Below are 144,179 nucleotides of genomic sequence, written 5' to 3' on the forward strand. Positions count from 1 at the left end.
CTTTACTAAAAGATGTATTTTATTATTCTGAGTTCAGGCATACTAAATTCAAATTTCTACCATGTTCCCTGAGTCAGTTAGGATCGTAAGAATGTAACAATCTTAACTGCCCATTCTGGCCTATGAGAACAGGTAGCCTTCAATTGTGAAAAACGAAAATGGCTGTAATTCACTATTAGAACATGCTACACACATCAGAGCACGTCCTACCTTATACTTACAATGCACCCTGCCATTGGGCCTACCATAGGGGTGTCTAATATGAAGCAAAGGGAAGGTTTAGGGACTGGCAAGTGGGTGCACTTGGCCAAGTCGACATTGCAGTGCTAGACTGCAAACAGGCCTTGCAATGGCAGGCCTGAGACATACTTTACAAGCTGCTTCTGTGGGTGGCACAACCAGTGCTGCAAGCCCACCAGCAGTATTTGATCTACAAGCCCTGGGCACACATGGTGCACTGTACTAGGGGCTGACAGTAAATCAAATAACCCAATTGTGGAATAACCAATCAGTACATCAATTTAACAAAAGGAGCACTTGCACTGTGGCACTGATTAGCAGTGGCACAGTGTCCAAAGCACAAATCCAGCAGAAACATACCAAATCAGAGGAGGCAATCCGTCAAAAAATGGAAGGGAGACTCAGGCCAATGATGTCAGGTCTAACACCTATGCAAGGGAATGATAAGTAAATTAAATGGACCAATTAGGTATACACCAATTCTATCATGTTTAAAATAGAGAGCACAAGCACTTTGCACACTTAACTCCTGCTAATCAGTGGTAGAGTTCTAAAGGTAACAAAATGGACTCAATAAAGGAAGGCAAAAATCTGGGGTGACCCCACAGAAAGATCTAATGTCCACCAGCACAGTTTGATAGTGTATAGTCGAAGGTTGCTTGATTAAATATGTCCTGCATGGGGGATGCTGGTTCGGAGGCATAGGTTTCAGTGAGAGGCTCCAAACATGGTGCATTGAACTGCAGCGCTTAAGCATGAAGCGTTGCAAAGAATATAATGAAAGATACCTCTGTGTATGTTGACTTGTCATAGTAATTGCATAGATCTTATATTGAGTGATGTGAGCATAGTTTTGGGAAGTGCCATGTTTTTAATGCCTTCTGGAAGCGGAGACTGTTAAGAAATATTTTTCTTTGAGCAGTTATAGAAATCCAAAGTGTGGCTGTCTCAACAGAGAAGGAGTTTGTTGGTTTCTCTCTAATGTTTCTTTTTGAATGTGGGTACAGCTATGAAGGGAGCAAGCCTTGACCGCAAAGTTTAGACGTGACCGCACGTAAGGAGTTTATGTTGAAGGAAAAATTATCTATACCTGTTTATAGCACAGAGCTCTATTCACATTACTTACATTCATGGTAGTACCAAGATATGAGGGAGCAGTAAACCTGGCCATTTGGCTTATTTACCCACTTGCGGTATGCCTATCAGTGCATGACAATCATTTCACTTTGCCAGCAGCTTCTTACCACTGCTGTAGTTTTTCCTGTGCCAAAGTACTCTGCCAAGTACTTGCTTACTTACTTACTGCTTGTTATGCCGACTGGCATGTAAGGCAGCAATGAAGGCCCCCCCCGCTTCTGTCTGTCTTGGGCAAGTTTCTGTATGGTGTCCCAGCTGTGGTTCAAGGTCTTCATTTCTGTTTCCACAGATCGCCTACAGGTGATCTTTTTCCTGCCTTACTTCCCTTCGTCTTCTGAGGTCCACTGAAGAGCTATTCTTGTGATAGAGTCTTGTTCTCTTCTGACACTCTGCTGAGCATCACCAGCATTCACATGATGTACAATTACGCGGATGACCTTCAGCTCATCTTTGACCTGTCCACCCCTGACTCTCCCTCTTTTCTTAGTTCCACCCTAGTCTTCATTTCGGATTGGATGATCACGAATCATCTCAAGTTGAATCCGGACAAGACGGAGCTTGTCCTCACGGGTGGTCCCACCAATCCCTGGTCCCCTTCTCACTGGCCCCCCTCCTTTGGCCCCTCCCCTTCACCTGCTCCTTCTGTTCGCACCTTGGGCATCAAGGTTAGTAATGACCTCTCCATGCACGCCCAAGTCAGCTCCGTTGTTTCATCCTGTTTCTTGTCCCTCCGTCTCATCCGAAAAATTTCCCGCTTCTTTTCTACCACTGTCCTTAAATCGATCATCATGGCTCTCATCACCTCCCGTCTTGATTACGGGAATTGCCTCTATGTTGGCATCCCGGCCTTCGAATCACGACGGCTACAGGCAATTCAAAATCAAGCAGCCCGTCTCATTTTCCATCTCCCCAAATTTTCTCACATCACGCCTGTCCTCAAGTCCCTTCACTGGCTCCCGGTGCACTTCCGCTCCTTCTTTAAACTAGCCTGCTTAGCCTTTTTGGCTTACACCCACTCTGCTCCTCTCTTTATTGTTTCCTTAGTCACTCCCTACACCCCAACTCGCACCCTTCGTTCCTCATCTCTTCTTCTCCTCCAAGTACCCCGTTTCCGCAAATCTCGAACCGGTGGTACCCGCTTCTCGGTTTTGGCCCCCCAGTTCTGGAACAGCCTCCCACTGTCCATTCGGTCTATTCCCATCTATTCTTCCTTTCGTAAAGCCTTAAAAACTTTTCTTTTCTCCCAGGCCTTCCCAGTTTAGCCCCTTGGTAGCACTGTAGGATCTGACTCCCCCCACCAGCGCCAGGAAGCCGCTTGGCCGCAGTGCGCTTTAGCAAGCATCTTCTTCATTCATTCATTCAGGAGTGGTTACCACTGCAGAATGCTCCTCATGTAGCATTGCCCCTTAACCCAGGCCACCCCTCTCCTTATAAGTTATCCGTGGTCAGGGAGGTCACATCTATCCGTGACTTTACTATACATACACTGGCAGATGTAGATTATACAAGCAGCAGTTCTGGAGGGTTTACCTGCCATGTTTTTGGAGCTTATGTTTTGTGCGTTTTGATTTTCCATTTTTCCGCTCTATAAAGTCTAGTGTGGCGCAAAGTTTCTGTAGTTTCAACAAAGTTTTTGTTCCAGTAAAATATTGTGTTTTTTCCTTTTGCCAAAGAAAGCGTTAAGCAGTGCAAGCCTGAGTGCATGCGTACAAGTAGATTAAAAAGCCACATTTCTCCGAGGTACTTATTTTTCAGTGTAGGCTGCTGCTGTTGACTGACTTTACCATTTAATGGCATTAACGCATCCCATGAGTAACAGAGTAATTATTTTCTGGATGGAAATGAAATTAGCCTCCGAGACTGTACTAAATGATGTTTAATTTGCGGCGAGCGAATCAGCATCGTTGTTGTTGAATCACGCACTGAGCTGCTAATGGGGCGTAACACAGGCCCCCGCAGCCCCCGCGTTGCGGGGGGGCCCCGAGCTCCAGGGGGCCCCGGGCTCCTCACTGTAAATACATCATTGATTTGAATGGACTGTGCGCACTGCCACGCCCGGCATTCCCGCGCCCGTCCTCTTTAATAAATTGAATTGTGGTACTGCCGCGCAAGAAGGCTCTGCCTAAAAGGTGGGGGGGGGGGGCGGCCGGGGCCCCTGAGAGTCTTGGAAATGGTGTGGGGGCCCCGGCCGGGGCCCATGATTGAGGCACTCATAAATGTTGTCTGGGCCCCGGCCGGGGCCCTGAGGCTCATTAGGACTTGGTGCGGGGGCCCCGGCCGGGGCCCGTGAGGCTGGCAGCGGCTCTTAAGGAATAGTGCGGGGCTGCCCCTGAGCAGGCTCCCTAGCCTTTAAATCAATCAATACCGGAGTACATTCGGAGAGAGCAGAGTCTACGCTCTTGGCGCCTGCTCTCGCCTCAAATGGTGCTGGAAGTTAAGTTAGTTACTCCTGAGGTGCGCGGGCCGCGGTGGGAGCACTTGGAAGTTTTCAAATGTGTTACTTTCATTTGAGCGGCAGAGAGTACAGTGCGTCATCACCGCTTCCCTGCGACGGGAAGGGACCTGGTTGGAAACGTGAGGTCGCATTATAGACTGACACAGAGTCGAGGCTGCTGCGTGGCTCACGGAGGCATTCATAGTTTTAAAACTTTATAGCCTGACAGACACTGACTCTGTAGCTCTGCTATCTGCTCTCCAGGCTGAGGGTGGTAACTGCTGCAGAGGATTAGGTAGGCTCCGTTCTCTTGACAGTTTATTTATTTATTTTAAACTGACGAGAATGTATTTAATTTCGGGCCCTCATTGCCGCTCTGAGAGAAAGCGGGCTCACTCTGACACCTGGCAGGAAGGTTTTAAGTCCTGCTGTGCCCCTGTTGCCTCACCAGCCCTGTCCCCCGCAGAGATTCCCGTGTTCTGGAACTGTGCTGAGCCTGTTCCAACTGTGCTCACTGTTTGGCTTTCTTTGTTCCAATGGATGCACTGATTAGGCCCTGCCACAGTGCCCGGTGCCCCTCCAGTTCGGTGTGGGCCAGAACTCTCCGTCCAGGCAGAAACGAAAGTCTTGAGACAGGCCCTTCACCAGCCGTCGTCTTTCTCATACAGTGCTTTTCCATCTATGGGGCCCATGCCAGAATGCAGCTGCTGGTTCCTCTCAGGTTGGACAGGGTCCTCACTTTTCAAGGTAGGAAGGATTGCAAGTATTGAAAAAATACACCGGATATTAACATTTGTTCATGTACACTTAAAGCCATTTGTATTCACTTTTAACATGACTTTTCAGTTTTCGTTCATTTTATGTATCAGTCAGGTATCATTACGCGAAGCTCTAAAGCACGTTTTCCTACTGTTTTCAGGATGAACTACTGAGGGAGAAAATACTGACTTTTTGTGATTATCTTTTTCTAATTTTCTACCGACCGCTACACTAAATGAGAGTTTTTGGTTGCACAAATGGGTGTAAATTCTGATATTTATATGCTTCTCTGGTCTTCATTACTTTATTTTGCTCACGAGAAAGTCTCACTCATAGTTTTTGAATGCCACTCATAAGTACACTGAAAAAATGAAAATGTCACTCATAAGCAAGCTGAAACCTTGGCAGCTATGCCTGCCCAGGCTCCCTGTGTGTTCCGGGAATGGTCTAGGCTGTACTATCTTGAAAAAGCCTAGCAGACCAGAGCCTGTAACTTGTCGATGACCTGAACTGGCATCTGAAAACAAGGATTCTGCAGACTGCCAACTTTTTAATGCATCACTGAGCCCCCAAAATCAAGAGTAGCCCAGCAACTGCTACTATCAGAGCAATGCCAGCACCAGTACAGGGGATTGGCAATTTAGCAGAACCCCGTACTCCAGAAAGTTGGTTAGTGGCCTGTCCAGAAGAGGCCCTCAATCCGTGCTTATAGAGTGATGTCTGCAGTTGGAGGAGTGACGTATATCTATGAAATGGTGCAGACGGTACTTTAAATGAAAAGATACAAAAAGTGCTGGTACTTATCCACAGTACCAATTCGCTCTTCCAAAGTGCCGCTGTTCTCCCATCAAATGTATTACAACACTGCTGAAAAGTGCAGAGACTCTCCCTTTTAAATGCTAGTATATGAGTGTGTTTTGAACAGGAGAGTTGGTGTTTTGAAGGAGTATGTGCGTGGCAGAAAGCTGAAGAAGGATGTGGTATTGCTTTTGGATTTGGCACCTGTTGAGGAGGACTGGCCTGCCATTTCTGGTGCTTTGCAGCCGTTTTGAGATAATCTTGAAGTTTCTCATTGCTCAAATGGGTATCATTTCTGAAATTATTTATCTCCCTCTTCTCTGTTGCTTGATTTTTGCTTGCAAGAAAGTGTCACTCATAGTCATTGAATGTCACTCATAATTACACTGAAATTCTTAAAATGTGACACATAAGTAATCTGAAACTATGGCAGCTATGCCTAGACTGTATCTGATTACAGACAGCAATGCGTTCTAGTGGTCCTGATCGCTACTATTTTCTTTCGTTGCCACTTTCTTTTGCGCTACCACCTATTAGTAGAACTGACGTATTCCTTCTTTATAGATGTCTTTCTGAAGTCTGCTTACATTGAAGTAAAAAGAAGTTTTTTGTGTGTTTTCTTTTATCAAAATTCTGAGCTGTGCCTGAGGACCTCTGTTTTCCCTGCAATATGGCTGTAATTAATCACGTTATTGTGAATGTGTATCTTGTTTAGTTTGCTCCTGCTTGTACGTTTGGGCACTTAATATTGGTAACCTGTAGAAAATCATGTGAGATGGCCATGTCACGTTCCCAGTCTGAGTCAACATAGGTGCAGTCTGTCTAGAAATGCTGACCTAAGGATAATTCTTGTGGGTCCATAACCTGCTGTTTTTGCTAATAGCTAATTCTGCTACAAAACTATGGCCAACAGTCCTCATATTATAGCCACAAAGAGTGGCATTCCAATACCTGTCTTTCACGTCAGGGAGCTATGTGCGCTTACCTAAAAAGGGCCCTGTTGGTTAGTTTTTATTGTTTTACGTGAAGAGGAAAAACTAAAGACATATTTTATGGAAGGCAATGAAAAAATGATTGATGTGCTTAATCAGTGGTACTCCCCATGGCTTAGGTGTCGTACTGCACATCTGCACCAAGGTAGAAAGAAAAGTTACATTTATGGTGGCAAAGACCAAGTGGGTCGTGTTTACCATTGATCAGGGCCTGGCGGTCAGGATATACTCTTCTTGCTAATGTCTGACCGCACAGTGTTCAGGGCTATGCCATGGAACGCTCTAGAGTTCACGCCTACAGCAGATGCCAATACTGTTGACATTTAAAAAATAGAGAGAATAATGTAAATACAAATTTGAAAATAACATGACTTTGCAATAAGTAAAGTAACTCTTGAGCATATTAAATGGTTTGATTATCTCACATATGTTTCTTGTCAAATTATTCTGGGGGAGAATAACTTTGTAAAACCTTGCACAATATTAAGACTGCACTGCAAGTAAAAGACTTGCCTCCGTGACAACACTCGGCCTTATAATGCACAGTGGTGCACCTCATATCTGTTTCTTTCTGGCAGCATGTTCTTGCAGTCAAAAGTCAGCTTGCAAGGAGTAGAACCAAATGTTTCTGTTGTATTGTATTGAAGGATTGATATTGTGCTTACTACCCCTATGTATGGCTCTGCAGCACTTACCTACATGGACAGCGAGCTACTCCATATAGGTTGTGTGGCTGAAAGGGTGTTGTCTTTGGCACAAACCCAGGCCTGAAATCTTGGCGGTCTAGGTGTTGTCAGCTGAGCATGAATCCGTCTTATTCTGCTAATTTGCAATTGGTCAAGCCAGACACACCATCCCAGGAACTCTGTGAATTTTGGGGCCTCAAAGGTGCCTGGCTGCACAAGGTGACTGACTCCCATCCAGCCCCCGACCCTGCCTGAAGGCAAGAGGTTGACTGGAGCCGGGGGTATGCTGTGCTAATGGAGTGGGAAGAAGCCTCCAGGGCCACTTGTGAGCACTGCGCAGGAATTAATGGACTCTCCACGTAGAATGGGAATGATACTTTGAAATGCTATTTCTTTGCAGTGACGGATCCAGTGTTTGTTGTTTTGATCCTACTTTAATCATAACATACTTTCTGATGTTACTAAATAATTTTTTTCTGATCATTTACTGAGAGGTTTCTTGATTCTGCTGATATGCTGATACTATTAGTCAACATGAAACATTTTCCAAAGTAGCCTTCCAACTCAAATCTGCACTATTAAGGGGTAGACAAAGCTATCTTAGAGAAACAGTTCTTGCCTGACTATGGGCTAACTTTGAATTGTGGCTGGAGAATTTGCCCCACCAAACGCCCGGCTTCCTAGCCATCTTATACAGGGTTAAAGTTCTTGGATCTACTCATTTTTTGTCCTTTATGTCATTATGAGTCCTGGGTTTAACACAGTTTACATAAAACAGACTGAGTCAGTAGTAGTGTTGTTTTTTGTATAGTAAAAATGTTTTTTTGAAGACTCAATAAGGTGCATAAAAATTAATTAACAGCGGAGCAAGCGTCTCACACTCATAAAAGCAAAGACCTGGCTCGTGAAGTGAGCACCTGGGAGCCGGAGCCATTCCCTGGTGGAAGGCCATGGAAAAAGAAGTTCACAAAACAATCCTTGAAGTCTTCTTGCTCCAAGAACAAAGGAGCACACAGGGGCCCAAAGGGAAGAGTGAGGTGTACCAAACTTTGCAGCAAAGCATCATCAGAAATGAGGAGAGATGACCAGAGAGCAGAACATGGAAAGGTCATGGCTCTAGGAACTGGCAAACAGATGAGCTTGGTTCAAATGAGACAATAAGCCCATAGCAAAGAACAGACAATTATAGATAAAGGCCCTCCTTTCCGCATTCAGGGATGAGTGCTCCACTTTGCGGAATGTAATCTTCACCCACTTCCCATCAACATTTCAGGGCTTGCCTCGCCGTCCAAGTCAGCTGTAGCTCAGAGTGTAAGAAAACCACAAGTGAAGGGACTGCATTGTGTCTCCCGAAGCATTTAGAAATTCCTGGATTCCTGCAGGAAATATGTTGTCACAAGAAGAGACGAGGGTACCAGGCGCTACTGGAATGAGGCCATGTCTTGCTCCAAGGGTAGAGACCAAGCAGCAACGACCGTAAAGGAGTAGGCCGCCGGAGCACCAGTCTAATGCCGTAACATAGACTCCCATAGCACCTGTGGTGGCGGGGGGTGATCTCTAAGAGCCCGCTCAGCACAATATTCTGGCTGGAGAGCTCCTGATTGAGTCTGGAGGGGCCCCCTCCACGTATCTTGCAGGGGGGCCCCCTCAAGTTTCGTTACGCCACTGGTTTGGAGGTTCTGTTTGTAGCCATCGCAGACAACAGAGCGCCTAGACAAGTGTGTAATTAGGAAGAAGCAGGCGCTGCAGCGGTCCTGTCTGAGGTGGCCTCATGGGTGACCTTGCTTCAAAAGGGCCGAAAGGTGATACGAGGATGCAGCATAAAACACAAAAATAAAATGTAACATCATAATGGCGTGAAATTGTTTATTTTACTTATTGTCATGAGTTGATCCTGAAATTCAAAATGGGAGATGACACACGGGAGAAGATGTAAATAGAAAAGTAAACGTTGGTGTAGATGAAATCTCCAAGTGAAGTACTTTGTACATCTCGTAGTACACCACAACAGTTCATACTCGGTCACTCTCCAGCTCAACATTCTTCCAACCAATCACTCCCACTGGTGTAGTGCACCACCTGTCTCTAAATGCTCTTCTACGCCTCGCCAGGGGTATGGAGCGCTATATGAATGCAAGCACAGTATAGTATCAGTGATGGTAACTGGGATTATGGGGGATCTGAGCAAGCGAAAATGTAGAAGAGGGAAAGAGAGCGATGGTCCATGGATGTTGCGTGGGAGCACCCACAGCAACACCCATGGAACGCCCCTTTCACGCAAAGTGCTGCGTGTAAAGGGGCCATATTTACAAGGACAGGAAAAGTCAGGGTGGCTTTTCCTGTACTTGTAAATATGGGGCAGAGAAATATGCCACCAGTACGTCATAAAAAGTGAAGTACTGGTGGTGCAGAGGGCTTGTAAATCTGCCCCCATGTTTACAGAGTGCACTCCTAACTTGTTTCTTATATTACAGTAGACAGTGAGTAGTTGCACTGGCCATATCCTTTCCCAATTCATTTTGCTCTTGCATAATTTGTTGCGGACTGAGATAAAATCTAGACATTTTCCCAGAAAGCTTCTATTAAATCTACTACATCACTCTGATATATTTCCCGGCTGACTTCGCTCTGATTTTTCTCCGGACTTATTGCTTGTTCTATGTCAGTAATAAAAGCGTGCAGTGTCCTTTTGCAAATCAGGTGAGCACTATTTTCCCACAATATTGTGATTTGTTTTCCCCAGGAGTTCACTTTTTCTTGTTGTTTCAGCAAGCCTGTAGTAGGGCGTTGGTATGATTACTTTCTGTTTCACTCCCCACATGATGCGAGTTGCATCTCTAGTGGGGGCGGGAGGGGGCAGATGTGGCCTGTGTCCCTGCTCTATTAGTCCTGCTCCCCCCTTGTGCCCCACTACCACAACTGCTGAATGTGCCAGCAGGCAACACAAAACAAGCATTTGCAATGCAATAGGTCTCGCATTTGCAAACTTTTGAGCTACTGACATTGTAAATGACTTTGTCTTTTATTTATGTGTTTTGAAAACCTGCAACCGTAAACACGCACTTTGTACTTCTAGTCCGTGCTTATGAGAAGCAATGCTGGCAGTGAAAGAGGAGCAGTTACGGCAAGCATTGCTTCTCATAAGCAACAACTATAGGTACAAGGTGCGTGCTTACGCACAACAGGCAAAGGAGCAATACTCTAGGGCCAAGAGAACAAGAGCATTGTTGATGTTTAAAAGACCACCATATCAGGAAAACAAGATAATGCATTAATGCCAACCTTGGGAGTGCACGTTTTTAACCTAGTAATAGAGATAGTGTTTTAAAAAGAATCGAATTCACAGGAGTTGGATGAAGGGCGTGATTAAAAACAGAAACATGAAATTAACATGTTTTTATATTGCTCCTACTTATGTAAACACTATATAAAATATTTGAAGTCGCATAATGATGCATTTTTTGGGTGTGAAGCAGTTTATTAATGCCACTTTGAAAATATGTTCCCAATGGTTCGGTGACCTATAGATAAACTTTAAATGAAACTTCAGCTAGAAAGTATGAACAGCAGGATGGCCTTTGTAAAAGATTTGGGATTCAACTATGCACAAAAAATCGATTATTTTTATATTAGCAAGCAAGGCAGTTGCATAAATGGCCAAGAAATAACTGTTTTTGACTGTGTGTCTGACCAGCAAGCAGCGATGCTTTACTAAATTGCACTGCTTCTCTCTTCCACTTTGATTGAAAGGAGAAAGCAAGATCTTGGCGATCGGAAAGTATTACATTTTTAAAAAGATACTAACTATGACTGGTACTGAACAAATATTTGTGCTGCCTAAGGTACTCCATAGAGCTGACCAAGAATAGGGGGTAGATGTATCAAGATTCCATTTTGCGATTTCTTAATAGCGATTTTTAAGGAATCGCTATTTAGAAATCGCAAAATGTAATGTATGTTGAAAATCGCTATTTTTTAGCGATTTCTTAATCTTCCTTATTTGCGAATTCGCAATTAAGGAATAATTTCCCATGCATTCCTATGGGCCAGGAAGCCCATAGGAATGATTGTGAAATATTTCTTCATTTGCGAATCGCAATTTGCGAATTCGCAAATTGAGAATAATTTCAAGGGTGCAGGGGTGTCTCAAAGACACCCTGCTGCACCCCTGAAATTTACATGTGTGTGCATATGGCGCACATACATGCCCTGTGGGCATGTATGTGCCTCACATGCCACCTTCACAAATGCCAAATAGGGCATTTTTAAATGAAATCGCAAATTACTACCAACTACAAGTTGGTGGTAATTTGCGATTTCTTAACCCAAATTCGCAATTTCTAAAACCCACATACATCGCATTTAAGGAATCGCAAAATTAAATGATTAAGCAAAATAAGGAATCGCCAATGTTTGGGATTCCTTATTTTGCGATTTTTTAATACATTTAAAAAAATGCAAAAAAGCCATTTGTGATTCGCAAAGGCCGAAATTCGCAGAATTTTGGCCTTTGCAAATCGCAAAAGGCTTGATACATCTACCCCTAGGTTTCCATTGCAGATCTTGCGGTGGGCCACTCAAGCTAATGCCACACACAGCATCAAAAATACATTATCTATGTGGTGGGTAAATGTATCTATTTATCAAAGAGACCTTAAAATAAAAAAAGCCAGGCAAGCGCGCTAAACCTCAGGATTGTCACACAAACCAAGGAGCGCTAAATTAGCACTTTACCTTATTGCCCTTCACAGAGATCGGTACTATGACTCACAAATGTAAGGAGCATTTGCATCGCGCGTGGTAGAGACAATACAAATGTAATGAATTTAACCACAACACAAAGTTACTACAAGTGTTAAGGATTTTATTACAGTCCGAGCCAGTATGCAGTAATTTTTCATCCAGTAGAAAAACATGCACTCTAAAGAAATACAGATAACAGTGAGTGTAAATTCGTAAATCAGCACATCTTACAATGGCAACAGATGCAATAACTGGTTCTGTGCGATTATGAAAATGTAGTCTTAGAAATCACGGGTCCTTAAAAACCATAATGTTTTTAAAACGAGCACCGGCTCGGTTAACCTGTTTTACTAATTTCCAACAGTCAGTTTGATTTGTGTTAATGGTATCGTTTTTCTTATGTCTCTTCCAGGTGTCTTTTTTCTAATTATAAAAAGGAAATAAAAAAAATAAAGTAACATTTTTTGTAAAGTTAATGCATTTGACGGTTTCCCGCATCCACGACTATGAACACGTGATCCTCACCCAGACGGAGTTACTGGAAAGTTGAGGCGATATCATCTCCAGATTACGCAATCCATTATCCCTGTCAATATATGGCCTGGGTGCACAATTAACAAAGGTGCTTTGTAAAACTTGGTATATTTAGCATTTCCAGATGGCATTGTTAAATTTGGTGCAATTCAGTTCCCACTAAAGGCAACAACAGGAAATGATATGTGACAGAGTTTGTAAACAACTGACCTCTTCAAAATGGTGTCCCAAGTGGTCGCATTTCCGAACCTACTCTCTTCCATGCCAAAATTCATGGCAACTGCACGGTCTTTGCAGTCTGTAAAACAGCGATGCTTACGAAAGAAACAGCATACTTGCCAAACGTGGGGGAGCCCCGCTCACCTCCTCACATATTAAGGAGCTGACGCTATTGTTAAAGAGGATGCGCATCTGGCTGTTTTACATAAACAAATGCTAATTAATTAAAAATAGGGCAAATGGTGCATAAAGAAAGGCACATGGCCGCTGGTTTAACCAAGTACTGACGAGCAGTGGCGACGGTGAGCAGAAAATGCTAAAAGAAGTTGAGCTGGGCCACTATTGTTAAAGAGGATGCGCATCGGGCTGCTTTACATAAACGAATGCTAATTAATAAAAAATATGGCAAATAAGGCATAAAGAAAGGTGCGTGGCGGATGGTTTAAACAAGCTCTCACTGCGGGCAGAAAATGCTTGACGGCCGGTGGCGATGGAGGGCAGAAAATGCTGAAAGAATTCGAGCTGGCAAACATCTTTAAAGAAAGTAAGGCACTCCTCCATGTAAGTTAAACATAAAGCGCAGCTGCTGCATAGCACCCGGACGTACCACCAAAGTGATTTTAAGGTTCAAAGAAGCGGGCGAGTGCCTGACTTTTAGACACAAGGCTCCTGCTTCACAGCTTAACTAAACAAAGTGCAGCCGGGAAAAACACACGTCCAACTGACAAAGCGGAAAGGAGGTCTAAGGAAGGCAAGCCTTACTTTTATTAACACAGAGCCCACTTCAGGAATTAAAAAAGAAACCTTAAACGAATCAACCAGAAAGCAAAACCATTAACTGCAACTCAGCATGCTGGGCTGCCAAAAACGTAAAACAAAGTTCCCCTGAAACACACATCAAACAGAAAAGCGGATGAAGACAGTAATTAGGCCCTGCTGCTTCTGGACAAAACGAAATTCAGTATCAGATCAACAACCAGTAAAAACCCAGCTAACAAAAGTTATGCCAACGTTAAATAAATGGCAAGCAGCAGGACATATTAGCCGCCAATAGGCGGAATTTCACTAAACATATAGATTACGTTATGTCTCAGAGAGACAGCGCATGCTCACTGCCTAGGCGAGACCTAAAAATGACACAGCCCCTAGTAATACACACATATTAATTTCTCCAAATATCTTTCATTGCAAAGCAGTGTTGTTTACTTAAAATGTTTACATTTGCCTTTGTATATATGGGTATATCTGCATCTAGATAGAGAAATCTAAACACACGCATGCACATACACACACTTTTATTTCTATTTCTAAATCGGAACAAAGACGCTCTCTCAGGCTGTTCTCAATACTGCGCCCTTTATTATAAACAGCTTCGACCGAAAAAAAAGCGGTCTTGCTCTGATAACGGCTCCACACAAAAAGTGACACGCCCATACAGTGAGTCAAACATAGAATCAGGACTCCCATAGAGTCACGAACAAACGTCGCCACCTTAGAATGGGGTAAAAAATAAGGAACTAAACAATTGATATCTTGAAAATGAAAGGATAACGTTAAACACTATTGTCCAAATTTCATTTTTGTAATTATAGCCATATAGCTTCGCCCAGTCCCATCACCACACGTATATCTATTCCATTGGGGTTGGTCAGTTGTTTGCTTAATCCATTGACATAGCCTCATGTGCAATTCATATCAATACCTGCCATATTTTATGCAGTGACATATATCATAATGTTCATTATACTTACATAGTCTCCAAGAATTCTGCAACAACGCCTCACAATGGACACTGTTTATATAAATAAACAAAACACACACAATTAAGCCCTAATAGGCAAACATCAGTTCAAAGAAAATTGCTTATCTGAGCGATAGAAGTGCTGTCTTGCAGGTCATGAACAAAATGGTAGGGGGTGTAGTAGGCCAGTCGGTTACATCTCTCGTGCGCGGCAACAAGAGCCCCTTTCGCCTCTTTCTAAACATAAATGAAATGAGATAAAAATAAGGTAACAATTGTCCTTTGTCACATGTTAAAAACCAGCCAAATCCCTGTTTACGCACGGGTCAAAATTCCGAGTTGGGAGCTATTTATTACATCTGATATTAGCGGATGCGTTAAATACCTCAACCTTCATTAAATTGCGGCAGTTCATACATGAGGCTGGGAATGTCCCCTTCACTACTAGTCGTCCTGCAGCAAACGGGTGCATTTGTAGAACTAACCAGGCAACAAGTCAGGGGTACACTCAGGTACACGATGTCCACCCACTCTTTTTACAGGGTGGACACCATCCCCCCTGCTAAGAAGTTGGGCTCCACAGAAATTTGCTGAACTTCTCCCGGTGTAATTTTCAGACACCGGGACGATTCAGCAGTGCCTGCACATTGTTTGCTTTGTATTCCCAGCAGCAACTTGCAGGTAGTGAGGGAGCTTTTTTTACCCCTAACTGGGCTGAAGTTAAGGAGCCATCAGGCCTCCTTTTGTTTGAATATTCTGACTGGAGGCGGCCTGGAACCCCACACTTAACCCGTTTACTGCTTCGAACGTTCAGCGCCAGTGCTGAACGTTCGAAGAAACGGGTGCGGCCGCGTCGGCCAACGGACGTGCGCAGCACTGGCAAGGTAGTGCTCGTGACGACCGTTGGCCGACAGCAGCACTAAAGGGGTTAAATTTAAATGCCACAGAGGGGGAACAAAGGCACACAGCTTGTTATCTCTTCACAGGTATTTAGGAGAGGCAACTTTGTCTTCGTTCAGTCCTTGTATATAAGAGATGCATTCACTGTAATAAGGTGAGATGTATTGGTCTGTCCCAGTATTTACACAAATAACAATTTCAATAGCATTATATTTTGTCTTTTATAGCGCTACACAACCCAATGCAGGGTGTCAGAGTTCTAGATACATTATACATTGACAATAAATCATGTACGTAAATTAATGTGCTAGGTGAGTTACATGAGACAGTGAGGGTTACAAGGTGTAGGCATCATATGTCCTTCATAACTCACTGTGCGTATATTACGAGGAATACAATTTATGAACTGCAGGTAACAAAATGATCTCTGTGTTAAAAGCAGTAACCCACTTTACTATCTCCATAAAATAAAAACCTGTCATCTGCATGTTACGTGATGTGCTTTGCAGGAGACACATTAATACACTATGCTACTTTGATTCAAATCTGGGACTTCACAAAACACAGATCTCTCCAACAAATGTTTTAAACTCCAGAGTTATCTCACCCTTATTACTATTCCTGGAGATTTACTGGGCACCTTTACAGCAGATGCCTTAACTCATAACATATTTTAAAATGCATACTTTGCAACCAATTAAGGAGAACAGATCTACTGCCATGCTTCTCCTTGTTGTCAATTTCTTTGCAAAAAATAAATAAATAAATAAATATATGTATATATATATATATTAGTCAAGGCCCAGATTTTGTGTCGGGGTTGTGCCAACACCGACGCCAAATCTCATTTGTTAAATCTCATGATGGTCTGAAATGCACTCATTATATACCTGAGAAACATATATGGAGTCTTAATATCTGATGTCACTTCTTGTGATGTCACATCCAGGGAGGTCACTTCATGTGATGCCACGTGCAATGTCTCACGTCCTGACATCATGTGCTGTGTTAGTACCCCCCACTTCTTTTTTTAGGACTTGTGCCCTGGAACTAACCAAGCACACATGCAGGTAAAGAGATTGCCCTTCAAGATTTCTCATTAAAAAAAAAAGTCCAAAATTTAAAGACTTGCCCCTTTGCTACATTGGAGACAAGGAATCTGCAGTCTAAATGGGTAAAGTATACATCAAATTTCCCTTGATCTATTAAAATTAAATATATTTTATTTATTAATATTAAATTATATATTAAAATATATAAACCTACTCCCATGGGGGTACGGCTCGTACACCGATCGTACAATGGGGGTACGGCTCGTACACCGATCGTACATGGGGTACGGCTCATACACCGATCGTACAATGGGGGTACGGCTCGTACACCGATCGTACAATGGGGGTACGGCTCGTACACCGATCGTACAATGGGGGTACGGCTCGTACACCGATCGTACAATGGGGGTACGGCTCGTACACCCCATGATCACAGGGGTACGGTGCGTACCCCTGCGATCATGGGGGGTATGCACCGTACCCGGGGGGCCGTTCCGTACCTGTTTCGGCACGAACTCTGCTTTTACGTCTGTTTTCAGCTCCCGTAGAAAAAGGATCGTACTGTGCGTACCCGACATGTATCGTACTTGCTGGGTCGTAAAAACCAGCCGCGAACCGTACAGATGTCGCGTACAGCGGGTTCCGAGGGAGAATCGTACGGAGATTAGAGTCGTACGGTGTCTTGTACAACTCGTACGGCTCCTGGTACGAATCGTACTTCGTCGTACGTACGGGACGTTTACAGGTACGATTCGTATGGGGAAAAAACGCTCCGTACGACGATTCGGAGCGATTTTTACCGGATCGGAATCGACCCCAGAGTGTCCGGCTTCCCCCCTTCCGCTCCGAAGCCACCGAGATCATCTACGGTGTACCCCAGGGCTCATTCCTCAGCCCAACCCTGTTTAACATCTACATGGCACCGCTCGCCCACGTCGCCCGTCGGCACGACCTCAACATCCTCTCCTATGTCAATGACACCCAGCTGATACTCTCCCTCACCAAGGACCCCCACACCGCCAAAACCAACCTTCACGAAGGAATGAAGGCCGTTGCTGAATGGATGAGGAACAGCCGACTGAAGCTGAACTCGGACAAGACGGAGGTCTTCATCCTCGGATCCAACCCTTCGGCCTGGGATGACTCCTGGTGGCCGACCCCACTGGGAACAGCTCCAACACCCACCGACCACCCACGCAACCTAGGGGTCATCCTCGACTCCACCCTCTCCATGACTAAACAGGTCAACGCTGTCTCCTCCTCCTGCTTCAACACCCTCCGCATGCTCCGTAGGATCTACAAGTGGATCCCCACTGAAACGAGAAGAACAGTCACCCAGGCCCTTGTCAGCAGCAGGTTGGACTATGGATTCGCCCTCTACGCAGGAGCCTTGGCCAAACTCCTGAGATGGGTCCAACGCATCCAGAACACCTCTGCACGCCTGATCCTTGATATCCCTCGCCGCAGCCACATCACACCCCACCTGAGACCTGCACTGGCTCCCAGTCAACAAGAGGATAACCTTCAAGCTCCTCACCCACGCACACAAGGCAGTCCACAACACCGGACAAACGTACCTCAACAGGCAACTCAGCTTCTACACCCCCACTCGCCAGCTCCGCCCTGCCGACCTCGGCCTCGCTACAGTCCCCCGCTTCCGAAGAGCGACCTCAGGCGGCAGATCGTTCTCCCACCTTGCCGCCAAGACCTGGAACAACCTCCCCATCCACCTACGGCAGACCCAAGACCTGCTGACCTTCAGAAAACACCTCAAGACCTGGCTTTTCGAGCAGTAGCAGCATCTCCACCCCAGCGCCTTCAGACCCTCACGGGTGAGTAGTGCGCTTTACAAATGATATGATTGATTGAAAGCAGTATTTCCTGGCTTCATAAATCTCACTTACTTAGCGCATGTACCAAGACCTTTTTGTTCCCGTTCCCCATGGCTGGGCGGAAAACACATCCGACAGAAGGAGAGCCATTCACAGTCATGTGACTAAGGGCCCTGGCAGAAAGGCACACTGGTTTAGGAACAGAAAATGCAAGCTTTTTAAAAGTGATATTTTCAGTATTGTGACTTAAAATCAAACTTTGCCATTAAAAAGGATTTTAAATTACAGTTAATTTGAGTGTAAACATAATTTCTCTACCTGCTTCCAAAATTAAGTTACCAATTATTAAGGTTACCCAATTTTACTCAATGGGAGAGACTGGGCTTAACAATAATGAAAAACAACTTTAGGAGTTGTTTAGTATTAGGGCATGTAAAACCTAAACCCATATGTCTTCCCTTTTAAATACCATGACCCCTTGGTCTGGGTGCTTTTAGGGCCTAACTTAGGGGTGACATAAGTATTAAAAAGGAAAGTTTAAGCCTGGCGAAAGGTTTATTTTGCTTGGTTGAAGTGGCAGTTTAAAACTGCACTACAGGTTGCAGTGGAAGGCCTGAAACATGTTTTAAAGGGCTACTGTAGTAGGTGGTACAATGAGTGCTGTAGGACTACCAGTAGCATTTAATTTACAGGCCCTGGGTACATGTTGTACCATTTAGTAGAGTCATATATGTAAATTAAATATGCCAGTTAGACGTACGCCATAATTACCATGTGTTAGGGAGAGAACACAAGCACTTTAACAATGGTTAGCAGTGGTAAAGTGCCAAGAGTCCTAATTCAGCAAAAAAGAAGGAGTAAAGGCAAAACCGTTTGGGGTGACCCTGCAGAGATGGCCAGGTCCAACAGAATAGCTCCATTAGAGTAAGAAATTATACAAAAAATATCTAGTGAATTCTTGCTTCTTCGAAGTGATAAAAGAAGAAATAGCTTACTTTACTAGAGAAAGTAAATGAAGATTATATAATCTTTAGGGCAAACATGTCTATTGCAGGCAAATGTGCAAATACAGTCATTTAGTAAGTAAAATCAAGAAAAGATTCCACTCAGGAACAGCAAATCTGTATGACTGTTTGCCTCTTTCTTTAAGGGCTACGATCATCCGCTCCATCGAGAGGTCGGAAGACGCAACGCTTAATTCGTCACGGAACTGCAGAGGGTTCTACCCATAACCCTGGACATATCCCTACATGCTACCAATATCCCTTAAAGAAAACAGGCAAACAGTCATACAGATTTGCTGTTCCTGAGTCCACTCTACACATCCGGTAATTCTACATTCAATCAACGATACAGATGCCACATGTTGTATTGTCCCCTGAAACGCTGTCCTGAAGAGAGCCCGTATCTAGAGAGGGTCGAAAAGCCGTCGACATTAACAAAGGAGAAAGCCTGAATGAATCATTTTTCCAATACATACAGATTGCCCTTTGGATATTTACCAATAACCTGTTTTTCTCGTTCACTTCAAAAAAATTTCACTTAGCATTCACCAAGATAGGCTATGGTCACTTCACTGGGGCTCACATTTCACTTATTAAGTGTCACTAATGTAAATGTCTCAATTTACTCATGTATAAGGAAATACATATTTGGTAAAATTGTGATTGCAGAATAAAAATGTACTTACTTCGGCTGAAGTGAGCATAAACTGTTGTGTTGGGCTTTTTAAGAATTCACTCAACGTATTATGTACATATACTCCCAGGTGTCTTTACCATAACCTCATTAGGAAGGTTGCAATTGAAAAAGTGCGATTAGGATTAATTCGAAGCAAGTGAAAAATGTTTTGGCTTGTACATGGTATATTGCTTTGAAAAATGAGTTCCTTGTGAACATTGTTTCTTTGCATAAGTGCAAACCCAGTTCACAAGGACGTATGGGTCGCTCTTGTTTTTTTAAATATCAGTTCCATATAGAGCAGCTGATTGGGCCTCACTCCTATAAACTTCAATTACAGGAGAAATTGCCTTTGATGTAGTAGCTTTGTGCTTTTTCAATATAGCCATTGAGCTATGTGCTAGAGAAGCTACAAAAATGTTTATATGTGGGGACCAAGAGAGTTTAGAATCAAGCGTTATACCCAGATAATCAAATATGGGTGTACACTCAAGCTTTTGTTGATGAAGCACAATATTCCCTTTGAATGTCACATATTTTGTTTTAGTAATATTTATTTTGAGGCCCTTGCTATTCCAATAGGTTTTGAAATTGTTAAGCAAGGACTGCAAGCCCCTCAGGCCTGTGACATCAAAAGCGTGTCATCTGCAAAAAGAAATGCAGAGACAAAGACCCCAGTGAGCTTTGGTGAATCATGTCTACACTCTTATAGAAAGCCGATAACATCATCAACATATAGAGAGAAAAGGGTGCATGCGACCACACAGCCCTGCCTCACTCCTCTGTTGATGGGTATAGGATCAAGATCTCTTCTGACTGGCTAAAACCTGCCTTCTAAAACTCTGTCCTACGTAGAAGGCAGAGGTATCGACCTAAATCAGTCGGTGGATGTGTGAGTCTGTTAGATGTGTGCAACAGTAAATGAACATAAACCTACTTCTTTTGTGAATCTGCAGGTTCTCCAAAGGCACAAAAAATAGACAAAAAAGACACAGTATTACTTGCACACATACCCAATTCCACAGCATATTTGTATTGTGGATTATGCAAAACTTTATAGTTGGGTGATATGCTGGGTGACTGCCAGTATAAAGGTAATTTTCCAGAGCTACAAATCTTTCTTTGTTCTTAGGATGCACATATTCACATAGTACCCCCTGCAACTTTGTGCGCAGGCTTGCTCCTTGAGAAATCTCACATTGCTATCAGCAAGATCTCTAGAATTATGTGTAAGAGCACTTAATTATCAGGCAGGTTGACTAAATATGCGGCATAATGCTGCACATTTTTTCTTTAGTATTACTTTATAATTTGTTTGGTTTGGAAATATGGACATACTGTCTCTCCAAACATTTTACCTCAATAGTACCAGTTTAGCAATCAAATGCAGAAATAAGCAATTGAAAGATGACCAGTCAACCTTTGCTTAGCCCCTTTCACTGCGATATGAGGTATATGCAGTCTATATCTATATATATTTTTTTTAGAAATGTGTGTTTTCTCCTTGGGGACACTATCTGCACCACCACCCCCCAAAAACACACATAAAAAAAAAGTTTCTTTTTTTACAGCCGCAGAGGCCCTTGTGAAAATGGGCCGACGCCTTGTCAATTTCCTTTTACATGTAAAGAATATATATTTATATATATTTCCCTGTGGGTGTGATTGTAAAATCTGCATTATTTCTTTTTAATTTGTACCCCCAAGGATTGAGGGGGGAATCGGCCCATTACCACAAGGGCTGAAACCCCCAAACAGCCATCCCTGGTGATCTCATAGTTTCCTGACTGTGGATCGCACGCAACCGCGATCCACAATCAGGAAACAGTTTCAGGAAGGCCTCGTTTGAAAGCAGAGACTCTACCCTTTTAAAGGAGACCTCCCTGTCTGCCTATCATTAATTTTTACCTTTCCATGTTACCTATTTCTCTTCCCGCCTATTTCTTTTCTCAAATTAATCGTATTCTTACTCGCTTCCTCTGGAATAATCGTAAATCCAGGATATCCATTTCTCGCCTTCAGCAACCCAAGCACTTAGGTGGTGTGAATTTTCCTAACCTTGTTCGTTTTCATTCCTCCTTTACTTTAAAACAAATTTGGCCTTTCCTTGCAGATTCGCCTTCCCCTACTCCCACTGCATGGAGCGCTTTAGAGCAAGCTCAGCTTTTGCCTTTACACGCTGCTATCCATTTATCTCAACCCCCAAAGCGCTTCCTTTCTCCCACTTTTAAGCTCTCTAGGGTGCTTTCCCATTCTTTGTTTCATTCCTCCTTCTCTCAAGCTCATCTCAACTCTCTTATCCCGTTATGGTATAATCACTCTTTGAAGATCAACAACAAGGCCCTCTTCTGGAAGGAATGGATTGACAAAGGCATTATGTACTTGCATCAGCTCTCTGTTGATGGTTCCCTATTGGATTTCTCTTCTATTAGCTCCTCATTTCACTTATCTAACAAATATTTTCCCCAGTTTCCTGACTTCCATTTTGCCTTATCTACTCTCCTCTCACACTACACTACTTTATCAGATATTGCCCCTCCTGATTCCTCTCCTTTAACTTTTACTATCCCACTTAAAGCTGCCACCATTTATAAGATCCTCTCCCGTTCTATTTCCGATCGCCCCAAATCCAAACCTGAACTTGCATGGGAAAAGGATTTAGCACAGGATTTTTCTATATCAATTTGGGACTCCCTTTGGTCTAAAATTCACACTGTCTCCCGTTCAGCTAGCACCACTCAGACTCTTGATTTTTTTTTATAATAGGCTTTTTCTTACCCCACACGACCTGTTTAAGTTTAAAGTCCTTGAATCTAGCCACTGTTGGTCATGCTCCCACCCTGATGGCACTTTGTTTCATATGTTTTTTCAATGTCCGTTGGTTGCATCCCTCTGGCAGCATATTTGGTGCAAGTTGAATGAGATTTTAAACTCCAATCATATATTTGATATTGTTCACATTTTTCTAGGTGGTTCTTCTCCTATTTGGAATGTTCCACGCAATGTTCATAATTTTGTAGATTTGTTTATAGCCATTTCTTTGCAGATTATTACTTCAAACTGGAAAGACACTTCAAAGATTTGTTCTACTGCCTGGTGGAACTTATTATGTCATCATCACAGACTTGATCGTGCGCATGCTACGACTACCTCTCTCTTAATTAAAAGAGATTTGTTATGGTTACCCCTAACCGATTTTCTTTCCAGACTCCTACCCTGATCTGCCTCCTCCTTCTTTCCTTTCTCTTTCTTCCTTCTTTCTGTCCCCCTCTCTTATAGCCTTTCTTTCTCTCTTTTCTTTTTCTTTTCCTTTTCCCTTTTTCTTTCCCTTCCTCACCCCCTAAAATCTTAAAAAAGCATTTTCCCTCAGTACACCTTTTATATTTCCCCTTCGGGGTTTGTTTTTATATTCCACATTCAGATTGTATTATCTCATTTTTTTCTTTTCTATTTTTTTTACTGATTGTGTTTCTGTATTGATGTTTTACTTGGCTTATTTGATTCAATAAAGCTTTCTAAACTTAAAAAAAAAGGAGACCTCCCTGAAACCTGGGAGGATGTTTTCTGCTTTTTCCCACCGGAGATGAGAGAGCGCTTCCCTGCTCCTTCCTCATGCTCCAGTCTGTACACTGTGACGTCAGTTGATGCTGAAGCGATTTCGCGTCACCTTAGCCCTTTTCTTAAAAAAATGGAATCTCCATGCTCGCACTAGAAGCTCCATTAGATCCCTCCCCATTGTCGGCCAATGGTATACACTGGCACTGGGGAGGGTGTCCGCACCGAAGGGGTTAACATTTTCTACACAGTATTATGGCCTGTGGACGTCAGAATAATATTTTTCCACACAAAGACAAATCTGTTACTTGTTTAACCCTTCAGCCACATTTACTGGATTTTCCATATGGGGCTTCCTGTTTAAAACGTGGGAAGGGCATTCAAATGCCTACTACTAGGTAAAACGGAGCTGCCCCTCACAGTCAATGTGGGGCTGCGAGCCCCAGGGCCTCACAGAGCTGGCGGTGCTGTAGAAAATAATTGGGGGGCACTACCAACCAGAATATAAGATCCTTAAGTATTGCCCGGCGGTGTCGCCTCTTGAACCCAAAAAGAAGTTAAACTATTGAAGAGGCAGGCGCTGGAGACTGGAAGGCAGGAAACAAGGTTTTTATTCTCTCCGGAGGAGAACACAACGAAACGGACAGAAGGTATCGTTCTGAGGTGCTCTACCTGCATCCCTGAGGCCTGGCCTCTTATACACAAGTTTATCTTTTTATTGCATGTAACACATTCTCGTCGATACTTTGATGTACGGAAAGACATCCTCCGAATCCCCCCCTTTCCAGCCCGTTCCCACGCAAGGTTACAGTGGAAGTCCCCGCCCCGTTCACAACAGGTGATGGTCATCGCGCAGCTGGATATTCCGCCGATTCACGGAGTGTGTGGGGTTCGATCGGATCTCGTGGGATGGGGGGGGGCTTTGATCATCTCGGGGGTCCTTTGAGGAGGGAAGCTTTCTATTGTACGGGGAGGGGCAAGGGGTTGGTATCGGCAGAGCTGGGTGCCGGCCTGGGAACGGGGAAGACAAACGGGCACACAGGGAAAAGGGGTTTGCATCAAAGGGCCGGAGATCATGAGAGGGAAGCAGGGAGGTGTCGCGCTGGGAACAGGATGAGGGCCTGGGGCAGAGCAGCGCCGAAGAGGGGTTTATGACTCAAGGCAGGTGCAAGCGGGGGTTGCCAGCGAAGCTAGGAGAGAGAGAGAGAGGCGCGCTGGTTCTCGGCGAGAGCAGGAAAGCCATGGTGCCCAAAATGGCGGCTGTTTTACGCGCACAAAAGGTTTAAGGAGAGCAAGAGGGCGCCGATAATGTTGACGGTTTTAGCCCAACTTTCAACAGTCCCCCCTTTTCAACATATCTAGCCACCTTGCTTTACTCAATGTCAATTTTCATCAAATTCCTTACTTCGGTATCATACAATGCTCTCATATGTTCGCTTCCAATGTCCACAGTTTTGGGAAAAACACAACTCGCACATAAAGAACACATAGGTGGCAAACATTGAATTCCTAAGCATAGGCCACATATTACAACTACGGGAATCAGGATAATGGTGAGCAGTCTCCAGCCCCAGCTTTTGACGGTGTCCCAGAACCAACCACCAAGCGACCATTCTTCTTGCTCTTGGTGAACTTCCGAAGAGAGTCTGTGAAGATGTTCGATGGCTTTGTACACTGAGGGTGAGTTGTCCGGTATGTATGTACAACAGCTGGACCCAATAATGCGGCATGCTCCTCCACGGTCCGCCAGAACCACATCTAGAACGAGGCGGTTCTGCAGAGCCACCAAACGGACCGCTTGGAGCTCGGCAGTGTTGTTGGCAAAGATGCCCGCTGTGATGTTCATGGTTGTCTCGACTGCCTGGGTCAAATGTCGGATGGCACGGCTGTTTGCCATCGGGCCCCAGAGGGGGACGAGTCCTTTCATAGCATCGAGGAACTGCGCCCCTGTTGAGTCGGCTTGTTCAATGTCTTTGGCTCGTTTTTGCCGGTGGTGATTCGCTGGGGCTACATAAGTCGGAGGAAGGACGAAGGAGATGTAGCCAGTGCCCCCCCAGCCTTTGGGGAGCCAGGTGTAGGCCTTCGTGCCGCAGATGAAATACATGTTTGGGGATGACACAAAGGAAGGTGGATCCGTGGAGTCCAAAGTTCTGGTAAAGCGGCAAGCGCTGCGACCCACCAGCTGTGTCCCAAGTCCTTCTACACACATGTGGCCTGTGACGTTGATGACCGTCAGGGCCACAGTCAGAGTGGCAGCCGTTCGTTTCCGCAGATAGGAGAAGGTGGGTCTGGTTGGATTGTTGAACACCTGCATTTCGATTCGTTCTTTGGCCGGGATGTCCATTTGGATCGAGTCGCTGGGGGTCAGCGGGCAGAAGTGTGTCTTTGTCTTGTTTCGCCCGGCCCCATGAGAAGGATGTGCTGCAGTTCTGCTGGAGGTGGCATTGCCCGTATAGCTTTCTTGCAGGAGGATCAGCCAAGCAAGGCAGGAGCCGTGGACAGAGAAGGGTGAAGGGATGAATGGTATTGAATGTCCAGTGGCATGGGGTAGCAACCCACAGATCCAGCAGTTGGTGGTATTGGTGGCAAGATTGTGCTGGTGAAGTAGCTGCACGAAAGAGTTGTTCCAAAACTCCTTTCGCCTCTCTCTTAGTTGAGGAGAGAGCGAAATTAGATAATGTTCCTTCATGGTGGTAGGCTGAGCAGTGGTTAGGAATGTTTCGTGAGCAGGTGCGTGTTCTTCCATAATCCAGAGCGTAGTCATGAGGAGAAAACAGAGGAGGATTACGATGAAGAGTGCAATTGTCTTTGAGCTATGGAGTCTGTCTATTCTCGGATTTCTGTAGTGGGTATTTCCTGCTGTCTCCGTCGGCTTCTTATTTGGCGCTTCCATCATCTTCTTATCTGGCGCTTCCATCATCTTCGTCTTCAAGGTGCTCGGTAGTGGGCAGGACCACAGACTTAGTTTTAGCTTCTCTCCAGGTAACCCTTGGTAGTTTGGGTCACCGTTCTGAGATCCCTTAACCTAGTCCGTGGCCTACTTAGCCGAAGCTCCCTCCTTTCGACGCAGGAAATACCCTTCTCGAGATGGCACAGTGGGGTCAGGATGTTTTGAAAGTTCAAGTGTCTCAGTATCAGGGTAGCAGTTCAACGATGGTCGGTCCTGGTTCAGGAGCTCTTCTTGGGTGTTGACGGTGTCTGTCGTGGCCAGGGTTGGAGAGACCTTTTTGCAGTGGTGCGCGTGCAGCCAGTGTTTCTTCCCCTCCACTCGAAGTGCGGTCCGAGTGGTGATCAGTACTTGCCAGGGGCCCGTCCACCGGGGTTCCAAACTCTTTGATCGCTGAAAATTTCGGATCAGCACGAAGTCCCCTGGCTGGATGGCGTGACCCGGACCCCTGGAAGCATCGGGGATGGCCTGCTGCACCTGCTGATGAAGGACAGACAAAGTTTCAGTCAATTTGTACAGATAATCAGACATTAGGACATCCGGAACGTCATGAATGGAAGTTGGTTTCGGGGCAGACCAGACGCTCATGGGTCGACCGAAAACAACTTCATAAGGGGTTAAGTGATGTCGGGTGGGGGTAGAGCGCATCGATAGCAATGCCAATGGGAGGGCGTCTGGCCATTTCAAGCCCGTCGTAGCCACTATTTTGGCCAGTTTAAGCTTTAGTGTGGCATTGTGTCGTTCGACAAGCCCAGCAGATTGAGGGTGGAAGACTGCGTGGAATTTCTGTTTGATACCCAGCCCATTTAAGATGAGCTGGATAACTTGGGCTACAAAGTGGGGGCCATTATCACTCCATAAAACACGACAGAGGCCATAACGGGGGAAAAACTCCTTTAACAGAACCTTTGCAGTGGCCATAGCGGTGTTGTCACGGGTTGGATATGCTTCCACCCACTTGCTAAATGCGCACACCACGACGAGTACATATTTCAGGCCTTGGCATCTGTCTAGCTGGATGTAGTCCATCTGCAGGACTTCAAATGGGTGGTTTGGGACCCCAAATCCCCCCCGGGGTACTACAGTTCCTTTCCCGGGGTTGTGTTGCAGGCATATTAAGCATTGTTGGACCAGGCGTTTGGCGGACTCTGGGATCTTGTCATTGTGCCAAACCCTGGAGACAAGTTCGATCATGGGGGCTGATCCTATGTGGGCAGGGGAGTGTGCCATGGTTAATATGGGAATCAAGTACGAATCAGGTAGCAACCATTTGTTCGTGTCTTTTGTCCGCCAGCAGCCTTCATCGTCTTTCAATCCCACCCGTGTCCATTCAGTCAATTCGTGTTGTGTGCTAGTCGTTTGTATGTCTCTAATTGTGTCCTTGGCGTCAGTCCAGTTTTCTGCTTGTGACCTGGTCACGTACATATGTGTTGTCGTTCTATTTTCAGCTGTCGTTCGGGCGGTGATGTCGGCTAGTGCATTTCCCTGTCCAATAATGTCTGTCACTTTCTTGTGTGCCTGGCATTTGATAACGGCAAGTTTGTTGGGGAGGAGGACAGCTTCGATTAAGGCGGAGACTAAATCCCCGTGCAAAATGGGTGTGCCGTGTGAGGTCAAGTATCCTCTCTCCCTCCAGAGGAGCCCAAAATGGTGAACCACCCCGAAGGCATACTGGCTGTCAGTGTAAATGTTCGCTGTGGTTCCTGTTGCCAGGATGCAGGCTCGCGTCAAAGCAATCAGTTCCGCTGCCTGGGCAGATCGCTGGGTGATGCGGGCTGTTTCTACTACAGTTCGAGCCGTGGTGACTGCATAGGCAGCGGAAGTGGTACCATCGGAGAGTTTGATGCAAGAACCGTCCACCCACAACTCCCCGTCGGGGTCAGGGAAAGCTGTGTCTCTGAGATCGACCCTACTCCTGGTCTGTTCGTCCGTAAGAGTCACGCAGTCATGTAGGGGGTGCACATTGGGATCGTTCTCTGGCAAGGGTAACAGAGTTGCTGGGTTCAGTGTGGTGCATCTTTTCAGGGTGATATGGGGGGCAAGCAAGGTCAGTTCGTATCCAGTCAGTCGTGCACTCGTCAGATGTTGTGTCTTGGTTTGGTTCAGGAGGGTGTCGACTGCATGGGGTACCAGTACCGTGAGGGAATTCGAGAGTACAATCCCCTCACTCTGTCGGATAGAGACTGCAGCAGCAGCTACAGCTTGAAGGCAGGCAGGTAAGGCTCTGGCGACAGGGTCAAGAGTGGCAGAGAAGTAAGCGCACGGTCGTTGCTTAGGGCCGATGGCCTGGGTCAGGACAGATAAAGCGCACCCCTCCCTTTCGTGAGTGTAAAGGGAGAAGGGCTTTCTGTAATCAGGGGTACCCAGGACAGGGGCTGAGCAAAGGGCATCTCGCAGTTCTGTGAAGGAAGTTTGACACTCAGGAGTCCAAGGGAGTGGGAAAGGGACGTCTTTGTTTAGCAGAGAAAGCAGTGGTTTTACAACGAGGCTGAAGTTTGGTAACCATTGTCGGCAGAAGGAGGTGAGGCCTAATAGGGAGCGAACCTGCTTCTGGGTTTTAGGGACAGGGGTATCTAGAATGGTTTGGATTCGATCAGGGGTGAGTTTTCTTCCATCTTTGGACAAAAGGTGGCCTAGGTAAGTGACCTGGGGTAGGCAGAATTGCAACTTCTTCTTGGAGACCTTGTGGCCATTTTCCGCAAGGAAGTGCAAGAGTTGAATGGTGGCGGTAACCGCTAGAGGGGTGGTGTCGGCTGCCAAAAGGATGTCATCGACATATTGTACCAACACCACCCCGTCGGGTAACTGGACTTGGTCTAGTTGTCTTTTGAGGGCCTGGCTGTAGATGCTAGGGCTTTCCGTGTAGCCTTGAGGCGCTCGGCAAAACCTATATGAGCGGGCTTTTAGGGTAAAGCCGAAGAGATATCGGCTGTCTGGGTGGATGGGGATGGAGAAGAATGCGTTCTTGAGGTCGATGACGGAAAAGGTGGTGGCAGTGGATGGAATCAAGGTCAGGATGGTGGTGATGTCTGAGACCACAGGGTACTGGGGTACCACCACTTTGTTGATCTCTCGGAGGTCGATGATGAAACGGTATGCTCTCTCATCTCCCTCTCCCTGCTTCTTGATAATGGGCAAGATAGGGCTGTTGCAAACGTTGCTAACCACTTCCTCTACCACTCCTGCGTCTATCAGTGACTGGATAATCATTACCAATGCCTTCTCGCCCTCTGGCGATATCCGATATTGTGGGAGTTTTGGGAGTGTTGCGTCTGGTCGGACAGTAATGTGCACTGGGTCAATTAACATACGCCCTACGTCCGAATCCGCTTTGGCCCACAGATACGGAGGTAGAGTGTCAAGCAGGGACGCGTCAACGTCGGTGATGGAAAACATGTGTCGGGGGGAACAATGTCTAAGCAGAACGGGGTTGTCGTAAAGAAACACTCGAACTCCATCTTGAGAACACCTAATCGTCGCTCGGAAGTGTTTCAGTAAGTCAAGTCCCATAATGGCGTCAGGGCTATTGGAGGAAAGCAAGAACGTGGTGTCGGTGGTGTTGTTTTCTACGTCAAAGAGAATCGGGGCAGACAGAGGGTTGGTGGAGGGCGTTCCATCGAAACCTGTCGATGTTATGAGTGAGCCAGACAAGGGTGCCCTTGGAATCAGTCGTTTAGATAACGCACTACGTGTTGCGCCAGTGTCTACCAAAAATGGAGACTTGGTACCCAGGACCTTAGCAGTGACATAAGGGCCCTGCTGGTCAACATAGAGCTCGACTGGATCCCTCCCTCGCCCTTGGCTGTCCTATGCGAAGGTGTGAGTGTCGTCATAGTCAGATTGTTGATATTGGTTCTGCCTGGGTCGATCGAACGTATTTGGTCTGCTTGATCTGTCATTAGTCGCGTCATTTGGGGGCCCTCGTTGTTGTCCCTTAGGTCTCGGTCCGTTTGCTACATCTCTGGGGTCTCTGTTTCTGATCATTTCCAGAAGAACTGGGCACTGGGATTTCCAATGGCCAGTCCCTTTGCAGAAAGCGCACTGATCTTCTCTAAGGTCTGTGCGTCCACTGTAGGAAGTCAGAGTGCGGTCCTGGGGGAATGTAGTCTTAGGGACGTTTGTCTGGTAGTTTCCCCGGTATTGGTCTCGTCCTATAGTCACCCCTTGCAGTTTGGCAATCATCACCCTCTCTTTTAAGTCCTTCTTCTTTTTCTCTGTCGCCCTATCGTTTTCATTTTTCTGATGCTCATAATATTGGGCCATTTGGAGAATCGCTGTAGGTTTGGAGGCTGCCCAACTACTCTCGCTGGCCTGTAGTTTCTGGGAGATTTCCGATGATAGGCCCTTAACATAATTCTGGACGAACAGATGGTGTCCGGTTGCAGTGGTCATGTCTTGGCCGCTGTAATCGGAGAACACCGTTTCAAACCGGGAGAAGTATTCCGATACATCCTCCTGGGGTTTTTGGCGACAGGCTGTTACTATCGACCAGTCCACTTTCTTTTCTGGGATTAGGGTTTTTAATTTCTCTACGATTTTATCTGGGAGGTCTAGAATGGATTTCAACGGCTTTTGTCCTGGTCCCCGTTGTTTGTCCAGGTCATCGAGTTGTGACCAGGTATGTCCAAACAGCTCAAGGTGGTCGACTTTCCGGATTTGCTTCCACACATCAGGTGGTAGACATAACCCGAAGAACAAGTCGATGTCAGCCAGGGTCATGATCGTTGAACCCAGGGCTGTACCCAATTCAGTATAGAAGGCAGTGGGGTTTTTACGTAGGTCGGGTAGAGATTTCCGGAATGTCAGTATCTCTTGCCGGTCCCATGGCTGGTAGACCCAGTTGTACACTACCCTTCCCTTCGCATCTTGGTTGTTTGCATCATCGTGAGTCCCTGTATCCCGAGGAGGAACCCAGTAAGGGGCAGCCTCACGTATCGGCATCATGGTGTTAGATTGCTCGGTTGGTGGTTCGGTCACTACGGGGGCTGCGGATTTAGCTCCCGGCTTTCGTTCAGTGAGGTGGCGGAAAACCTCAAGCGTACGCGTAAGGAGGTCCGACACATCACACTCGCCCTCATCCCCGATATCGACCTTCCGGTACAGAGTCCTTAGGCTCTCGGGACCTTTGTCTCGATATCGGTCCTCGTATGCATTCAAGACATGATAACACAGTCGTACGGTAAAATGTCGTCTGTGACTCCCTGTATACGAGGTGAACATATCTGTGATGTACTCTTCATCATCCTTCCTTTCTACCAGTGTCCTTGCTATTTTGTCGATCCCCGCTCGCTCATCTTTGTCTAGTCTGTTTGTTCTTGCAGGGCCAGCCCCTCGAGTCTCATGGTCATCTAACGTCGTTGTTGATGCGGGTTTTAATACAAGGGGTTCGGCTGGCACAGAGGCCATTGGGGCCGACGCTGTGGCGGTACCTTCGTTTGTACCTGGGGGTGGCGCGTGCTGCGCCACGGGTTGAGAAGGGGCATATGGAGGGGGCATGTAGATGATAGGAGGACCTAACAGCAGGTCCTCATTGGCTTGTCGTTTCGAGGGTAAATCAGGGTAGAGCATGGAGGGGGTTCTAACCGGACACTGGCTTGGCGTTTCCATTTCTAGTTTCTGTTTAGCTTTCTCTCTTTCCTCTATCTCCTTTTTTAGTTTCTGAGCAGCTAGGTGGGCTGCTTTTCGCAGCTCTTTTTCCAACCTACTCTCAGTTTTCTTTTTACGTTGTTCAGTTTCTTTTCGCCACATGCCGAAGCTGTCAAGCATAGTAGGTGTTGTTTTGTTTTTACCCAGGGCAGTTTCTAGCGTTTTTATTTTATCATCATCGAAGGATCCTATCAGGGGCCATTGACTTTCTTGACCCTTTTTTGTATATTTATGCCATAGTTTACTATAGGCTATAGCGGTCAATCCATGCTTCATGAACATGTCCTTATTAGGGGTGCCTTCCAGTGGGGCTGGATGGTCCATCTCTAATAAGCGGTCCGGGCTAAACAGGCTACTAATCAGTGGGGAGAAGACAGACATGACGGCTCGTAACGAGGGACTAAAAAGTCAGCACTGCCTATCTTATCACTAGGTGCAAAGACTGGACAGAATATTTCTATTCTACGTTGTTTGCAGGCAGTGAATACCTCATGGATCAAAATAACAAAAGACCAATAAATAACAATGGGGAGAATGAGTAGGTCCGCAAAGATCTGCGTTACCTACCCTTTTCACTATCTGCAAAAAGGGTGGTCTCTTCCCTGTTTGCAGACAGGGAATCTCCAGGAAACAATAGTTTTGCGAACAACAGTTCAGTTTCAAGTGATTATTGAGTGGGGGAGAAAAAATAAGCACGGCTGCTGCCCTACCTATCCTCCACTGCTTGCAAAGAGAGAGCCCGTTGTTTCTCCGTTTGCAGACAGTGAATCTCCAAATAAATAAAAAGAGCAATACTAGTATTTTTTTAACAAACAAGCAATCAAGCAAATATTTCGTGACTTGTCGTGGTTACACGACCTTACCCGGACCGCATGGACAGTTTCCTGTCTTCCGAATCCAGCGCCCGATCGTCCTCTCTTCTTCGTTATCCTCGCGGCACTCCTGATGGTTCCCAGTCAGGACCGTAGATCACTCGAGAGAGGTCTGTTCGGAACCAGTGAAGTTCGGATGATCGGCTGTCAGACGAGGGTCTATCGGACAGACGCGTTCCCGATCGTTGCAGTCGTTCACTTTGTCGTCAGGACCTCTCCCACTGGATCCGTGGGTCGCTGATGGGCCCCACGCTTGGGACGCCAATTGTAGAAAATAATTGGGGGGCACTACCAACCAGAATATAAGATCCTTAAGTATTGCCCGGCGGTGTCGCCTCTTGAACCCAAAAAGAAGTTAAACTATTGAAGAGGCAGGCGCTGGAGACTGGAAGGCAGGAAACAAGGTTTTTATTCTCTCCGGAGGAGAACACAACGAAACGGACAGAAGGTATCGTTCTGAGGTGCTCTACCTGCATCCCTGAGGCCTGGCCTCTTATACACAAGTTTATCTTTTTATTGCATGTAACACATTCTCGTCGATACTTTGATGTACGGAAAGACATCCTCCGAATCCCCCCCTTTCCAGCCCGTTCCCACGCAAGGTTACAGTGGAAGTCCCCGCCCCGTTCACAACAGGTGATGGTCATCGCGCAGCTGGATATTCCGCCGATTCACGGAGTGTGTGGGGTTCGATCGGATCTCGTGGGATGGGGGGGGGCTTTGATCATCTCGGGGGTCCTTTGAGGAGGGAAGCTTTCTATTGTACGGGGAGGGGCAAGGGGTTGGTATCGGCAGAGCTGGGTGCCGGCCTGGGAACGGGGAAGACAAACGGGCACACAGGGAAAAGGGGTTTGCATCAAAGGGCCGGAGATCATGAGAGGGAAGCAGGGAGGTGTCGCGCTGGGAACAGGATGAGGGCCTGGGGCAGAGCAGCGCCGAAGAGGGGTTTATGACTCAAGGCAGGTGCAAGCGGGGGTTGCCAGCGAAGCTAGGAGAGAGAGAGAGAGGCGCGCTGGTTCTCGGCGAGAGCAGGGAAGCCATGGTGCCCAAAATGGCGGCTGTTTTACGCGCACAAAAGGTTTAAGGAGAGCAAGAGGGCGCCGATAATGTTGACGGTTTTAGCCCAACTTTCAACAGTGCTACAGATGGTGCTGCAGACATGATACACTGGCCCGAAGCCAGCACCACCAAAACTACAGCCTGATTATTTGAGAATAAAGCACATCAGCACACAGATTTCCAGTCCCAGCCGAACATTTGTCACATAGCTGCTACATAGCTGCTAGGTTTTCAGATTGATTATGTGTGACATTTCTATGGTTTCATTGTTCATATGAGTGACATTCAACTGCTAAATGTGAGGCACTTAGAGTGATACTTTATCGCTATTAAAACTAAGCAACAAAGTGCAAAGAAATACGTAAATATCAGATAGTACACTATTTTGAGCAGTAGGAAGCTCTTAAAACATCTAAAACTGTTGCAAAGCCATTGAAATGGAAGGTCGCTAACTTTCAACCCCTTTCTAAGAAAGTCATTGCTATTCACAGTGTTTCAGTTGCAGGCTAAGAAGTCATCATTCCCAACTGCGCCAACCAGGGTTCAATTCTGTTTCAATCTGATTATGCACACACACAGGGGCTGACTGGCCTGTAGAGCAATCAAGCAGCGCCTGGTGTGGTGGTCTGACATAATAGTGCGCGCACCATTCTTTTTAACAGGTTGTGGGTTGGTTTTATGACCAGATGGGCCAGTTTTTGCTGTTGATTTACCTGATATTGTCACACGCATTGCCTGCAGAAAACACAAATGTATGCAGTCTTCCATATCATGCATAATACTCATACAGCATGTCTTCGCAAGTTAAAAACTTCCAAGTGTGGGCCACTTTGTAGCTATCTGGTTTGCTAATGTGGGCCCAGGACAATATTTTGACCCAATCCGACCCTGCACACACACGGGAAACATCATTAACAACGAAGGCAGTACTACGCGTAACGTTTACAACGAGGCACTTACCACGTAAACGTCTTTCCAACGCGTATGCCTTCAACGATCGTATTTACCACGAAAAAAAAAACCGAAGGATTAAAAAGGGGGGTTGGGGGGGGTCTCCCCCCCCATAAAAAAACGATCCCGCCGTGCCGAAAAAAACAGTGTCATAAGAGAGGAAGCGGAAAAACTTCCGCTTCCTCTTTATGACGTAAGAACGACGTGGCAAAGAAGATGAGGGGAAAACGAATTCCGTGGTAACGCATGCGTGGAAAAGGCATGCGTTGCAACGGAATTCGTGGTAACAACATATAACCCACACACACATCTGCAGTGATTACATTAACCAATTGAGTTTTCATGAAGTAAAGATAAAACAAAAAGTGTTTTTCTTTAACTTGCATGATGTATCTTTCAGTTTATATAATACATAGTTTCCTGAAGATGAAAGACCAACAAAATAGTTATAGAATACTTTGTGCTGTAAGCAGAGCCATGTTTCTAATCCCACCCTCACACTCTAACAGAGATTGATCGCTTTCATTGCACTCACCTTCAGTGGTGTGCCCTGGTGGCAGGTGCTGACTCACCTGTGACATCAGAAGTCCTCCAGAGATCGTCGTCATCCACTGTGTTCTTGAGCAGATGAGCCAGTGAGCACACTGGTCATGCTTCTGATTGTAGGGTGTAGATGGCTGCTGTCTCATTGTGGTCCGGTACTCACAGGCCTTGCTCCGCTTGCCTATTTGTTGCACACTGCTCTGGCTTCTCACTAGGCTCTCTGGTAGCCGGTATCCGTGTGTTTTTCACAGCCTCTGGCTTCCTCATCGTCATCCAGTCAGCAGACCTGAGACTGTAGGTTTTATGGCAGGCTGGTGCTCTGCTGGCACTTTTAAGTAAGCACTTGCCGGAATTCACCGGGACACCCCGCTTCCCGGCCCTCCACACACTTGCCTGGAGGTAAGGGCCAGCTGCAGCTACACCTGGTAAGCAGCAGTGGGGAAGGGGGAAGAGAGGGAGGAGAAGGGGTTTAAAAAAATAAAAAAACAAACACTTACCTGCCAGCCAGCTTCCTGGCTGTCCGCCGCAGCCTCTCCTGTGTCATCTTCCTGGCTTCTACTCTAAGAAAGAAGCAGGAAGGAGGAAGCACCCGGCCCCCAGCCTCCCGATAGCCAATCACAATGCTGCATTGCAGCGTTGTGATTAGTCTGAGCGCCGTGGATCTGCACTCAAATACAAAAATGGTACCTTGGTGCACACGGTATGTATACTAATTTGAAATGATAAGGAATAAAAGTAAAATACTCCCTATATTAGTGTTTGTATCACTGTGACCAAACTAAGTATATATATCTCTTTTTTATATATATAGTCTCCTATCTCATCTTGACCCACAGACACGTTAGAGGTTATTATCAAATGATTTTTATTTTTTCTTTTTATCAAATAAAAAAGTTTATATATCTCTCAATTATAATTTCAAACACATTTGTATATACAAATACTTTTTACATATATACAACAAAATAGAAGCCCTTCGTTTTGGGTTAGGATGTCTCAACAAAACCTAAAACAGACATTCCTATTGAGATCACGCAGACTCATATGAGGAAAACAATTAGGTCGAAATGATTTAAACCCAATGTCTTAAAGATCCCTCATCACACTATTCAAATTAATCAAAATTATTTATATGTATCTGCCGTCTCTTTATGGTCGACGCGTTTCAGCCAATCAACTCTGGCCTCTTCAGGACTAGGGCTATTTACAATCCATCTGTACAAACAACAAATAAAAGGAAAGGAAACAGACATCATTTTTAAGGTCCAAACCTCAATAGCCAAAATATCTATCTACATATTTACATGTGCATTTTCAATCAAACAAAGTTTTTGAGATCTTCTTTCTGTGAGCGAACTGACCATTATAACCTGCCATTTGTTAATATAATACAATTGAATTCATTAAACCAGTCCGGGCATGGTATCTAGATAAAGTTGATTTCTATAGTTGATTATTATAGTTGATTTTTATAGTTGATTTATTATAGATACTTTCTGTTGTTATTGGTCATATGTATTTTACAAAGAACCATCTACCCCCGTTGACATTATCAAAAAGAGTGGTAGTTACCGTGTATTCGATTCGGCAACCCTTTACAACTATTCAATTGGCTCTTATATGTGTGTAAACCCTCTCTGCTCGCTTGGAAATCCAAGTCAGGGTAACACTGCAATATCGGTAAACCTCACGACTTCAGCGTCTAGGGTAAAGAGACCACTATAAGTACATCATTCATTTGACTCCCGGTTCCCACCAAGTTAACTAAATGAAAGGGGAACGAACTTACTAGGCTCGCGCTCCAAGCGCTTCTTAAAGTATTTATAAATCACGGGTGAAAACCTCAGTCATGCGCGTTACTTTTTCCCCGGTGTCTGAAAAATATAAACATGGATCTGCACTCAGTCAGAGAATGTGAGGCTGGGCATGTTCTCCATGCAGACATGCAAAGTGCACATGAATGTTTGGCCAGGCCCAAAGGGCCAATCAAACATTCATGCACACTTACATAGTGCCCACCACTCCTGCCCCTGCTCTGAGAGCAGAGCAGATCTGCCCCGCCCCACCAGCCGACACGCTGCAGCAAGAAAACTAAAATAATATCGTAGAGTTATTATAATTTTATTTTTCCTTTTTTTCCACTGCGAAAATCAGTGGGGTGATGATCCTCCCCCTTAGCAGAGGAGCCGCTACTGGTAAGGGCATGCTAAATTCAAAGTTGTGTTTACACACCCAAGTGTCAACAGCATAATTTATAAATCTTGGGTCCGACCAGCACAATTGAAATGCACGGGGCCATCTAGGGCCCAGGATCTAGCCTCGTGGTTCTGCTCTCCCTTAACCGGTGATACCGCAAAAGTATTCAGCACCATGCCTGCAGTACTGCCTGCACCAGCACCTCCACAGCAGACTCACTGCTAGGGGTCATGGCTCCTCCTTATCCTGGCGTGGGGGCAAAGAGTAGGAAGTAATTCAAACTGCTTCCTAGTTAATCACCGTAGAGAGTAACTGGTAAAACAGTAGTAGCCACCAGATACACATTATGCTGTGCCCAGCACTTACTGTTGTTTATTTATTCTTGCAGCAAGGTGCTGGATCAACTTAGCCCAGAGAGGCCGGGCCTCACCGCATCCAGTTCACATTTTTGTTTAAAGGACACCACACTATGGGAAAAGAATAAGCAAATTGAATCAACTTTAGTAATAGTTTACTGAGACCATAGTGAGGGCGGGGGTTTTCCTTATCTCAATCTATGAGTGTAATAATTAAATAACCACTGCCACTGGTCATATGGACCTTTCCGTGCCAACGAAGAAAAATGAGGAGCAAACATCTACATAACAATTTATCATTAAATGACTTTAAATTCAGCCAATAAAGAGCGTTTCCCCCGCCCCAATTTCTTATTCCACGTTTTGTCAGGTATTAAAAGAAATACAGTGGAATAGGAAGCCAACAATAAAATAAAAAAAATTACAATCAAGTGTGCAGTTGAGAAAATCCCACAATAGTCGATGGGAGAAGTGTGGGTGGCCATGTTCAACCAAACAGGGGTGGAAGGCATGTGGGATCTTCCCGACAATGGGGGTGGGGGCAGCCATCCAGCCTATGCCACAGCAGTACATAGACTCGCATACTACACCTGATCCACTCTCCATTCAACCTTCACTTATCCAGGTCTATCAGCTACTTTGGGAGGTGGGAGGGCCCAGAGAAGGAGCAGGAGACAATGGTAACCCCTTTCATTGTGTGCTCTGGCCAATATCCCCCTAGATGAGGGTCCGAGCCCGCCTCGCCTCGCATCCTCCATGCGTCAGTTCCGGGGGATCCACCTGGTCACTCCATATCTCCAGGTTCCTCTCTGCGTGTTCATCCATGCTGACCCTTCGGAGATGGCTCTCCTCAGCCATGGCCTATTCCATTAAGTCCACCCTCCACTTTTTCACTTTGGACGGTAGTGGGTGCGCCCAATTGATCGCAGTGCGTCTCCTGGCACGTAGTAGGGCCAGGTGAGCAAAGCTGTACCAAATATTGTTACCCCCTTTGGAAGGTAACAACAATCCTAATAGGCTGTGGCGCATTGCTAAGTTCACTTTTGTGCTCGTCACTTTATGCAGTTCCCGCAATATCTTACCCCAAAAGGCTTTGTATGGTAGCATGTTCAAGTAATTTATGCAAGTCCAGCGGGTGCCAACCCACACGTGTGCATGCAGCTGTATGTGCAGGGTACACTTGTGTAGTTGTTGCAGCGTTAGGTAGACCCTGTGCAAGTAATAAAATTGTGCCCATTTAAACTGGGCATTACTGGCCACTTCCTGGACCAATGTGCGGGTGTGTCTCCACTCTCCACCTGTTGGGGGGCTCTCCAGGTGGCCATCCCACCCAGCATGATCAGATGCTAGGTCTGTCTGCCTATCATTTTTTAGAGCAGCATATAATCTGGATATGATAGCTTCAGTGGAACCGGGATCTAACATCACTTCAGAGTGTGTGATTCCCAGTTTCGTCAGGACAGGTTGAACATATCTCCTTGGCCATGCTAGAGATACCAGCATAGCATAGTAACTGACCTAGGCCTATGCCATATTGCGCTTCCATCTCCTCCATGTTCATAAAAGTCTCATTCAAATATAGGTCACCCTCTGTACGACATTCATCTTCCAACCAGTGTGTAACATCTATGGAGTTTTGTATGTGGCCAAATAGTTGCAGCCTCTAAATGGGGAGCATCTGAGCGTACAGTGCTTTCTTGAGCACCTGGGTGACTTCCTGTTCCCAGGCCTGCTCCACCTGTTGCACTATGAATGGGGTGTTTGTTGGTGACCTACAGCCCAGCGTAGGTATCTTGGGAACATGGTCTGTGGTCACAGTTTCTTCTAATAGCAACGTCTCCTGATTGGGGCCATTGTTGCACCATAACGCCGCATACTGTAATAAGTCCACTAAATAGTAGAATTTGAGTTCCGGGAGAACAAAGCCTCCTTCAGCCTAATCCAATATCAGGATCTGCAGTCTAACTCTGCTACGTTTTCCAGCCGACACCAGGGACAGTAATAATTTATCCAATTCCTTGAACAAGGAGTTTGGCAGAACGCATGCTTAATTCTGCATGGCGTAGAGACAACCGGGTAGAAACACCATTTTGGTTAATGCTACTCTGCCCATTACTGACAGCAGCAGTGTGGTCCAGAATCTCATGGAAGTGGTAAGTATAAGAGGGTGTCATCGGCGTACATGGACACTATGTGTGGCATGTTACCCACTCGGAATCCACAGTCCCTCAGTTCGCCTCTCAAATGGATGGCCAATGGCTCCATTGCAAAGGCAAACTGGAGCAGGGACTGCTGCCACCCTTGTGTAGTTCCTCTCTCAATGCAGAAAGTAGTGGACACTATCTGAATGATACAAAAGGCAGACCCACTTTAGGAATTTCGGGCCCACACACATCTGCCGCATTACCGCCCACAAATAGTCCCAAGAAACTTCTCTATGTCGAAGGCAACCAGCACAGCATCAAACACCTCACTCCGGCTCTCATGCATCATGTGGGAGAGTCGCCTGAGATTCATGTGGGTTCCTCTTCTTGATACAAAACCGCACTAATCACTGTGTACTAGTTGTGTGAACACTTGGCCCAATCGCAGAGCTTGACGTCTACATTGCGCATAGACAGTGATCTATACAAGTCAGGGTTTGCAGGATCCTTTCAGGCTTAGGGAGCATGATTAGCAAGGCCTCCCGCATTTTGGTCAGCAGGACACCAATGTCACAAGGCTCAACAAGAATTTCTAGGAGGGCAGGGAGCAATGAGGTGGAGTACGCCTGAAAATACTCAACGGGTAGACCGTCAGGTCCAGGGCAATGACCTTGGGCCATGTCCCATAGAGATTCCTTCAGTTCCTTTAACTGTATAGCGCCATCCAACCCCTCCAACTGGGGCTCCATCAGGCGAGGGAGTTCGACTTGGTTTGAAAAGCCTACCACTGGCCGTTCCTCTCTGCCTGTTGACCTAGTGTACACACCTACAAAGTGGTTGTGCAGTAGGGAATCAACGGCCATTTATCCCACTTCCTCATCTCCCCCAGGGAGGTTAAGTGAGACTATTGTGGACGGGGTCTTACCCGTTTCAGTAAACAAGCTTACATACATCCTGCTTTGTCCCCTTTTCTATGCAGTCATTGCCTATAGTCTTGATGCACGTTGCAATCTAGTCTGTCCCATGTAGATTCCACCCGTCTCCTTGCATCGGCTAGTAACCCATTGTCTGCCACGCGCCCCACCATCCGACGTTGCAGGCTATTTAGATGTTCGTCCCCGTCCCGCAGTTCACGGTCCAACTTTTTTCTGGCTCCATAGGTCTTCCTGAGGCTTTCGCCTCCAATGACCACCTTGAGCATGCCCCACTCAGTACCTTGCAATTGCGTGGAGTTCCAGTTAGTATCACAGAAACCATGCAAGTCCAATTGCATGTCTATCTTATATTCTGGGTCCCCCAATGACTTCAGTCTCAGTCACCACAGTGGGATGTCTGGTCTGCGTCCCCACAGCCTCCAGTCCATCAGCAAGGAAGCATGGTCCAACAGAAAGCGTACTTGTTAACATGCTATCTGGACGTCAAGAGGAAATGATCTAGATGACTGTACGCTCTGTGGGTCAGCTTGAAGCAGGGAAGTTCCCTGACTGTGGGGTATAAGTGTCTTCAAATGTTCACGAGTTGTAACCTGGACATCATTTCAAGCAGGCTCGCAACCATGCGCAGCTTCATGCCCATCTTGGGTGATTACCTGTCCAGTTGCCTGTCTAATATGCAGTTAAATGCCCAGCCCACACAACAGGCAACCCTGCGTAGGGCAGGAGTTCCGTCTCCAAACCCCATAACAGTCCCTACTTCTAGTAATAGGGGCATACACATTAAGAATGCACAACTCTCTGCCATCCAGCATACCGTGTAGAGTAATGTACCGCACTGCCACATCTGCCACATGTCCACGCAGTTGGAACGAGACCCCTGGTACCACCCAAATGAATACCCCCTAGCATATGAGGAGTATATGGAGGAATGTAGCTGCCACGCCACTTAGTCTGCAGCTTCTGGGCCTCTCCCTTTAATAGGTGTGTTTCCTGTAATAGTGCGATGTGCACCCCTACCTGCCTAAAATAGGAGTGCAACCTATACCTCTTGACGTAGGAGTTCAGGCCCCTCACATTCTATGTGATGAATCATGTGCATTCACCCCAACATTGTTGTATCTGACAACAGCCCTCCTCGCCCAACCCCACCCCAGCACCCACCAAGCCTAAACCACCACAAGCTGCACTCTGAAACAATAAACAACCCACCCCTGCAACCAAGCACAACTCCAATCCCCGCGCCGGGTAAACAGAGCTAAACGAAAGTTGTGTCACCCACCTTCACAAACAGAAATAACACTCCGCGACTGTGTGGAGATACAACTAAGTCCGTGAACCTATCAGCTAATGAAATTAACTCAAGAATGAGGTGTGGCCCAGATCTTCCTTCACCTGAGTCGCAATACTGCTGCAGTGGATACCTACAACCCAACTCCCTCCATTCTACACAGCCTCACACTAACAGATAAAAAGAAGATTATAAAGAAAAAGAAAAGAAATAGAGAAGAGAAAGGAGTGGGGTGGTGTCAGGAATCAAGTGTACCTATCCTGTCCTACACTTTGTGTTCTCCCCACGTACTCTCATTTCCCTTGAGGCTTAATGTTTGTACACTCAAACCCACACTCTCAATCATGCTCTTGCTACAAGTGAAGGCATGCACCATGTTTATGCAATACCAAATCTGCCAATCGTCCAGCCAGGATGGGGTGGGGGTAAAGGAACACTGCTCCAGGTAGAACCCCAGGACGGACTCCCCGACAGCGGACCACACCTGCACTAGGCAGCCGGTCAATTTAAAGTTGTTCCTGTCTCAGGCACCTGTGTGTCATCCGCCCCCCTGGAACCACTCTCAAGTGATGGAGCTGTGGTGGTAGATTCCACTGGAGCCCTGGCTTCCTCCCGCTTTAAGTTACGCTGCTCTCGGTCCAAGGTACTGTCACTGCATACCACCACCTTAGCTCTTGGTGCCGAGCGCACCGTCCCCTGCTTCTCCTCCTCGCTCCTGACCATTCTGTCGACCCGCTTGCTCCACTCCTGGGACCCTTCATGCATTGGTGCTGGGATCCAGCCACTTCCTCTGATTTTCAACCAGCCGCAGACATCTATCAGGGTTGTGAAAAAATGTGAGCGGTCCTCATGTAGCACTTTATGTTTGGCTGAGTAAAGTAGCATGTATTTGAGACCTTTGCTTTCAATTTTTTCTTCACTCTGCCAAACGTTTGCCCAGCTGTTGTACTGTTCGTGTTTAGACTGGGAAAATTTGAATGACCGGAATCTCATAGGTGGGGTCACCCTTCCGGTGCACTTATTGCAGGATAGCTTCCCGGTCACTATAATTAAGGAGCTTAGCAACGACGGTTCTCAGTGGATCTCCCTGCTGGGGCAGCGGGGCCAGCGATCTGTGGGCCCATTCCACTACAAAGATCTGTGACAGATCAGCATTCAGGAGCTGTGATATGATCCACGTTTCCAAGGACAACTCCAGAGCAGTGCCCTTTGCTCTCTCCGGGAATCCCACATAGCGCAAATTGCATCTGTGGGAATGACCCTCCACTCAGGCTTCGAGTCTCAGAGATCGTGACCGCAATTTCAACATTTCCTCGTGTAGTTTTGAAACCAATTGCTCTGTGGCTACAGTCCTTTCCGCCACCTTACTAACATACGCCCGAAGAAGGTGTACATCCAGCACAATCTTTGCCTGCACCTCAGCTCCCGATACCTCGATAGCCACCAGGCTCTAGACCCCCGTTGGGCTCTGCGATTCCTATAATCCTCCAACACCCTCCACCAGGTGCCTCCCCAGGACCCAGCAGCTGCACACCGGTCAATTTCCTACTGCTGTGAGCCCCAGGGTACGCTGCCCTTACCCATATTGGTTGAAAAATCGAGTGCACTGGAGGCTTTTTGTCCCCCAGTGGGAGGCGCAGAGACAAGAGGCTTCCAAAGGCAAATACTAATACAGTGCACAGAGTCCCCGAAAGAGCAGCATCATCAGTGTCACATTTAGACTGGCTGGCTCATATCAACTAGGTCCCCAGGTGGAGGGTTATGTCCAGGCCCCTTGATCACCAACTCAAAGTCGCACAGGTTCCCACCATGTGGGCCCCAGCCTGTTCACCTAGGCAATGTAGCTCTTGATCCACAGCCATTCCAAGGCCCCAGTCCACAGTTAGATCTGCAATTAGTCACTCAAGTAGGGGTGGGGGGCCTTCACAGCAGACAGTCGAATTTGGGAGGGGGCAAGGACCGACAGTCGAGTCCACACCAATCCTCAATGCTCCACAACACCCAGAATTAGCTACGCAACACAGCCCAATGTCACTATCCCTTGGGGTGCACCAAGGCTGCAAAGGTGGCACCAGAAACACCAGTCCGTGCAGCCCAGCAGCAGGCATCCAGGGGGTCTGCACCTCTGCTCCCAGTCTCCACCTCCAGGAATGTATGGGGGGGCAAACAGTCTCCATGGGTACCTAAGATCAGCACCACACAGCCGTCCCCAATCGTCTCCTTCAGTTGATGCGCAGTCAAGTGCCATGGAGGGCCACAAGTGTATTTGGGGGGGGGGACCGCCGTCTCATTATGAACAACAGGGCTCCGCCTTCCAGTCCAAACCCCCCTCGCGAGTGCTGTGAAAGGAGGCGGCTCCAAGGCACAGAAATGGGCCCGACTAGAGCACTTCAGCTCGTTCATCAGCTGCTGCTCTGCCCAGCACAGCCGCAGCGACACTGTGTCAAAACTGTTACTTCAGCCCCCCATGCTCAGCCCATCCAGAGGTCAACTGCACTCAGTGGGGAGCCGGGGGGTGTAGGGGGCTGTACCTCCGTTAGTATGCTGCTGAGCCGGGATCAGGTCCGCCTCACTGCAATGCACTGAGCTGATGTCCAGTTGTTCACATTGGTGCCTCCAGGCATAGGCCGCCGCTGTCACAGGGAGGCCCCCCTGGTCCTACTACTCACACCACCAATTGCAGGCTTGAGAAGGGGCAACCAGCCCGGGGGCGCACAGTAAGACAGATGTCACAGGTACCATCTACCACCTAGGCCGTCCACTTCACTCACGCAGGCATCTCTAGGCAGCACAGCGCTCACCGGGAATCAGCAGTGACTATGTTGGCCTCACAGACATGGCGTGGCACAATAAGGGGCTCTCTGATTCACTGCTCTTCCTGCCTATATTTCCCCAGGCATTCTGTGGTTTTGAGTGTTCCAGGGGCGGCAGGATGTCAAAGGAATGTTGTAGCGGGCCGAGAGCTCAGGATTAACACTGCCAGTCGGCCATGTTGCTGGCCACGCCCCAGTCAAAAAAGCGAGTTAGTGTAAGTTAAAGAGTTGCATTTTCTCATCTTTTCATCTTTCATCTATTTATTCATTAGGCATTTTTCTTCAGATTTCAACTTTAAAAATTAATATAATCCATCAATAAATATTTGAGTATTGCTTCTACCGAGCAGACCAAGTGCTGCCTTAAATGGACCAGGCACGGGGTTCCAAGATGCGGTAAATGCCGCTTTAAAATTGTAATTCACTGATATGCGGTTACCGGCAACCACCACGCCGGAAACACTAAACACAGTGTGATTCAACATTGGAGTGCCAGCTACACTTTTATCTGGTCTTCCTTTTCGCTCAACTAAGAGTTAATAGGATATGCATTAGGCTTCATCTGAAATCGTCCTTCTTGGAGACAGGCGCAATTGGATACGCCTTTCCCTTATATACTATATTGCCCTGAAGAAGCCCATGTTTGGGCGAAATGCGGTGGCTGTTCATACTTTGTGAAGCACAACAGAGAATAAAGACATCACAAAATGTATTCATCTATAATTGTCTGTGTCTACATATCTGTATGTGTTTAAATGATTGTTCTCTATATATTGCCTCTCATCTAACTAAATTTAGCCTAGTTATTTTTTTGTGATCTACAAGCAGCACATCACTTGAGGTGGGCAATAGGATATACGGTTGTGACTAGTTTGGTGGTGCAGTCACCTATGACCCAGCTGCTTCCTTTCTCTTCTTTTCATGGAACAAAATGTCCATTAGGATCCCGGTCAAAATTGTAATAATACAACAAGTGTGTTCCATAAAGGAAATTCCCTGATCTAAATTAATTTGGAATTAAGAGAGAAAAAGTTGTCAGTTCAGAAACCCAATGAAAAGCTCTGATAGAAAATCTTTGTGCAAGCATGACGTTTTTGCATTTCAAAATATTAGAAGATAGAACAGTAAAATCTAAGTAAGGCAGCCTTTCTTAAAAAGAAGACATCAGAAACTCAAGAGCGAGTCTCTAGTCAGATAATGGGGAAAATAATCTGGGCATCTGAGGCCTGGGCCTACTATGTTGCAACATTATTTCCTTTTGTATTCTTCATCCTGTAATAGAATATTGGCAAACTCCAGGGAATAAGCAAACTCCCCATTTTCTCGCCAGAGCAAAATAGACTTTCAGATATTTGTCCTTGAAAAATTACATTGGTTTCTTGCGGTCCAAATGCAATGAATCATCTTTCCTGTTGCTTTGCCTCCTCCAGTGAGACCCTTAGTATCAGTTGTCTAATACGAAAAAGTGTCTATTCACTAGCTAGCAGTAGGGCTTCTGAAGTTGTAACATCTGCAGCAAAGAGAAGAAAAACATCTTCCACACAACTATTCAATGTGAAAACATGCCTTTCAGTGCTCATGCATCATTTTTCACGTAAAATGGCATTGATAGTTAGGCTAACAATTTAATCCCTTATTCATGGACAGGCCTACAACATATAAGTATGGTTACCTACTACAATTTTTGCATTTAGCATATGTTGTATTTAAATGAAAGCTTGGGCACATTATTAATCAAAGTGTTTTAACAAAGGATAACATTCATGTCATCAACAGCAACGCAACTCCACTGCAGGCCGGCAAACTAAGTCAAATTGCCTACCCTGGCAGCCTGAGGCAGGCAGCAGCACAGCAAGGTGAGAAGCGGACTGGCTTTTTGTTGTAGGGGAAAAGATACAATGTTCACCAAGGAGTTTTAAAAGAGATAATATATATTTATTCATAAGCTACAGAGATCAGCTGGTGTCCCTCTCCAGGCTAGCAGGCAACTGCCCCACCAAGCAAAGAGAAAGAACACATCTGCAATAAAGAATCTAAAAGGAATGCACATGTTAAAGGAACAGTGCAATGAATATAATATGAATGTAAAACCAAGATACAACATATTCTCCTTCCTTCACTTGTTGTGAAAAGAGAATTATTAAAAGAAAACAAATAAAGTACACAGCTATGGATCATCACAATAATAATCTTGTAAGTAAGAAGGCGGTTTCCTAACCCTTCTTGCTAAACTCCTTTCTTCTGAACTGACATCAACCACATCCTTTCCCCTTACAATCGCATCACTCTCATCTTCATTGACGTTCTTTTTGTAAAGGGCCACCCTCCTAAGATTCCAATGCTCTCCATTACTCAAAATTACATAGAACAAAATGGAAGGTGCACTCAAATGAAGTCAATAGAAATAGTCATTTTAAATATCTTCTTCTTTATTCAACAAAGTGTTCATGAAGCATAGGCACAGCCAACGCGTTTCGTTCCTCTTTTTTTTGCCTTTTAGGAACTTTGTCAGGGCGAGTTCTTTATGCAAGAAGGGCTGGACTCAAAAGCCAAATGGGAAAAACCGGAAATGGTGGTTAGTTTGGTGTGCCAGAGATAGTATCCTTAAATTGGAAGAAGTGCACCCCACTAAGGGTGGCCTCGAGTGGTTCCTGTCGATATTGTACAATCCGGTGTATTCCAGAAGCTAATGGCAGCCCCAAGACAAAAGCAACATTCAGTTTATTAGGGTCGTGGCATCTTCAACAGACGCCGTTTATGCCGAGGTCTTAGGAGCTGATATCCTATCACAGGTGCTCCGCTCTTTTTGCTCTAAATTCGGGTCATCACTGGACCGGTGGCGATTGGGTGACGTGATCGACTTCCACACCTCGGAGGTCCATAATGTGGGATCAATTATATGCGCCGCCGGACTTAATCTAGAATCTCTGTTGAAGATGCCACGACCCTAATAAACTGAATGTTGCTTTTGTCTTGGGGCTGCCATTAGCTTCTGGAATACACCGGATTGTACAATATCAACAGGAACCACTCGAGGCCACCCTTAGTGGGGTGCACTTCTTCCAATTTAAGGATACTATCTCTGGCCCACCGAACTAACCACCATTTCCGGTTTTTCCCATTTGGCTTTTGAGTCCAGCCCTTCTTGCATAAAGAACTCGCACTGACGAAGTTCCTAAAAGGCAAAAAAAAGAGGAACGAAACGCGTTGGCTGTGCCTATGCTTCATGAACACTTTGTTGAATAAAGAAGAAGATATTTAAAATGACTATTTCTATTGACTTCATTTGAGTGCACCTTCCATTTTGTTCTTTGTATTTCAATAATTTACACATCCCACGGCAGCGGATGTTGGAAGAGATTGCACCACTCTAACTTAAGAAACAAATGATCCGTAGTGCTTGACCTGGTCTGCTGCCTTTGGTCTTTTGGTTTTATAACTCAAAATTACATATCTATCATGGACAGATTTAACTTTGAATGGCCCTCTAAACTTTGTCAAACCACCACTAATCCGTCCAGGTTTCACTTTGACCCAATCATTCGCTCTTACTTTCCGTGAGTCCTGATGTACCACTTCCACAACCTTCTTCTCACCGCCTGGATCCCCCAAACCAATACACTCTTTCATCCAAGCTGGAATTAACTTTGTACCAGCAGTGCATCCCCTCATCACAGTAAATGGAATCATTCCAGATGAATAATTTTCAGTCGTGCAATATGCCCAGACTAATTCATCTACCATACTTTTCACTGGCCCACCAGTGGTAAGAGCCATTTGGATTGCTTCCTTCACCATGCGGTTCGCCCTCTCAACCATTCCGTTCCCCTGTGGGTTGTAGAGGGATGTCCTACTGTGAACAATGCCACAAGCACTTAAGAATTTTGCCATTTCATCTGAAGTTAACGGAGTCCCATTATCAGTTATCAATTTAATTAGAAACCCTTCTTCCCTAAAAATGTCCGTCAACAAGTGAATAGTCGCCTTAGTGGTAATCTCCTTACAAAACTTAACAATTAGCCATCTAGAATAGACATTAATTAACACAAGGGCAAACCTCAAATCCATATTTAAACAATTGAAGGGGCCAATAAAATCCATGCACATAGAGTGCCAAGGAACATGGGGATCCTCAATAGAGCCATGAGGTGACTGACTGCCTAGCTTTAACCTCTTCTCACTCTCAAAGCAGTCAGAACACCTCTCCACTCAATCAGACACATGTCGATCCATGGTTGGCCACCAAAAATACTCCCTTAACCTCTTTTTGGTAAGGGACTGTCCTAAATGGCCCTCATGCGCCAATTTGAATAAAGTAAACCTCAAATCCATCGGCGGTACGAACTTATCACCCTTCATAACTATATTCTCCTCCCTATCCAAAATAGACAATTCATCTAATACTTTCAGAAAAGGTCTAACCGCATTCTCAAGAGTACTCTCACGTCTTATGCCCTTCACTATCAACTCCTTCACTTTACACAACACACCATCCCTTGCCATGCTCTCATTCCATTTCTCCTTTCCAACAGCACCGGAACAGAATTCCACTATATCTCCCACTGGTGCAACTGAACCTTCCCTCAAAAATAACTCCACACCAGACCGATCAACCTCCTCCCATGGTAACGGAAGTCTCGACAACCCATCCGCCTGATTATTCTTCCAACCAGGAATATTATCCACTCTGTACAAGTACTGCTGTAACCTCGCTGCCAATCTTGCCAATCTCGCCGAACCTTTCCCTGCTCCTCCCGGCGACAATATTCTCACTAATGGCTTGTGATCTGTTTGCAATCTGAAATGAAACCCCCACAGATACATCCTGAAGTATTCACATACTTTACGTTATCATATACATTGATCAGATGACCACACAATCTACTACCAATAATTGTGAAGTTCCCTTTCGATTAATTCCAGTGTACCCAACTTACCATCCACCGTTATGGGTACCTATGACCACGATGGGTCAGGGAGCTAGCTGTAAAAGGAAAGGCAGCAAATATCATATAACTTTACTTTTCATAAAATGACCACGGACAACTAGAAGTTTTATAAAGTTTATATAAAGTTCAAATAAAGGGCAGACATACAGGTTTATCAGAATAGTGTTCGTGCGACAGGGAACCCGCTAAGGGAGAGGGAAACTAAGATAAAGGGACAAAGTGAACACGCTATAAATCTGAGTTACGTTTAGCCAGTTTACGAGAGAAAACCCAAGACCATATCAGGAAATTGCAAACTGCAATACAGAAAATGATTTCTAAAAGGTAGGGTAACATAGGAACACGTTATGAAATCAAATGCAATTGACTTTATGAAATACAATGTTTGCAGGAGAAAGCATGGAAAATTTAAGTCACGTGCAAAGGTATGTCTTTATTGAAGCAAAGACAGAAAAATAGAAAGGTGCAGTTTCAAGAGATTCAGAGCAATATTTACCTAGACTGGTGTGAAAAACCAAACCCTGGCCACGGGTCAGTTAAGGACAGGAAACCCTCAAGGAAGGATACCCCTCAATGGACAGCAGGTGCAGAAATGGACACCCAGGACAGGACAGGAAACCCTCAGGAAAGGAATCAGGACAGGACCACCAGGATACGACCAGCACCCGCAGTTTGGTAGCAACGCCTGCGCTCCACCCTCTCTGCAGCTATCGATCAGGACCCCGATTGGGTCAGCGAATTCCCCAGCAAAGTGCTTCGCCAGCACTTAAGGTTCAGTAAAACCTTCAGAGTCTATGGTCAAATTTCGGTTGAGAGCTCCGCAGCACCTCTGTATCAAGTCACCTATTGAGTGCGTTGGGTCAGTGACAGGTCAGCTATTCAGACAAGTCGGACAATTTCTCTAGCTAAACCTAGGCTAGATATACTCTTTTGGGTCAGTGTACTACCCCCCAATGTTGCAAAGTGTCAGAATCCCCAAATTTCGATTGGTCCTAAGGTAGGATTTGGTTAACACACCAATCAGAACAGACTATTCTAAGGCCTAATTTGCATGTTAAGGTGCCGCCTAGCAAGATTAGGGTTCCCACGAGAAGTCGCACGGAATACAATGAAAACTTATACATTTGTTACAACATAGGAACATTTTCTCCATCCTCCTGGGTCAGAGGTAGCGCTCCCAGGAGCCTCTCGACTGTGGCTGCCAGCTGGCTGAGTTCCACGGTCCAAGCTTTGCCTCTGGCCTTGCTTCTGGAGCATGCGTAGAAAGGACCTTCAAAATGGCTCATGACCCAATTGGACCCCCATTTCCCGTGATACATGAAAAGTAAGCGAAAACAAATTAAAACATAGAAATAAATGCTTGTATTACATGTCATGATTTTGTACTTCAGATTCATCATCAGAAAAATATACTATGCAATTAGACATTAGTAACATATACATGGACACGAGAGCAACTGCACGGGCATCACCACGTTATCACGAAAGCTGCGTATTACGCATGCGCACCCTTTCCCTCCAGAACTACATCTACGTAGAGTCACGTGAGTGTGACTAACGCATGCGCAAAAGCGAAAAGACAAGCAGCGGCCATTTTAGGGACCCGGATTAATCGTATTAGTAGAACACATATGCAAGCTTCTCTATCATACATATATATCGGAAATAAAAGATATTAGTAAGACGTACAATTCGTTACGAGGTTACAACGGTTTCGAGGTTCATGAATCGAGCAAGTCGCGATGCGAAATCTTGCTCTATCAATCCCCTCTTTGATGATATTTACTATCATCACACATAAATGGAACCAGATGCCAACTTTTCTTTCACACTTTGTACAACTCTATCTCTTCCAACATACGATTCAGTTTTTCCTTTTCATTTTTGGTAGGGTGAGAATTCTTCACCCTTTTGTAAATCTGATTATTCATTTCTTCCAATTCAAGTTCATCCGCACTCCGTTTCACTCCTCTCGCATTCACTTGATACTTCTTTTGGTGTTTGCGACATTTGCAACAGACAAATATGAAAAATAGGATAAGACCTATAATTCCAATTGGCATCAGTACTTTGAACAATAAGCTTCTACCTAAGTTAGCAAACCAGTGACCTACATTTGAGAGACCATCAACTAGTCTCCTCCATGCACTGTCAACCTCGAGTGGTTTAAGTTCCTTTTCCAAATTAGTAATGTTTTTCACATATCTTTTGAGCTGCACGCTTTTGTCCGGAATGTAAGTGCAACAATGTTGCGCCTTCAACATCCGGCAGACTCCGCCCTCTTTTGCTAATAAGGTGTCAAGAGCAAGTCTGTTTTGCAAAACCATTGATCTGATCGCAACCATTTCAGTATTGACCAGCAGAAATCCATGAGCTGTGTCAGTAGACAGCACATCCACTATAGTGGACAATTTGCAAATTCTGTGAGTGTTTAGAACCACTCCCACTCCAGGTATCAGTGCACTAAAAATACTACCCATTATTTCACCTACGCTTTCTCTTTTACTACGCACTAAGCCATTAGTATTTTCACTGCTTCCAGCAATTTCATTCACATGGTATATTCTCGGGAAAACAATGCCAAAATAGCAGCTTCCATACCAGTGATCCGGCAATTTGAAATAAGCCTTGTCTCCACATATATAATAAATTCCAGGAAACACAGGCTCTGACCCATTTTTGAATCCCCAACCTCCAATTACCTTGTAATTGTGCTCACATTGACTGGAACCAATGAAAATGTTATTATAATAATCAGTCTTCTCGCGGTGAAGACAGAGTTTCCCTTTCTTTTCAAAATCCAGCAACAGAGCAGGCCCTGCCTCGCCAGTTGAGGTGCTTTCCATGTTCTCAGCCCATTTAGGTATTTTCTGCTTTTTGTCATTAGCCTTTCTTTGGAAACTCTCCCTTCTCTTCTCTGCCATGTTTAAAAATATTTTTTCTTGTTCATGCAATGAACAGGTCAAGTTATCTCTATGTGCTTCAGCTATGTCTATATTGCCTATAGTCAGAAAGTAGTCTCCCATATAGCGTATCACGTCACTTTTGGTATGTACAGGATTCAAGTTTCCACGAATGGGAAGTTCAGAAAAGATCACGTCATTGTTAGAGTAATAGTACTGTAATGGTCCTCTTTTATAAAATAAGCTTGCTAAAATACTACAGGAGATTCCATATGTCAGGGGCAAGTGATGGTATGTCACGCCTTCAGCCACAGAGGTTGGTAGCTTCATGCAGACATAGCAATCTTCTATCTCCATAGTTTCTACATAATGCACTAACAAGTTTGCAAAAACATTTGAGTGTGTCTTATTTCTAACTCCATGATAATGTAGTCCTTCCTCATCTGATGCATCTAAGTCTCGTTGTGTCTGTTTGAGTGCCTTCTCATGTCTTTCTACACTTCGGGTTGTCAGTTCTTCAGTGTCAGTAATCTGTGTAGGGGACATATTAGTATTTTTACTAACCATAAAGGGAATGAAAACGGTTAGTCCTATCCAAACTAATACAACTATTACTATACTACATATACATACTTTGCAGCACGTTTTGCAACCACTGCAACTAGGCCTTCCATTCGTTCTTGACTCAGACATTTTGGCTCAGAAGAAGTTTCTCAACCCCTCTTTGTAAGCTTACACAGCTAGCTTACTCTGTGCAACCTCAGGTGATCTCGTCTTCCTCTTCTTCCGAGTACTCAGCAACCTGTTCTTCGTCACTTTCGTCAGTGATATCAAGTTCCTCAAAATTTTCCAAGATTAAGTAGGTCCACTCCGGATCCTGATATTTTTCGTTTTGTCTTTTTATTCGCTCACTTCTTCTCTTGGAGCTATCTTCGGGTATTTCTGCAATTCGGGGACTTCTTCTTAGATCTGCAAGTTTCTCTTGGACTGTTTTTATTCTTAATTTCAGTCTCTTAACATACCTTGGCTCAATGTGCTTCTTTTTCTTCAGTCTTTTAGATGGCACTGTTATTTTGCTTTCTACTAATGCTCTCTTGTTTTCGCTGGTCGGTGACGCTTCTGTTTCTGTTTCTTTCCTACCTGTCTGACTAGTCCCAGGTCTTGTATCTACTTCTTCTGCCTGGTTACTAAGCTGGCCTTGTTCAGGTTGAATTTGCATTTAGCTTTCAAATGTCTCTGTTTCTTTGTCCTGAACACGTTCTTCTAGTTCTGACTGATCCTGTTCAAGCACTTCGATCCCTTGATTTTCTTCTGCTCGAACTATTACACTTTTTCTAGTCTGTCCCTTTTCAATTTCAGGAGTTTGTGGAGGTGTGTCAATCACCTGATCTGTCCCTGTCTGACCTTCTTCTTCGTCCTCAGACTTGATGTGAATCTCAATGATCTGAGGGTCTTCGCCTGTGCCTTGCTCGACCTCTCTATCCCACTCTCTGTCTTCTCTTATTCGCTCTCTTGTCCTGAGTGGATCTCCAGAGAGATCGACTATTGGTATCCAATCTTCTGGCCAGATTTCCGGCAGCTCGTCTTCAGCTACTTCTGGACCAGCCTCCGTTGGATGTTTAGCAGTACTGGTGCTTGGCCGCGCGTCATCAGCTACCTCCGGGCCAACGTTTACAGGACCCTCCACTGGGCTGGTGCTCGGTCGCCTTTCGTCAGCTACTTCAGGACCAACGTCTGCAGACCCCTCAGCTGGACGACCTTCTGCTCCAGGCTCCTCGTCAGGTATCACCTTCTGGGTATGGCTGGCATGGATCCACTTGGGAACGCCGGCGCACTTCACAGCGGTCGTCGTTACCAGGATTACTTGCCGCTTTTGTCCCCACCTCGGTGCTAGACAACTTGGACGAGTGTGCTTCTTTATTTTAACCCAGTCACCAGGAACCAATTTGTGAACTGGTGTAGTTGGGTTGGCGATGTCGTCTGCCCCAATCTGGCGAGAGATAGAACGCACTTGGTCACCCAGTTGCTTGCAGTATTCAAGTACCAAATCATCAGAAATGCTTAACAGTTTGTATCCTGGTACCCATGCTTGTCTCATCACTCTTCCCATCAAAATCTCATGGGGGCTCAGGCCTGTTCTCCGATCTGGAATGCTTCTGAGTCCCATCAGAACAAGAGGCAAGGCAGCTATCCAGTTTAGGCCAGTAGAATCACATATTTTTGCCAATCTATTCTTGATGGTGCCATTTATTTGTTCTACCACTCCAGAAGCCTCTGGATGATATGCACAGTGCAGCTTTTGTGTGATCCCGAATGCTTGGCACAGCTGGGCCAAAACTTCATTCTGAAAATGGGTGCCTCTATCTGAGTCAATAAAGACTGGAACCCCGAACCTCGGTACTAACTCTCTCAGCAATAACTTTGCTACTGTTATGGCGTCGCATTGTTTGGCAGGGTAAGCTTCCACCCACTTTGAAAATAGGCAGACAATGACAAGGACATATCTCTTTCCTTCCCAACGGGGCATGGTAATGAAATCTATTTGTATTCTCACAAAGGGACCCCCTGATCTCCCAATTTTCATCAGTTCAACCTCTGTCCTCTTGCCAGCGTTGAACTGTTGACATGGCAGGCACCTCTGGTAAAGGGACTCTGCTACCTTCCTGAATTTCTTGTTGTACCAAGTCTGTTGGAATACCAGAACCATGGCATCCCTACCAATGTGTGATCCCTCATGTATCAGTCTGGCCATTGGGGCAAGTAGTTGTCTGGGTAACACAGCCATACCATTCGGGCCCACAATGACACCATCCTCACGTCTTGGTTTACAACCTTCTTCCTTCCACTTCTCTTTCTCCTCCCATGGCGTCACATGCTGCCATTCTCTCACTTCATCCCAGGTAGGCACTTCTTCAAACATCCTAAGTTGGCAGCTGTTTCCAGGCCTCCCCCGTTTTGGATTTATGGTCATGTGCTCTACAGCACATTGCTTTGCCACTCGATCAGCAAAATCGTTTCCCATAGATACAGGGTCAAGGTCCTTTTTATGAGCAATACACTTGACCACTGCCAATTCTTTTGGTAATTGGATTGCCTCTAAAAGGTCTTGAACCACCTTTCCATTTCGAATGGGGGTACCTGAGGAAGTCAGGAATTCTCTTTGGAGCCATAATTGGCCAAAGTCATGCACCACCCCATAACAGTACTGACTGTCAGTATATACTGTTATTCTTTTGTCTTTTCCCAATTTGCAAGCTCTAATCAGAGCGATCAATTCGGCTACTTGTGCAGACTTTATTCCAAATAAATAGGACGCTTCTTAAATTTTCGTTAACGATACCACAGCATAGGCAGCACTTAGGCCCCCTAGTTCATGCCTCCAGCACGAACCGTCCACAAACCATTCCTCATCATGCACAGGCAAAGGAGTTTCTTTAATGTCTGGGCGAGGTTTAGTACTGAACTCTGTCAGATCAATACAGTCATGCTCATCATCTCCCTTACCTTCCATTATCATTGATTCAGGGAGTAGAGTGGCAGGGTTTAAAATGTTGCATCTGGTGATGACAATATTTGCAGCACCCATGAGAATCCTCTCATATTTAGTCAGCCGACTAGGGGTGAGATACTGAGTTTTGGTTCGGGTCAATAGAATCACAACTGCATGTGGAACATACACAGTTACAGGATGTCCCATGATAATGGACTCACTTTGTTCTAAACTGGTGCATGTTGCAGCTACTGCTTTCAGACATCCAGGTAATCCAGCTGCCACTGGATCCAATGTGGCAGAGAAATATGCCACAGGCCTTCTGGTCGTGCCATGTTCCTGAGTCAGGACTGATAATGCACAATTGTCACGAGTGTCACAGAATAGGCCAAACTCCTTGGAGTAGTCAGGCATCCCTAGAGCAGGAGCTGTACACAGACAATTTCGTAATTTTGTGAAGGCTGTTAAGCTCTCGTCATTCCATTCCACTGGGTCTTTTGCTCCTCTCTTTGTCATCTGAATCAAGGGCTTTGCAAGGACTGCGAATCCCACAATCCATTGCCTGCAGTAACCTACAACTCCGAGGAACATTCTGATTTCTTTCTGAGTACGGGGTAACTGCATATTTTGAATTATTCTGACTCTCTCTGAGGTGACTTTTCTGATGCCTTTTTCTATCTGGTGTCCCAGATATTTCACTGATTTCGAACAGAACTGTAATTTCTCAGGGGCCACTTTATGTCCCTTTTCACTCAGGTGATTTAGTAGGGCAATGGTGTCAACCACGCAATCCCTATGGCTTTTGGACGCCACCAATAGGTCGTCAATGTACTGAACCAAAACAGACTCTCCAGGTAAGACCAAAGTTTCCAAACATTTTTTCAAGATCTGATTAAAGATAGAGGGGCTTTCTGTGTACCCCTGGGGGACCCTATTCCAGACATACATGTGACTGTTGAAAGCAAATAAGAAAAGAAATTTGCTGTCTGGATGTAATGGAATCGAAAAGAAAGCATGACATAGGTCTATCACAGTGAACCATTCAGCATCCCAGGGAATCTGATACAGGATCACTGCTGGGTTCGGGACAATAGGGCAGCAAGGAACCACTATCTTGTTTACCTTTCTTAGGTCCTGAACTACTCTGTACTTGCCATTAGACTTTTTGATGCCCATAATGGGTGAGTTGCATGGGCTACTCATTACTTGCTGTATGATGTTTGCTTCAAGCAATTTCTGTATTTCAATGGCAACACCTGCTCTCACCTCTGCACTCATTCTGTAAGGCTTGGTATTGGGGTACACTGCATTTTCTCTCATGGCTATTTGTATGGGGTCTACGTTTTTCATTAATCCCACATCCTTTCCTGTAAAGTCCCATACTTCTGGCTTCACTGTCTGCTGGAGTTCTTCAGGTAAGTCCTGTATAGTCAGTCGTTTTATTTCTGAGTCAGGTCTAATTAACATAAGCTTGTAGATACCGTCTTCGTCTGGAGTTTGAATTTCGACGCCCTTTGGTGTGCAAAAGATGGTACAATTCATTTTGCACAGCAAATCACGTCCCAGTAAGTTTACCGGACTGGTATCACAGACAACAAATCTGTGCATTTGTTTGAAATTTCCAATTGAGATCTCCATGGGTTCGGTAACAGGTGTACTAATCAATTGATTAGATACTCCTACTACTTGGATTGCTTCTCCCGAGAGGGGTAGGTTTGGAACGTCCACTGTTCTCACAGTAGAACGGGTAGCACCAGTGTCCAACAGAAAGGTGACATCATTTCCATCAACCTTTCCTTCAATGTATGGTCCCGACTGGTCTACCGGCAAGGAGGCGCCAAGTACGCACTCCTCGTCCTCCCCTCTCAGGCCCCGTCAGTACTGGTCGTCACAGAAGAAAGTATCGTTCAACAAATACTGCGAAGTTGCTGCATTTCTATTCTCATTCCCTCCCCAAACTTCTACGTCATCACCCTGTGGTGATTTTCCTTTAAAAATAGGTTTTGGCGCTCTGGGTACTTGGATCGTTTTTACCTGCTGCTGGGTCTTTCTTTGTTTTTCATTCTGCGTCTGTTGAATTAAATCAGGTGTTTGGGCATTATCGTCTGGTAAATAGGGACACTCGTCTCGCCAATGTCCAATTTCTCCGCACTGGTGGCAGGGAATTTCTTCTTGGCTTCTTCTCTACTCATTTTAGGATGGGGTTTTCCTCCACCCCCACCCCCAGGGCCTTGGTTCGGGGTAGTTTTGTTCATTTTGTTTAACTGCTTTTCCTGCTGTTCTGCGAGCTTTACTTGGGCCCACATAACCTTCTCCTTGAGAGCCTTTTTCTTTTCTGCCATCTCGTCCTCACAGTACTTTGCGTACCGTAGGACCTCATCTATCTTTTTGGTATGCCAACAGATTTTATTATCCTTTATCCACTGACAAATTTCAGGTCTTAAACCGTTTACAAACCTGTAAATGAAATGTGTCATATCCTTCATTTCGATGTTATCTATACCGCTGTATGTTTTGAACACCTGCAACAGCCTTTCATAAAAGGAATGCACTGTCTCGTCCCTTTCCTGCGTGGTTCTATCTATCTTGGTCCAATCAGTTTCCTTTGCAGGTACCTTTATTTTCAAATGTTGAATTACTTGTTCATACTTCCTCATCACTTCCTTCGATGGTTCCCCTGTTCTCTCATCTCTCGGGTATTCCTCACTAGGCCAAGCTATGGCTATTTTACATTCGGTCCACAGATCTACAGGGACCACTATGTCGAAGAACCCATCCAGGTCCTTCCACAGGCATTTTTGCACTTTTACGAATCTTTCTACCTGCCTATACCAATCCACGGGCTTTTCTCGTAATTTCGGGAAATCGTTAGTAAAGGATACGATATCCTGCCTGGACCATGGAACGTGTACATATTTTCCACCTGGTACTTCACGCATGGGGCATAGCTGTTCTGGTTTGTCAGCTTCTTTTAGGACATATTCGGGAGTTGCCTGCCTAGACCTGGCCTCATCCTTTTTCTTGACCCATCTGGCTTTCCATCTTTCCACATCTCCCCATTTTTGTAATACTGTCAATAGTTCTTTGACCTGTGCTTTCTTCCCTGAAATATTCAAGTTTTCCAAATCTTTGTCTGAAAAATCTGCTCTATAGGGTTTCTGCAGAGGCTTCGATTTTGAAATATCTATTCCCATGCTAGCAGCAGTGTCTGTCAGTTTTTCATGAAGTACTCGAGTATTTCGGGTGAGACTCTTGCAGATAAACAGCATTTCGTCTTCGGAGTAGGTATTTAATCTTTCTAATCCTACGTTTCCTGCCATCAATTCCTCTATTTCTATTCTCAGCTTGTAGAGATCTAAAGGTCTCGTTGGGGACGCTGGTTTTTCAGATTCTTGACTCCATCTTTCGATCTCTTCCGGAGTCACCAATGTGACACTCTTAGTACCTGAGGTCGATTCCATTTGAATTTCCCTTGCATTAAAAGGATTATGTCTTTTCTGTATCCTTTTCCCGGTATTCCTAATGGGCAGATCTAGCAGCGAGACCTCCGACTCGCACTCACTTGTCTGGTCATCTACAATTAAGGGTTCTGGTCTGGTCGGTGCAAGGACGGGAGTAATGACTGGAGGGTTCGGAGTCCCTTGACGGTCCCCGTACAACGGAACCACTGGTCCGATAGTTACTGGGATCGTCAAGGCTTCAGGACTTGTATTTAGCTGGGACATTTTCTGTATTATCTCAGCTCTCTGTCTTGCTAGCGCTTCTAGCTCCTTTTCTTCTAATACCCTGTCCAATGACTTGTCATGTAACACCTGAGGGGTTAGAGTGGGAGCATAACTCGGGGCAGTGGGATGTGTCTCACTTGGTCCTCCCCCATAATTAGGTCTTGGGAACAAACTTCCTGTGCCTAGAATCCTCGGCTCTTCTTCATCCTGTGGTTTTAATAACGGCATTCCTAAACCTAAGGACCTCACCTCACCTCCGTAGGGGGGACGAGAACAAAAATCTCCTTCACGTGAATATCCCATCTCCCCACTAGCTGACATCCTGGGGTAAATGTTTCTTGTATCCACTGGTCCTAGACTCTCGGTATAGGGAGGAATGTGGTAACCCCCTCCTACACTTGCGGACCTAACTTCTTCCTGAGGAGGAAGTCTTCGGGAAATATCTCCTGCACTGGAAGGTCGATGTCCTTCATTATAAGGAGGCGGACTTCTTGTACATAGGTCATCTAATAATTCATCATCTGACTCTCCAATGGGTACCCAATGTTTAGATTTTTCCAACTGTTTCTGTCCCCCAGTAGGATCATCTGCTGGCATCATGGGAAACAATCCCTCCACTATCATATTCTGCCTCCACTGTTTCATCTTTTTAGCTCGTGCTTCCTGCTTCAACTTTGGATAAAATTTAGTTAACCCTTTGTCCATCCGTGGCTTATCCCTTTCGAAAGCCTCGATTTCCCATTCCTCTAGCGCTTCATACTGCGTTAATCTAGGTCTGGGATGTAAATCATTCATTCGGGTTCTCAAATTAAATAGAATTCTGCTGTTAAATGTTCCATCTAACGGAAAAGCCAATACTCCGTCATCTTTCGTGTATTTCACCCAATTCTCCAACCATACACATGTGTTGTACCCTTTATCGAACATCATGAAAGATGCGGGAGTGTTGGGTTGCGGTATGACAACACCTTCTCTAGTTTTAATCGGCTTGTCCTTTTTGAAATAATTCTTCACCTTATTTACAAGAGATACTTTTCTCTTAGTTCCGTACATAATGTCGTATCTATTAGTCTTCCACTGATCTCTTCCAAACCCTAGAGATCTGGGATCCGGAGTATACGAGTGCCACATACGATTCCTGCAAGCGGCTTTGTTTACAAGTCACTCCCAATCCGAATGCGTCTTTTATTTTCGTGCGGCCAATAAAATGCACGAGTTCAAATATTTTCGACCAATGGGTGCGCGGCCCCTTCGTGAGACAGTTCCCACGCTCCGGCGCTCGCCCCTCCTTTACAATACCAGCTCCGCTACCAGCCCGCTGTGTCTACCAATCCCAGCACGGCCCGGAGTGACGTCAGAACCGCTTCGCGACTGACTCCCTCCTTCACAAGGTAACGGAAACTTTCTTTCTTTTTAAAGTGCTTAGTGCTTGGTTATTTTACACTGAATACACATTCGCCACCGTGCTCAAGTGTCTAGACAGGAAAGAATTTGTTTCGCTGCAAGTAAACTACTTCCATTTACTTTTCACTCACTACGAGTAGATCTCTTCTGCCTACTCTTCACACTAGCATTGGAGAACCTGTTACTCCCCTAGACTCATCCACCTTTTCCGGGATATATCCGAGCCTAAAGTTTCCCTAGCGAACCCCTTTGCTTTCACTCGAGCTCCGATGAACCTGCTACTCTTCCGGTGCAACCCTCACTAGGTTATGCCACAGTAGGAATTTTGCCAATGAACCTCGTCACTATCATTTATTCAATCATACATTCAGAAAAACCCTAGTCAGTGCTTCCAGTTCTGCCTAACCTACACTAACTTTCCTTGGGCCAGTGACCTCAAAGCAAGCGGATTCTATTCACCACTCGCTATTCAATTCCCCGGGGATTCTTAACAACATGCAAGACGTTTTACGTACGAACGGATTAATACATATAACAGTATGATCAGAAGAATAACAATTTTAAAACATTTCATAATTTTTCAAAGTAAACGATTTTCAAGTGAGTGATCAATTTCCCTTGAAGCGCCTACTCTTATAGCAGCATCCGACTTAGCTAGACTAACTAGTCCTACCTATCCTTTAACTAGTCCCTAACCATCACTCTGCTACCAGAAAATTACTGCTAGAGATCGCGGGTCACCCGACCAATAATGTCGCCACTTCTGGCTTCGGGCCCATATACTTTACGTTATCATATACATTGATCAGATGACCACACAATCTACTACCAATAATTGTGAAGTTCCCTTTCGATTAATTCCAGTGTACCCAACTTACCATCCACCGTTATGGGTACCTATGACCACGATGGGTCAGGGAGCTAGCTGTAAAAGGAAAGGCAGCAAATATCATATAACTTTACTTTTCATAAAATGACCACGGACAACTAGAAGTTTTATAAAGTTTATATAAAGTTCAAATAAAGGGCAGTCATACAGGTTTATCAGAATAGTGTTCGTGCGACAGGGAACCCGCTAAGGGAGAGGGAAACTAAGATAAAGGGACAAAGTGAACACGCTATAAATCTGAGTTACGTTTAGCCAGTTTACGAGAGAAAACCCAAGACCATATCAGGAAATTGCAAACTGCAATACAGAAAATGATTTCTAAAAGGTAGGGTAACATAGGAACACGTTATGAAATCAAATGCAATTGACTTTATGAAATACAATGTTTGCAGGAGAAAGCATGGAAAATTTAAGTCACGTGCAAAGGTATGTCTTTATTGAAGCAAAGACAGAAAATAGAAAGGTGCAGTTTCAAGAGATTCAGAGCAATATTTACCTAGACTGGTGTGAAAAACCAAACCCTGGCCACGGGTCAGTTAAGGACAGGAAACCCTCAAGGAAGGATACCCCTCAATGGACAGCAGGTGCAGAAATGGACACCCAGGACAGGACAGGAAACCCTCAGGAAAGGAATCAGGACAGGACCACCAGGATACGACCAGCACCCGCAGTTTGGAAGCAACGCCTGCGCTCCACCCTCTCTGCAGCTATCGATCAGGACCCCGATTGGGTCAGCGAATTCCCCAGCAAAGTGCTTCGCCAGCACTTAAGGTTCAGTAAAACCTTCAGAGTCTATGGTCAAATTTCGGACAGAGAGCTCCGCAGCACCTCTGTATCAAGTCACCTATTGAGTGCGTTGGGTCAGTGACAGGTCAGCTATTCAGACAAGTCGGACAATTTCTCTAGCTAAACCTAGGCTAGATATACTCTTTTGGGTCAGTGTACCACCCCCCAATGTTGCAAAGTGTCAGAATCCCCACATTTCGATTGGTCCTAAGGTAGGATTTGGTTAACACACCAATCAGAACAGACTATTCTAAGGCCTAATTTGCATGTTAAGGTGCCGCCTAGCAAGATTAGGGTTCCCACGAGAAGTCGCACGGAATACAATGAAAACTTATACATTTGTTACAACATAGGAACATTTTCTCCATCCTCCTGGGTCAGAGGTAGCGCTCCCAGGAGCCTCTCGACTGTGGCTGCCAGTTGGCTGAGTTCCACGGTCCAAGCTTTGCCTCTGGCCTTGCTTCTGGAGCATGCGTAGAAAGGACCTTCAAAATGGCTCATGACCCAATTGGACCCCCATTTCCCGTGATACATGAAAAGTAAGCGAAAACAAATTAAAACATAGAAATAAATGCTTGTATTACATGTCATGATTTTGTACTTCAGATTCATCATCAGAAAAATATACTATGCAATTAGACATTAGTAACATATACATGGACACGAGAGCAACTGCACGGGCATCACCACGTTATCACGAAAGCTGCGTATTACGCATGCGAACCCTTTCCCTCCAGAACTACATCTACGTAGAGTCACGTGAGTGTGACTAACGCATGCGCAAAAGCGAAAAGACAAGCAGCGGCCATTTTAGGGACCCGGATTAATCGTATTAGTAGAACACATATGCAAGCTTCTCTATCATACATATATATCGGAAATAAAAGATATTAGTAAGACGTACAATTCGTTACGAGGTTACAACGGTTTCGAGGTTCATGAATCGAGCAAGTCGCGATGCGAAATCTTGCTCTATCAGTATCAAAAGGTGTTAAAATACCTTCATCACAGATCTCCTTTTTAATTCCAACAAACGCTCTCTCCTGCTCTTCTCCCCATCTAAACTTACAACCCTTCCTGAGCAACTCCCTTATTTTCTCTGTTTTGTCCGCAAAATTACGAACAAATTTCTCGTAGTATTCTATAAGGCCTAAGAATGACCTTAACTGGTCTCTATCAACCGGCGCAGGCGCTTTCCGTATGGACTCCAACAAGTCATGCTTGGGTCTCACCCCCTCTGCTGACAGGGTATATCCGAAATATTCCACCTCCTCCACTGCAAACTTGCATTTATCCTTCCTCAGAGTCAATCCTGCAGACTCCATCTTGTCCAACACCTCCTTCAAGATAACATCGTGCTCTTCCTTCGTCTTACCAAATAACAACACGTCATCTTGAAAATGAACCACATTTTTTACACCATTCAAAACCGATCCCATCATCCGCTGGAACACTCCTGCTGCCGAGGCCAACCCAAACGGGGAAAAGATACAACGTTCACCAAGGAGTTATAAAAGAGATAATATATATTTATTCATAAGCTACAGAGATCAGCTGGTGTCCCTCTCCAGCCTAGCAGGCAACTGCCCCACCAAGCAAAGACAAAGAACACATCTGTAATGAAGAATCTAAAAGGAATGCACATGTTAAAGGAACAGTGCAATGAATATAATATAAATGTAAAACCAAGATACAACACTTTTCTTTTTATAATTGCAGCTCCTCATCGCACAAAGTCGGAGGAGCTGTGATTATGTGTAACTAATCCATTTTATTGCTGCAATGCAGATACCAGCACAATAAATGCTTTAGTGAAACCCCTGAAGCGTGGTACTTGGTCGCCTCGGATTCTGTGAGCCCCCTGAGCACACCAGTCCACACTACACGGCCCGATGAACCAGAGTGAGGCCACCCACCGACTCTAGTGAGTGGTGCATGCCCCTGCTCACTCACTTCCTCTTTCCAGGAATTTTTATATTTCCAGGTTCCAGTGTATGTGGTCGGATTCTGACGGAATTTTGAGCAGGCCAATGGTAAGCTCTGCAAGCATTCTGCCTGCATCCTCTGACTTCTGGCACTGTTGGGTTATAGTTTGCCAGAATTTCTTCCTTAGTGGTATTTTGAATTGTAAACAAGAAGTATGATGTCAGTGGGATGGCTTCGTTCAATAAAGATCAGTTGACTATTGCTTTTTTTCCAATGTTCATGCCCAGGGCGGCTGCTGAGACTGTGCGAGATCTCTCCAGAGTTCGTGTGAGTTTTCAAAGGATTTAGGGGTGAAAACAACATTGCGCCAGTCCACTCCATGCTCCTGGTCCATGGAAGGCAGTGACTGTGGATCAGTGTCCCTATGGCTGGGAAGAGGGGACCTGGCCATCGGAAGCCCCCAGGGGCATGGCCTGACAAATATGACCCAGTAGTGGGCGAGTTGGCTAGGAGAAATCTGCCAGGCTGAGCAAGAATAGGCGGTTTGAGGGATAAGCTGCACAAACCGGTCACATTTGAAATACTGCAGGGTGGTTATTGAAAAAACAGTTTGAGGACTTGGTTGTGACGAGCTAACATAGACCATAGTGGTAGAGGAAGGTGGACATTGTTGAATAGGGCAGAGAGTAATGATGTATCCCTGGTGGCAGCTTGGGGGATTTTTTGGAGTGGCCAGGAATGGTTTGGTGGTAGGTGTTTTGTCATGTCACAGTTATGATTAGTGAGGGCCTCTAGTCTCCTGGGAGCGCTAAGAAAAGCACTGCCCATATTGGGTGAGAGGACAGCAGGTTAAAGTACACTATCAAGATTGATGAGGCTAGAGAGGTGGGTAGCTTGGGTTCGCTTATGGAGGGTACACAACGTTTTGGACGATGGATGGTGCAACAAGTATATTAGGATTGTGATTAGCGAAGTGTGATATTGGTTCTTTGATATGACTGGGTTTGTTTTTATTCTGTTGTAAAGTTTGGTTTTGGGCACACTGGGGTACAGAATGCTTACTTAGATCGTGGGGCATTCTGTGGAACGATGGATTTCAAATTATACAGATTATTGGTGTTTATGGCCACTCTTTCAGACTCTCAGGTAGCAGACATGAGATGGGATGGTGGGACAAAAGCAGCATGAGATGTGATGGTATGATGTGCTTCCTGGACTGAAACCCGCAGCCCAGCGGCTGGAACCCTCACCGTGATATACAAGTGCCAGGTAATTGATCGATTAATAGCTTTTTGCGGACAGAGGATATTTGAATTTATTGGTGCTTGCCTTAGCAGAGAACGATTTAGTTCAGAGGTCAAGCCATACATTATTAAAGCAGAAGAAGAGGGATTTGATGCGCTTGAAGAAGTTATGGGCAGGAATTTGCAATGTGTGGTTCAAATTCGTATCCAGAAGAGGATGAAAGGCTGCAAACAAATTTACTGCAGTTGACAAGGCAAGAAGAAGTCAGAATAGGGCAACACTCATGGGTATGCAAGTACTGTCACGCGATTGAATATTAGAGCAGGTATGTTCAAATTCAATTCAAAACAATCTTTATTCGATTTTGAAGAAAAAATCATAAAAGCACGGGGATACAATAAATACATTTGAACAGGTAATAAAACATAATAGTCAGAATGAGCTTGGACAATTGAATGCTAAAAAATGTTCGTAAATTAACATTTCGGATATATTTATGGTTAAGAGAGTAATTAAAAAGAATGGATTCATTGCACAGTACTTTGACCAACACAGTTTAAATTCATGGGCTTTGCATAGTGTTCCTAAATTTAATAATGAGTTTTAGAAAGCTTGAGACTGCGTATATAACATTAACATCTTCTAGTTGCTGTAATTTCGTGTATGCTAATCTGCAGGTCCAAATCCCCCAAGCTTTCAAGGCGGGTATCAAAAAGGCCCTACGCGGTCTCTTGTAGAATGTGCAAAACAACACACAATGTATGCTAGATTGGGTTGAAATATCATCGCATGGGCACAGTTGAATTTCTGAAGACCAGTCGTTACAGGTAGGAAAGGTGACCATGCGGAAGAAGGTGCCTAATCTTAAACGGGTCATCAGCGTGCAAGCATATGGACTTAGGTCCAGGGTAAGATAATGTTGAAGGCCTTCATGTTGGGTGATTTCCTGGTACCTGAGAACTGTGTGTTTCTTTTTCTCTAGGTTCCAACTGTCAGTGATTAGATGGTCAAGGGCCATCTTTTTCAGCGTGCCTCTTGATATCCCCTCCATGCTGGACGGTTTGTCAAAAAATTCTGGGTGGCCTATCTTCTTAAAAAAAAATTTCACATAGGACAGCCATCTCATATTAACTGCCCCGTCCAGTGGGAGACAATCAGCTAATACCTCTCTGTTGAAAGTAGTCTCTTCCGTCACCCAGACCTTATGCCACAGCATTAGGGGTGAAATCTTGATGGTGTCACAAATGTAGGGGAGTCCTACTTCAATATGAGTCATGAATGTTGATGTGAATTTAAAGACGCCAAGTAAGTGTCAGATGAACTGGTTCTCACAACTTTGTAGCATCTGTGAGTTTTCTATCCCCCATAGCCCGGCCCCATATGTTGCTGTAGAAACAGATTTAGCCTTATAAATCTGTGTTAGTTCCTTCGCAGGCTTTCCCCGAATTTTAGCACAGAAGTTATTCAGGGCACCAATGGAACGGGTGAAGGCTAGTTTCCTGGCAGCTACTGCTGGCTGCCAGTTCCCCCTCCTGTCGAAGGTAACACCTAGGTAGCAAAACCTGTCAGTTGTTTCGATTCTTTGTGATTCTAAATATATAGGGCAGGATCTCTTTCTTAGCCCATGACCACAGGACATTGTATAGGTTTTAGGGATGTTTACTTTTAGGCCCTTTTCCCTCATGAAAGTGGTAAAATGTGCCACAGCCCGCTGTAGTCCAATTTTAATCCGCGACAATATTGCCGCGTCATCGGTATACAGAAGTAGTGGCACCGGTGAGCCATTAATGGATGGGTAGTCACACTGAAAATCACTTAAGTGTTCCCCAATAGAATTAACGTAAATGGTGAACAGCAGGGAGGCTAGTATGCACCCCTGTCTGACCCCCCTTAAAATGGGAAATGTAGCTGAGCATTCCCATGGCGTCCAAATTTCACCGTTGCTCCTGCATTTTTGTATAGTTCTTGAATAAAGGTGAGGATTTCAGCATTAATGCCCAGGTTGAACAGTGTTTTCCATAGGAGCACATGGTCCACGCAGTCGAAGGCGGAACTTAGATCTATAAAGGTGATATATAATTTTCTGCTCCTCGCCTGTGTGTATTTAGCTGTGATTAGGGCCAGGTTCAAACACTGTTCCACCATCGCTTTCCCTGGCCTGAAGTCATACTGTAAATTGGAGATAGCCTGATTTTCATCTTCCCAGCTTTGAATCCTATTTAGAATTATTCTGCCGGCCACCTTCATCAAGGCGTCGAGGAGAGAGATTGGCCTGTAACAAATGGGGTCATTTCTATTGCCCTTCTTAAATATTGGCACGACAATTGCGTCGTGCCAAGATGGAATGAATCCATGTTGATTGGACTTATTTAAGACATTCGTGAGTAGGGGCGCCCAGAAGTCCATCTCTGCCTTATAAAGGTCGATAGGGACGCCGTCGGGGCCAGGAGCCTTACCAGACGAACTCTCCATGATGGCTTTAATAACCTCTTGATAACTAAAGGTTATGTCTAGGGGAAATACACTTAGTTCATCAGGTTTAATTGGGCCTATCATACTGTCGTTAAGAGTGGTCAAGCTATGCCCATCAATCGGTCTATTATAGAGCTGTTTAAAATGGGTCACCCATGTGTTCCCTGGAATAGATACATATATAAAGTCCTCAACTCTACTTTGCAGGTATGGGGCATTGATCACTTTCCAGAAAGCCGTGTTATCTCGTTGTTCCGAGGCCTTGCGCAGGGACGCCCAGGCCTCCCTCTTTAGGGTGGCTTTCCTGGTGTTAATAGTTAGTTTGTAATCTCTCCTCGCTTGACGAATTAAATCTTGATTTTTAGGTTTATTTTGTAATGCCTTTTTAAGGATGTTAATGCTTTAGTGCATTTATGATCGAACCACCCTTGGGCTTTATTTACAACTAATCTGCGTTCTCTGAGTAGAAGATTCTTCACCGCTAGTTGAATGTTTGAGAAGGAGGCCATAACTTTGTCAGGCTCTTCGTCGTCTGTCAGGCATATCAAAATGTCTTCGAAGGACGCCGTAATTAGATTTTTTAAGAACCCGATGGGCTTCTCCCATTTGATGACATAGCCATTAGTGGCAGTTAGTTTGACCTTTGATGTATAGTTTGCTTCCTTTTTGTTTAGTCTTGACTCCCCCTTTTTTTTTTTTTACTAAAAAGGATATGGGATAATGGTCGCCAAAAAGATCGTTGCCTGTTTCCCAAGTGATCACGGATTCTGCATGAGCTGAGGACATTAAAGTAAAATCGATAGTGGAGTTGCACCCCCGTCCGTTAAAGGTTGGTTGGAAAGGGACAATCGGGCTGCTTAGCTCATTCACAAAGGACAAATTGAGGTGAAAAATCATATCATTGATGATATTGCCTAGTTTTGAGTGGACGAAGTGGGTTGGGCAGTCTTCCCTATAATCCGCCAGGCCGCACAAACCAGTAGTAGAATGAGGGCGGATAGTGCAGTTAAAATCACCAACCTGTATTATCGCCGTATCTCCTGCTAGCTGATCTCTTGAAGATATTAGGCTATTCAGGAGGCTGTGAAAAGTAGGCTCAATCATATTAAGGGGTACATTGTTGTAAACATTTATTAAAATTACATTAGGTAAGTGACTCCCTCTAAGAACCAATAAATGGTAAAACACTGTGTTTAGCAGCTTACTAACTTTTATGTCGGCTGTAGTTACGATATAAGTGCAAAGACCTCCTTTGTTCCAACCCTGTTGGCTGGCAAGTGCTGGTGCATGAAAGGTTTGGAAGCCTATGATGTGGATTTCATCGGTCGACCAGGTTTCCTGTAAACAGACTATGGTGTGTTTCGTAATAACCTCGAGCCATGAAGGCTGGGCGGCCTTAGATGACAGGCCCGCTACGTTCCAAGTGAGCAGACTGTAGAAGTGATTACCCAACTTGGGCCCAGTAATATTCCATGAAGAGCCTACTCTTGTGCCGCTTTCCTTAAATAGAAAGTGGTCCATTGGTATTTGGGCGACGAGTGAGAGGTTACTATTCTCCCTAATTGGTGTACTCGGATGGTAAATGTCCTCTACTTCTACTACTGGTTCCACCGCTGTTTTGCTGCTAGTGGCAGATTCATTTAATTCATGTGAGTCCTCTGTACTACCATATTTATCATTGTTATTAAGCTGAGGTGGCGGTGTGATTGTGGAGATTGCTGGACTCATTAGGTACTCCCCCAGGGGTTTCATTGCCTGTCAATCTAGGTAATCCAATCCCGAGAATACATTGAAACTGTTTCTTAAGGGAATAGACCAGTGAAAGTTGTGTGGAGTACGTGGCGCGCTCTGTAATCTTCCACCCCAACGGCTATCCGCTCTTCCTGTATTCCTACGATCGTTGTGTATCGTTTCCCATTGATTCATATGTGCATTCCTGAGGAGAGGGGCATGGGCAGCTTTAGATCTATTATAAGTATCTCGTCTACCCCAGGATGACACTAGAGGTTGTGGGTAAAAGTAGCTCAGATCCCTAGTCGATATGCCGCTACCTCCCTGTTCTAGGTACCAATCAGGTATATAAGTAGGGACTCTGGGATCTCTGAAGTTGATGATTATAACATCTCCTGATAAGTCCTTGGGACTCTGTCCCAGCCAAGCCAGTCTTCTCACATGTAGTATCAGCCCGTCCAGGTTGGGGGGCAATGGCCTGTTGTTACTAAGCCAATAAGTGGCTTTGTTCTTTAAATCGTGATATCCTTCACTCTTCCCTTCCGGGACTTCGGGCACCCCTGTAAGAATGATGACATACGGGCCCCCCTCCGGGGGTAGGTCTACGTGGCGGGTTATACTTTTTGAGACTCTCTCTGAGGGATGAGCCTTTTCTATATTTAGAGTTCTCTCAGTCTCCTTGGGGGCTGGATGTAGATTGGCTGTGGTATCATCTGGCCCTCTACTCTTTGTCGACGTATCCCCTAACTCTTCAGTTCTAGCTTGTTTTGTTATAATGGGAGTTTTTGTGGCGCCTACGTTTGCCTTCTTGGGGACAGTGGGGGCTCTCGTTCCTTCAGCTGAAGCTTTCTCGGCTGTCTTGCTAAGTAGGGTGTGGCATGTATATGTAAGTGTGTCCCCGTTTGGAGTACCCTCAGTGTGGCTCATGCTATGTCTGATATTCATATTAGCCTTTATAAGTATTGATAAGTCTTATAGCGCTTTAGTGTTAGAGGCAGTAGTTTCCACCAGGCTGCTTATATCACTGCCCACTCTATTAGGGGAAGAAGTAGGGACCTAACTGCTCCATCTTGTCCATAATGACGTCCTCTTGAGCTTCTGAGGAATGAGGTTTAAATGGGTGTGTGCTGTCCTGCGGGTTTAACTTTTTCCTTGGTCGGGTCTCTTTTACTGGTATGTCCCCCCCCCCCCGTTGGTGTTTGAACAGATTCTAGGTGCCTTGGATCTCCTCCCACGTTGGACAGTTCCCCCTCTCTTCCTCTTCTGTGAAGTTCCCACAGATGTCTTAGTTAGAGATGGTTTACTCTTTATACTCTTAGGCGTTGGTTTAGGGAGCTGTAGCAGAGAAGGTTCTTCCAGGGATAAGTCTAGGGAGGGGTCCAGATTAACCACTTCAACCGAACCCCTATTGGATGATATCTGTGAGGGCCGGTGATCTTGAAATAAAAGGGGGATGCAAGTGTCTAAGGTGGAAGCATTATGATTATTTTGCGTGCTGTGTATAGGTGGGGACCTTGATAGCTGTATTGAGGCCAATGAAGATCTTTTATTTTTCTGAAACTCGAGGGACAAGCGATTCTCAGCGACAAAGATTTTGCGTTCTAAGGTCGAGACCGCTTTAGTTAGGTAGGCATCTAAGGCCCCTCTAAACCCCCCTCCCGCCTGGGGTTTTAAAACTTTGCTTGTTGTAGAGGGCATTGTCTATCTTATACCCTCAAGCTAGTCAGAGTCCAGACAACAAGTTATAATTGACCCCAGGTGAGGCACAAGAAGAATCTATTTGGTAAAGAGAAAGGAGATTTATGATACACAAAGCAAAACAGAGATGATACCGGAAGGTAGCTTACAGTCAGTCAGTCCATCTGATGAGGAGATCAAAGTGGGTGGCCCAGCCCAGTCTTATCCTGTCTTGGACGGGCTTAGACAGGCCCGCCCTTGGCCCGGGCTTCGCCCGGCGCAGACCCGCGCGCGATCCCGTGATGCGGAGGGAGTGCCGGTGATTTATGCGCCTCCGGGCGCGTTGGTCAGCGTCAGTGTGCGGGACTTCCCCACAAGGACTCTTGGGGCGTGTAGTCCCCCCGCTCAGCGGCCACTTGCAGATGGAATAAGCGGCGGCGGGGGGGACTGTCCAGCGGCAAGCAAGTATGTCCCCGGTTGAGGACAACACAGCAAGGTGGTCCCGGTATCAGCGCAAGATGCCAAGGTGAGTTTTAAAGCGTCTGTTTGTTTTGGTGAAATGGGGTTCACGTGTCGCTCTTTGGCAAAGCCTGTTATGTGTTGAAGTTGTGGGAGCAGTTTGAGTTATTCGTGGTGCTGACAGCTGTTTTTGGTTTGCGCAGCCTACGTCTGGGGTTGGGGCAGGAAACACCTGTCCAGGGTTTTCTTAGTCGGCAGTAATTTGGAGGGGGGCCGGTGAGTCAGGTGTGGACCTATTCACCCCTCAGAGAGGGGGCACTGGAGAGGGGTTTGGAATTTTGAGCACATGCAGGAGGAGATGATTTTGAGATTTTTGTGGCTCGTGAGGGATGGGTTATTGAAGCATGGTTGTGAGATGGAAGATGCAGAAATTAGGTTTTAGGGTATTTTTAATTTTATGCGGACGGTTCGCACTCTGGGGTGGCACAAAGAAGGGGGAGTTTAGGTATGGTGTTGTAATAGTGAGCCTTGGCTGCCTTCATATACTGTATGTTCTAGAACTAAAGCTGCAGATTTGTCCTAATAAATTTGCTTATGCTGTCAATTTGGGTCTGTGGTTTATATGCAATCTCGCCCATGTGCTCATTTAATTCTGACAGCTTTGCGGCTTCTGCTCTCAAGTAAAATGTTTACTTAATTTATATTAATACTGCTTTTAACATTGTTTTAAGAAGCAAACCCAAAACCTACACGGAGCTCAAAGGTGCCATTAACGACCAGACAGCATGTGGAGAGCAAGAAAGAATTCTACCGCAGAGCATAATAAATGTTAATGCAGTGCTTAGCATTTCAATTCCCTGATTAAATATTCCTCCATCCCATTAATTGAATGCTTTAGTCTCAGGGAAAGGCCTTGATCCTCACACGGGCATGCAAATGCAGAAATGTATTTTAAATGAGAAGCGAGAAATATTCTGGGTTTCGGAAAGAAGAGCCATGCAGATTATTGCATTTGTATGCTCCTGGCAATTAATTTGGGGGCACGAAAACACTCGTAAAATGGAATATGAAAACAACATGCTTTGTTATCGTCTAAAACAAACGCGTCGCTGGCCTTGGGCGTTCCAAATGGGATTGAAAACAAAATGCGAGCAGGAATGTCCGAAGGTGAAAAGAATTAAAGAGCTGAAGTCCAATCTGAATCATGGTCGAGTCCTGCATCCGTGCCAGCTCAAATGAGGTTTGCACCCCTGAAGAGTTCAACGGCACCATCATTTGTCAAAGAAAAACATCTCTTTAATTCTGCGACGTTGGCTAGACTTTAATTTTTGTGGCAACGCCAAATTAAAGCTGTGGAATGGCAATTCACACCAGTTAGCCACTCACATGTTACCTGCCTGTCCTAACTTGGGCCTGGCACAGCTGATAGAGGATTTGAAGATTTGATTTGTTGTTTTCACACAAACATAGCAAGCCTTAAAAAAAAAAAGATTAGCTAAAGGACAACAATATTTTTGGGTGTCAAAAAGTGCACATTACCGTAGTATTCCCCAGTCACTAAAGGGAACTACTTTGGGTGTGGATATGCTCCTTGTTAAAGGCGGAATTCACCAGCATGGTGCCAGTGAATGGCTGAAGTGGCCTGGCACATTGCCCCCTGATGCATGCTAGAGTGGGTGGAAGAGGAATGTGGATGACACAATCACAGACTAATGGATTACGTTTGGCTGAAAACCCATGCAAATAACAATAGCCAAGAAGGAAGGGGCGATAGAAAGGTAGACAGGAAGGAAGGCATAACATGAAGGAAGAAGGAAAGAAAGACACAAAGAAGAAAAAAGAAAAAAAGAAAGGAGGCAAGAAAGAAAGAAGACAAAACAAATGTAAAGATAGGACATAAAGAGGAAAAAAGGCAAAAAGAAAGAAAAATTTAAAGAACGAATGAAGGAACGAAGGCAAAAAGAAAGAAGGAAAGAAAGAAAGAAGAGAGTAAAGAAAATGAAGGAAAGAAGGAAAGAAAAAGGGAAAGAGAAATGAAAGAAAGGATGAAGGAAACAAAAATGGAACAAGAAAGCAGATGGAAAGTAAAAAGGAAAGAAAGAAAGCAGGCAGATGGAAAGAGGGTTAACAGTATAAAATACTGAAAACTAAAAACCGAATTACACATCTCCTATGTTTAAATAAAACCGTCACAAGTGTGCTGCAAACTAAACATAATAGAGTTTGGTTTTCTTCCTGGACAAAGTTTATTAAAGTACCATTGGCAATACTGAGTCCAGGAACAAGAAACAAGATATGATATGCTGTGAAATAGCATTAGTCATATAAACAAAGGCCATTTCAAAAGGAAATTTTGCCACAGCATTGGCAGGAGACAAGAAGTGATAGATCTGGGAGATTCACTTCAAAGGTGTCCTGCTATCCAATCTAATCCATCTTTATTCGACCCATTTAAAATACAGATAATAAAAGTAGAAATACAGTAAAAATGAACGGTAATGAACATATTGGGCCAAAATTGACTCTCATGAAAGACTTCTTATGCAAATCTTACAATTTGCCTATATGTCCACTACAGTACTCTGATAATTTGTGACCTGTATACTATAAAAAGTCAAGTAAGATAAAAACGAGCAATACACCATAAAAGCTTTAAAACAATTAAAATGATCCCATTAAAAACATTACTCAGAGGGAAAATGGTGGCAGTATATCACAGACCATAGCATTCAGCTCAGTTACTTTCTAGCAACTTACAAAAGGCAAGAGACCCAAAAGTTTCCTCCTCCTTACACAAGCCCATAAAAATTTGTCTACCGCAAAACATGTAAAAGGGCCCGAAAGTTTCTTTAAAAAATATAATGCAATTCGGCAGTGCTTAAATTTGTTGCGTCTTAAGATTGGGAGGATACATTTATCTTGTTCTTCCTTATTGTTGGAATTGGCCCTTTTTGCAGGGTTATCCCCAAACTTTTTGCTTCTTCCTCCCTTGTTTTTCCTGACCTGTGGTTGTTTTGCAATAGGACTCTGGGCACTTTACCACTGCTGATCAGTGCTAAAGTGCATATGCTCTCCCTATTGCAAATTGATGTATGGATTAGTGATTCCATGATTGGCGTGTTTGGTTTACTTGTCAGACCCTAGTACCGTGCACTGAGTGTGCCCAGGGCTTGTAAATCCAAATGCTGCTGTTGGGCTTGCAGCACTGGTTGTGCCACCCACAGAAGCAGCCTTGTAAAATGTGTCTAAGTCCTGCCATTGCAGAGCCTGTGTGCAGTCTGGCACTGCCATGTTGACTTAGTAAGTGCACCCACTTGCCAGTCCCTAAATCTTCCCTTTTCTTCATATCAGACACCCCTATGGTAGGCCCAAGGGCAGGGTGCATTGTAAGTATAAGGTTGGACATGCACTGGTGTGTGTGGCATGTCCTAATAGTGAATGACAGCCATTTTCGTTTTTCACTATTGCAAGGCTACCTGTCCTCAATAGGCCAGAATGGGCAGTTAGATTATTACATTTTATAATCCTAGATGACTCAGGGAACATGGTAGAAATTCGAGTTTAGTATGCCTGAACTCAGAATGATAAAATACATCTTTTAGTGAAGTTGCTTTTAACATTCTGGGGCGATTCCTATTCGGGAAAAACCGCTCCGAATAGCCGTTCGGAGCGTTTTTCCCGTACGAATCGTACCCTGCAACGTCCCTCGTATGTACGACGAAGTACGATTTGTACCAGGAGCCGTACTCCGTATGAGTCGTACAGAGACCATTCGACTCTAATATCCGTACGATTCTCCCTCGGAACCTGCTGTCCGCGACATCTGTACGGTTCGCGGCTGGTTTTTACAACCCACAAAGTACGATACGTGTCGGTTACGCACCGTACGACCCTTTTTCTACGGGAGCTGAAAACAGCCGTAAAAGCAGAGTTCGCACCGAAACAGGTACGGAACAGCCCCCCGGGTACGGTGCATATCCCCCAAGATCGCAGGGGTACGCACCGTACCCCTGCGATCATGGGGTGTACGGACCGTACCCCATGTATGATTGGTGTACGAGCCGTACCCCATGTACGATGGGTGTATGAGCCGTACCCCTTGTACGATGGGTGTACGAGCCGTACCCCATGTATGATGGGTGTACCCATCATACATGGGGTATGGCTCGTACACCCATCGTACATGGGGTACGGCTCGTACACCCATCGTACATGGGGTACGGCTCGTACACCCCATGATCGCAGGGGTACGCACCGTACCCCTGCGATCATGGGGTGTACGGACCGTACGGTGTGTATGTGTTTGTGTGCTTTTCCGTACGACTCACCCTTACCTGACGTGGACCGTACGAATCGCGTCCTCATACCCCGGACCGGATCGTACTCGTCGGGTCGTACGGCATGTGTACGAGTCGTACGGTTCACGGTTTCAGCCTTGCAATACGTACGGATCGCGACGATTCAGACGGATTCACGGAATACGGATCGTACTACGCGACTCGGACGGACGGGTACGGTTCGGACGGAGAGGGCTCCGGATACAAATCGTACGGACGTTTTTTTTCCCGAATCGGAATCGACCCCTATGTGTTTGAAAATACTACTTTTAGAAAGTAGGTATTTTCTTGCCTAATTAGACAAGCATGCCTCTGCTAGGTTGTGTATTCCTTGTCTGTAGTTTGAGTGACAGGGCTGGGAGATTCCAGGAGACAGTATGAGTCCGCCCAGTGGTGAATAGAGAGATCTGCATCTAGATGGGAGGGAGGAGTTGCACCTGGGACTTGAATAAGACTGTGCCTGCCCCCCACAGTGTTGGCTCCACCCCCTGTGGTGCGTCTGATGTCTCTGCCCTGCACTGTGAAAGGAGAGAAGGAATCATGTAAACAAAGTGCTCGAGGGCTGCGCTTTCCATCCACAATGCTGGCTCTACCTCCTGTGGGGCGTCTGATGTTTCTGCCCTGCACTGTGAAAGGAAAGAAGGAGTCATGTCAGCAGAGTGCTCCAGAACTGGTTTGGACTGGGCAAAGGCCCCTCTGCCCTCAGAGGACAAAGGATTCTGGGGTATAAATATTGGGACCCAGATCCCAAGAAATTAGATCATCTTGGAATCAAGAAGGTATCTCTGCCAAGGAGAAAGCTGGAAGACTGAAGACGGAAGACTGACCTGCTTTTTCATTGCTGTACTGACCTGCAGTTGCTTTGCTGCCAAGGAGAGGGGAAGGACTTTGCTTTGTGCTGTGTCCCCTTGCTTGAAGGACTCTCCAAGGGCCTGAAGAAGATCTGGCTCCCTATTAAGAAGTCCCAGGAACAAAAGGACTTCACCCCAGCTTCCCTGAACTCTGCTGAGAGAGTTCTGTCCTTCCTAGAGTGCTTGGCCCAAGTGTGATGGCTCTGGAAGTTGTACCTGTGTTGGGAAGCTGGAAACCAAGATTTAAAGAACTTTCTGCAAAGTTTATCGCATCGCTCGCTTGCGGAGCGCATCCCCATTAGTGCGAGGAAATTCCTGCCGCTACGAAGGCCGAGATCGTCGCAGCGCCTGTTGCCGCTGCCAGAGCCGTCGCATCCTTTGTTTGCAGGACGCACCAGTCCGGTCCGGGAAGAGTACCATTGCTGCGAGTATCGTCGCAGAGCTTGCCGTCAGTGGGTGAGATCGTCGCAACACTTGCTTGCGGACCGCATTACGTCGCTGCGAGAGTCATTGTAGAGCCATCGCATCGAGAGGCCGTGAGAGGAGAAGATTGCCGCTAAACCGCGCATCGTCATTGCACCAGAGATTGTCGCCTCCCCGAAGATCATCGCATCGTACCTTTTGCGAGCAGCTTCCACCGAAACCTGTGCACCGGAATCCACGCAAGGTATTGCATCCCTTCCCATACAGACCAGAGTCACTGCAACACGCCCGCTGCGTCCAGCGGGGTTGTCGCATCGCCTCCCCAGGGTCTCAGGAGTGACGCATCACTTGCTTTTCAACGCTACAGCTTTCACTTGGAACTTTTGTTGCATCTAAAGGTACTGTTGGCTAAAACGTAACGCGACTGTGGATTATTTTAACATAACCTTAAGAACTCTTTTGAAACCATATTCTTGAACTGTGTATGTTGGATTTTTCGTCGTTTTGGTCTTGTGTAGTTTATTTTAAAAATACCTTTATTTTTCTAAACTGTTGTGAAGTCAGTTTGTGGTGTTTTTACTGCGTTACTGTGAGTGTTGGTACAAATACTTAGCACATTGCCTTTGATAAGCCTGACTGCTCGTGCCAAGCTACCAAGCGGGTGAGCAGGGGTTAGCTAAAGAGTGTATCTTTCTTACCCTAACTAGAAGCAAGGGTCCCTATTTGGACAGTAGTACCTACCTCTGCCAACTAGAGACCCCCAGTTCTAACACTTATAAAGCCCACAAAACAAAAATATGTGTAGGTCAGTCTGCTGTGAGCTATTATCGCTTGGGCAAGGGATCAATTCAGTGTGCCTAAATCTTCTTACAGTGAAATCCAATATCAGGGGGATTAAGTTCAAACAGAACCTCAGCAAGATATATCTATGCTGTGATGTTCGGATACACTCTAAGTAAGAGTACCCTACTCCAAATGGGTGGTGTCAGTTAATATAGGAGAATTGTCTTTTTTCTGCGATTACTTTCCTGTCGATCATAAGCAGCCTTAGATAAAAAGCAGGCCTGGGCGTAGTTCGCGGAGTTTTGCTACACGGAACTCTGCAAAGTTACAAAAAAACTCTGCAAAGTTCCGAAAGTGGTGGAATGCAGTGCGAACTTCAGTTTGTGCTGGTATTCCTGCCTCTCGGGTAGAAATTCTACCCGAGCAGCAGCTCGCCCTCGTGAACTAACCGTTTACAACCGTTCGTGGAGAAAAACTCCCCTGCACATCGCAAAGCGGAGTTTTCTGCACTCTGCAAGATCTGCAGAGTGCAGAAAACTCTGCAAACGGATCGATGTTCACTGCCCAGGCCTAATAAAAAGCTGGCCTTTAATTTTTGCTTCGTGATCTTCATGCACCCACTTGGGTTAGGGAATATTTCCACTAGGCCAAGTGCGGTCAAGGTTGACCTAACATACAGCAGCCACATAATTTTATGAGTATTGTCCTATTTTAGGGAATTTTTAATGATAGTTTGCGTTAGGTTAACCGTGTCCCTTCGCCAGATAGAGTGTCATAATAAAATCAGCGCTAACCTGATACTTTTTTACACATAATTTAATCCCAGTTCTGAGTGTAAAAGATAGTTTGATCAGGAGCTAGGCAGGGAAATAGGTCTCTTAAAAAATGTATCCTCAAGGATTTGAAGAGAAGCTATAGAAGCAATACCCCATACTACTGCCCTGTAAGTCACAGCCGATAGCGTCTTTGCCTAATATATCTTTTTTATTGGATTTAAAGGTCTTGTACCCAGCTTCTTTGCAAATGACAAGATGGCTGCCATACTCATCACCAGGGACCTATGATCCACAAAAGTTGACTACATCTGGGTTTTAGCAAACATGACCCTAGATACAAAAAGGAGTCTACCACCTTTAGATTACGTGATCCTATGTGAAAGTGTTCTGGGGAGTGCCCCTGCTATAAGGAAAAAGGATTTAGATTAATTGACCCTCAAGTCCAAAAGCGTCATAAATGGCGCATATGCCGTTATTAGATGTTGGAGGGCCACTCCAGTTCTGGCGATGAGAACCGCATCATCAGCGTAGGCCAATATCGGGACAGAGAAAGTGTCAAACAGAGATACATCTTGTGTTGAATCAGGGAGAGCTGCTTCAACCCCGTTTGTATAGATGGAAATAAGAAGGGAGTGAGGACGCACCCTTGTCTAACTTCCCTAGTGATCTTAAATGGGCGAGTGCACTCCCCCTTTTTGCCATATTGGCCATGAGTGGTCGAGTTGGAATACAGTTGGCGAATTATATTAACTATTGCTGGCTCAATACCCATCAGCTCCATTACTTTCCATAGTTTGGGATGACTCACATAGTCAAATGCTGCTGATAGATCCAGGAAAGCTATGAAAAGCTGTCCACCCTTTGCTCTAGTGTATTTGTCTATGGTCAGAGTTAAATTTAGACTCAGATCTATTGTGCCTCTGCCTCTTTGGAAGCCGTACTGTGCCTGGATCAGAATATTCTTCTCCCATAGCCCACTCTTCCATTCTGTTTAACAGCAGGCGGCCCATGATCTTCGCGGTAGTATCCAGGAGAGAGTTCAGTCTATAATTCTGAGGTTTCCCTTTGTTATGTGGGAATCTAGGACCCATGTGTAATTTTTCCCGATTCTTGCCTATATATAGGTATAATTCACCCAGTCCTTATATAGGCATAAAGAATCATTGCCTTATTTAGTTATAGCCTGGTCAGCCCTAATATGGCCTGGCTACTTCCACTAAACTCCAAGAATCCACATTGATTTCGTGGTAAAACCAGTCTTCAGCAACCAGGAACTTCCCCCTGCTTGAATACTAATTTATCCAAGATATCCGGGATTTTCAAGGAACTGAGGCACTAGTGACGATATTATGTCCAATCTTACGTCAAACTCGGCACCTTCAGGGGTATAAATATGCCTACATTTGCTCAATCAAACACACAGTGGTTCAGGAGCAGATCGACTAACTACTTGCCCGACGCCCTGCTGCTGCAAGTGCTGAAGGAAGCCAGCCCTCCAACTGACACACTGAGAGACTCTGTCATTTCTCCTGCCAAGAAATCCAGCTCCGGTGTTTCCAAGCTGCCCTTGCGGGTTGCTGGGAGATCGAGTCCCGAGAGAGAGGTACCAGCCCTCTATTATCCTAAAACCAAGGTACGGAGCTGATTAGATCCCTAGAGAATTCTTGAACAGATTCTTGGCAGAGAAATACTAAAACCTTAAACTACTCCTCACTTACTTCTTCCCTTGTGCTAGGCTTAGGTTAGGTACACCGGGGTAGGCGTATGTTAGAAGCACAAGTTGAGTACTTTAAGCCACTCTTTTATTATTGTATGTATTTTATGCATTTTATGTATTCTATGTTTATGGCTTAGAAACCATATCATGCTTTTACAGTACTATTTTATAATACTATTCGTATTATATGCATTGTACTTCTTAACTAGCATTTCAATTGTAGCAGTGCATTTCTTATGCTTAAGAAATAAGACTGTTCAATAAATACTTATATTGAAAACGCCCGTCTCTCTATTTCTAAGCAACTCTGGTGAAACGAAGCATGCACATCTGACTGAGTGAAATAGCCGTCTATTGTTTCCGTGACTCTAGAGATACGTTACATTATGGGGAAACAAAGTTGTCATGTTATATGGTTGTCAGAGACTAATTCCTTCTGGTTTATTCAAGAAAGTTTCTAGTGACCTCTGAGCTAGCTGGCACTCACAATTAAGTCTAATATATTCGGCAGAGACCTAGTAGACCTCAGTCCTACATCTAAGCTGCAGGATATATTATTTCAATGCGCAGAGCCTATTGGGAATATAGGAACTACACTACATGGCGCCCAACGTTTGGTAAGGCGATAATTTAACGCTAGATACTAAAGTAACTCAGTCATGCTTTTCACACAGACCCCTTTTCTCCTGTAAAAACTCCAAAAGACGTCTGGAGTGGGTGAAAGGATAATATCCGCCAAAACTGAGTAGGACGAAAAATCCTATGTATTAGTTTTTGGTTTATACAACGTTGAAGGATACAGTGTTCCAAAATATTGTGCACCTAATCTTTGTTTCCTTGAAACTTGTTCTGCAAACTCTTCAATAAGTAAAAATAATGGTTACTGACAAAGAATTAGCAGCAGCTCAAGCGGTCTTAGATGACGCTGAAATCTTAGAAAATGACACGGATGCTATACTGCTCCCGGTAAATGTAAGAAAAAGTATAACTTACAAACTGATAAATAATGGAGGATCAGCAAGCGGTGGCAGAGTAATCTTTGTCATAGAGGCACATGAATATCGGCAGCCAGAGGTATTCTCTTCATGGATTCAGTTTCCAGCAGCTAATGCGGGAACACAAGAGTTCCACTACTACAAAGCAGAGGAACCTCCAGCGGAATACGTTCCTTTTGAGGGCATTGAAATTCCATTAACTTACCAAGAGCATCAGCTCTGGTTTAAAGGCGCCCTACAACATCAAAATCACATTACCAGGCTCGGTCCACTAGGTAGACCAGGAGCTACATGGCCGGTACTAGCCAGCTATACAGCTCATCCTGACATTGAAAGAATGTCAGATGTAGAACTATTAGCTCAGCTAAAACAATTAATTAAAATACATAGACAATTGGTTCAATATGTCATGCGGACATAAATAGTTCACAGCACACCCCTTACCAGGGGAACACAAACAAAATCACACCGCAAACTATACAGTCATTCATTGGTAAACTACCAGCAAAATGAGAACAAATCCTGTTCTGGTTAGCACAACAAATTACTCAAATAGAGGCAGTATTTCCTGATGGTACGCCTCAGGAGAAACACAGGATTCTGAGAATCTGTTTACCTATGGGGATTGCACCACACATAGAGGACTGTGACACTTGGGGTACAGTCTTTGCTTCAATCTACACTAAAACACATGGTGTTCCGTCCATGGGGCTAATACCAGACGTTCTAAGACAGATTCAAAATAAATACCGTCCATAACCGGCTTTAAATCTAGGTATGAAATTGCTGAAAGATTTTAAACAGGTCTCGGCTATACTATTAGCCAACATTAAAGGTGAAGCAGCATCAGTGGCAATCCGCCAGAAATTGAAAGAAAGAGACATTACTGAGCAACCTTATGAGCTTGCCAGAATTATTGAAAAATCCTAGAAGAACTAGGTAGAGATAGTTTGGGTGGGAAACCACTAAAACCACAACTAACAGAGAAACCTGAAAAAACTTTTATTAAAAATAATCTCACTACTCCTAAAAAGAAGTGGGAGAACACTAAACAAACATCTCCTAAAGAGAAAGACACTCAGTTCAGAAGAAGATCCCCCCAACGAGGAGGTAGGTCTCCCCAACGGGAGCCCTCTGAAAAGAGGTACAACCTCAGAAATAGGGATACTGTAAGAAAACCTGATAGATATCAAGTTAATGAAACTCGTTCCTCTCGTACCTTTCAGACTTCCTCGCAGAAATCGGAAAGAAGAGGACAGTCAGAACAGCAAGAAGAACGCGTCAAGTCCAAAGACAAAGAACCCGTTCACCAAAATAAAAAAGCTAAATTTTCCAAAAAGAAGGTAGCAAGCATAAAGATCAGACATGCCGAGGATTCTGAGGACACAACTCAAAAACGGTGAATGGGCTCAGACAATGCTAGACAGCGCAGCAGATGTAACAATAGTTCACAAGATCCTGAACGATCATCTGGAGACAGTGGACTTGAATTAAAACATTCAGGTTGAAACTGCAGACACCAGGGTTAGTGTACCCCACAAGTTATATGAAGTGACACTCCGGATGGAGGGGGACATAACTAGAAAAATAAAAGCTCTCTTCTAGGACAAGCTTTCCAAGGGTTATGACATACTTCTAGCTGAAAAAGACTGGCCACCTGCAGTTGTTAGGGAGTGCCCACATGGCGAAGAGCTAATTATGCCAGCCTTCTCAAATACCATTCCAATTCATAAAAAATATACATATGCCAGGAAATGGGCAGTAGCTCAAGCTCCAGCATTATATAAAAATCACGTAGGATGGGATGAGGACTCTCCTCACCACAAAATCCAGTTAAAAAATCAACCTACTGCTCAGAGGCAGTATCCAGTCAAGAAAGAAGCTAAAAAACAAGTCAGGGAGATCTTAGATCAACTTGAATATCAAGGGGTGATTGAAACATGCACCTCATCAACGAACAATCCTTTGTTTTCTGTCTCCAAGCCAGACAATACTTATTGTCTAGTTTTGGATTACAGACACCTAAACTCTTGTTGCAAAACTTTTGCAGTACAAAATTCACATAGTGCAGCACTGATGAATAACATTGTGCGCAAAAATATAAAACCACATTAGACATCTCAAATGGGTTTTTCTGTCAAAACATTGCACCAGAAAGTAGGCACTTGACCGCTTTCTCAATCTTGGGGACACAGGGACAATTTTGTCGTCTCCCCCAGGGATTCAAGAATAGTCTGGGGTTATTTTCAGCCAGAGTAGCAGAAATACTACAAATGTATGATGATGAGGCATTATCTTATGTCGATGACATCTATCTTACAGATGATGATTTGGACGTGCACTTGAAAAGAGTGAACACCATAATACTTGGGTTCGCTTCTGAAGGGTATAAATTCAATTTTAAGAAATCACGAATTGCCCACCTCAACGTCCTATTATTAGGATGCGAGTTGCCAAGTGTCGGCAAAAGCCTGGCAGCGAACTTTCTTGAAAAAGGTGCGCTGCTCCAACCTCCAAAAACGCTGAAAAACTTACAGTCAATTCTAGGTTTCCTAAATTTTGCAAGAACATATGTTCTAAATTACGCAGAAAGGGTTAAACCTCTCTACGAACTAATCAAACCTGATTTCAAACCAATAAATTGGACTCAGATACATACAGAGATTTTACATTCAGTACAAACAGACATGTTGGCTAAAACAAAATTAGATACACGCAATAATGCGCGCAATCTTGTGATCCGTGTAATCCCAGGGAAATGCGGATTCACATACCTGACCTTTAATGAAGGTGAAAAAGTACCAATTGCATTCAAATCACACTTGTACACACAAGCTGAAATGAAATTCACTTCAACAGAAAAAATTCTGACAGCGGTTCAAACTGCAGTAGCAAAAGAAAGAACTCTGGCGCAGGGTAAACGCATATTAATCGTTACACCTGTACCTGGCTTAGAGGCAGTAACAAAAGCGAGCATTCCAAATGCTAAAGCTTTAAATCCAAGATGGAAGCATTGGGTTAATTCTCTTGCTGCAACAGACGTTGAATACGTGTTTGACCCTTGTTTAAAAACAAAAGAATTCCTGCAATATGAGTACGAATGTCCAATGCCGACCAAAATTCTGCCTCTAGAACATTACGGATGTATAATCTATACAGACGGATCAGCACAGCCCGCAATTGGGGGTAAACAAGCTTATAGTGCTGCGTGTGCGATCGTTAAAGGTCGTTGGCGCGAAGGTAAATTCAGACCTATGGCCACTAAAACTCAATCACCCGGGGACTGTACAGCTCAGCGAGCTGAACTACAGGCTTTCAAGATGGCGCTTGAAAATACCGATCGCGAATTTCCCACACTAATAGTGTGCGATTCGTATTACTGCGTACAATCTTACAACGAGTATCTGCAGAACTGAGTTCAAAACGGTTTCAAAGATGCAAAAGGGGGCACAATTAAACATAAAACGCTTTGGGAACAAGTAGTTCTAATACAGAAAGAACTACAAAAGACTCACGTGATTCATACACTGAGTCATCAGCGTGATGGCATTCACGTTGCAGGGAATTCATTGGCTGATGAAGCCGCAAAGGCAGCTGCGCAAACGGCTTCTTTAGCTGTGATTACTCGGTCAAAAACAAAAATAGACAGCAAAATAATGCAAGCTGTCACTGCTTCAGTTAAAGACAGTGATAAGACACTCCCAAAGGGTTTTCCCATAAAGTACTCATATATCACTGATGCGAATAATGTTCATTTTGCACGAATCCCTGGAGTGGGGGGATAGGGCAATTCCAAACATGGAACATAGGTTAGGACTAATCTTAGCAGCACATGAAGGACTGGCTTCTGCACTCGCAGGAGTTTCCGCCACAGTATCATTATTAAAACAGAGATATTGGTGGCCTCGCATGAGGAAACAAACTAGAAACTATGTTCTAGAATGTGAAATCTGCCAAAAAATGAAAGTTTCTACAGTGAAGCGACCTGCACAGACGCCCCTTCTGATTTCGGATAAACCATTAGCATGTGTTTATCTGGACCACTGTGGTCCCTTACAAAGGGATGGTAACTTTAAAATATCATGGTCGCGGTGGATTCCTGCACAAGATTTATTTGGATGTGGCCCCATAGTGACCTCGATAGTCAGACTTCAGTGGTGGAACAAAAACCCTTTGATGTCAAAGGTCGTTTGACTGTTTTACAGAACTTAAATGAAACAAGAAGAAGTCTGAGTAATACTATACAGAAGCAAACGACCACTGAAGGAAAACCACCTGTTCCAGCAAGGCCTGTCTGGATTCCAAAGATTGGGGATCTGGTCAGGGAGAAAATTGCGGTGAAGAAGGAATTTGGGCCTTCCTACAGAAAAGCAGTACCTGTCATGGCCATCCAAGGAACAAGATCAGTAGTACTACCGCCCTTGCTGGTAAAAGGGAGAACAGAGCTGTATCTATCGATCTGGTCAAACCACAATCATGTGGCCAATAATAAGTAGTAGGCCCAGTGGACTCCCGAGAAGTAGCAGACCGAATCTTGCTACAATCCAAGAGGTTCAAACTGAAAGACTTATCACCTTTGATAAACGTGCAGTAAGAAAAGAAGGACTATGCAACAAAGCCATGGAACTTGTACCTCTGGAAACCCAAATAACAGTTCGTCAAGAAACACCTGTCTACAATGATGTACCATCTGAGTAAACAAATATGACAAGGGAAGAGACAGCTCCAGTGATTTCAAGTAATCTTGATGCAATCCCAACAATTGACAGAACTGCTTCTGGCTACTTTATCAACTTCGATAACTTTTCTGAGGATTCCAGTGAATAAGCATGGGCGGATCTAGCGGATCTCGCGTACGCGAATTTGCGTATTTACGGATTCGCAATCCCCAAAAATACGCGAACTCTCGCGGATTTGCGGATTTTTACGTTTGTTGTGTTGGCGCGCGTTCGCGAGGATTTGTGGACCATTTTGCAATTGCGAACTTACTTTTTGGCTCGCAACGGCCGCGACTATGTTGTTTCTACGTCTGGTTTATCATCACAGGTTCACATCACCCTCTGTTTCACCACTGCCACCCTCTGGTACACCCATGCCACCCTCTGGTACATCCTCACTGCCACCCATTAGGTTTGTTTATCACTGTATATTATGGGGGTGAAAAAAGCAACCACACCTGCCCTGCTTCAACTGCCATGAATTCATTTGGTGTTGATTAATGTGTCAGTAATTTTGAAACTTCCAGTCTGGCTGGCACCTGCTTCCTTCCTTATCTGTAATTTGCTTTCTGTTGCAGTGAAAGCAAGCACACCTGCCCTTCTTCAACTGCCATGAATTAATTTGGGGGTGATTAATGTGTCAGTAATTTTGAAACTTTCAGTCTGGCTGGCACCTGCTTCCTTCCTTATCTGTAATTTGCTTTCTGTTGCAGTGCTATTTTTTTTCACAGGACCTTTATGGTCTACTTGTAGCTATTCTATGAGCCTGCTGTTTGGGTCATAGCAGGGTCATAGAATAGTTGCAAATAGGCAACTGAACTCTGGAGGGGCCCCTCAGGAAGCACTAGTGTGAATGGTTACTAATGTTAAGTTTGAACTTTTGCACCTGGTGATTGCTTTCAGTTTAGCAAAAATCGTTTTTCTGCAATTTCGCGCTATTCGCGGGGCGCGAATCCGTGCGAGATCGATTTCGGAAGCCGCGGATGCGTGCGAATACATTAATTTTTTGTTTGCGGCGTGTAGGTTCGCGTGATTTTTTGCATGTTCGCAAGGCGCTTGTAGTGATACGTTTGCGAACTTACCCATGCGGTCGTACACGGGCGCGGCCATCTTGTTTGCGTGACGTAATTCCGTTTCCGGCCGCTATGTGTAATCTCGCAAAGTGTGCTGCTCGCTAGTACAATTTCGCACGTGATCGCGAGGAAAATCTCGCGCGAACTTACCCACGCGGTCGTGAATGGGCGCGGCCATCTTGTTTCTCATTCATTGCTATGGTTCTGGGCATGCTTTCTGTATCCTCTCTGAATCTCTACCATCCTTTGCTTGTTTGAAGTTTATTTGATCTATTTTACTTATTATCTATCCCTCTATTTTTCTAGCTCTATATTTTTGTGTTTTCTGCTACTTTTAGTTAATTTTAAACTACTTTTTTAAACTCTTTTCTTTTCTTCTTCACTATTCTATTTCTTCTTTATCATTTAACTTTATTTCTGCCCAGACCATGGTAAAGGGAGCCGGGAAGCACCCTGAGAAGGGGAAGGGTCCCGCACCCCGTGCCCGGCTCCCGTGCGGGCGTTTGAGGGGGGAGCAAGTGGTGCCACGGGAGATCTTTAGCGCGGAGGAGGTGGCCGCACTAATCTTCTACGTCCAGCGCCGCCTCCCCAAGACCATCCTGGGAGGCGGCAAGATCGCAACCGGCTATGGCATCTGGGAGCGCCGGAAGCGGTGGGAGAAGGTGTGCCGGGCCATGTTTAAGCTCTCTGGGGTCCGGCGCACCTATAACCAGGCCACCCACCGCTGGACGGATGTCATGGACCGGGAACGGGACTTGCTGGACGCGCTCGGCGTAGAGGTCCCCGGGCTTGGTGAGTAGTAGTAGCTATTCATCACTACTCTGTTTTATCCGGCTCTGTTATTTGCAAATCTTTGTTCTTTACCAAGAGCAATAATGCTGCCGATTACATTGTAGGTAAATTATATTTCAAAATCTTCTATGCATTTCAGGTGCACTGCTCTCCTTCTCAGTAGCCTTGCTTGCTACTATGCTTATTTGTTTTGTATTTTGTGTTCATTTCATTGGCCTGAGAAATTATGTATGAGTGTAGTGTAAAGATAAGAACTGCGTAATGCTAGACACTAAGGATCATATTTTCAATTACCGGCGCATCCCTGCAAAGTAGCAGGGATGCAGCAGTAATTGTGCGCCATGCCACCACCACCCATTGGCCCAAAACGTCACAGAAGCCTTACGCATCTGTGCCGTAAAGGCGGCGCATTGCTGGAGTTGCGTGCCAACGATGGCGCAGCTCCAGCAATGCTCTGGGGTGCCCTATCTCCCCAATGCTGCATCAAGCCGTACGTCGGCTTCAAGCAGGCGCAGGGTTTGAGTCACGCACCATTGTCCTAAAAGTGACTGATTGACATCTTGTAGATTTCCCTCACCCACTTTTAGGATTCGTTCGTGCGCAGGAACGCCCTCCCTTGCGCCGTAACGCCCCCTGATGGCGCAGGGCTTTACAACGTGATGCATCTCCCATATGCGTTTTTTTTAATATATACGTCGCACCATGGCGACTCTTTTGTTCTGCCGCTGCGTCACAAAAGTCACGCAACAATGGAGGAAAATGAGCCGCAAGGGACTTCTAAATCAGCCCCAACAGACTGAAGTCCAGTCCTTCCTTTAGACACATGGCTATAAGAAGAAATAGTGGTGGTGGTCGGTGGATTGATAGTTTGAGTATTCACTGATCTGCAAGCAGGATGGACTTTGTCTGTCACTTTGCGTGCTGCGGACTGCTGCCTGCCAGGCCTAGGCAAACCTTTTTAGTAGTCTGTTTATTGAGTTAAATAGGAACTTTGAAAGTCAACGGTCCGCAAATCAGGCAATACGAATAACGTAGTATACCACATGAGATAGGTCAATATATCCCGTGGAATAGTTGTCTATCTATTTGCTATTTCTCAAAAATATTTTGTTATAGTTCTTTTGAAATGTTTGATTTGGTTGACAAATCTCATCCATGTTTTCTGGTCTTTCTTTCTTTCATGTTGTACATCAGCTCCCCCCAAGGGCAAGAGGACACAGGAGGAGGGTGCTGTTCAGGAGGATGCAGGCCAGGATCGGGCAGGCGAGGGCTCCTTTGCTGGCCCCAGTAAGTTTTAATTTTAATAAAGAGTACCTATTTTTTCCTAGCGTTCCTCATTCGATTTTTTCTAAATTGTCTTTGATCTTCTTGTAGACTGGATCTAAATTCTTATCCTGCCTCGACTATGACTCCCTGTGGTATTACTAGATTATTCTTATTAGTCTGTCTGTGTAGCTAACTAAGATTGCACATTTGGCAATTCCATTGGACTCCCATTCTAGTCAGCAATAGCTCTATGCACTGAGTGCAGTCCTCTGGGATTGTCCATAATGTCTTTTCAAGTCTTCTAAATGTTTATGCTTTGACAATTGCCAACAATAAAAAGGTGAATGACCACCAAGAAAGAATAAGATACTACTTTTGTTTTGGATAGAAGGACAATCCATTCTACCACTGTTGCAGGGACAAATCTGCACAAACCGAACTATGAACACTAAATAGTGCATTGTTTATCAATTATAATAGGCGCAGGTAGACTTTCTTTCCACATACCTCAGTGATATCAGACTTTGAAGAACCCCCAATCTCCTTACTGACTAGATAGTGTGGCAGAGTCATTTAGCTCCCTAAGTCACCGATAATTGATCCCCAATGATCATTAGATTATCCTACGCAGGGCAAGAGTACGGAGTCACAGTCAAGAAGTGTCACAGGCACTCATGCTTGCAAAAATTCCAAAACCTTTAGCTCATCCACTCTAGTCTGGAGGACCAAAAACCACAGAGTCTATTTAAGTTTAAAAGCTTTATTAAAACTAAACACATTTATTAAAATCAACTTTGTCATAAAAGTAAACGTTTAACTGAAAATGGAAAAGTGCTTAGTGCTAACGATTAATTGGACACATTTCTTGTGGTCGAGCTGAGCTCTCACCTGGTTTGAACTTGAGCTTGACCCTGATCGTGTTCTTAGAAGTCAAGCTTCTGTTAGGAGAAAAAGTGTTGTGTGTTAAAAATAAAAAGCAAGCATTCATCAGTTGTGACAAAAAGTGCAGCAAGACAACAGCCTTCCCTGAAAAATGGGAAATTTTTACTGTAGAGTATACAGTTACAAATTATTACGTTGTATTTCGTTTTTTTTAACTTTCTTTATTCCTCCTCGACCAAATATTATACAGTAGTGAGTGGTGTATTCTAACATTCTAAAAATTTACTTTGTAGGTGGAACATCTGGTGGCGGGGCCAGCGCGGAGGTGGTGGATGAGGAGGACAACTCTTCTGGGGAGGAGGCGGTGCGAGTGCTGGACAACACCAATGTGCCTGTGAGGGTTGACACGGTGGTGGCGGGCACAGGTAAGCTATATATTCGAAAAGCGAAAGAAGGGTGTAAGTAAGTGTGGAAGGACGAGAAATTTTATGATGGCTGGCAAAGAAGAATGATATGTGTTTTCTTCGCCCCCGAGGTGGCTGGGAAGGAAAGAATATGGTATGGTGCATGGCTGGGTCAATGATGAAGCAAGGATGGGTGGAAGGACAACAGCCTGGGTGGGTGAAACATAAACTGTATGTGTGCATATACTTTGAATGGATGGATGCCTGGAGCATGGTATTATCTGACTCTTAGATAGCACATGTGTATCTAGAGAGAGTAGATGGTCACTGGATGAACTAAGTGTTACCTTGAAGAGCATGTAACACCGCACCCGCACGTCCGTTCCAGTGTAGGGAAGGCAAGGAAAAGAAATTGTAAATTTGTCCAATACTACCATGAATAGTAGCAATAGTTTGTATTGCAACTGCAAGCACAGCATATATCCGGTTATTACGGTGGACACTCCGTACCTCTCTTAATAACTTTAGTTTAGTAGTAGTACGTCATTCATGTGTGGGTGTATCACTGTTCACTCAATAATAAGCAAAGCACCTAAAGTCATCCCATATGTCATCAAATACATCCCATGTGAAGTGATAGATAATCTAATTATTTAGCTTCTTCATTTTCCTTTTCTAGTACTTATTTGCACTGTAGGGTGAAAGGTAAATTAATTAAGCAGTAGCCCTTGTAACAGAGTATTCTCAGTGCCACCCGTAATAGAAAAGTAATAGCTTCACCACCTGCATGTACTGGACCGGTACAGTAACGCAAGTTTGTCTCACTCATCATGCTGTGCGTCTGTTTTTCTCGGGTGCAAGTTCACTGCGCTGGCATTCTGCCGGCTTGCATAAGATAACGTACCAATTTTCCGAAACAAGAGAGAAGAAGAAGAATAAAACGGGTGTACTGTCATAGTCGACTGTAATGGAAGTCCATAGTGGTCGTAGAATTTGTTCATTAAACTACCACTAATGTTAGAGCAAGGATGCAGAAGTGGGAGGTTAGATAGATACTGTCCTCAATAGTTATGTACTGTGCTTTCAATTTGCTACTTGTACTGTGACACAACTTTCGGCTCAATCACTTTGTGTTATTAATGTTAAGGAGCAATGGTTACAGACTATGTCTTTCTTTCTTCATATAGTTGCTCCTTCCAAATCGACATCACGGAGGGAGCAGGCTCGAATGGCCCGGCAACGGAGGCTGGATGCCACTGTCGCGGAATATCGGCGGCTGGTGGCCCTGGAGGAGTCGGAGGACACGCAGTCGACCGGTGCAACCACAACATCCTCGACTGGGACAGCTGCATCCTCCTCCGTGAACCCACGGGCTGCCAGCCAGCGCAGTGCTCCAGCGGTACGGAGCCGGGCTAACAAAGCCAACCGCCACCGCCAAGCAGCAAAAAGACCAGCTGCCCCCCACAGGAGCTGCAAGGCACGCCAGCGCCACCTAGGAGTGAGATTGTCCTACCTGGAGCAGGAGGTCCATAGGTACAAGAACTTGGTGGAGGGCCTCCGCTTCGAGCATGCCACCCTCCGCAAGGAGTATGATGCCCTGGCCGCAAAATTCACCAGCACCCTCCAGTAGTGGAGTGTCCCTTGCCCTTTTTTTAGAGACTTTTGGGGGGTGGGATTTGGGAGTTGGGTGCTTTTTGGGACTTTTCAAAGACAATCGTTGGGGTTAGGGAGGGTCTTGAGGGAGATTATTTTGTTAGGGCTACATAAATATACTTTTTTAAACTTTATCTGACCATACCTGTTTTTTACTGCTTTTCAGTCTGGTGGGTGGGGGTGTAACAGTAAGTTTGTTTTCCTGAAGAGTCCTAGGACTTTAGTAGTACTACCGTCAATCTCTCGTCTAGTCCTAATACTCCATTATACTACCTCCCACCAAACGCTTATCTTACCTGTAATTTGTGTTAGAAATTAGGGCTAGGCCCAGGGCTGGCTCCACGTGAAATGGGGATTAAGGTTGGCAATCCTGGGCGGATGAAATTTCCTCATTGCGGTGGTACTAGTGGTGTGACACAGTGGCAGTTGCATGCCTATGGAAAAAAATAAAACGAAACCTGGTTTGTCCTTACTGTAGCATTACAACGGTTACGGCACGATCGAGAATATAGCAGGTGACAGTACACTAGAACAGTGCCACAATGTAGCCTAACAAATGGTAAAGAATTGCAAGTATAACTAGTACTTGCGTTGAATTTATTTGACATTGGCTCCTACTACAACAAGAAATAGTACTGAAGCTGAGTAAGGCTAGAATATATCCTCGTATTCCTTCACCAGCCTGTTGCTATGACCTTATCCTCCCCAGCAAGTGTGTGGAATTATTGATGTCATTTAGTCAGTCATCAAGCAAAACCACACAGCCCGGGGGAAGAGGGTTAGGGTTTGGAAAATGGATGGGAATGGGGGTTTCTTTTTGGGTAGGTTTTGTTGAGAGAAGAAAAAAAAAGCACAGCATGGACAAACAATAATTGAAGATAAAGAAATCTTTGGGTACAAACTAAAGCTAACCACATGCAGTCACACTCATAGAAGAAAACAATGGATACTGTATCTGTATTCTGTATGTTGTTGGAGTTGTCCTGTTGAATTTGGTAAGTAAGTTGCATGCAGCAAACAATTCCTCTTATTAGCGGCACTCCTCCATTCCAGCTGATGCTTCGTCCATCAATGTTGGTGACCACTGACAGAAGACACCCTGTCCACTGCCTGCCTGGCGGATGTTGACTGAAACCCGGCCTGTAATTATTGAACGTAAAACAGGAAGTGCTATTACAATACCACTGATAAATAAACATAAGGTATGTACGCTGTGTGGTGCAAAAAGTCACACTTTGATTTCCCTAAGACAGTACAATATTGTTGAAATTGCGTACTCTGTCTGAGTCACCTTTTTAAGGGTAAATAAGTATGGCCAAAATAATAGTTAGCTAACCCTAACGAACCCTAAGTTACAAAAAGTGCCAAAAGGTTTTTCCTTATGGATTTTGTCCTAAACACTTCTATCCGTTATTAGACCTTCACAGGAATGCCCCAAGAGACCCGCCAACCCACCCGCCAAAAAGCACACGACAACACCCCCAAACAGCCAAAAAGCAAAATCTCATACTTACAATATCTCTCGGCCTTCGGTCCAAACGCGCTGTGCAGCTAGGTCATCATCATAACTCCTGTTTTCCACCACGGATTTCCTGAAAAGCAAATGCAATCAAGTTTAGACTGTCGCAGCAGTGCTCCGACAGAGACACCAAAACCCACCAACAAACACCAGGAAGCCCCTCAAACAGGTCCCCGCAAACGCTACATTGAGCAAGATGTCAGAAGAAATAGCAAAAAAAAATCTGCATGGATTTTGTCCTAGACACTTCTATCCGTTATTAGACCTTCACAGGAATGCCCCAAGAGACCCGCCAACCCACCCGCCAAAAAGCACACGACAACACCCCCAAACAGCCAAAAAGCAAAATCTCATACTTACAATATCTCTCGGCCTTCGGTCCAAACGCGCTGTGCAGCTAGGTCATCATCATAACTCCTGTTTCCCACCACGGATTTCCTGAAAAGCAAATGCAATCAAGATTAGACTGTCGCAGCAGTGCTGCCAGACCCCAAAACTCACCCACAAACACCCGGAACCCCGCCAAAGAGCACCTCAAAGGCAAGCAAGTCAGCAAAAACGGCAAGAAATTTCCGCGTCATATTTGGTCCAAAACACTTTTATCCGTTATTAGAGCTTCACAGCAATGGGCCCAGAGCCGTCAACTCACCCGCAAAGAAGTAGAACACCTCCAGAAGTGCTGAGTCTTTCTTCATTGGGCGTAATCCAGCCCTCTGCTTTGAGGGAAATAGGAGTCTGGAGGAGGAGGATAGAGGAGCATGTTCTTCAGAACTTGTGAACCTGAGGAATGTAGACTGCGGCACCTTCAAATCAATAAGCAAACAAGTGAAGACAGTTCTGCTGATGGGCTTGCTTTTGGGATTAGGTGATTAAAGTTTGAATTAAATTACCTGTGCAAAACAAAGAAAGACAGACACACAGGAATAAAAGTGAATAAGGACGAAAAAGAAAGTTATTGATTCATTGTCTCATTTTCAGGGCTCGGTGTCAGGGAATAAGAAGAAGATTTCGTCATCATACTCTGCGAATTCAGGCAGGATGAGGTCAGTGTGACCGAACAGAGAACAAATCCCCTCATCTACGTTGCCGTCCTCCTGGTCTTCATGCGGCGTGCTTTCTCGTACTTTGTAATCTGGTGGTATGAGGTGCTGATTCATCTTGATCATTGTCAGCCGCTCCACATTTTTGGGCGAGAGGCGGCTCCGTTTGGGAGTTACAATGCCACCAGCAGCACTGAAAACCCGTTCAGAAGACACACTTGCGAGTGGGCAAGACAAATAGTTTATAGCCAGGTTGGAGAGCTGTGGCCACAATTGTTTTTTCCCATGCCAATACTGCAATGGCTCATCATTAAGAAAGACCTCTGTTGAGTCATTCAGATAGTCCTGCACCATCGACTCCAGGTCCTCAGCGGTTCCTCCATTTTGCTTACTTTTTGCTGTGCCTGTGACATTTTTTCGAGAACCATACCCAAGCAAAGTTAGCCAATCCTCTACAGCAGCCACTGTTACTGTTGTGTCTGGTGCAGATGATCCGGTTGCCGGTGTCTTTAACGGCTGAGAGGTCACTTGTGTCACAGCCACAGGTGCAGAAGTGGATTTTTTTGACTGGGGATGGCCTGCTGATGCTGATGCTGATGTACTGCCTTCTTCTCCTTCAATATCCTGCCGTTCTTTTTCAAACCTCTTGGCTGACCAGGCTAGCCAACGTTTGTACTTTTTAACATCTTCATCAGCAAAAGGAAAGAATGCTTGGCCTGCCAGCGCCTTTTTGTAGCGTGGATCCAGAATAGTAGCACAAATGTAATGCTGTTCTGAGTTGATCTTTTTAAGACGTTCATCACCACGTAGGCGCTCTAATAATTTCTCCGACAAAATAAAAGGGTCTTTTTTTTGGCATCTTTTTCAAACTCAGAAGACACCGCCTTCAGTTGGTGCTCCAGCATGCACAACAATGGGATAGCTTTTCCCAAATTACAGTCCTCCTGGCTGACTGCACGCGTGAAGAACTCAAAAGGACGAAGCATGTCTGTCAGGCTTTTAACTATGTCCCATTGCGCCGCACCCATCCGCAGGTCCATCTGAGCTGTACCCTCTGTTAAGAAATAGTGATCGAGTACCGTATACTGCTCATACAGACGCTCAAGCATGTAGAAGGTTGAGTTCCAACGTGTTGCCACCTCCTGGATGAGTGCTTTCACTGGCATTCGACGTTCAAGTAGCAGCCTCCTCAGATGCTTCCGGGCCTTAAAAGAATGGCTGAAATGGTTGCACATTTTGCGGCAGGTGGCCATTACCTCGAACGCTGTACTGTCTCTATCACTTAAGAATTTTTGAACTACCAGGTTGATACAGTGCGCCAAACACGGCACTCTGAAATAGTCACCCAGCGCCATGGCCTTAACTACATTGGCGCCATTATCCGTGGAAACATAACCAATCCGGCGTTTTTTTGGGGACAGCCAGTGAAAGACCTTTTTGTTAAACTCGTCCAAAATGTTTTGTGCTGTGTGACTTTTCTCCAAGCCAAACATGGCTAGTGTTGCATGTTTCCGAGCAGCTTTAAAAACTTGGTCCGGGTCAACACCTGCGTTTAGCTTTGCTTTAACACCTGAAAAAGAGACCCAGTGTGCAGTGATGCACATGTAATCAGCGCCTGCGCCACTGGTCCACATGTCTGTTGTCAGATGTATAGTGTGAACAGCACTCTTCTGCAAAGCTGCCCCAATCGCCTCCAGCACATCTTCATGTAGTGCTGGAACCGCAACTCTGGCAAAATAGAACCGGCTAGGAACCTTCCATTTAGGGCAGAGCGTTGCCACTAATTCTAGAAAACCTACCGCTTCTACAAAAGAAAAAGGGAGAAGGTCCACAGCTAGCATTTTAGCCAGCTTAGTGTTATACAGACGCGTCAGTGGGTGGTTGCGTTCATATGGCGCGTCTGAAGAAAACATGGTTCTAATGTTGCCCTGGACCAAGCATTTACGGGATGATAATGACTTCGTTGACGCAATTATGCTCGCTGGTGAACTTTTGCGCTTTGGTGTCTCACTCGCTCCAACACTCTTAGTGTGCCTCTCATGGGGTGTGCTGCTGACAGGGGTACTGGGTGTAAGTGAAGTGTTTGACACGTCTTCTTCCTCCTCGTCATCATCAGATGAAACATCAACGTTTTCTTGACTTCCAATTCGGGCTTCCTTGATCGCCTTTAGGTGCGCAAACCATTGGACAGTGTGCTGTCTCTTAAGATGACCTCTCTGGCCTCCGGTACCATAGTTGGTACCTGACTTACCACGACTAACTGCAACCTTACAAAGGGTACAAATGGCGAACTTTTCCCTTTTTGGGCAAACAGTAAAGAAGTCCCAAACTGGTGACTTGAAGTGTCTGTGGGGCCTGGAGGAGGTGGCGATACTGGTGGTGGTGGTCATGCTGCTAATGCCAGATGAAGTGGAGGATCTGGATTGCCCAACTTTTGTACGTTGTGCACTTTCACCGCCACTAATTAAGGTCGAGGTGGATGGAGGTCCCTTCTTGCCAGAAAGAAATATGGAAGCGGTACGAGTTGGTGTACTACTTAACTCCAATGATTGTGGTGGTGTTTCCACTGCCTCCTCGTCGACAACATCATCCTCATCATCACGCTCAGCAGCTTTTCGGGCTAGGGTCAAAATGTCTGTTTGCTGCATGCCCGCTGGGGCTGCAGTTACCTTTATGATGACTGGGTCGTCGTTGTCAGAGTCTTCATCAGCAGCAGTATCCGCCACTTCTTGCTGAGCCTCATCATCACACTCCATAACTCTGAGACTTTGGACGAGCTTCCTTTTACGCTTAACTACCTTTGTCAGATCATGGTGTGCCTCACTCTCAGACGGCAGTGGTGCTGGTTCCCAATTATGATCCGTATCATCAGAAGGAGGTGTGCTTGAAGAAGATGTGGACACCACCCTTGATCTCTTCCTTGCTAGGGGTGTGGAAGACAATGAATGATCATCAGGAGGAGAGTCTTCCTCAAATGATACCTCGCCTTGATTGTCGATTTCCTGATGTGCCCCTACTTCGGGAGGAACAACTATTGTGGGCACTTGTGACCCTCCATGCACCTCTGCTTGCGCATCTCCTTGCGCTGCCTCTCCTTCCACATGTACTTGGGCTTGTACTTGCACATGTGATAGTTGTTGCGGCTGTGGTTGTTCAACACTCGTCAGATGAGCTACAACAACCTGTGTTGATTGAGGGACATTGCTGCTGCTTTCTTGCGATGAGCCAACATCACTGGTCGATGGTGATTGAACAACTATACTGGCTGCCTCTGCAGCACTCAAGGGCTTGGACTTAAGTTGGCGTGGTGGTGGTGGTGGCACAGAGCCCAATGGAGCGGGGGTGCTGCTCCCAGCTTGGTCCCCAGCAGATCCCGCTGCTGCTGCAGGCATACTTTTTTTTTTACTCCCAAAAAAAGGGGCGGCCGGCACACCAGTCTCCTTGGTAACTTGCTTCTTCTGCTCCTTACTGGCACCTTTCTTGCTAGAGGAGCTACGGGTAACTTTTTTTGGGGCCATCTTCTTCAGAGCAGGTCAGAACAGCAGGCAGCAGTTGCACGAGTTGCAGAGTTGTCTGTGTCCAGACGTGACGTCGCGTGACGTTATGCTGCACACACACACCGCTGCAGGACTTCTTCCTGGCACTGGTGGTTCTCTTGAGTCTTGTGCACCTAAAAGCAATGGAAGACAGAGGAACATCAGTTCAGTTATACACCCCAAAAAATCGACAAAACACAGAAAAATCAGCACAATCCCATGCCATCCATGATGTTTACATTGTAGACACCCCACAGAAAGACTAGGGCCATGCAAGTATGCAACACTCACTACCCCTGGGCATAATGGATGAAAAGTAGGCAAAATAAGTGCAGGCCTCAGACACTGCCTCTCTTCAAAATGGCCCCTTACACCCCAAGCCAGTCCACATCAACAGTATACCCCAAAAAAACAGAAAAACAGCCAAAAATCACCACAATCCAATGCCATCCAGGATGTTTACATTAAAGAGAGTGAGACCCCACAGGCACACTCAGTCCATGCATCACTACCCCTTGGCAAAAGGCCACACCAGCAGCCCCAAAAAAACGACAAAAACACAAAAAACAGCACAATCCCAGCCCATCCATGGCCTCAATGGTGTTTAACCTCAAGAGGACACCCCCACAGAAAGACTAGGCCCATGCAACACTCACCACCCCTGGTCAAAGGGCCCCACCAGCAGCCCCAAAAAACGACAAAAACGACAAAATTCAGCACAATCCCAGCCCATCCATGGCCTCAATGGTGTTTAAATTCAAGAAGACACCCCACAGAAAGACTAGGCCCATGCAACACTCACTACCCCTGGGCATAATGGATGAAAAGTAGGCAAAATAAGTGCAGGCCTCAGACACTGCCTCTCTTCAAAATGGCCCCTTACACCCCAAGCCAGTCCACATCAACAGTACACCCCAAAAAAACAGAAAAACAGCCAAAAATCACCACAATCCAATGCCATCCAGGATGTTTGCATTAAAGAGAGTGAGACCCCACAGGCACACTCAGTCCATGCATCACTACCCCTTGGCAAAAGGCCACACCAGCAGCCCCAAAAAAACGACAAAAAACACAAAAAACAGCACAATCCGAGCCCATCCATGGCCTCAATGGTGTTTAACTTCAAGAGGACACCCCACAGAAAGACTAGGCCCATGCAACACTCACCACCTCTGGTCAAAGGGCCCCACCAGCAGCCCCCAAAAAACGACAAAAACGAAAAATTCAACACAATCCCAGCCCATCCATGGCCTCAATGGTGTTTAAATTCAAGAAGACACCCCACAGAAAGACTAGGCCCATGCAACACTCACTACCCCTGGGCATAATGGATGAAAAGTAGGCAAAATAAGTGCAGGCCTCAGACACTGCCTCTCTTCAAAATGGCCCCTTACACCCCAAGCCAGTCCACATCAACAGTACACCCCAAAAAAACAGAAAAACATCCAAAAATCACCACAATCCAATGCCATCCAGGATGTTTACATTAAAGAGAGTGAGACCACACTACAGGCACACTCAGTCCATGCACCACTACCCCTAGGCAAAAGGCCACACCAGCAGCCCCCAAAAAAAGACAAAAACAACAAAAAACAGCATAATCCCAGCCCATCCATGGCCTCAATGGTGTTTAAATTCAAGAGGACACCCCACAGAAAGACTAGGCCCATGCAACACTCACCAACCCTGGGCAAAGGGCCCCACCAGCAGCCCCAAAAAAACGACAAAAACAATAAAATCAGCACAATCCCAGCCCATCCATGGCCTCAATGGTGTTTAAATTCAAGAAGACACCCCTCAGAAACACTAGGCCCATGCAACACTCACTACCCCTGGGCATAATGGATGAAAAGTAGGCAAAATAAGTGCAGGCCTCAGACACTGCCTCTCTTCAAAATGGCCCCTTGCACCCCAAGCACATGTTGCTTGTACCAGCCAGCACTCAAGATGGCCACCACCACCACCCACATGGCCAGTCCACATCAACAGTACACCCCCAAAAAACAGAAAAACAGCCAGAAATCACCACAATCCAATGCCATCCATGATGTTTACATTAAAGAGAGTGAGACCACACCACAGGCACACTCAGTCCATGCACCACCACCCCTGGGCAAAAGGCCACACCAGCAGCCCCCAAAAAACGACAAAAAACAATAAAATAAGCACAATCCCAGCCCATCCATGGCCTCAATGATGTTTAAATTCAAGAAGACACCCCACAGAAAGACTAGGCCCATGCAACACTCACCACCCCTGGGCAAAGGGCCCCACCAGCAGCCCCAAAAAAACAACAAAAACAACAAAAATCAGCACAATCCCAGCCCATCCATGGCCTCAATGGTGTTTAAATTCAACAAAACAGTTGTATCATGCACCCATAACCAACCCTGGTCCTACTGGATACTGTGGCTACCCACAATATAATTTATTTAATGTTCTGAAAAAGTTCAAAAATTGTAGTTGCAGCAACTGTAATGCCCCAAACAAACTTACTTGTGAAAGTTGATTTCTAATCCAAAAGTGATCCAAAGAAAGTCAAAAAGGCCTCAAATCCAAATATCCAGCAGCACCCACAAAAAGTAATCCTTCCAGCTCCAGATCCAAATGAAAGGGACCAGGAGATGGACAAAGCACTGGGAGGAGCCTGCTGGACAGGAACAGGAAGTTGGAGACTCTGGGGCACTTCCTTCCCTCCCCCCCCCCCAAAAAATGGACTCCTTGCAAAAAAAAAGGCCATGCAAATGTCAACCTGAGGAGTGATTCTGATAAAAATCATCATTTTCTGAAGGTTTATCCTGTTTGCTGGTGGATTTCTTGTGCGGAATTGCAAAATCTCTATTTCGCGAGTGCGAGATTGTTCCTTTCCGCCGCAACTACGTGTTCGCAATTGCGAACTCTCGCGAGGTGTGCTGTGCAAGGTGGCAAGCCGCGATTACCCATTCGCGGGCGCCAAACTCCCGCGGGATCACGCAGCAAGATCCAAAATGGCGCGGCACTCGCAAAATATGATCGAGAAAAACAACTCGGCAAACGCTTAATGACGGAAAGTGAACGCCGTGCACCACGCCGCGCGCCGCAAACAAGCAAAAAATCCGCCACGAGCGGATTCACGGATTTTCGACAAATTCGCGAGAGTTCGCGGATTGCGAATTTGCCAGAAATCCGAAAAATCCGCGAGCGGAGCGGATTTTACGCCCATACTTACCAGTGAACCTGAAAATGAGCCAGCAAACAAAACGCTCAAAGTAAAAGTAACAAAATTCCTTCATCTATTGCAAAAAACATATCTGGTTTCACCATGGGTGTAATTTTGGATTGGATTGTGCTAGTATTGAGCTTGGGAAGGATGATTGATGGAAAATACAGTACTATGGACACAGCAAGTAAGAAAATCAACTTGGTCCTGAAACCTTACAAATCATCTCTTCGTGAAAAAAGAGGACTGTCAGCAGTGAACATCACAGCCGTTCCTATACCTGGTGGTATAGCATGGGACAGAACTGATTATTAAACAACAATAAGGGAGTTACACCTAGAGGATATACCCAATACTCAGTGGAGGCGGGTCTGTGTGTTAACCACAATCCAAATGAAGGACTTCCTTTGTCCTTTAGAAGACCCCTCACTCACCAACCTAGTTGGTGACATGCTTCATCATCGGGGTCCCACCCGGATAGCCGAATGCCATCCAGGTGTGCTGCGACACCTGATTACAGTGGAGCGGGATTTTGTTTTTATATGTGAAAAGAAGGAAACTAAGTGTTTATTAAAAATATTCGGTACTGCCCACTTACGTAATTTATTCTGGGGTGTAACGAATAGTGATTAAAATAATAAGGCACCTGTTGCCCAATTAGGAAGGCTGTCGGTGAAAAACTATAATAAAGGGTGTGTTGTTAAAAAGGTCTACATGTTTCTACCTATGTGTAAATTTAACAGGTTTTCATCAGGACCATGGAGTACATAAGGGACGGTATACGCACGCTAAGGCGCACCCTATCCTCGTATGTTACAAAAGGAGAGACTAAAAATGAATCTCCAAAGAGCTGTTTTCTTCTTTGATTTGTAGAAAAAAGCCTGTGGATAAAAATGAGGGAAAAGGGTTGTGGATAACGTACTAACATATAAATAACACACATATAATACACGATAAGTGATTAGTGATGTACATCATCGTTCATCAAAGATTTGATGTGAGGGACGTGTGAGGTAGGTCCCAGTACCGCGGCAAACAGCAAATTATATACCACGTGGTCGCGCACCCAAAGTATCATGGATACAGAGTTCGCTTAGTGTCGTCAAACACTAGTGGGCGAGATCGTGGGTGTTGTGTCTCAGTAACTGAGATAGCGAAGTCGAGGATCAAGCTACGCATATGCGAACACCGGAGTACTATCCGTTGTCAGAAATCAATGACAAAACTCACAGAGCACTTTTTGTCTATGAAACATGGCCCGGATGATATAAAATGGACCGTCATAGAACAAGTTGAAAAAGAGTCCAACCTCTTCGAAAAAGAACAACGCTGGGTCTACAGACTGGCCACACACAAGACCGGCCTTAACGATAATATTCCTTGGAATTCAATACAAAATTAGTTCCCCCGCGCTAAAACTATGGGTTTCCACTGTTTACCACCCTGCAGTCTTGCCATCCAGTTAACATACTGCATTACTTAGTATCGTCCATATGCATGCTTTAAGTACTGAGTATCACCCTCTGACCCAGTGACCCGTTAGCTGGATTTCGAGTTGCACTCGACTAATCACTACATAATGCACAGCCGGCCCACGAATGCTCCGGCTTTGATCTGCCACCTTTAACTGTATTCCGAGTCACACTCGATAGAATAGTGCAAAATGCCGAACGCTCTCGCTCTAATTGGCCACCCGTAGTCACATGTATATCCTCCACACACCCCCACACCCCAGCCTTCCCATTGGTTGAGACGCTGTTGACGCGTTGGAGCTGACCACGCCCAACCCGGAAGCTTCCCCTCCATCTACCGCATCGGCGGCTCCGCTCAGTCACACACGGAGCCCTCGCGGAGACGGTTAGGTGCAAACGGCGCCCTCCCTTCCTATCACAAGTAAGACTGTACCACCTTAGGGGAACCCTGAATCCGTGGGTTCTTCCATTTTGGCATATCCTCATACTCGGTGTATTACTTTTTCACCAGATTGTAACGAGGAAAGTGCCAGTCCCGAGTCCGCTCATGGAGCATTGAGTAGTAACGCTCCCAGTAAGACGCCACGTCTTCCTCCACCCACATCATTTTTGTGCATGCACCGTATATCGAGCACTTTCGCTCTATTGTTATTATGCGATCGCTGTGGCATGTCCAGTTTGGGGCCTTTTTAAATCACATATTGATTACGTATTGAATGTTGTTTTAACTGCGCGACGTCGTTTTTCACCATCACAACGACTTCGCTATCTCAGTTACTGAGACACAACACCCACGATCTCGCCCACTAGTGTTTGACGACACTAAGCGAACTCTGTATCCATGATACTTTGGGTGCGCGACCACGTGGTATATAATTTGCTGTTTGCCGCGGTACTGGGACCTACCTCACACGTCCCTCACATCAAATCTTTGATGAACGATGATGCACATCACTAATCACTTATCGTGTATTATATGTGTGTTATTTATATGTTAGTACGTTATCCACAACCCTTTTCCCTCATTTTTTCCACAGGCTTTTTTCTACAAATCAAAGAAGAAAACAGCTCTTTGGAGATTCATTTTTAGTCTCTCCTTTTGTAACATACGAGGATAGGGTGCGCCTTAGCGTGCGTATACCGTCCCTTATGTACTCCATGGTCCTGATGAAAACCTGTTAAATTTACACATAGGTAGAAACATGTAGACCTTTTTAACAACACACCCTTTATTATAGTTTTTCACCGACAGCCTTCCTAATTGGGCAACAGGTGCCTTATTATTTTAATCACTATTCGTTACACCCCAGAATAAATTACGTAAGTGGGCAGTACCGAATATTTTTAATAAACACTTAGTTTCCTTCTTTTCACATATAAAAACAAAATCCCGCTCCACTGTAATCAGGTGTCGCAGCACACCTGGATGGCATTCGGCTATCCGGGTGGGACCCCGATGATGAAGCATGTCACCAACTAGGTTGGTGAGTGAGGGGTCTTCTAAAGGACAAAGGAAGTCCTTCATTTGGATTGTGGTTAACACACAGACCCGCCTCCACTGAGTATTGGGTATATCCTCTAGGTGTAACTCCCTTATTGTTGTTTACTAATACTTTAAAGGGGACAGGGAGTCCCTCTCCTGCCTTCACTGGCAAATACCCTTTCTCTCTTTAATGGTGTTCTACAGAACTGATTATGACATCTATGGTCCGGTTGAGCTTCTGAAGCTTCCACACCAATTTAAGGTTTCTTTGAGTGACTTTGTCGCACCCAGTAAATTTTCTGATGATTGGGACTTTGAGACTATTAACAACATGATGAAAGATTTAGAAATGTCAGCTAAATTTACAGAACATGACTACTTAGCAGGGTCATCAGATTATGAACAAATGTATTGTTTTAATCTAAGCATGGGCGTAAAATCCGTTACGCTCGCGGATTTTTCGTATTTTCGGTAAATCCGCAATCCGCGAACTCTCGCGGATGTGGCGAAAATAAGCAAATCCGTGCAAAGCGGATTTTTTGCTTGTGTTCGCGGGCCGCGGCGCGGGCAGCAACAATCTCGCACTCGCGAAAGTACAAAAATTACAATTGGGGAGGGGTGAAGGAAGTGGCCCAGTCTCCAACTTCCTGTTCCTGTCCAGCAAGCTCCTCCCATAGGGGTGGTGTGAAGGAAGTGCCCCAGTCTCCAACTTCCTGTTCCTGTCCAGCAAGCTCCTCCCATTGCTTAGTCCATTTCCTGGCCACTTTGATTTCGATCTTGACTGGGAAGGATTACTTTTTGTGGTTGCTGCTGGATATTTGGATTTGAGGCCTTTTGGATTACTTTTGGATTCGAAATTTGATTTCACAAAAGAAGTAAGTTGATGTTGTTTGTTTGTGGTGATTTTTGTGTGTGTTGCTTTTTTTTCAACTTTTTTGGGGGGAAAATCTGCAAGTTCGCGAGCTGAGGATGTTTTTGCTTGTGTTCGCACTGCTCGTGTCCCGCGCAGCAACAATCTCGCACTCGCGAAATTGTAAAAATTACAAATCTGCACATGAATGAAAACCACCAGGCTTAGTTATGGGTGCATGCATGATACAACTGTTTTGTTGATTTTTTTTTTTAACATGATTCTGGCCAGGGCATGGATGGCATTGGATTGTGGTGATTTTTGTGTGTTTTACGACTTTTTGGGGTGGTGTTGGGGGCTTGTTATGTGGGTGGGGGCCATTTTATTGCCTGGTCCCGTGTTTGTGGGGGTCTATGGGCAATTTTTAAGCCAGTTTGTGTGCTTTGTGCCATAGGCCTGCACCCAGTGTGCTCTGATTTCATCCATTATGGCCAGGGGGCCCAGAATCGGTCTGTGCGCGGATTTTGCTGGTTTTTCGGCACGTTCGCGCCGTGAAGCAACAATCTCGCACTCGCGAAATTGTAAAAATTGCAATTTTGCACCAGAAAACCACCAGCAGGCAGCATAAGCCTTCTGAAACTTGATGGATGGCATTGGATTGTGGTGATTTGATTTGTGTTGTGTTTTTTGACTTTTTGGAGTAGGGGTTGGGGGCTGGCTATGTTGGTGGTGGCCATTTTGAGGCATGGTCCTGGCCATGTGGATGGGGGTCAAGCGGCCATTTTGAAGGCAGGCAGTGAGCTTTGTGCCATAGGCCTGCACCCATTTTGCCTTGCTTTCACCCATTGTGCCCAGGGGGAGTCAGTGGTACATGAAACTATAACCCTCTCTGTGTGTGCTCTCTTGGATCAATGTTAAATTCCTGTTTCCCAAAAATTTAGCAATTCTTAATTTAGAAATGTCCATATTGTGTGGTGTGCACGAGTGTATTCATAAATGCCTGCTTGCAAACTAATTATTGAAGTGCTACATATGCAACATATATTTACTGATGTTCCTCTGTCTTCGTTTGCTTGTAGGTGCATAAAGTCAATAAATCCGCATCATCGTTGAGCATCAGTGCCAGGAAGAAGTCCTGCTGAGGCCTGTTGTTCCGACATCTGAAGAAGATGGCTCCAAAAAGAGGTGCCCGTAGGTCCTCTAGCAAGAAAGATGTCTCTACTAAGGAGAAGAAGAAGCAAGTGGCACCACTTACCAAGGAGACTGGTGGCACCACCACAAAATTTTTGTGGGGAAAACAAAGGCCCACCATGAGTGCTGCACAGGTAGCCGGTTTAATGGTTAAATCACCAACGACCAGTGATGTTGGCTCATCGCAAGAAAGTAGCAGCACACCATCAACACAGGTTGTAACTCATCTCACAAGTACTATTCAACAACCAAAGCCGCAACAACAACTGTATGGGCTACTAGTACAAGCACAAGTACATGCGCAAGGAGCTGTCCGAGAAGGAGCTGTCCGAGAAGGAGCTGTCCGAGAAGGAGCTGTCCGAGAAGGAGCTGTCCGAGAAGGAGAAGGCCGAGAAGGAGAAGACCGAGAAGGAGAGGTCCATGGAGACTTGCAAGTAGAGGTCAGTGAAGATGCCCATGTAGCGGCGCATGGAGCGGTGCAAGTGCCCACAATGGTTGTTCTTCCAGAAGTAGGGGCACAGGAGGAAATTGACTTTGGAGCCGGGGTATCATGTCAGGAAGACGAAGCCACTCCTCCTGATGATTCATTTTCTCCCAGCTCCCCAGCAAGGAAAAGATCAAGGAGGGTATGTAGAAGTTCCTCTTCAAGCCCCGCTCCATCAGATGATGATCTGGATCTAGATTGGCAACCATCTCTGACGTCTGAGAGGGAGGCACACCATGAGCTGCGAAAGGTATCAAATGTTAAAAGGAAGGGCCTCGGAAAGCTCATACTTATGGATCCGAACGTCGGACTTGATGAAGTGGTGCATTCTGATGTTGTTGAACAGGATGACAGCAATGACCTAGTCATCACACATGTCAGTCCAGCCACACCGGCCATGCAGCAGACAGACATTTATACCCTATCCCGACGTCATGCTGAGCGTGACCCTGGCGACGTGCCACTGGTAGCAGCACCAACGCAGTCAAGTAGTACAACAAGTTCAACAAAACCTACAGCTCCCATATTTTCTCCCCAGAGGGGGACTCCATCCAGCTCGACTCCCTCAAGTAAGGTTGCTGCAATAATTGCACAACCCAGTAGATGTCTGCAAGGCTCATCCACCACTGCTTCATCTGGCATTGGCAGCAGTATCACCTCGTGCGGCAAAACCAGAAGTTTCCAGTCCCCAGTTTGGAACTTTTTTAGTGTCCATGAAAAGTATGATAACATAGCCGTTTGTTGCATTTGTAAGACTAGCGTTAGCCGTGGTAAGACTGGTACCAACTATGGAACCGGAGGCCAGATAGGTTATCTTGAAAGAAAGCACGCTGTCGAATGGTTTCCGCATCTAGCAAACGTCAAGGGAAAGCGATCCCAAAGGGCAAGTGGCCAAAATATACCCATACTAGGTGTTTCATCTGAAGATGACGGGGAGGTAGAAGAAGCGTCAGACATGTGTCCGGTTGCACCCAGTACCCCTGGCAGCACCACACCCTCCGGAACACATAGGAGGCACACTGAGAGTCTGGGAGACACACCAATGCGGAAAATGTCAACACTGAGCAGAAGTGGGTCGAAGAAGGCATCAGCATCATCCCGTAAATTTGTCCAGCACACCATTTCAGCCATGTTCTCCTCAGATGTACAATTTCAACGCAACCACCCAACTGTACGCCTGTATAACACTAAGCTGGCAAAAATGCTAGCGGTGGACCTTCTCCCTTTTTCGTTTGTCGAAGGTGTGGGTTTCCTTGAACTCGTGGCAACATTGGCCCCTAAATGGAAGGTTCCTAGCCGGTTCTATTTTGCCAGGGTTGCTGTTCCAGCACTACATAAAGAGGTGCTTGAGTTGGTGGGGGCAGCTTTGAAGAAGAGTGCTGTTCACACTATACACCTGACAACAGACATGTGGACCAGTTGCCAAGCCCTTGATTACATGTGCATCACTGCACACTGGGTCTCTTTTTCAGGGGTTATAAAACAGATAAATGCAGGTGGTGACTTGGTCGAGATTTTTAAGGGTGCTCGTAAACATGCAACATTAGCCATGTTTGGCATGGAGAAAAGTCATACTGCAGTCAAGATTTTGGCTGACTTTAACAAAAAGGTCTCGCAATGGCTGCCCCCAAGAAAATGCAAGGTTGGTTATGTTTCTACAGATAATGGCAGCAATGTAGTTAGGGCCATGGAGGACGGTTTCTATTTCAGAGTGCCGTGTTTGGCGCACTGTATCAACCTTGTTGTGCAAAAATTTTTGAAAAAAGAACTTGCAGTCGACAAAACACTGACCATCTGCAGAAGAATATGCACACATTTCAACCATTCTTTTAAGGCCCGGAAGGAGCTGAGGCGCAAGCAAAATGAACGTAGAATGCCAGTGAAAGCACTTATCCAGGAGGTGGCAACACGTTGGAACTCAACCTTCTACATGCTTGAGCGTCTGCATGAGCTGTTTCCAGTAGTCAATGAGTATTTCTACAACCTGGGTGGTGATACGACAGAAATGATGCTAGCGGTAGAGCAATGGCAGCTAGTTAAAAGCCTGACAGACATGCTTCGTCCTTTTGAGGTCTTCACGCGTGACGTCAGCAGGGAGGACTGTTCTTTGAGCAAAGCTATCCCATTGTTGCTGAAGCTCGAGCACCAAGTCAAGGTGGTGTCTTCACAATTAAAGGACGTTGGAAAGAACGAAGCACATGAGTTGGCGCAGAGATTATTACAACGCCTAGTTAGCAATAAACGGCTTGTAAATATCAAGAAACAACAGCACTACATTTGTGCTACTATTCTGGATCCACGTTACAAAAAGCCATTGTTTGGCAAAGTAATAATTCCTTTTGAAACATCGGATGTTACAGAGTACAAAGGTTGGCTAGCTCAGTCAGCCATTCGTTTTGAAAGAGAGCGGAAGGAAACTGTAGGAGAAGACAGTACTACTAGTGAATCAGCAGGCCATCAGGCGTCCCAAAAAAGCACTTCTGCATCTGTGCCTCTGGCAGAAGTGAGTGACTTTTCCTCTGAGTCGTTAACCACACCAGCAACCGTATCATCTGCACCAGGCCCAGGCGATATGTCTGAAGCGGGTTGGCTAAGTGAGCTAGGGTTTCCTTGTCCCAGAAAGGACACAGAAGTGCAAAGTACAGGAATGCGGGAGGACATTCTTTCAATGGTGCAGGCCTATCTGGATGACTCAACAGAGGTCAATATTACTGAGGACCCATTGGCGTATTGGCATGGGAAAAGAAAAATATGGCGAGAGCTCACCAACCTGGCTATCAATTACTTGTCTTGCCCACTCGCAAGCGTGTCCTCAGAACGTGTTTTTAGTTCTGCTGGTGGCATTGTGACTTCCAAAAGGTCCCGCCTCTTGCCCGCAAATGTGGAGCGGCTCACCTTGATAAAGATGAACCAGCACTTCATACCACCAGATTACAGAGTACGAGAATCCACGCAGGAAGAAGAGGACACCGACCTACCTGAGGAAAGTTCTCCTCAGTTACCAGAAGTAACCCCGACTGATGATTTAGCAGAGTATGAGGACGAGTTCTGCTTCCCTGACAGCGAGTTCTGAAAATGAGTCAATCATTCATTAATTAATTGTAAATTTAGTCCTCCTTATTCACTTTTATTCCTGTGTGTCTGTCTTTCTTTAGCAAGTGCTTCATCACATTCCCAACAAAACTGTAATCAACCAATAAAACAACAAGCCCATCAACAGAACTGTCTTGATTTTGATGCCGCAGCATTCCTCAGGTTCACAACAGTTAGTTGACAAGAACTCAGTCCTGGTCGTCTATCCTGAGTCCTCCTCCTCCAGACTCACCCTATCCATTACCCATAATGCTGATGCCTGGATTCTGCACAGTGAAGAAACTTACGTTGACGAGTCCCCTAACGCCATAGGACACTGTGAATTCCAGGTGGAGCCAGCCCTCAAACACAAATACAGGTAAGGTAAGCGTTTGGATGGGAGGTAGTATAATGGAGTATTCGGAGAGGCGAGAGAGTGACAGTGGTACTAGCAGTAAAGTCCTAGGGCTCTTGAATTAACAAACTCTGTGACAGGCATTTACTTTGGAAAACATTTGGCCTATCACACGTGAACGTTTAGGCGTTATTATTGCTCGCTTGCCTGTCTCAGGGGTGCTGTCTGTGGGGCTTCTAGGTTTTTGGGTTGTGTGAGCACCGCTGCCACATTTCTAATGTTGATTGCTTTTGTTTTGCAGAAAATCCACGCCGAGAAACTCCAGTTGGGGCCCTGCTGCAGAACGCCTTAGGACACTGTGAATTCCAGGTGGAGCCAGCCCTCAAACACAAATTACAGGTAAGGTAAGCATTTGGATGGGAGGTAGTATAATGGAGTATTCGGAGAGGCGAGAGAGTGACAGTGGTACTAGCAGTAAAGTCCTAGGGCTCTTGAATTAACAAACTCTGTGACAGGCATTTACTTTGGAAAACATTTGGCCTATTACACGTGAACGTTTAGGCGTTATTATTGCTCGCTTGCCTGTCTCAGGGGTGCTGTCTGTGGGGCTTCTAGGTTTTTGGGTTGTGTGAGCACCGCTGCCACATTTCTAATGTTGATTGCTTTTGTTTTGCAGAAAATCCACGCCGGGAAACTCCAGTTGGGGCCCTGCTGCAGAACGCCTCAGGACACTGTGAATTCCAGGTGGAGCCAGCCCTCAAACACAAATTACAGGTAAGGTAAGCATTTGGATGGGAGGTAGTATAATGGAGTATTCGGAGAGGCGAGAGAGTGACAGTGGTACTAGCAGTAAAGTCCTAGGGCTCTTGAATTAACAAACTCTGTGACAGGCATTTACTTTGGAAAACATTTGGCCTATTACACGTGAACGTTTAGGCGTTATTATTGCTCGCTTGCCTGTCTCAGGGGTGCTGTCTGTGGGGCTTCTAGGTTTTTGGGTTATGTGAGCACCGCTGCCACATTTCTAATGTTGATTGCTTTTGTTTTGCAGAAAATCCACGCCGGGAAACTCCAGTTGGGGCCCTGCTGCAGAACGCCTTAGGACACTGTGAATTCCAGGTGGAGCCAGCCCTCAAACACAAATTACAGGTAAGGTAAGCGTTTGGATGGGAGGTAGTATAATGGAGTATTCGGAGAGGCGAGAGAGTGACAGTGGTACTAGCAGTAAAGTCCTAGGGCTCTTGAATTAACAAACTCTGTGACAGGCATTTACTTTGGAAAACATTTGGCCTATTACACGTGAACCAACACGATGACAGTGTTCAGTAAAACGAACTTACTGCAAAACCACCACCCACCAGGCTCAAAAGTAGTAAAAAACAGGTATGCTCAGATAAAGTTTGAAAAAGTATATTTATATCCCTAACAAAATAATCTCCCGCAAGACCCTCCCTAACCCCAAATAAATAGTCCATAAAAAATCCCCAAAAAACCCAACTCCCAATTCCCACCCCCAAAAGTCTCTAAAAAAGGGGCAAGGGACACTCTACGGATGCAGGTTGTTCACTTTGGCGTCCAGGGCATCATGCCTTAGGGCCAGGGCATCGTACTCCTCCCGGAGCATAGCATGATCTAAACGGAGGCCCTCCATCACCTTTTGGTACTCTTGCCATTTCTTGACCTCCGCCTCCAGGTTGGACACTCTGTGGAGTGCACGGCGCAAACAAGCCTTTACAGTACTGTGAGGAGGTGCAGCCTTTGCTGCTCGGCGGTGGCGTCTTCCAGCACGGCTCTGGTTGGCTGGAGCACTGCGCTTACCGGCAGAACGTGGGGTCACGGAGGAGGATGCAGAAGATGTTACATTTGATGCACTTGAGTGCGTGTCGTCCCCCTCCATTTCCACCAGCTGGCGATATTGCGCAACAGTGGCATCCAGCCTCCGTTGCCGGGCCAGTACAGCCAGCATACTCCTGCTCGGTTTTGCAGTTTTAGTATTACCAACTATATGAAGAAAGAAAGGCATAATCTGTAACCAATGCTCTTTAAAAATATGATTAACACAAAATGATTCAGCAGGAAGTTGTGTCACAGTACAACTAGCAACTAGCCAGCGCAGTACAAATCTATTCAGGCCAGTATCATGGGCGTCTGCATGGAGGGGCAAGGTGGGGCGCTTATGGTTTGGTGCTCTTTCATATGAAAGAGATCTGGCAGAAGTGAGTGACTTTTCCTCTGAGCCGTTAACCACACCAGCAACCGTATCATCTGCACCAGGCCCAGGCGATATGTCTGTTTCCCTCTCTCTCTCTCTCTGTCTCCCTCTTTCTGTCTCCCTGTGTCTCCCTCTACCTCGCTGTCTCTCTCTCTCTGTCTCCCTCCCTCACCCTCCCTCTGGCTCCCTCCCTCTCTCTCTCTCTCCTTCTGTCTTCCTCTCTCTCTGCCTCTATCTGTCTGTCGGTCCCAGCCTGCTGTAATTACCATATTGTAATTTGTCACTGGGCCAGCACTGGATACACATCATATGCTATCTAAGAGTCAGATAGTACCATGATCCAGCTTACCTGTACTCGCCACCACCACTGCCTGCTTCCTCACAGTCTGATTGTCCTCTGGCGCCGCATCCTCCACAGAGTAGTCCTCAGACTCGGAGTCGATCACGATCACGTCCGAGCTGGCCCCGCCACCAGATGTTCCACCTAAAAAATATATTTAAGACTGTTAGATTACACCACTCACTAGTATTTGGTTTAGGAATGAAGAAATTTGAAAACAACAGAAAAAATAATTGACTGTCTACTCTAGTCTAAAGTAAAAATGTCCCTCCTTCCAGGGAAGGCTGTTGTCTTGCTGCTTTTTTTTGTCACAATTGATGAATGCTTGCTTAATTTTAACACACATCATTTTTCTCTGAACAGACAGACGCTGGACTTCTACAGACAAGAGCAACATCAACTAAACCAGGTGAAAGCTCGGCTCGACCACAAGAAATGTGTTCCATTACTCATCAACTCAGCACCAAGCACTTTTCCTGATGGGAGGAGGCATCGCCATCATCCACAGGGACACCATCCGCATCACGACCAACACCGACGACACACTAACCACCGCCGAACACCTGCACTTCCAGATCCACACCGACCCGAAGACCACCCTCAGAGGCACCCTGATCTACCGACCCCCGGGTCCACGCACACGATTCAGTGAGGACATCGCCGACTTCATCAGCCCACACGCCCTCCCCTCCGCCGACTACATCCTCCTGGGGGACCTCAACTTCCACCTGGAGAACAACAGCGACCGCAACACCAGCACCCTGCTCGACAACCTGGCCAACCTCGGACTCAAGCAGCTGGTATCCACCCCCACCCACCTCGCCGGACACACACTCGACGCCGTCTTCTCATCCAGCAAAGACATCGCCTTCAGCCACGCAACAGGACTCCACTGGACGGACCACAGCTGCGTCCACTTCACCTTCAAAAGAACGACGACCCACCACCACCAGCAACAGGTTGCCCGAAGAAGCTGGAACAAGATCACAGCCGACCAGCTCGCCGCTTCCCTGAGCCAGCACCCTCCGGCCGGCTCAACGAACCCCAGCCAGGCCGCCGACAACCTCACGAAGTGGATCAGCAACTGCGCGGACGAACTCGCCCCTCTGAGGACCCCGCCCAGCAGACCCGGCAGCAGAAAAGCCCCATGGTTCACCGACGAACTCAAGAGCTCCAAGAAGAACTGCCGAGCCCTCGAGAAAGTATGGAGAAGGGAACCAACAATGGACAACATGACCACCCTCAAGCTCGCCACCCGGAAACACCACCAACTGATCTGCGCCACCAAGAAAAATGCATACAAGGACCGGCTGGACAACAACGCACACAACTGCAAGGAACTCTTCAACATCGTGAAAGAGCTCTCCAACCCCAACGCCGGAAACAACGACATCACCCCATCGCAAGACCTCTGCAACTCCCTCGCCTCCTACTTCCACAACAAGATCACCGACATACACAACAGCTTCAGCACACAAACAACGCTCCCCAGGACCGCACCAACGCCCCCCACCACCACCCTCCGCGCCTGGACTCCGATCAGCACCGAAGATACCATCCGCACGATGAACTCCATACACTCCGGATCTCCGACCGACCCCTGCCCTCACCACGTCTTCAACAAGGCCGACGTTGTCATCGCACCCCACCTGCGGGACATTATCAACACCTCCTTTGACACCGCCACCTTCCCGGAGAGCTGGAAGCACGCCGAACTCAGCGCTCTACTCAAGAAACCTACAGCGGACCCCACCGAACTCAAGAATTACCGTCCCATCTCGCTCCTCCCGTTCCCGGCCAAAGTCATCGAAAAGACCGTCAACAAACAGCTGGCCGCCTTCCTCGAGACGAATGGATCCCTCGACCCCTCACAGTCTGGCTTCCGAGCCAACCACAGCACCGAGACCGCCCTCATCGCTGCCACCGATGACATCCGAACCCTGATGGACAACGGAGAAACAGCGGCCCTCATCCTCCTGGACCTCTCCGCGGCATTCGACACTGTCTGCCACCGCACCCTAGTGCAGCGCCTTGGCAACATCGGAATCCAGGAGAAGGCACTGGAATGGATCACCTCCTTCCTCAACGGAAGAACACAGAGAGTCCGCCTACCACTGTACAAGTCAGAGGCCACCGAAGTCATCTGCGGCGTCCCTCAAGGATCCTCGCTGAGTCCCACCCTCTTCAACGTCTACATGAGCCCCCCTCGCGGCCATCGCACGCCAACACAACCTCAACATAATCTCCTACGCCGACGACACCCAACTGATCCTCTCCCTGACCAACGACCCCGCCGCCGCCAGAGCCAACCTACACGAAGGGATGAGAGATGTAGCCGAGTGGATGACGACCAGCCGCCTGAAACTGAACTCAGACAAGACGGAGGTCCTCATCCTGGGCTCCTCGCCCTCCGCCTGGGACGACTCCTGGTGGCCCCCCGCCCTGGGCACCGCACCCAAACCAACGGACCACGCACGCAACCTGGGCTTCATCCTGGACTCCTCCCTCTCCATGACCAGACAAGTCAACGCCGTCTCCTCGTCGTGCTTCAACATCCTGCGCATGCTACGGAAGATCTTCTGGTGGATCCCCACCGAGACCAGGAAGACTGTCACCCAGGCCCTCGTCACCAGCCGACTGGACTACGGCAACGCCCTCTACGCCGGAACCACCGCCAAGCTCCAGAAGAGACTCCAGCGGATCCAGAACGCCTCAGCCAGACTCATCCTCGACATCCCACGTAACAGCCACATCTCCGGACACCTGAGAGACCTGCACTGGCTCCCCGTCAACAAAAGAATCACCTTCCGCCTCCTCACCCACGCACACAAAGCCCTACACGACCAAGGCCCGAGCTACCTCAACAACCGAATCAACTTCTACGCTCCCAAGCGCCACCTCAGATCAACCAGCCACGCCCTCGCCGCCGTCCCGCGCATCCGAAGAGCGACAACAGGAGGAAGGTCCTTCTCCTACCTGGCCGCCAAGACCTGGAACTCCCTCCCGATCGACCTGCGCCTGACCCAAGACCACCTCTCCTTCAGGAAGAGGCTCAGGACCTGGCTGTTCGAGCAGTAAAGGCACCCCCCCTCCTAGCGCCTTGAGACCCTACGGGTGAGTAGTGCGCTCTATAAATGTATTGATTGATTGATTGATTGATTCCTTTTCCAGCTAACTTTATTTTAATATATGTGTTTACTTTTACTTTTACTAAAGCTTTTAAACTTGAATAGACTCTGTGGTTTTTGGTCCTCCAGACTAGAGTGACTGAGCGAAAGGTTTTGTAATTTTTGCAAGGAGGAGTCCGTGCCGCTGACACTACCAGGTTTATACAGTGTGCCAAACACACCACTCTGAAATATTATGACTCTGGTCTTTGGTGTCCATAGTTTGGTTTGTGGAGAATTGTCCCTGCAACAGTAGTATTATTGATTTTGCTCCTATCTAAACACTGTTTCGAAAAAATTAAATTAGGAACGCTTGGACAACAATAGGTCCTCTATATTTAAATGAAAACTTACTGGGGCCAGCAAAGGAGCACTCGCCGCCCTGGCCTGCATCCTCCTCCTTTGGAGCCACTGCATCCACTGTTTCTGTCCGCTTGCCCCTGGGCGGACCTGACGTACAACATGAAAGAAAGAACAGAAAAAATTGATGATTGCTGCTTGTTGATGTCCTTGTCAACCAAATCAAACATTTAGAAAGAACAAGAACCAACTATTTCAGCCAAAAAGAGGGCTACAAAGGAAGGACTGCACCTGAGCCTCTACTCTAGGGGCAGATTTACAAGCCCCTTGCAGCTCTTTTGCTCCGTTCTTGCGTCACTTTTGTGACGCAGCGCCACAACAAGAGAGGCGCCATGGTGTGGCGTATATTAACAACGTGACGCATATGGGAGATGCATCCCATTCTAAAGCCCTGCGCCATAAGGGAGCGTTCCAGCGCAAGGGAGGGCGTTCCTGCGCAGGAACGCATGCTAAAAGTGGCTATGGGGAATAGATAAAATTTAAATCAGTCATTTAGGACAATGATGCGTCACTGAAACCCTGCGCCTGCATGAAGCAGACTTACGGCTTGACGCAGCATTGCTGGAGCTGCGCCATCGTTGCAACGCAACTCCATCAATGCGCCGCCTTTACGGCACCGATGCGTAACGCTTCGGTGACGTTTTGGCACCATGGCGTGCCGCATTGAAAATACGGCGCACCATGGGTGGTGCTGGCGTGCCTCACACTTTGCAGGGATGCGCAGGTAATTGCTAATCTGACACTTAGGGGCATACTTACGAGTTCTGAGCTGGACACCTCCAGATGTGCACCAGAACAAATGCGTAACGCAAAACTAACCTTGCGTCACGGCAGATGCGCCGCAATTACAATGCGGCAAACCCTGGCGCAAGGGTAGGCAGATGCGTGACGCATCTCGAGACGAAAGAGGGGTGCATCTCTAGAGTCGCGTCGCAGGCACGATGCAACTCTAGCAATGCTCAGGGCTGCCCAATACTCAACATACCGCATCAGTCCTTACGCCTGCTTCAAGCAAGCAGGCATAAAGAATTGACGTAGCAGCGTCGCGGAAGTGCCTGCGTTAAATCTTGTAGATTTCACGCAGGCACTTTTGCGAGGCGCACATCTGCCTGACCGCCACCCCCCCTCCCCCTGCGTGGGAACGCTCCCATTGTGGCGCAGGCCCAGGTCTTAACGTGGCGCATCTCTCTAGATGCATCACGTTGTACATGACTCGCAGGGATGCGCCACGTTTACGTCGCTGTGCGTCAGGTAAGGCAGCGTAAACGTGGCGCAAGGGGCTTGTAAATCTGCCCCTTTGTGTCTAGCATTACGCAGTTCTGTAAAGTACACTCATACATTACTCAGCCCAAATAAATGAACACAAAATAGAAAACAAATAAGCAGTGGCACCGCCACAGAGAAGGAGAGCAGTGCACCTGAAATGCACAGAAGATGTTGAAATATTAATTTACCTCTCCTATCAATGTAATCAGCAGCATTATTGCTCTTTGTAAAAAAGTTAAAGCAAACATTTGCAATAATATATAACACACAGAGCAGGAGAAAAAACAGAGTAGTGACGAGTGATGAAAAAATTGCTACTACTACTCACCAAGCCCGGGGACCTCCACTCCCAGCAGGTCGAGCAGGTCGTGCTCCCGGTCCAGGATATCGGTCCAGCGGTGGGTCACCTGATTATAGGTGCGCTGGACCCCCGTGATGTTAAAAAGGGCCCGGCACACCTGCCCCCACCGCTTCCGACGCTCCTGGCTGTTGGTGTAACCGGCAGCGATCCTGCCGCCTGCCGCGATGGTCCTGGGGAGACGGCGCTGCACATAATAAACCAGTGAGCCCACCTCCTCAGGGCTGAAGATCTCCCGGGGCACCACCATTTCCGCCCTCAAGCGGCCACACGGGAGACGGGCACGGGCTGCGGTGCCCGTCTTGGGCAGCTTGACAGCTGTCTTACTCTTGTCTTCACCATGTTCTGGGCAGGTAAGGAGATAAAATGAAAAAGAATAAGAGTAGAGAAGAAGGAAATTAAAGTTTAAAAAAGTAGTTGAAAAGTAAACAAAAGTAGACTAAAACACAAAAATATAGACCTAGAAAACAAGAGGGATAGAAAAAAAGTTTAATAGATAAAAAAAAAAAAAAACAAGCAAAGGATGGCAGAGATATACAGAGGATAGAAACACCATGCCCAGACACATAGGAATGAATGAAAAACAAGATGGCCGCCCGAACACGTGCGTGTAAGTAAGTTCGCACGCGATTTCTCTCGCGAACTCGTGAAAACTTGTATTCGCAAGGCGCTCATCGCGCGAGATTACACATAGCGGGCGGAAACGGAAATACGTCACGCAAACAAAATGGCGGCGCCCGTACTCAACCTTGGGGTAACTCGCACGAGTTCGCGGCTTACACGATCGATTTCGCACGACGTCGCGCCTCGCGAATAGGGCAAAATTACCGAAAAACGAGTTTTACAAAAGCAAAACCAACGAGCAGGTGCAAAAGTTTGAGCTCATCATTTGTAACCATTTCCCTGTAGTGCTTCCTGAAGGGGCCCTCCAGAATCCGGTTGCCTACTTGCAACTATTGTGTGACCCTGCTCTGACAGTCACAGAATAGTTACAAGTATGCCATTGCATCCTGTTAAAATTTTTTTACAATGCAACAAAAAGGAAAGGGAGCAGACAAGCAGGTGCCAGCCTTCATTAATGTCAGTTGAGGCAGGGCAGGTGTTGCGGTTTGCATAACTTAAAGCACTTAGCAGGTGTGCTTTGCTTTGCCTCAATAATGTACACTCACTGGTCAATCAGAGGGTGTTGTGATGACACCGAGGGTGGCATGGGTGTGCCAGCCAGAGGGTGGCATGGGTGAACCAGAGTGCCAGTGTTGACAGAGCATGGCAGTGCTTTGCTTTGCCCCAATAATGTACACTGGTGAACCAGAGGGTGCTGTGTTGACACAGAGGGTGACATGGGTGAGCCAGAGGGTGGCATGGGTGACCAAAGAGAGTGCCAGTGGTGACAGAGGGTGGCAGTGATGAAGAAAGCCTTGCAAACAGGCTGGGCACGTAGAAACAACAAGTTCGCAAAACTGGCGACCCGACAAGTAAGTTCGCAATTTGCGAAATTGTACAAAACCCTCGCGAACTTGCAGAAACCCGTGCGAACACGCCCCCCCAAAAAAATACGCAAATCCGCGAGAATTCGCGGAATTTGCGGATTTTCGCAATCCGCAAATACGCAAATCCGCAAATTCGCGGATTGCGAATCCGCAAAATCCGCCCATGCTTATTTTAATCATTATGGTCATCATTATTTGCATAAATCTGCAAGCCCTAGAAATGTGTTTCACTACAATCAACGGGAACATTGTCCAACACCACCAAAAGGCAGTTCGAGAAAATTCTTTGAAAAAGTTCCATACTTTACAGGGTTTAATGTTACAAATCCAGAAATGTTTTATTTTAAAAATATAAATAAAACAGGAATGTAAACAATGTTGACCAATACTAAACAAATTTATTCTGCAAACTTTTATGCTCAACTGTCTACTTTAGGATTTGACTACTGGAAAGACAACATCGAGACAAAAACTGTCTGGGGCACGAAAGATTGGCAGGTACAAGGTTTAGAAGCACTATTCAGAGCCTGCATTATAACAGAACAAATTTTGTTTTAAAATGACACTGTTCAGCAGACTTCTTGTCTTGGCTTAGCTAAGATAAAAGATTTAAATAAACCGTCCATACCAAAACCTGCACCAGACAGTAATAACGCTTCGGATGAGGAGGTAGACGTAACATATAAATTAAAACAGATCAGAACTGATCCTAACTGGAAAAAATGGTTAATCTGACAAACATACACTAATAACTGTCATGAAAGATTCTTGAACAAATCACAAGGGTTCAGATAGAATAGGCCAGATCCAAGATATTCCTAGAGACAACATCCAGGGATAGTAACCACTTACAGTGTAGGGAAGCTTTGCCTTGAGTGGCTTCAAAAATCTACACTTCCAGAAATTAAACAACACTTATCTTTACTTAAAGAAAGCAATGATTTGCGAGATTTATTAACGGGGCCTCGCAAACCACGGCAAAAATGTTTCATATACGCCGGTATATATGCGGCATACAACGAAGCTTGGAAAGTGACGCAAATAGAAACTGCAGAAAAAATGCAAGAAATTGATCGTATTAATTTGGAGAAAGCACTCTCTGTAATGGACAATGGGTTAACGACTCTATCCTCCAGAATATTTTCTATGGACAGCATCGTGTCATCTGTTATAGACATCATAGAACAAGACTTACTAAAGTTACAACATGGTCAGTCTCAATTGCGTTCTATCTTGCTGTTAGGCTGGAAGTTGCAAAATCTGCGTTCTGGTTATGTGCCATGGCATCTAATCAATACAACGTCATTGTTTGCTGTATTTACCCTTACAGATAAACAAATCTCTTTGGCACAAAGAGGAGCAGACTATACGGTGCTGAGCATTGAAAAACTCAAAAGATTAAAATTGACAGTTTCCGAGGAACCTGTGATTGAGTGGATAATTCATGGCTCCATTTCAATTCCAGTCACGACATTCAGGTTTCAGTATTGTCTAGAGCATATACCAGCGGGCCTGTATGAAAGGTTGGGTAAAGAATACATTAAGTCGACCTGGGTTTTACCATATACACACAAGTGTTGGAATGGGGGACATGAAGTTTTCCTTAGTGGCATTAATTGCAAAAAATCACTAAGTGGTACACTTTTGTGCAATGAAGTTAATTTACACAGGGCCTGTGATGGTTCTGCAAATAACCTTTCATGCCACCGCACGCTTCACCCTCTCCTACAATAATACTGGTTTTCAGGCAGCTATCCAATGGCAGTTATGTTATGTTGAATGATCACAGCTGTTGTGGAATGTTGCTAGGAAAAAGTTATCTCGTAACTGTGTCGTCCACGGACACTTGTTGTATGCAAGTATTGTATCAAAAAACAGAGACAGAAAGGGAGACGGCTATATGGCCTTAACTGAATATCTCTTCTATACGAATTGATACTTTAAGCAGAATGAAAACCATTCTTTTACAGAAAAAAGTGCCACTGACCTCGTCTAGAGAAACGTATGATCTGCAAGTAGCAAGGTCTTCTGCAGAGATACATGCATTATTATCAACAAACTTCCCAGTGCATTTCGCAGAAATGTTAAGCCAAATCTTAAACATCTCTGATACCAGCGGTATCGCACATGTATTTAAGACGATTTTTTCGGGACTGTTTGCACCATTTGAAGCAGTCCTCTGCATTTTTCCAAATTTCGTGCACTCTGTGTTCGGCGGCCTTCCTCTCCTCTTAGGACTAGTAGCGGGATTTCTGTTTTTATTTCTTCTGCTCCGTTATGGCAAGTCCAGCAGCCGACAACAATCAGACAACCATGGAACAATGCCTCCTTGCCATTAGGTATCGTGAGAGAATTTCCCAGAATCTTGGTATGGCTCGCTTAAGAGATCTGAACACCACCTGGTTTCTATCGTTCAGACCAATCTGGCAAGATTGCATCTTACCTGTTCTTCGATGCCTGCTTTGCGGAGAAGAATGCGTGTTGGACATATGTCTTACACTTCCATCAGTCCTGCCTGTGGATGTTGACGCTTTGCTAGGTCTTGTAACGGCTCATGCATCGTGTTGTCCCCAATGGCTGCCAATTCTGATGACGGCATTCATTGGGATCTCATCGGCAAGTTTGGCTGAGGGTGAGATACGAGGAACTACAGGCATACAGGTAACATCTACAACGGACATTGCTAATGCATCAAACACTGGCGGCAAGGCTCCCCACTTCTGCACATTTGACCTACTAGATGAAGTGGTTCAACTTTCACCTACTACGGTAGACAACTTCTTTTTGAGCCTAGATGATCTGATGTTTTCTCCCGACTCTGCTGATACTCCTGGGAATAACTTTTGATTATTTCGCACAGCGTTCCCTGAACTCTGCAACTCGGCCTTCATTTTTTCAAAACAATCCACTAATTTGAACTCTTTCTTAAATAGAACTTTTTGGCACGGAATGATCTGCTTGAAGTAGAACTATTCTTAAAGAACACGATTTCGTGTTTGAACTTCCTAAATAACAATATTTGGCTTCAACCTCGAAAACAAACACAGTTAAAAAAAACTATGATAAGGGACTGATCTCAGGTATCAATTAATGACTGTACTTTCCTTTTATATAATGTGAAGATTTATGCTCATAGTTTATATTTGATTTCAAGTGATGCCTATGACTTTCTGCATACAGTATGCTCATTTCATGCAAACAAACCTATTTGAAAATGCATTTTTGTATTTTGGGGTGGGATTGTAAACACTTTGCTTTGAAATATGTTCAGTGCTTATGTATTATTGAACTTAATATTCGTGGAGTGGGTGTTATGTGGGAATCTAGGACCCTAGTGTAATTTTTCCCGATTCTTGCCCATATATAGGTATAATTCACCCAGTCCTTATATAGGCATAACGAATCATTGCCTTATTTAGTTATAGCCTGTGCAGCCCTAATATGGCATGGCTACTTCCACTAAACTCCAAGAATCCACATTGATTTCTTGGTAAAACCAGCCTTCAGCAGTTAGGAACTTCCCCCTGCTTGAATACTAATTTATCCAAGAAATCCAGGAGTTTTCAAGGAACTGAGGCACTAGTGATGATATTATGTCCAATCTTACGTCAAACTCGGCACCTTCAGGGGTATAAATATGCCTACATTTGCTCAATCAAACACACGGTGGTTCAGGAGCAGATCGACTAACTACTTGCCAGACGCCCTGCTGCTGCAAGTGCTGAAGGAAGCCGACCCCCCAACTGATGCACTGAGAGACTCTGTCATTTCTCCTGCAGAGAAATCCAGCTCCGGTGTTTCCAAGCTGCCCTTGCGGGTTGCTGGGAGATCGAGTCCCGAGAGAGAGATACCAGCCCTCTATCATCCTAAAACCAAGGTACGGAGCTGATTAGATCCCTAGAGAATTCTTGAAAAGATTCTTGGCAGGGAAATACTAAAACTTTTTTTAAAAAAATTATTTATTTTTGCGAAAATACATGAGTCGGCTGGAATGAATCACTTTTGCACTAGAAATATATAGTTACAGCCAAACAACTCAACAAAAGAAATAAATATACACAATCAAACCAGAGTTAATAATAGTGAAACATACGTAATATAGAAAAAGAGGCTGAAGCAACACAATTAGCAGAAATTAATTCATTGAATACAATGAGGAGCAGTGAGAAAAAAAGAAATGCAAACAATTAAAGACCCAAACGGGGCCAGGGTTCAGATTTCGGGCTCCCCATATTTGCTCACCAAGCTTCTTTTTCGATGACCTTTAAGGGCATATAAGCTATACTCCATATTGTATACTGCAAAGAAACCTGCCCTCCATATTTCAAAGGAAGGCGGTTCCTGCTGCAACCAAAAGGAGGCTATACTAAGCCTATATACAGCTGTAGCTAAAAATATTAAGTTAACATGTTGCCTTATTATATCGTTCTCCACTAATCCCATTTCTACACCTAAGAGAATCTGAGTAGCGGTTAATTGCACTGGAGTACCTGTAATATCTGATAGACATTTCTCCACCTGCGTCAATAAACATGACAAAGTTGTCATGTTATATGGTTGTCAGAGACTAATCCCTTCTTGTTTATTCGAGAAAGTTTCTAGTGACCTCTGAGCTAGCTGGCACTCACAATTAAGTCTAATAAATTCGGCAAAGACCTAGTAGACCTCAGTCCTTCGTTTAAGCTGCAGGATATATTATTCCAATGTGCAGAACCTATTGGGAATATAGGAACTACACTACACCTTTAGCTCCCTTTATTGTATATTTGTACAATTACACTGGTCTTCCACAAAGCTAAAGAGCCGGCTTTAGCTATTGCATGTGTTTGTTAATAGGAGGGTCCACAGGTCCTGGTGTTCCAAAAATAAATCAATAGGGACTAACCCTGGGCGTAATGGGCGTAGTGGGGCTACGCGAAGCACCACGAAGTGGGGGGAAATCTACGCCCACCCACACACTTCACGTAGCCCCACTACGCGCTGCCCGCCTCCCTCCCGCCCTCTTCTAAAATGCCCAACAACATTTAAAACAATGTAAAACTAATTAAAACAACTTACCTGAGATGCGGCGTCCAGGGGGCTCCCTCTTCCTAGTTTCTCGCCGACTTCTTCCGGACAAATGCGCATGTGCGGGCACCTGCGCATGCGCATTTCTGCCAAGATTCCCGATTCTTGCCCATATATAGGTATAATTCACCCAGTCCTTATATAGGCATAACGAATCATTGCCTTATTTAGTTATAGCCTGTGCAGCCCTAATATGGCATGGCTACTTCCACTAAACTCCAAGAATTCACATTGATTTCTTGGTAAAACCAGCCTTCAGCAGTTAGGAACTTCCCCCTGCTTGAATACTAATTTATCCAAGAAATCCAGGAGTTTTCAAGGAACTGAGGCACTAGTGATGATATTATGTCCAATCTTACGTCAAACTCGGCTCCTTCAGGGGTATAAATATGCCTACATTTGCTCAATCAAACACACGGTGGTTCAGGAGCAGATCGACTAACTACTTGCCAGACGCCCTGCTGCTGCAAGTGCTGAAGGAAGCCGACCCCCCAACTGATGCACTGAGAGACTCTGTCATTTCTCCTGAAGAGAAATCCAGCTCCGGTGTTTCCAAGCTGCCCTTGCGGGTTGCTGGGAGATCGAGTCCCGAGAGAGAGATACCAGCCCTCTATCATCCTAAAACCAAGGTACGGAGCTGATTAGATCCCTAGAGAATTCTTGAACAGATTCTTGGCAGGGAAATACTAAAACTTTTTTTAAAAAATTTATTTATTTTTGCGAAAATACATGAGTCGGCTGGAATGAATCACTTTTGCACTAGAAATATATAGTTACAGCCAAACAACTCAACAAAAGAAATAAATATACACAATCAAACCAGAGTTAATAATAGTGAAACATACGTAATATAGAAAAAGAGGCTGAAGCAACACAATTAGCAGAAATTAATTCATTGAATACAATGAGGAGCAGTGAGAAAAAAAGAAATGCAAACAATTAAAGACCCAAACGGGGCCAGGGTTCAGATTTCGGGCTCCCCATATTTGCTCACCAAGCTTCTTTTTCGATGACCTTTAAGGGCATATAAGCTATACTCCATATTGTATACTGCAAAGAAACCTGCCCTCCATATTTCAAAGGAAGGCGGTTCCTGCTGCAACCAATAGGAGGCTATACTAAGCCTATATACAGCTGTAGCTAAAAATATTAAGTTAACATGTTGCCTTATTATATCGTTCTCCACTAATCCCATTTCTACACCTAAGAGAATCTGAGTAGCGGTTAATTGCACTGGAGTACCTGTAATATCTGATAGACATTTCTCCACCTGCGTCAATAAACATGACAAAGTTGTCATGTTATATGGTTGTCAGAGACTAATCCCTTCTTGTTTATTCGAGAAAGTTTCTAGTGACCTCTGAGCTAGCTGGCACTCACAATTAAGTCTAATAAATTCGGCAAAGACCTAGTAGACCTCAGTCCTTCGTTTAAGCTGCAGGATATATTATTCCAATGTGCAGAACCTATTGGGAATATAGGAACTACACTACACCTTTAGCTCCCTTTATTGTATATTTGTACAATTACACTGGTCTTCCACAAAGCTAAAGAGCCGGCTTTAGCTATTGCATGTGTTTGTTAATAGGAGGGTCCACAGGTCCTGGTGTTCCAAAAATAAATCAATAGGGACTAACCCTGGGCGTAATGGGCGTAGTGGGGCTACGCGAAGCACCACGAAGTGGGGGGAAATCTACGCCCACCCACACACTTCACGTAGCCCCACTACGCGCTGCCCGCCTCCCTCCCGCCCTCTTCTAAAATGCCCAACAACATTTAAAACAATGTAAAACTAATTAAAACAACTTACCTGAGATGCGGCGTCCAGGGGGCTCCCTCTTCCTAGTTTCTCGCCGACTTCTTCCGGACAAATGCGCATGTGCGGGCACCTGCGCATGCGCATTTCTGCCAAGAAATGAGCATGCACGGGCGCCACCGCATGCGCATTTGTCAGGAAGAAGTCGGTGAGAAACTAGGAAGAGGGAGCCCTGGGACGCCGCATCTCAGGTAAGTTGTTTTTAATTAGTTTTACATTGTTTTAAATGTTGTTGGGCATTTTAGAAGAGGGCGGGAGGGAGGCGTGTGGCAGGCAACTTCGCTCCACCATGGCGTGTGCGTAGTGTTGCCTCGCAAATCGCAAAGTAGGCAACACTACGCACGCTCCGTGGACGGAGCGGAGTGCTACGCCCACCCCTAATAGGGACCTCATCGCGACCCAGAGCCTTCCCAGAGCTACACGTACCCAGCCCATTTCTTACTTCTTCCAAGGAGAATATTAGATGTTCCTTCAAGGCTATGTCTGAACTAGGGGGGTTGTTCAAGACAATATCCTCTGAGCCGATGATCTGCTCAAAATGGGCCACCCACTCTTATTCGCCAACATGATCATCCAAAGTGGGAACCGTGCATTCTTTAAAAAAGTGCATTAATCACCCTCCAAATACCTCTACTGTTTCCAATGCTTGCTTCCTGTTAAGGAGTATCCCAGGCTTCCTCCCTCAAACCCTTTTCCCTTACCTTCCTTGCTAATTTATATTCCTTTCGTATGATCTCTATCAAGACCCTATCTCTGGGGTGGCTTTTCAGGGCTTCTCGAGATTTTGTACATGCATGGTCAAACCAGCGATTCACTGGGGCTTCAACTACAGATTTGCTTCGGGTCAAAGCCACTTTCACTTTCCCAAGCAGTTCCATTAACTGCGTGGAGCAGTGAACCAGGGGAGCTCTCATACTACGAGTTAGAATATTTCCCATAATATTAAATAAGATTTGCGGAACCATTTTCAGCTTAGCAATTTGACTCCACTTAAGTTGGCAGCCCATTTTCCTTGCCAGGGTTGGCTTCCGGATTTTTTGTGTTAACGTGGTTTTCATAGGCTCCAGTGCCATCTGGGTAAAAAGAATTGCATGGTCACTAAAACTTGTGAAATCAATGGTAGATTCATATTTGTTGCGTCTAAAATAAATTCCAGGTCTCCCGTTAATAGATCAGCCCTATTTGTTATTTACAGGTCTCTGACATATAGCATCCTGTTTTAATTGTTTCTATATTCATGGTGGCAAAAATGGTGGATTGGGTCGCCCGAAGTGTCTTCTAAGTAACAGACCTTATTCTGTTTTTATTTGCTTTGCTGGGCATTAAAATCACCTACCCAAATTATATTAGAGCCTTTTTTAGCAGAAGATCCACCACTGACTGCATTATCCCCCCAACATTATTATTATAACAGTTTATTCAGTGCCAATCCTGGTCATTGTCACTCTCAACCAGGAGCAACTGGAAATGGAGACTCGGGTTCTCAAATTTCTTTATTTTTATTGACAGAGTGTTTGAGATTAAGGTTAATAAACCTCCTCTGGCTCTACCTGAGGGAGATGGAATCGCTTCCATTTGGAACAAGCGGAACCCATTTATGAATGCATGGTCAGTAGCCCAGGTCTCCTGCAGGCATATAATATTTTGGTTTTGCCAATCGACTAGCCAATGTGGGTTACCCAACTTCTAGCCGATACCTGCCACATTCCAGGAGGCTAATTTTATTCTTTCTTTTTGTTCCCTTGTTAGCCTTTCTGAGGACTTTAAGCCCCCTTGAATGATGGCATTAGATTGTACCACCTCCCTGACATGATTGTGAAAAATGGTGGGTAGTCAATCACAGGCCTCTAAATCCATCAAGGTGCCAACTTTATTTTCTACTCTTAAGCCACAGCCACAGCCACTCCTAATTCCAAATTTTGCATTACCCACCATCTGTATGATCAGATCTCTCCAGGGGCCATTAGTAAACGGCAAAGTATGGCTATAAAAATAGTCCAGTGGTAGAACGGAAATCTGCATTCTAGATAAAACAGCTTCATGGAGCTGGCCTAGGAGGAGCCTAACTATGTGTTTGTCATTAAAATTTACTACCACACAATCCCCCAGGAACATTTTCCTTGAGCGGCCAACCCACCCCACTCTCCTGGCCTTAATAATGTATTTAAACAAACGTTTGCCCCTTCCATCAAAATTGCTAAAATGGGAGGATAACCAATATAAACGTTTAGCCCTAAGTTGGACCGTTGATTCCCCTTGGCCCTCTCTTAAAGCCGGTAAATATGCCAAAACCAGAACAAGTGGTGAAGCTACTGGGGGAAGTTCTAATGACTGGTATGAATGTCTTTTTTTGTCCCAACCGTTCTTCATCTGGCATCGAGACCACACTCTTCATCGGTCCCCCTCTTAAGTCATCAAGTCTCTGAGAATCATTAAGTTTAATGTTTATTGCTTGATTAGTTAAAATCATCACAATGCCCCCTACATAAAATGAATGAGCTTCATCTGCTCAAACAACTAGAAGTGTCAATATATGCAAATGCACATCTGTGCTCTATCTCCCATACATTTCAAATGTGTAAATTTCTGTTATTATAAAATCATTCTAAAACTATGTTTAGATCAAGTTACAGCAAGAAGTTAAAATTTTGTACCAACCAAATTAAAAGTATGGGAATATATTACATGAAATTTTAATTAAGGATCATCCGCTTGCAATAAGCAGCTGTTGACTAATCTCATAAACTTGACTCCTCGGCAAGACAAGATACATGACGAACCCTCCAGCCAGCTTTATCACTGCTTGTCTGTTGAAGCGAATGTTCAGGTTGATAAAAATCGCCTTTAGGTATTGTCTCCTTTGGGTTAACATGGCTGGACATGCGCACAGCAGGTGGGCCAAGGTTTCCTTTTGGAATCCGCATAAGCGACAACGTTCTGAGTTAAAATCTGTCAGCCAAGAAGTTCAAGTTCAAGTTTAAAATTTGTATAGCGCACTACTCACCCAGAGGGTCTCAAGGCGCTTGAGGGAGGGGGGGAACTTTACTTATCGAATATCCAAGTTTTTAGTTGTTTTCTGAAGGAGAGGTGGTTCTGTGTAAGGCGGAGGTGGGGGGGAGGGAATTCCAGGTCTTGGCCGCTAAGTAGGAGAAGGATCTTCCCCCCATGGTGGATCTTTGGATGCTTGGAATTGCGGCGAGGGCTTGATTGGACGATCGAAGTTGGCGGGTGGGGGTGTAGAAGGACAGGCGTGTGTTGAGGTATTCAGGTCCTAGGTTGTAGAGGGCTTTGTGTGCGTGGGTGAGGAGACGGAACGTTATTCTCTTGTTGACGGGGAGCCAGTGGAGGTCTTTCAGGTGACCGGAAATGTGAGCTTGGCGGGGGACGTCTAGGATGAGTCTGGCTGAGGCGTTTTGGATGCGTTGGAGTTTTTTCTGTAGTTTGGCTGTGGTTCCGGCGTAAAGGGTGTTTCCGTAGTCCAGTCGGCTTGTGACCAGTGCATGGGTGACCGTCTTTCTTGTTTCGGTGGGGATCCAACGGAAGATTTTTTTGAGCATACGTAGGATGTTGAAGCATGATGATGATACGGCGTTGACTTGTCTGGTCATCGAGAGGGAGGAGTCCAGGATGAAGCCCAGGTTACGTGCGTGATCCATTGGTATGGGTGTGTTTCCCAGGGCCGGTGGCCACCATGAGTCATCCCAGGCGGAGGGGGATGATCCTAAAATGAGGACTTCCGTTTTGTCCGAGTTCAGTTTTAAACGGCTGTTCTTCATCCACTCGGCTACTTCTTTCATCCCTTCGTGTAGGTTGGTTTTGGCGGTGTTTGGGTCTTTGGTGAGGGAGAGGATCAGCTGGGTGTCGTCTGCATAGGAGATGATGTTGAGGTTGTGTTGGCGTGCGATGGATGCGAGGGGACTCATGTATACGTTGAAGAGGGTGGGACTGAGAGATGATCCTTGTGGTACGCCGCAGATGACTTCGGTGGCCTCTGATCTAAAAGGGGGAGGCAGACTCTCTGGGTTCTTCCGGCGAGGAACGAGATGATCCAATCCAGTGCTTTTCCTTGTATTCCGATGTTGCTGAGGCGTTGTATAAGGGTGCTATGACAGACTGTGTCGAAGGCTGCGGAGAGGTCAAGTAGGATGAGGGCAGCTGTTTCTCCGTTGTCCAGTAGGGTTCGAATGTCGTCTGTTGCTGCAATGAGGGCGGTCTCGGTGCTGTGTTTGGCTCGGAAGCCAGACTGTGAAGGGTCGAGGGATTTGTTGGATTCGAGGAAGGCGGCGAGCTGACTGTTGACGGCTTTCTCAATGACTTTGGCAGGGAATGGGAGGAGCGAAATGGGGCGGTAGTTCTTAAGTTCAGTGGGGTCTGCTGTGGGTTTCTTCAGGAGGGCGCTGAGTTTGGCATGTTTCCAACTTTCCGAGAAGGTAGCGGAGTTGAGGGAGCAGTTGATGACTTCTCGGAGATGGGGTGCGATAATGGAGTCTGCTTTGTTGAAAATGTGGTGGGGACATGGGTTGGTTGGCGATCCTGAGTGGATGGTGTTCATCAGGCGGATGGTGTCTTCAGTGGTGATTGGGTTCCAGACGTAAAGGTTGTTGGAGGGGGGTTTTAGTTCAGAGGTGGGTGGGGTGGACTGGTCTCCAAAGCTGTTATGTATATCAACGATTTTGTTGTGGAAGAACGAGGCTAGAGAGTCGCAGAGGTCTTGGGAGGGAGTGATGTCGTTGGTGCCGGCGGTGGGGTTGGTAAACTCTTTGACGATGTTGAATAGTTCCTTGCTGTTGAGGGCGTTGTTGTCGAGTCGATCCTTGAATGCTGATTTCTTGGTGGATCGGATCAGTTGGTGGTGTTTGCGGGTGGCGTTCTTGAAGGTGGCCAGGTTGTCAGTGGTAGGGTTTTTACGCCAGGCCTTTTCGAGGGTGCGACAGATCTTCTTGGATTTCTTAAGATCATCATTGAACCAGGGGGCTTTTTTGCTGCCTTGCTTCATTTGGTGGTTTTTCAAGGGTGCTAATTCGTCCGCGCTGTGGGTGATCCATTGTGTGAGGTTGGTGGCTGCTTGGATTGGGTCCGATGATTTGGCAGGAGGATTTTGGTGGAGCGATGTGAAGAGCTGGTCGGTGGTAATTTTGTTCCAGTTTCTGCGGGGAATTGGTTGTGGGTGGTTGTGGGTCGTAGTCTTTTTGTAGTTGAAGTGAACGCAGCTGTGGTCCGTCCAATGGAGAGCTGTGGTGTGATTGAAGGAGATGTGCTTGTTGGAGGTGAATATTGGGTCAAGCGTGTGGCCGGCATAGTGGGTGCGGGTGTCAACAAATTGTTTGAGTCCGAGATTGGCGAGGTTGTCCAGAAGGGTGGTGGTGTTGTCGTTGTTCTTTTCCAGGTGGAAGTTGAGGTCTCCCAGTAGAATGTAGTCCTCGGAGGGGAGGGCGTGTGGGCTGATGAATTCAGTGATGTCTTCGCTGAATTGTGTGCGGGGTCTATGTGGCCTGTAGATGAGAGTGCCTCTGAGTGTGGTCTTGGGGTCGGTGTGGATCTGGAAGTGAAGGTGTTCGGTGGCTGCGAGGTTATCGTCGAAGCTGGTTGTGATGCGGATGGTGTTCTTATGGACGATGGCGATGCCTCCTCCTGTTTGGTTGATGCGGTCCTTTCGGATGATCTTTTAGCCGTCCGGGATGGACGATCAAGAAGGGGATAAATCCTTGGAGAATGCACCCCCATCCTGAACTTTAGAAAGCACATCTTCAAGTAGGAGCTAAAATGGGCAGATAAGTAGACTTGTGGCTTTGAAGACCTGTATGAGTTCATGACTGTCCATGCATGCCGTCTCTTTGTGAGCGCAAATTTATCTTCGAATAGAGATTTCTTTTTACTTGCGACATTCACAGTTTTGTTAAAGGACGCTCGATCCATCTTGTTGTCCCATACCCCTTGGAGTTCCAAAGTGGCCAAAGATGTACTTAGGTAACTCCCCCAAGAATTTGGGGTTTCTTGCTCGTTCTGTGACCTAACTTCGTCCCAGCAGAGTCTGTTTAAAGTGTCAACTTCGGATAGCCGGAGGGTGTGGCAGAATTTAATAAAGTTGCTCATTGCCCTGTATTTAAGATCCTGAAGCCCAAATTCCAGTCTTACCTGAGCGGGCGAGGCACATTTTGGCAAATCAAAAACTGCTTTATAGATTTCTGACTGCAATTCATTCTGGAAATGCAAATCTTTGCCACACCAGGGAACAAGACCGTATGACAAACTTGGTTGGATTTGTGCAGCCATAACTTTTAGCAAATGCGAGTGGTTAGGGCAGTCCAATTTTCTACGCAAGGATCTGTAGGCGTAGATCAGGGACTGGGTCTTTGCTTTGAGGGACATTTTGTGTTCTTTGTGACTTGTGCTCTGCCCGATTATTACGCCCAAGTATTTGTATGAACTTTTTTCTTCCACATGGGCCCCCTTAACCCTCCATTTGAACTTTAATTTCCTACTGTCAACCAGACGAACGATTTTTGTTTTGTCTTTGTTTATCTCTAACTGTTCTGAATCCAGGTAGGATGCCAAGTTATTTATTGATCTTTGTAATCCCACTGGGGTTTGGCTTAACAAGACTATATCGTCTGCATATTGGAGGATTGCGAATGGCTTGTTGGCCAGTTTCGGGGAGTGGCAGTCTGGGTTTTCAAAGTGTCTGGCAATGACCGATAAATACAGATTAAAAAGGCTTGGGGCCAAGACACAGCCTTGCTTCAGACCACTTTGTGTAGGGATACTTCCGGTGGTGCTTGACCCGTTTCCCAGCTTGACTCTTGTCCAGGTGTCAGTGTGCAAGGTTTCAATGGCGATGAGGAGTGCTTTTGGTAGGCCCCGTCTTTTGAGTTTGCTCCATAAATGAATCCTGCTCACTCTGTCAAATGCTGATTTGATATCCACGAAACAGGCTAGGAGACGGACTTTCCTTCTTTGCGCCTGTTCCGTCAAGAGAGCTAGGGTTGCAAGATTCGATTGGGTACCCATGCCTTTCCTAAATCCTGTGTGGAAGGTGGGGATGATGTTTTGTCCCTCCATCCAACATTGCAGATGGTTCAATAGGCACGAGGTGTATAGTTTGGCTTCCACGTCAATCAAGGAGATTAATCTATAATTCCCTGGCTTACCGTGATCTCCCTTTTTATAGATGGGGTGAATGACCGTCCCCCTCCAGGAAGCTGGGATGTTAGAGTTTACATAAATCTCGTTGAAGACTGGTGTTAGGATTTCAGACCATAGCTCTGGGTTATTCCTGAAGATTGCGTTTGGAATGCCGTTTGGCCCTGCTGCTCCATCGGAGGATTTTCAGTTCTTTCTCGTTTGTCAGAGGAGTTTGCTCTTCGAAAACGGAGTTAAAATGGGCTGAATTAGCTGTTGGTGTTGCGTGACTCGGTCCGGCTTGTGCCTCCTTTTGGTCATGGTGTTGCCCCTGGGGTTGTTGTTCTAGATCCCTCCTAGGTTGGTTGAACAAGGTCTTTACGTGGTCTATCCAGATTTCTGCACCGATTCCTGCCTGTTGCTGAAGTGTTGGGCCCGTTGTTAACATGTTGATAATCCCCCAGAAATCGCTGCTGTTGGATTTTTTGCCCGCTATTAGTAGTTGCTGCCAGATTGATTCTTTGTACTCTGATTTTGCTTTCCCCAACTGCTTTCTGTAGGCACTCCTTAATGTCTGCATCTTTATTTTTTCTTGTTTTCGGTCCTTTTCTCCCTCTTGGGATAGACGTCGGACTTCTCTCGCGATCTCTCTTTTGCGCGTTTTGAGATCGTAATTGAACCATGGGTCCCTTTTGGCAGTATTTAAGGACCTCTTTGGCTTGGTAACCGGGAAGGTTTGAATTAAAAACTCAACCATTTGCTCCCAATAGCTTACATGCGCACGTTCTTGAACTGGGCCTTGGGTTTCAGTAAAGGCCTTTACTTTGTTCTCAATAAGTTCAGGAACCTCTCCTCACCATTTTACTTTACGCAGGTTGAACGTTTTTGGGTGCTGCGTAATGGCGTTATTCTTCTGAGCGGAGTTTGTTCTATTCTTCAGATTCAGTATTAACGGCAGATGATCACTTTCAGCTCGTGTAATTATTCTGAAGCTGATTATTTCTGAGAGCTGCTTAATACTCGTAATAATAAAGTCTATTGTCGAAGCAACTTTTCCACTCAGGTATGTTGCCACTGGAGGTGAGTCCCACGGGGATTTACCGTTCATGATTATTAAGTCGAGTGCTGCTAGTTTGCGGACAAAGTCCAACGCACCGTTCGATACTTTACCGTTTCTTCCCCGATTGGTCGCTAAAAGATTGGTGTTAAAATCGCCGGCAATCACCAGTTGAGTGTTTGTGTGGCTTTTCTGCAGTACTTTTAGCAGTTTTATAAGAGTTATGTATTTGCCATTTTGCTTCTTTCTCTCTGGGTGGATATAAACATTTATTAGGAGGAGATTTATGGTTTGTTCCTTGCCGGTTACCTTGGTCACTTGGATCCAGTTTGCCCCTGTGTCTATTTCTTCGGTTTCCCAATTCAGTTTTTGAGTTATGAAGGTTGATAAGCCCCCTTTTGGATGGCCATAATTTGAGTGTCTTTCTGCCAGGCAATGATGTTCAATGAAACCTGGTATTGAGGTTGCCCCCGTGTTCCATGTTTCCTGAAGCATAATTATTTGTTGTTGATTTAAAAAAGTTACTGTATCTTGGTCTTGGCCCATGTCCCTAAAGCCGTGCACATTCCATGAACAGGGCGAGATGTTGGTTGGTTCTTTGTTTTCCCTTGCCGGTTCCGATATTTGTATTCCTTTGTTAGGAGTACTTATCATTCAGAGTTTTTGCGATCCAGGCCCAGTCCTTGAGGTCCTGGGGGCTTCCCCCAACTGTACCCAAGCTGTCGCTTTTGGGGGGCCTATTGTTTTGCACGGATGTCATTGGTGAATTGGAACGTGCTCCGCATAAGCATGTGTGCTGATGTCTTCGTGGGCTTTGCTCTTCATTTAGATTGTTTAAGAAGGGATACGGGTACCTTGGGCGTTGCACTGTCTGAAGCCTGATTCCCCATGTCTCAAATCTTCCACTCTTAGCTATAATGTTCTCCACCAGGTCCTTGGACGCCCAGGTTGTCAGGGACTCCTCTACCCCCCTTCGGGATGTTTCCTTGAATTCCACTGAAATTAAATCACGTGAACAGATTCCTTTTAGTTCGGGGATTTCATGGAAAAGCCTCAAGTGGTTTTCCCTATTGAGCGTATCCTGGGTGCCTTTTGATGAGTATTCCGGGATAAAAGACAGCTTCAGTTCACACAGGTCTTTTACTTCTTGCTTTTCAGAAGACTGTGGAACGCTACCATTTCTTTCCACTGGCCCTTTGAGAATTTTCAGGGGTTCTTCACTGCCTCCCCGTTCATACTCTGCCGGATTTTTTAGTTTTTACCTCTAGCCTAACAGTTGGAGGGCCCGAATATTTTTGGTTCGACGTCTTTATTTGTGAGTCCACTTGCTCCTGGACTGAGAGCTTGCAGTGACGATCCTTCCCCCTTAGGATTACAGCAATTGGTTTCAGGGGGATTTGGTGGATAGTTAACAATGTTCCCTCAGACCTGTTTTGCTTAAGTTCTGCAAGGTTGGGCCCCTCTTGCGTCTCTCGTTCTTGCCATGCTAGTTGTTGACTATTTTGTGCTTCGTCACCCCTCGGGCTGCTTTGTCCCGTCAGTTGCTGGTTTTCCATGTGTGCTACTTCTTCCAATTCGTTTTCACATAGGTTTATTTTCTTCTCTTGCTGCACCACCCGGATATCTTTACCACTCGTTTTATCCTAGCGGACTGGGCTTCTGACTCCTTGTTTGTTTTGAGACTCAGAAAAAGATTTTGCCGTGTGCCTAAGGTCTTGACTGTCTGCGAAGGAGGACTGTGAAGAGTGTGCTTGATTCCTTTCTACGCTTCCTGCCTCAGGTAGGGGTCGAGGTATTTTTTTCATTTCTGTATTTGATTTTGCTGTAAAGAGTGGGAATCATTAGATTTGACAAAACCAGGTTTGAACCCTCCGCTTGTATTTCTTAATGTACTGGAGGGTAAGAGGCTCCCATGGCTGTTGAGTTCTATGTGCAAGAAACAGTATATGTTGTGAGGTCCACTGGATTAGGAGGATGTGCAATATTTAAATCAACTTCCCCTACTGTAGGTCACCCTTGCCCCTGCTGGTCATTCCTTGAGCTCCTTGAACCGGAATATAGCAAGGTGTCTGGGCCACATGCTCCACTTTTAATGAGCTAGTCTTTCCTCTATCTTCGTTAATTTAGAAGCAGAGGTTCAAGTAAATGGGTGACCATGTTTTATATTTTATTCTGCATTTTCTTATCTTTCCTCAAATGTGGGAGATTAATGGGAGAAAGTTGATGCACACTTCTTTCCAATTCTGTGCTTACTGCCGCCCTCGTCGCTCTAGTGATTCTGGTAGACTTTGTATTTTTGGTTCTTGCCACCTCTTTTCCTCTTAGCCAGTGGTTGGGCTACGATTCGGATGGGAGAGGGGACTCAGCATCTCTGGAAGTCATGATAGGGATATTTGTTAAAACAGGAGGGAGTTCAAATCCAATGGATACATGCATTTCAAGGGGCGCATCAGGTGAGGTTGGTATTAAATCAGAGTCTCTAGTATCTTCCAGGGAGAGTCGATGCAGGGAAAGAGAAGGCTCCAGAGAGAGGCAGTGCTCTGTATGCTCGATCTCCTTTGAAAGAACATTGGCAGCCCTTGATAGAAATGCATCTAAAGTATTCACTATTGAGCCCCCACCCGAATGGTCAGTTGGGGCTTTTTGCTTACCCATTTTTCCTTACGGGTGTGCCTTCAGGTATCAGGAGCCCTGGTTTCCCTTTGGCATTTTCACGTCTCAGAGGGGGGCCCAGCCCAGCCCCCTCCAGGCTCCAACAGGCATGGATGGGCCCTCCCTTGGCCCTGGCTTTACACGGGTGTGTACCAGTGTGCACCCCACTGATGGGAACTACCTTGTATGCAGATGTGCGTGAATAAATAACAACCCACCTTCTCTTCTGGCACCTACTGTGGGGTTGATGGCAGTTCCTTCACACATAATCACGCACACTTACTCTTCCAAATTGCACTTCTAACTTAGGACTGGTTAAGGTGACCAGGTATATTTTGCAAAACTTTGTGAGTTTTCTATGGGTAAAGAGCCAGTGATGTGTCCCAGTATTCAAACAACACCAACTAACAAATTCCAAACATAATCCCATCCAGCACCTCTCATGAATAGTAGGTGTGTACATTTACAGATCTTCACCACCATTACAGACCACACACATTGTAATGTCATATTTGTGCTTGGCAAAGCAGAATCAATAAAGTTTAACTCCGCATCATGCACAAACAGATGTAGAATATATAGAATGTGCCAGTTTTGAATATTAATCTACATTTCAAGGTGCCAGTGTCAGATGTTTCCTGGCGTGCCATACCTATGTATGCATCTGATAGGTGTGGAATGACTTTTGCATGTTTTTTAGGGAATGTACATACGTTGATATTGTTTTGGACCAGATGTTTATGCACAACTTCTAATGTGTGTTTGGTGGATATGCACCTTGGATTTAATTAGAATGTATGTTGGTTAACATTGAGTGTAGTCCCACATGGTGGCTGACTATAAAATTTGTATTGCCCAAACTACAAGTTATGCGTGTGTTTGATGGGGAGACACTATGGGGCTCACCCAACATGGCCTTCAGAATGCATACATTATCGAATGAGACACACTAGACAGAAACCAGCATGTGCTTATAGTGGATCTGGCGCAACAATCCAGAAAGACTAGTAATATCAGTTCCAGCTGGAGAGGGTTAACGGAGGTAGATCATTGGAATCAGTGTGGGGAAGAAGCTTTCGGCAGGCCGAGATGAAGGGACAAGCACAGACAAGAGAAGTGAAGTCAGAATTCCAGAGAAGAATGTGCAGGTGCTGAACCATGAGGAGGGGATGGGACAAAGGATGCTGGAGACACAGAAGGTGCTTCCAGAGCTGGCTACCAAGGTTTTGGTCAAATGAAGATGGAGGCACTACCAGAAAACAATCCATCCTGGGAGAGAGGTGCAGCATTCTCCAGCGCAGGGAGGCCGTAGCTATAGGTATGGGTCTACATGAATATCATTCAAAAATACCATTAGGACATAATAACATTGCACTAAAATTGTGATGTCATGTATATCGTCCAATATTTTAGCATGGGTAAGTAATAAGAATATCTTTTTTAATATTTTTTAATATTATAGTTTAAATCAAGTTCTTAAATGTAGTTGTTCATGCTATGCTTATTATGTTCATCATTTAAGTCATTAATTGTATAATTTGTTAATTTAACTTTTTATTATATCAGCTAGTTTGTTGGTAAATATTTTAGGGATGAGTTTTTGGGTTAGAAGGAGAACTGGGTGGGAAGTGTTTTTAAAGTTTCTTGTTACATTTGTTTTTTATCTTAATTATAAAATACATTTTTAAATTCAAATTTTTAAGTTTAATTTTACACATATATAATAATCCAAAAAATGTTTAAAAACATTTGGTAATGTATTTTTATTTTTTATACTTTCTATAATATTTAAATAATGTAGAATTTTATAAATCTATAATTTGTTTCCACTGATTTTAAAATTTTGGATTAAGTAATGTATTTTTGGAAAAAGGTAACACATTTATTTTGAATGAATGTTTAATTCTTGTTTATTTTTTTAAATTATGTGTAATAATTTATAATTTTTTCAAGTTATTATAATACAATTGTTACTATTGTGGTTTGTTTTATTTTAGTTTTTTCTTTATTAATTCAATTGTCATATTTAGTTTATTTGTTTCAATGTCATTTTAGGTTTTTAAGTTATTCATTTAGTAAATATAAGTTCAAATTCATAATTTTAATAAATCGATACTTTTTCAGATGAATAGTTCATTTGAACTTCCCTCAAAATCCATGATTATCCATTATATGCTAATGTTTTAATGGAAACATTATATTATACATACATATTTAATGGAAACACTAATGGAAACATCCAACACTTTTGCTAGCATGATTAAACCTAGAGAGGGAATAGTAAACATAACACCTCAAAGTTGAACATTTTCACCAATGCGGTTTACTTTGGAGTGGTTATAGTAATTCTTACTCACCCAAAGTGCAACACGTTTCCAAATGTTGTTGAGTTTGGAGTGGGAATAGTAAATGCAACCTACCCAAGTCAATTATATTTCCCAATGTTGTTAAGTTTGAGTTGGGAATAGTAAATCTAGCCTCACCCCGAGTGCAACATGTCCCCCAAAAGCTGGATTTGGTTTTTGTGAGAATAGTATATCTAACCCCCACCCCAAAGATCAACACTTTCCCCAATTTTCTCAGGTTTGAAGTGACAATAATAAACCTACCCCCTTCCCTAAAGTCTAACACTATCCTCAAGGTGGTTACATTTGGAGTGAGAATAGTAAATGTAACTTCCTAAAGTCCAATACTTTCACTAGTCTGCTTTCGTTTGGAGTGGGCATAGTACATCTAACTAGGCAGACCTTGAAAATATTTTACTAGCCCTTTAGGTCTCAACCTACCTGGAATGTACTTGACCCATAAACGTGTCTCATTATGTCATCCTAAGCAAATAGTTTATTTTACAGAGCCACCTTTTTTCATTATCACATATGACAGCACCTTCCAATATGTGAGTTCAGCATTCCTGCTGTAATATCATTTTAATTTGGTTGGATTTAATAGACTAAATATTTGCTCTACGCATAAAAATAATCTAGACCATGTATAGGGTACACAAGACCCCTGACTTGTTTCTTATTTCACTAATAACATCACCATCAGGACAGGGGCAGTAATGTTTCTCAGTTCATCTGTAGACACTCTCTTTTAATAAATATATCACTAAAGCATGAGGTGATCATTTACAGATAGCACATTTTCCATTGAATTGGCCAAAAACTTTCCTACAAACTTGAAGTTTTACTTATTAAAGAATATAACGTATAAACAATAATCTGTAGAAGGTTTCAACAAACATTTGCTCATCATCAATTAAAGTGTTCTGATTTGATTTCATTCTATAAAAATAATTTTTTTCATCACAGAAAATTACATAACAAGGGATTTCATACCTATTGAAATTTATGTTTGAAATGTTTGTATGGTTCACTTTATAGCTATTTAAATGTGTGTTAGAATAAAACATGACTTCCTATAGCCTTTCATGTCACACTTTTTGCAAACACAACAATGATGGACAGAATGTGGATCAATGTCACACATTCACCCCAGTCCAAAGATCTGGGCCCAAATCCATCGTTTTTCCACTCCACACCACCCTGGGTTAGACAATGGCGATATGCAAATCAGCGCTGACCCTGTGCCCCATGGGAACAGTCCAGTCCGAACTACAAAAGCCATGTCCTTCCCAGAACGGAAACAAGCATCCGAGGACCGGCCCGGTTTCGAGGTAACACCTCTCTTCAGCCCGGCTAGCTTGATTCCAGTGGTGTGGAGTGCCTGGGACTCACGTCTGAGCATCCCCAGTACACTTAGAGCGGTAACTGCAAACACAACAATGATGGACAGAATGTGGATCAATGTCACACATTCACCCCAGTCCAAAGATCTGGGCCCAAATCCATCGTTTTTCCACTCCACACCACCCTGGGTTAGACAATGGTGATATGCAAATCAGCGCTGACCCTGTGCCCCATGGGAACAGTCCAGTCCGAACTACAAAAGCCATGTCCTTCCCAGAACGGAAACAAGCATCCGAGGACCGGCCCGGTTTCGAGGTAACACCTCTCTTCAGCCCGGTTAGCTTGATTCCAGTGGTGTGGAGTGCCTGGGACTCACGTCTGAGCATCCCCAGTACACTTAGAGCGGTAACTGCAAACACAACAATGATGGACAGAATGTGGATCAATGTCACACATTCACCCCAGTCCAAAGATCTGGGCCCAAATCCATCGTTTTTCCACTCCACACCACCCTGGGTTAGACAATGGCGATATGCAAATCAGCGCTGACCCTGTGCCCCATGGGAACAGTCCAGTCCGAACTACAAAAGCCATGTCCTTCCCAGAACGGAAACAAGCATCCGAGAACCGGCCCGGTTTCGAGGTAACACCTCTCTTCAGCCCGGCTAGCTTGATTCCAGTGGTGTGGAGTGCCTGGGACTCACGTCTGAGCATCCCCAGTACACTTAGAGCGGTAACTGCAAACACAACAATGATGGACAGAATGTGGATCAATGTCACACATTCACCCCAGTCCAAAGATCTGGGCCCAAATCCATCGTTTTTCCACTCCACACCACCCTGGGTTAGACAATGGCGATATGCAAATCAGCGCTGACCCTGTGCCCCATGGGAACAGTCCAGTCCGAACTACAAAAGCCATGTCCTTCCCAGAACGGAAACAAGCATCCGAGGACCGGCCCGGTTTCGAGGTAACACCTCTCTTCAGCCCGGCTAGCTTGATTCCAGTGGTGTGGAGTGCCTGGGACTCACGTCTGAGCATCCCCAGTACACTTAGAGCGGTAACTGCAAACACAACAATGATGGACAGAATGTGGATCAATGTCACACATTCACCCCAGTCCAAAGATCTGGGCCCAAATCCATCGTTTTTCCACTCCACACCACCCTGGGTTAGACAATGGCGATATGCAAATCAGCGCTGACCCTGTGCCCCATGGGAACAGTCCAGTCCGAACTACAAAAGCCGTGTCCTTCCCAGAACGGAAACAAGCATTCGGGGACCGGCCCGGTTTCGAGGTAACACCTCTCTTCAGCCCGGCTAGCTTGATTCCAGTGGTGTGGAGTGCCTGGGACTCACGTCTGAGCATCCCCAGTACACTTAGAGCGGTAACTGCAAACACAACAATGATGGACAGAATGTGGATCAATGTCACACATTCACCCCAGTCCAAAGATCTGGGCCCAAATCCATCGTTTTTCCACTCCACACCACCCTGGGTTAGACAATGGCGATATGCAAATCAGCGCTGACCCTGTGCCCCATGGGAACAGTCCAGTCCGAACTACAAAAGCCATGTCCTTCCCAGAACGGAAACAAGCATCCGAGGACCGGCCCGGTTTCGAGGTAACACCTCTCTTCAGCCCGGCTAGCTTGATTCCAGTGGTGTTGAGTGCCTGGGACTCACGTCTGAGCATCCCCAGTACACTTAGAGCAGTAACTGCAAACACAACAATGATGGACAGAATGTGGATCAATGTCACACATTCACCCCAGTCCAAAGATCTGGGCCCAAATCCATCGTTTTTCCACTCCACACCACCCTGGGTTAGACAATGGCGATATGCAAATCAGCGCTGACCCTGTGACCCATGGGAACAGTCCAGTCCGAACTACAAAAGCCATGTCCTTCCCAGAACGGAAACAAGCATCCGAGGACCGGACCGGTTTCGAGGTAACACCTCTCTTCAGCCCGGCTAGCTTGATTCCAGTGGTGTGGAGTGCCT

Source organism: Lissotriton helveticus, chromosome 9 (genome assembly GCF_964261635.1).
Source record: "Lissotriton helveticus chromosome 9, aLisHel1.1, whole genome shotgun sequence".
In the NCBI taxonomy this organism is placed as follows: Eukaryota; Metazoa; Chordata; class Amphibia; order Caudata; family Salamandridae; genus Lissotriton; species Lissotriton helveticus.